Source organism: Heptranchias perlo, chromosome 15, assembly GCF_035084215.1.
Source record: "Heptranchias perlo isolate sHepPer1 chromosome 15, sHepPer1.hap1, whole genome shotgun sequence".
In the NCBI taxonomy this organism is placed as follows: Eukaryota; Metazoa; Chordata; class Chondrichthyes; order Hexanchiformes; family Hexanchidae; genus Heptranchias; species Heptranchias perlo.
Genome location: NC_090339.1, coordinates 7,129,496 through 7,273,674, shown reverse-complemented (window position 1 = coordinate 7,273,674; position 144,179 = coordinate 7,129,496). Strand labels below are relative to the sequence as shown.

Here is a 144,179-nt window from a genome sequence, read left to right as displayed (position 1 = left end):
TGGGGTTCAGGGTGTTTCCAAACTACCAACCAGTTGTTGTTAAATGGAGAACAACACAATGCTTCAGTCGTTGGGTGAAAACTGTACTTTTTACTTGAGTTCTAGTGTGACAAAGTCTAACTTCTGAGTGGGCCATTTCCTCTTTTTCCCCCAGGCTGCCACCAATGAATATGTGAGTGAAAGGGACGAGAATGTGGAACGAGGCAACTGGTCTTCGAAGACTGACTACTTGCTCTCAGTGATCGGCTGTGCTGTGGGTCTGGGCAATGTCTGGCGATTCCCTTACCTGGCTTACAGAAATGGAGGAGGTACTGTAGTGAAATCCAAAATACAGGGGAGAGAAAGCAGAAAAAAAGGGAACAATTCATTGATTTATAAAGAATATTAAATTCAATGAATCAGGGAACCCTTTATTGTACTCAGTAAATAATACAGGATTGAACATTGCTGATTTCAGGAGCAATTAATTGAATCTCACAGCTTCAAACTGTTGGCTATTTATAAAATCTTTTTTCTTGGGATGTGGGTGATATTTATTGTCCATTCCTAGTTGCTCTGAGGGCATTAAGAGATGACCACATGGTGTGGGACTGGAGTCATGTGTCGGTCAGACCAGGTCGGGGTGGCAGTGACCTTTTCAGCTGAGGACATTAGTGAACCAGTTGGGTTTTTACAACACTCCACCAGCTCTTATTGTCATTTTTTGCTCCAGCCCACAGGTTCCCAGATTTATTGATTTCAATTTCACAATTTGTCTTGATGGGATTTGAACTGGTGAGCTGTAGGTTCCTAGTCCAGTACCAGAAAAAGTTCACTTAAAGATCATCACCAAGATTAGCTGGAGAACTGGAAATGAATAAAGAAATTATTCCACCTGTCAATTCCAAAGTAAAACCCATAAACTCTGGGAATATCTTGGAGTGAGATTTATATTTCGAGAAAGACTGACACTGATCACAAACCCTTTTAAAGAAATGTTTTCTTAGTGACATTAAATAGATGGTATTTAAAAATGGAAGCATTTAAGGGGAAGCTAGATCAGTACAAGAGGGAGAAAGGAATGGAAGGAGTTGCTGATAGGGTTAGATGAAGTAAGGTGGGAGGAGACTCGTGCGGAGCATAAACACTGGCATGGACACGTTGGGCCGAATGGCCTGTTTCTGTGCTGTAAATTCGATGTAATTCTATATAAAATGAATGAGTCTTGCCAGATGTGTAGAACTGATGGTTTATTCCTTTTGAATATTACTTTCACCAGCTGTCAGTGAGTGTGTAAAAATCAGTGTCAACACCTGCTGCAGGAGCACAGTCTAACAGACAGCCAGAAGTCTCCAGAAGATTACTGTCACAACCTCATTCCTCTCTCTGGGTGCTGCACACCCATGTATAGCTCCTGTCCTTCTCTTTCACAGATCAATCACAGCATAGGAAGCAGATGAGAAGGAAGAGGAGGAGGAGGAGTATTTGATGATGATAATGACTCTGGTCCTTCTACTTCTGGGCACAGACTCTCTCTTTCACCCCCTGTGACACTCGCTTTCTCTTTAACACTCACCAACTCAGAGCTCCACTGACCTAGAAGGAGAAAGAGGAACCAACACTCGTAGAGTCACAGAGAATGAGGGAACGGGAGGAGTAAGGAGTTGGAGAGCACTCAGCTGTTTCTTGGTCAAATGACTCAGATCAGTGGGCCCTGTTCTGAAAAGAGGTTTATTGGACGGGCATCACACCTTTGTGCAGGCACTGAGGCCGATCTCCCAGAATGTGCAGCAGATGGCAGGACTCATGGTCGAGTCCATTGGCTCCATATGCAGCAGCATCAGAGGATCCTTTTCCTCATTGAAGAATTCAGTGGAGCATCTGGAAACTTCACAATAATCTGTAACCGTCCTCCCCTCCCCACAGGAGCGGCCCAGGACCAGTTGGTGCCTCCTCATTAGAAGCACAGACTATAGCCCTTCAGGCCCTGGGCAATAGATTGAGAGAGAACTGTCTTCCTGTTTATATACATTTGGGGTAAGATTACAAGAAATCCTCTCTCAGGGTTTTCAGGACCTTGTGGGAACTATTACATCAGACCGTCCACTGACCAGTGACCACCCTGACCCTGGGCTCAGTACCATTAGCACTGCAGGAGTCGACTGACATGATATTGTTCTCTCTCAGGGTAGCATCGTATGGTATCCCTCCCACCAAGCCCCTCAGAGGCTTATTCAAGTTGTATGGGGGAAGCAAGGTCAAGCGGCTCAGGCAGCTGCAACAGACATACGGAACCACAGTGGGACCTTCCCAGGATTCAGCTGTCATGGGACAAGGGCTCTTGGTCCATGAGTACAGCCAATCACCTCTCGTGGCACCGACCCTCAGGTTGCTCCTGGGAGAAGCTCTGAAATAGATTGTAGGAAGGAATGTCTAAACACCCAGGAGAAGCACAATTGTAAGAGGTAGTGTGTGATATGGAATGTGTCCTCATAGTCACTCATTAATGAGATGTTGATGTATGAATTGTCCCTGCTGTTCAATCAGCTCCTTAGTTTTAAGAGGTTTTATTGCCCTCTCAGGCTGCTGCCTTGGTGTCTCAACAAAATGTATGAAGTCTCCAGCTTTCCTAAAGAGAGAATCCATCGCCTGGTGAATACAGGCCTGGACTGTATCTCGGCTAATGTCACACAAAGTCCCATTTTCAGCCTGGAAGGAGCTTGTGGCATAAAAATTGAGAGTCTTGGTCATTTTGACTGCCATTGGTGCAGCTGTTCAGGTCATTGATCTGAGCTGTAGGTCTGAGTCCAAAGGTTATTCTAGGCGTCCTTGGTGCATCAGAGTCTCCAGAGGCAAAACTATTTTCACCCGTCCTTATACAAGCTCAGGGCCTATAGAAATATACAGGTGGAGATTGGGGGTTTGGTTCAGTCTTCTCCTATGAAGCCACAATATCCTTTGCTCCCTTTTGGGATTCTTCATCCCATTCCATAAAAATGGCATGCACAGGCTCCCCAGTGGAAAACCCAGGGTGCAAGTTTATATGCTGCATTGCGGGTAGTGGGGGCTAAAATTTGTGAGGCACCAGAGAATCCCTCACTAGACCTCAGCAGCTCCCTGGGGGAAAATAAAACAATTGAGTAAATGCTGCGCCATCAGTCAAACTTCTCCAGGTTCAGAGCTCTTTTCCATACAGCATTTCCTACAGGACCAGCTGATCCTGGTGAGCTACAACACCTGTTTTATATGGTCGTTTGTTAGACTGAGTGAAATGGGGAGGTAATGATGGGAATTTGGACTCATGACCTCACCCTGTCGTTACCGTTCAGTTTTATTGGGCTGGATTTTGCTCTGAAAATAATGATGAGCCTAAAATCGCTCACCGTTATTTCAGTGTAAATGGTAGAGAAACTTCCGGCAACTGCACATGCGCGGCTAAAATCGGAAATCCGGAAATTCCTCTCCCAGATGCCCTGCTCCTCCGCAAGCTGCACGGGAAGGACATCTCGCCGGCTGACTCACCGTCGAAATGACTGCAACAGCGCGAGGTTCCTTTCCTGCCTGATGGGAATGAAGTAATCTCGCCAGGAAAAGGCCATCAATTTTTTTTAAGGCCAAGTAAATCTTAATGAGTTGCAAACAACAGTTCTGTCACTGAAAATTTAATTTTACAAATGTGGTGTCTCATTCCTTCACATTTTAATTCTTGTTGGATGTTTAAAAAATATAATTTTAATTATTTTACTTTTACTTCCTGCCTCTTTTATCTCTGTTTTTTAATTCATTATTTCTTACCTTCTCTTTATTTCACTTTTTGTAACTGATTTTACATTGAATTCACTGTTCTAACTTACACTTCCTGGTTCTGTGTCTGTGCTGTTTATTAACGTGCTTCAATCGGATTGGTTAAGGGGATAAACAGCAGCTTGCCCCGTTCACTCAGGTCCCAGATGCCCGGGAGAGGGCGCCGTACTGGATTGAGGACCTGATAGGAGGAACTTGCAGTGCAAAAGTACATGGAAAGTCTATGGGCAAGACCAAGTCGAACGAATGGCAGGCGCCCGTCATTCGCCGCTCAGAGCAAAATCCATCCCAATATGAGCGCTGTAGAAGGGGCAGGTGCAGGAAGCACGGCCTGGACTTCCACCAGCAATTTCATTGGGCCAAAACAGATGGAAAACTGATGACATTGGGTCCCACCCAAAATCAACTCCAGGGAAAGGTCCAACACGGATATTATGGTCTGATCTAAAAATACTGAGGAAATTCAGGGCTGTGGTGATTTTTGACGTTATAATAATCTCTTTATGCACTTTGACATTCTGTAGTTTTGACAGTAATGACTGATCCTCCATTTCCTGGGGCAAAATCAATGCAAGAAGTTTCTGCTGGGAGCACACATTGTATTTTCACCCTCAGCAGCGACCCCATAATGAATTTCCTGTAAACGACTTGACTGTGCTGAAATAGAGTATTTACTTTGTGTCAGGTGCCATTTGAGACTCTCAAGTGCAATGAACTGTGGTGTTGGGAGTAATGCAACAGGATAAGAGTCTTTATGTCCATTGTGACTGTTTTGTTTTGTTTTCAGATGCTGAGTAAACTTGCAATCTGCAGTCACACTGTTCTGTCAATGACAATATTTAGTTCCTGTGTTAATGTGTAATGGACTGTTTAGTTGTTTAACATTCACACCAAAACTGCATGAATAAACCTGGTCACTCTAACATCCAAACAATCTTTTTTCAGCTTTCCTTTACAATTTTTTCCAGGTGCATTTCTTATTCCCTACACACTCATGCTGGCACTCGCTGGGATGCCAATGTTTTTCTTAGAATCTTCCTTTGGGCAGTTTGCCAGCCTCGGACCTGTTGCAGTGTGGAAAGCCGTGCCAATGCTACAAGGTTAGTGTTTATTGAGCAACACAAGCTCGGCAACAGTTTAAATGAGTAATGGGGTGCTAAATTGGGCCGTATAGCGCCCCTTGTTTCAGCGCTACGGCATCTCCGACATCCAAGATGGCGTCTTCGATGCGCACGCATGTTTCCAGCGTGACGTGCACAGAATGCCATCTTGGTATAGGAGTTAGTGTAGGTGCAGATAACGAATGCTGGAATCATGTAAAGTAGGGAGAAAATGGCTTCAATTCGTGTGCAACGTTGATTTAAAGTGATAGACACCATTTTTGGACTTAACGCTCAACTCAACGCACAGGGGGAAAATTGGATAGGGCCTGTTTTTGGGCGGGGTTAGCATGATCCGCTATTATCCCGTGCCCAGTGGTTCCTGCGCAGGCAGGACGAGACTATCTTCAGGCCTGAGGACTTAACTGCAATCTGCATTGGAAAGCAGTGTTGAACGAGGATTCTGTGCAATTTGCACTTTGCACCAGCAGGGGGAGCTCCAATCTCTTAAAGGCAGGCTGTCTTAAAGGTAGCTGGTGCCTGTTATTTTCTGAAAATAACAGTCTGCTGTCTGCACAAGAGTCTGAACAGAGATTAGACATCGCACATAAAAAGCATAGATGCAGGTCCCATCTCTATATTTACACACTGTTGAGTTATGTTAAAACATTGAATAAAGGTTGTGCACCACTAAATCCCACATCCTGCAGTGTGCATGCCAGACCTCACCAATCTGCCGATCTGAGTTGGTACCAGGTCTGCGAGTGTGCGTGCACCAAGGTTCTCTGTGATGCACCATAGGCCTTGATGAAAGAGGTGGACAGAAAAAGGGACATACTATATCCGCAGGGGTGGGGAGGGTCAAGAGAATCTCCAGACATATATGCAAAAGACAGTGGGAGGAGTGGGGGACGAAATCAATGCCAGGCGCACAGCATCATGAACATGGATGCAGTGCAGAAAGAAGTTCAATGCTTTGATGTGAGTAGTCAAGGTGAGTGAGGTCAACTGTCAAGTGGCGTCTCCTACCAAGTGCACCACGAGCCGCATCCACTCCTCCATGCACTAAACCCCCCAACACCCACCGACCAACAAACTCTTTCCATCAGTACTCAACTCTTCCAATCAGATGCTTCCTCTCACCCTCACACATTACCAGTGTTTCAAGCCGCCGACCCACAACTCACAGGCCCACACACTGGCAGCTATTCATACATGACAGGCACATCACCCAGACATAGGTCCCGCTTTCTTGCAGGAGAAGGTAGCGCATATCAGTAGGCAACCAGTGGCAGTGACATTCAGCCCCTCGAGCCTGTTCCTCCATTCAATGAGATCATGGTGGACCTGTGACCTAACTCCATATACCCGCCTTAGCCTCATATCCTTTAATATCCTTGGTTCACAAAAATCTATCAATCTCAGACTTAGAATTTGCAGTTGAGCTAGCATCAACTGCCATTTGCAGAAGAGCTTCCCAAACTTCTCCCAACCTTTGCATGTAGAAGCATTCTCTAACTTCACTCCTGCACGTCCTGTCTCTAAATGTTAGGCCATGTCCCATAGTCCTAGTATTCAAATATAGGAGACCTCTAAAAACAGTTACACATGAGTCGGCAGCAAGAAGCAATAATCCAGCCATTGACCTGTAAATCCTGCATGGTCCCTTTAAATAGTGCTGGTGGGGGTCCTCCAGGTACTCTAAGACACGTTGAGATGGTCAGGGTTAAGACTGTGCACTGAGTTGAGCGTTAAGTCCCAAAATGGTGTCTATTACTTTAAATCAGCGTTGCACACTGATTGACGCCATTTTCTCCCTACCTTACATGATTCCAGCATTCGTTATCTGCGCCTGCGCTAACTCCTATACCAAGATGGCGTCTGGTGCACATCACGCTGGAAACGTGCGTGTGCATCCAAGACGCCATCTTGGATGTTGGAGAGGCCATGTAGTGCTGAAACAACGGGCGCTACACAGCCCAATTTAGCGCCCACAGTCTTAACCACGACCATCCGAATGTGTCTTAGAGTGCCTGGAGGACCCCCCCATGGCAGGGACCATGCAGGATTTACAGGTTAGTGGCTGGATTATGGCTTCTGGCTGCCGAGACATTTGTAACTGTTTTTGGAGATCTCCTAGACTTCAATACTAGGACGTGGGGACATAGCCTAACATTTAGAGCCAGGACATGCAGGAGTGAAGTTAGGAAATTCTTCTACACGCAAAGGGTGGGAGATGTTTGGAACGCTCTTCTACAGACGGTAGTTGATGCTTGCTCCCTTGTGAATGTTAAATCTGAGATTGATAGATTTCAGTGAACCAAGCGTATTAAGGGATATGGGGCGAAGACGGGTATATGGAGTTAGGTCACAGGTCCACCATGATTCATTGAAAGGCAGAACATGCTCGCCGGGCTAAATGCCACTGCCACTTGCTGCCTCTTGATATGTGCCACCTTCTCCTGCAAAAAAGCGGGACTTTTGTCTGGGGGATGTGCTTGTCATGGTTGAATAGCTGCCAGTATGTGTGGCCTGTGAGTTGTGGGTGGGCAGCTTGAAACAGTGGTAATGTATAAGAGGAAGCATCTGGTTGGAAGAGTTGAGTACTGATGGAATGAGTTTGTTGGTATGTGAGTGATGAGGGGTGTAGTGCATGGCACAATTGGTAGAAGACGCCACTTAACAGATGACCTCACTCACCTTGACCACTCATGTCAAAGCATTGAACTTCTTCCTGCACTGCATCCATGTTCATGACGCTGTGCATCTGGTATTGGCTCTGTCCCCTACTGCCTCCCACTGTCTTTTGGACATATTTCTATAAGGCCTCTTGCCCCCCCCCCCCCTCACCCAACACCCCCCTGCCCCACTGTGGATATAGGATGTCCCTCCTTCTGTCCACCTCTTGCACCAAGGTCTCTGGTGCATCAGCAGAGAACCTTGGTGCACGCACTCTCGCAGGCCTGGTACCAACTCAGATCGGCAGATTGGTGAGGTCTGGCGTGCAGATTGGAGGATGTGGGATTTAGTGGTGTGCAACCTTTGTTCAATGTTTTAACATAACTCATCAGTGTGTAAACATAGGGATGGGACCTGCATCTGTGTTTTACATGTGCGATGTCTGATCTCCGTTCACACTCCGTGCAGACAGTTGACTGTTATTTTCAGCAAATAACAGGTACCAGCTACCTTTAAGAGATTTTAAGAAACATCTTCCCTTTAAGAGATTGAGCTCCTTCTGGTGGTGGAAAGTGCGAATTGCATTGATTCCACACGCAAGGCCCGAATGGAACGCTGATTGCAGGTGAGTCCTCGGGTGGGCCGAAACTTGCGTCCTGCCTGCGCAGGGGCCATTGGGCGTTGGGTAATAGCGTAACATGCTACCCGCGCCCAAAAACGGCCCCTATCGAATTTTTTCCCCCATAGTGATTAATTCATACGAACACACTGGTTATAATTTCCTTATCAGATGGAGATTTAAACCAGCCTTGCAGAAGTACTGTTTACAATCTGATTTGTTGTACACTTTTACAAAGACAGAGACAGGCAGTGAAGAGACAGAAACAGCGAGTGAAATGTTTTCTTTCCTCGTTCCAAATTTTATCAGATATTAGACCCAATACCTGGAGAACTCTCTATCTGTCATTCAGTAATTAACGCTGATGTTGGTTTCATGTTTCATTTTTCTAAAAGTGATGTTGTTTAATTAAGATTGTGTTAATTTTACTCATTTCATTTTGATGCAGCAACTGGGGGCTCTTCAGATCATTGAAAGGGATTTAAGGATGTGGATAAATACTTTCCATTGATATAAAGTGGAGGAGGGAATTCAGTCTCTCCTGGTGCAATGGTGTGTCTCGAATGAAAAGCATGATGAAAAATGAAATCAAATTGAGAGAGTTTTGAGAGAATGAATGGGAGCTGGTGTACTGCTTAGAATTAAAAAATAAACTAAATCACATGTGTAGCTCAACAGTGCAGCTTGTCCCGGGCAACAGTGAGGGCACTGGAGCTGTCCCCGTGTCCTGAGACAAAGGAGGAAAACATCAGCCAAGGATCCTGTCACTGATTGCCAACTCCTGCTAAACAGAACACGTGTGGGTTATGGACATTGGGTGAGGACAGGACTGGGCCCAGCTGGGATGTCCCTCCCTGTTAATAGTTAATGATGTTCTTGGGTGAAGAATGTGCCCTTGGACAGGAGACCAGAGGGTGAGCAGCACCTGTGGGACCAAACCCCAGAATGGTTTGGATCCTCAGGAAAATGGAGGAGGAGTTAACACCCAACTTGTGTAATTTAACCAATTCAGGGTTTTTCATTTAATTCCACAATTAAAAACGATAAGAAAATTGGTTTTACACTTTAAATATTTAAGTATTTTCACTAGTGTGGAGTAGGACATTCTCGGGCGTACATTGTTAGCTGGACTTTTTCCTCGACTGTCCAGCTTGAAACGTTTTGCGCTGTAATTTGCTGGAAGTGCAAGCTGGTAATGGCACGGCGAGGGCAACAGGGACCAATGAGATTTAAGGATTGGGAAAGAAACCGAGAAACCACAGGGAAAAAGGGTGAATTAGAGTTCAATGAGGTACCGAAAGATCATTAAAGAGAAGGAAAGAAAGATTGGATTAAGAGAGAGAGAAAAAAGAGACAGAAAAGAAAAATAAAGAAAAAACATTTAAAATTTACGAAATCTCCAATAATTTACCACCTGAAGGAATGAGACTCCTCAGTTTAAATTGTTCAGTTTCTGGCCATGAGAGGTTGATTGGCAGTCATTAACAACGATTGCATCGTTAAACAGGTACCTATGTTGTTCATTACCAGACTTAACTTTCTGTGGCGAGTTTAATGGGCAATTAATGAGCAAATCCAGCAAGTTCTTTAAAATAACGGGGAGGTTCAGGGTGAGATAATATTTGTGCGAGGCAAACGGCCGAGCGGCGTAAATTGACCTGCATGTTCGAGAGAATTGCAAGTCATGGCGAGTCTCTTAATCCCCTCAACTTGCTGGCCGATTTGCACATTAATAGCGGCTTGCGTTGTTAATCCACCGTTACTTTTTCATCAAGATCTGGTCCTATCATATCTCTGTGGCAAGCTGTTCTATACTGCAACACAGAATGTGAATTCTGGGCACACAAATAACAGCAGAAATTACATGGTGCCCGATTGTAACTAAACAAAATTGCTTTCTGAACAGAACTTTCACCCATGTGAAAGAATTTATTTCAAATACATAGTTTCTAATCTAAGCTCCTGTTCCTCGTTCTATTCTAAGGTGTGGGGATCACTACAGTCATTGTGCTTGCACTTGTCGACATTTCCTATTCCTGCATCATCGTCTACAGCCTGTACTACTTGTTTGCTTCCTTCCAATCCCCCCTGCCGTGGACAGACTGCTTCAGTTGGTGGGGTGCAGATGAAACATGCAGCAGGACTCCCAGAGGTATTGTGATAATTTCTATTTGGTAAATTATAGACATCAACTGTTCATTTCTCATAAAAAAATTAGTGTCGCTTTCTTCCTATTACTGTCTCTCTGCTCATCACCTTTTCCCTAATTCTTTCTCTCCTGCTCTTTCTATCTTTTTGTTTTTTGTCAGCTGTTTGTGTCTCCCTCCTTCTATCTCTGTGTTTGTGTCTCACATTTTATCTCTTGTCTGTGTATCTCTGTGTTTGTGCAAGAATCTTTTTCTCACTTTCTCCCTTCGTGTGAGTTTTACCCAAAGTGTCTCCCATTTTCTGTATATTTCTTATTCTGTGTATCTTTAGTCTGCATGTTTGCCTGTTTTATTTTAATGTCATGTTCTCTTTCCTTTTCTTCTCACCTCCCGTGGAATCCTGCTCTAACACTCTGATTTTTATTCTAGTATATAATTGTGTTTGTATTGGGGAGAGCCTGTTTTAATGGGGTCGATTTTAGCACCCGCGGGGGGGCTCCGAAAATCGGCAATTCCCGGGGCAGGTCGGGAGCCCGGCTCCATCCCGCCCACTTCCGGGTTTCCCACTGACCCGCTCACATGCACGCGCAGCCCCCGCATGTGGGACTCCCGCCGGCAATTAAAGCCGGCGGGGTGCTACTTAAAGTACTTGAGCAGGTACTTCAGGCTGTTTACAAGCCTGATTGACCTGTGATATTAGGAGGGATGGGATTTTTGCAATTGACAGAGACTGTTTCCCGTACTGGGGGAAACACTCCCAGTTCAAACGGACGTGTTGCAGCCACCAGCCTGTGGCAGCTGCAAAGGTCCATCCGACAGGTGGGGGGGGTGGCGGGGAGACCCTTAACCATCGCAGGAGGTCACTCTGTCACTTTGGACAAAGTTTGGCCTCCGCCACCCTCCTCCTAACAAGAAAATTCACCGACCTGGAACCTCAACCCCAGTGTGCGGACACACTTACCTACCTTGCGGACCCCCTCAGACGTACACCTTCCGGATACGGGCCGCCGTAGCTGCAGTCATGACCTCCTCGGAGGACGAACAGCATCACCAGCCTCGCTGGCCACGCCATCCGCCCCTGACATGTGGAGCTCCACAACACCATGCTGTGGCACATCCACCTGCACAGCAGGAGGGAGGGCAACCGCAGAGAGAGGTGCGTCGCAGAAGGCACTACCCTCAGCTTCCTGGACCTCTCTGAGGAGCAGTGCATACGAAGGCTCAGAGTCAGTCGCCAGGTAGTCGCAGACATCTGCAGCCTCCTTAATGACGAGCTGCTCCCGGCTGGCCCGAGCACCATCTTCTTACCTGTCGCTGTCAAAGTCACCACTGACCTCAACTTCTTCACATCCGGATCCTTCCAGGGTGCCACCGGGGACATCACCGGCGTCTCTCAGTCATCTGCACACAAGTGCATAAGGCAGGTCACCGACGGCTTGTTTCACAGGGCCTCACACTACATCAACTTCCCCATGGATGACCGCAGCCAGATGGAGAGGGCAGTTGGATTCCACGCTGTGGCTGGCTTCCCACAGGTGCTGGGTGTAATCGATTGCACCTGACCACCATTTTAGTGATTTGTGTACATGGACCCCTACATCTCTTTGGACCTCCACTGTTCCTAGCTTTTCACCATTTAAAAAATACTCTAATCGATCCATTTTGGTCCAAAATGAATGACCTCTCACTTACGGCATTGAAATTTGTCTGCCACAGCTTTGCCAACTCACTTAATCTATCAATGTCTCTTTGTAATTTTATGCTCCTGTCTACACCACTTACCGAACCACCTGTCTTTATGTCATCTGCAAACTTGGATATATGACGCACTATTGTGTTATCTAAGTCATTAATTAATATAGTGAATAGTTGAGGCCCCAGCACAGATCGTTGTGGGACACACGAGTCATTTCCTTCCAATTCATGTACATGCCCATGATTCCTATTCTCTGTCTTCCACTATCTAACCAATCTCCTTACCAGGTTCATAAATTGCCTTCAATTCCATGAGCTTTAATTTTAGCTAACGGTCTCTTATGTGGAACCTTACCGAATGCCTTCTGGAAGACCATATAAACCACATCCACAGGCAATCCCCTGTCAACTACTTTAGTTACTTCCTCAAAAAATTCAATTAGGTTCATTAGACGTGGCCTACACTTTACAAATCCATGTTGGCTCTCTCTAATCAGCTCAAATTTCTCTAAGTGCTCAGTCACTTTGTCCTTAATTATACATTCCAGGTATATTATCCTCTTCCTCTACTGTGAAGACTGACACAAATTAATTATTCAACAAGTCTGCCATTTCCTTATTTTCATTTACAATATTACCTGCATCTGTTTTTAAAGAGCCCACATTACCTTTGACTACCCTTTTTCTTCCAAAATAATTGTAAAAACTTTTTGTGTAAATCTTGATATCCCTCGCAAGTTTCTTTTCGTATTCCCTTCCTGCAGCTCTCACTATCCTTTTTGTCTTCCTTTGCTATTCCTGATATCTCTCCCCTTCCCCTGGATCTACACTATTCTTTGCACTTTTATATGATCTTTCTTTTGGTTTTATGTTATCTCTCACCTCTTTTGTCAACCATGGCTGTTTTATTTGGTAAGTAGAGCTCTTGTCCCTTCGGGGTAGATACTGGTCCTGTATTAAGCTAAATTTGTTTTTGAACACCTCCCACTGTTAATCTGTAGTTTTACCCGATAACAGTTTTGGCCAGATTGCTGTCATTAGTCTCCGTCTCTCCCCATTAAAGTCAGCCTCACCAAAATCTAGAATCTTAGTAACTGTGTTACGTTTCTCCTTTTCAAACCTAACATTGAATTCGATCATATTTTGATCACTGTTAGATAAATGTTCCCTTATTGTTAGATTATTGACTAAGTCTGGGTCATTATTCATTAGTAAACCTTGTATGGTCGGTCCTCTTGTTGGTTCTAGAACACATTGCTCTAGAAAACTATCTTCAATGCACTCAAGAAATTCACCACCTTTCTGACTTGAGCTACTCAGCTCTTCCATATCAACATAAAAATTAAAATCTCCCATTAAAATAACTCTGCTTTCGCTACAAGCCTCTGTAATCTCTGAATTATTACATTCTGCCACTTCATTGCTGCTATCAGGAGGCCTGTAGACAACTTCTATTATAGTTTTAAATCCTCTCTTATTCCTCAATTCTAACTATAGAAAGCTGATTGTTTTCCCTTACCTACATCCTTTCTTACTAATGTTATAATAGTATCGTGAATCAATAAGGCTACCCCTCCTCCTCTTCCAGCTTCCCTATCCTTTCTAAAGACCTTATAACCTGGAATATTTAACTCCCAATCATGACCAGCTTGCAGCCATGTCTCAGTAATGGCCACCATGTCATACCTCTACAGTTTGAAAGTTATTTACAAAAGATTTGCTTCATTCTGAGAGTTGCAATTATATTATTTTCAGATGATCTAAATACCCAGAAGTGATCCTTTCAACAAAGTCGTCTTCCCTCATCAGGTTCCCTCCCCAAACAACAGCTTATTCCAAATCTCTGCTTTCTACCTGCACGATGATCTCCAGCTCTCACTCCCCCAATAGGTGTTCTCCCCATTTCTTTCCCCTTTCCAAACATAGTCTGTCTCTCTCCTGAAATGCTGAAATAGTCATAACCATGGATGATGTCTGACCTTATTATACAGACTGGGACTGTGGGTGATGTCTGACCTTATTCTACAGACTGGGACTGTGGGTGATGTCTGACCTTATTATCCAGACTGGGACTGTGGGTGATGTCTGACCTTATTATACAGACTGGGACTGTGGGTGATGTCTGACCTTATTATACAGACTGGGACTGTGGGTGATGTCTGACCTTATTATCCAGACTGGGACTGTGGGTGATGTCTGACCTTATTATACAGACTGGGACTGTGGATGATGTCTGACCTTATTATACAGACTGGGACTGTGGGTGATGTCTGACCTTATTATACAGACTGGGGCTGTGGGAGGGTGTGGAAGGGAGATGAGGGGGAGAGATGGAGGAATGGGAAGATAGGAAGAGTGGGGGAGAGAGGGGCAGAGATGGGTGAGGGGAGGAGAGACAGGGGGATCAGAGGAGGGGAAGGAGTGATGGCAGTCAACATTTGCTCATTCAGGGAATGAAATGTTGCCTCAGCAGAATCAAGGATCTGCAGAGACCTGTGTTACCCTGGGGTCATGTGTTACCAAGGGGTCATGTGTTACCCTGGGGTCATGTGTTACCAAGGGGCCATTTGTTACCACAGGGTCATGTGTTTTACCTCGGTAAACATAGAAATGGTGAAACAGGAGTAGGCCTTTCAGCCCCTCGAGCCTGTTCCGCCATTCAATGAGATCGCAGCTGATCTGTGACGTAACTCCATATACCCGCCTTGGCCCCATATCCCTTAATACCTTTGGTTAACATAGGTTTTCATATCCTGAGTCCTTCTGTGATAATCACGATTCATTGAAGGAACTGTTTATACTTTAAAGCCTTAATCTAGTCTTGTGATTTGTAGTATTACAGAATCTGTCAAATGAAATCTACCATTACAACCAGAGTGACCACCAGAGCTGGACTGTGCTGTGAGTGGAGTGTACAGACTGTACCTCTGTGTTCTGACCCATCTGCAGCCTCACCCATGTGATGAAAGGGACTGGACTGATTCAGTCAGAGTAAAACAGTGGCCCTGATTGTATGACAAGAAATGACAGCATCGTTCCCGATAAAATATATTTCTAAACACATTCCACATTTTCTAGATCCACTCTGCAATCTCACTCTGGATGACGGATATTTTGAAATAGTTAATACAACATGGCTGCAGGAAAACAATGAAACTTGCACAAATGGATCAGAAATCTACGTTCCTCACCAGGGTCCAAGTGAGCAATACTGGGAGTAAGTAAATTACTACAGATAGCTGCACCTATAACCTGCACAGCTGTACCAGTAGCTTCCTCTTGGGAAGGTTAGTTGAGTGAATGTCCTGTTTAATGACTGAAAAGTTGTTTGATTTAGATAGAGGTTATATTTACATCATAGGTCTGTTATAAAATAACGTCACAACAGGGGCTCTTTCATTAGTTAACAGCTCCCTGGTTTCTAACACTGTCGGTTTACTTTAACAATATTTATACAGTGAAATCTTTATTGAGCATTTTTTATTTTCTTGTTATTCAAGGAAGAAATTCATCACGAGAACTCCTAAAAATTAAATGGTTAAAATATCTATGAATGATATCCCTTTCTCTGTGTTTTTAATTTTTTTTTATTCATTCATGGGATGTTGGCATCGCTGGCAAGGCCAGCATTTATTGCCCATCCCTAATTGCCCTTGAGAAGGTGGTGGTGAGCCGCCTTCTTGAACCACTGCAGTCCGTATGGTGAAGGTTCTCCCAACAGTGCTGTTAGGAAGGGAGTTCCAGGATTTTAACCCAGCAATGATGAAGGAACGGCGATATATTTCCAAGTCGGGACGGTGTGTGACTTGGAGGGGAACGTGCAGGTGGTGTTGTTCCCATATGCCTGCTGCCCTTGTCCTTCTAGGTGGTCGAGGTCGCAGATTTGGGAGGTACCGTCAACGAAGCCTTGGAGAGTTGCTGCAATGCATCCTGTAGATAGTACACATTGCAGTCATGGTGCGCCGGTGGTGAAGGGAGTCTTTGTTTAGGGTGGTGGATGGAGTGCCAATCAAGCGGGCTGCTTTGTCCTGGATGGTGTCGAGCTTCGTGAGTGTTGTTAGAGCTGCACTTACTCAGGCAAGTGGAGAGTATTCCATCACACTCCTGACTTGTGGCTTGTAGATGGCTTTGGGGAGTCAGGAGGTGAGTCACTCGCCACAGAATACCCAGCCTCTGACCTGCTCTTGTAGCCACAGTATTTATATGGCTGGTCCAGTTAAGTTTCTGGTCAATGGTGACCCGCAGGATGTTGATGGTGGGGGATTCGGCGATGGTAATGCCGTTGAATGTCAAGGGGAGGTGGTTAGACTCTCTCTTGCTGGAGATGGTCATTGCCTGGCACTTGTCTGACGCAAATGTTACTTCCCTCTTATCAGCCAAAGCCTGGATGTTGTCCAGGTCTTGCTGCATGCAGGCACAGACTGCTTCATTACCTGGGGTGTTGTGAATGGAACTGTGCAATCATCAGCGAACATCCCCATTTCTGACCTTATGATGGAGAGAAGGTCATTGATGAAGCATCTGAAGATGGTTGGGCCTAGGACTGCCCTGAGGAACTCCTGCAGCAACATCCTGGAGCTGAGATGATTGGCCTCCAACACCACTACCATATTCCTTACAGTATTGTTTTTAACCCATAGACCTGGTAACTGAATTGGGGGAAACTGGCTGGGAGCAGGTACCATGTTTAACAATATGAATGAGCTGAATTGATTGGCAGATACAGTGACTAACCCAGGTAGTTTTAACAGTGCATTGTAAGGCAGTCAATGAAGCACGGTCAGGAACTCCTTCAAATCAGCTCTCCAGGGAATCGCATCAGCACTCACTGTTTAAACAAAGCTTTATATTTATAAACATCAATAATAATAAAGAGAAAAATCAAAAGGATGTCAAATTTAATCTCAATTCCTGGTACCAATTCACTTCTAAAAGCTAAACTGATTCTGTTTGATTTAGATATTGTTCAAATCCATTTATATTTGACTAAATACTCTTGTGCATTGTATCTAATAGTGACTGTCTGTAATGAACTGTATCCTCAAGTAAGATGTTTTCTGCTGTCATTTTATTTAGTAAAGTGGTTTTACGCCGAACAAGTTCAATGGATGAGACTGGGGAGATAGTCTGGTATTTAGCCCTCTGTCTGCTTCTGGCCTGGCTGATAGTTGCGACAGCGCTATCTAAAGGAATCAAATCTTCAGGAAAGGTAAAACGATTGGTGATGAACAGAGTTAAAACTCTGGCAACAAAGTACAGGTTTCTGCAACAATAAAACTAGAATTGAAAGATCATTTGTGAAGTGGGCTGGTTTATCTCACAAGTGATGTTAACAGTGACTCTTTGGGGAGTGTGAGATCCAGAATTCATGAGCACTGCAGGCCTGAGTGAGATCTGAAGATCTTTCTCCTGAGTGAAAGAACAGCAGCAATTCCCCCAAAACCTGAAATGTTCCCTTCATTCTAAGGGTTTCAATTGCTGCTACAGGACTTTGGGTGAGTCTCCAATTGCTCTGGAAGGCTGGGCAGGGCTGGCTAAGTGATTGAACAGATTCGGGTCATGGTTTTATTTGTGAAATGAGATTTGTCTGGATAATGAGAAAGAAACCTGAGGAGTAAATGTGAGGAGTTAAATATATTCATCCCTCTGATCTATTCTGCTGTTTAAATGTGTTACTTCCCTGAATATGAGATATAAATGTAGGGTTCTCGCCAGTGTCTTGGCCAATATTTACCCTTCAACCAACATTGTTAAACCACCATTACTGAAACAGATTATCTGATCATTATCACATTGCTGCTTGTGACCTTACTTTGAGCAAATTGGCTGCAGTGTTTCCTACATTACAACAGTGGCACTTTGGAACGCCCTAAGGTCATAGAAGGTGCTATATCAATGCAAATCTTTCCAATGCAAATATTATGCTATGTAAATTCAGTTACAATATGGGTTCAGTGTCAAATATACCCTTCGTATAGATATTACTCCTCCAATCATCTTCTGCTTCATTTCTCTACTTTGATTTCAATTCAATTGGATTCAATATTGTAAATGTTGTACCAACAATACAGGAAAATCTAACATCGAGTTACATTGAAACTACAGAACAGAAACAGGCCATTCGGCCCAACTGGTCTATGCTGGCATTTATGCTCCACATGAGCCTGCTTCCTCCTTACTTCATCTAACTCTATCAGGATACCCTTCTAATCCTCTCACCCTCCTGTGCTTAACTAGCTTCTCCTTAAATCATCTATGCTATTTGTCTCAACTACTCAATGTGGTAGTGAGTTCCACATTCTTAATACTCTTTGGGTGAAAAATTTTCTCCTGAATTCCCAATTGGATTTATTAGTGACTATTTTATATTCATGACCTCTAGTTTTGAACTCACCCCCAAGTGGAAACATTTTCTCTTTGTCTACCCTATCAAACCATTTTGTTATCTTAAAGACCTCTATCAAGTCACCCCTCATCCTTCTCTTATCCAGAGAAAGAGTCCCAGCCAGTTCAATCTTTCCTGATAAGATATCCTGATATCGTCTCAGTTCTGGTATCATCTTGTGAATCTTTTTTGCACCCTCATCAATGCCTCTATATGCTTTCTATAATATGGAGACCAGAAATGTGCACAGTACTCCAAGTGTGGTCTAATCAAGGTTCTGTACAAGTTTAACATAACTTCTTTGTTTTTCAATTCTATCCCTCCAGAAATGAACCTCAGTGCTTGGTTTGCTTTTTTATGGCCTTATTAACCTGCGTCGCTAATTTTGGTGATTTGTGTATCTGTACCCCTAGATCCCTTTGCTCCTCTATCCCATTTCGACTCTTATTATCCAAGCAGTGTTTGGCCTCCTTATTCTTCCTACCAAAATGTACCAACTCACACTTATCTATAATGTATTTTAAAAAGCATTTGGACAGTTACATGGGTAAGATGGGTATAGAGGGATATGGGCCAAGTGCATGCAATTGGGACTAGCTTAGTGGTATAAACTGGGCGACATGGACATGTTGGGCCGAAGGGCCTGTTTCCATGTTGTAAACTTCTATATTGAAATTCATTTGCCAATTACACGTCCATTCTGCAATTTTAATAATGCCCTCTTGCATTTTGATACATTCTTCCTTTGAATTAACTATACCCCCCAATTTGGTGTCGTCCCCAAATTTTGAAATTGTACTTGCAATTCCCGAATCCTAATCGTTGATGTAAATTGTGAACAATAGTGATAGCAGCACAGACCCTTATGGGACACCACTTCCCACCTTTTGCCTGGCTACCCTTAATCCCACTCTCTGTTTTCTGTTTTGTAGCCAGCTTGCTATCCATTCTGCTACTTGTCCCCTGACTCCACATGCTCTGACCTTAGCCATGAGTCTACAATGCAGTACCTTATCAAAGGCCTTTTGAAAATCCAAATATATTACATCTACTACATTACCCTTGTCTACTCTTTCTGTTACTTCTTCAAAGAATTCAAGAATGTTGGTCAAGCATGACTTTCCCTTCTGAAATCTGGGCTGACTATTCTTTATTATATTTTCATTCTCTAGATGTCTTTCTATTGCACCTTTGAGTAAAGATTCCATTATCTTTCCTACCAACGTTAAATTAAATGGTCTGTATTTCCTTTGACTTGTTCTATCTCCCTTTTTAAATATAGGAATAACATTAGCTGTCCGCCAGTCCTCTGGCTCTGTTCCCTTTTCTGGTGATTTTTTATATATATGTAATAGTGCCTCTGCTATCTCTTCCCCAACTTGTTTTAACATTCGTGGATGCAATCCATCCAGACATGGGGTTTTATCCTCCCTAAGTTTGATTAGTTTATCAATTATCTCCCCCCTTTCTATCTTAAATGTTTTAATATCTTATTGGATCTCTTTTTCTAATGTTCTACCCAACTTATTAGTCTCCATGGTAAATAAGGAGGCAAAGTAATTGTTCAATATTTCTGCCATTTCGCTGCGAGTTTATCTTGTGCACCTCTTAGTGGCCCTATTCCTATTTTGATATTTCTTTGTTATTTATGTGTCTGTAGAATACTTTACTATTTCTTTTTATATTCCTTGATAATTTAATCTCATAGTTCCTCTCTGCTTTCCTAGTTGTTTTTTTTTACTTCTTTCCTAACCTCTTCCTATTTCCTATTGTTATCCTCTCTTTTATTGTCTATGTAAGAGTATGCCTTTCTCCACTACAAACCATCTTCTTAATCCTCTCTCCCGTGCCTCTTCCACACTCACCTGCAACAAGAAGTGCGAGGAGCTCATGGACTTCTTTGTCACTAAGATTGAGACCATCTGTTCTGCTGCCTCTGTCGCTTCCCTCCCTTCCCCAGCCCAAAAAGCCAAACTTCCCCGAATGATCCCCCCTGCCCTAGCCCTGAACATGCATCTTTCTCTAGTTTCTCTCCTATCTCCCCTCATGCCCTCTCCGAACACATCTTGACCATGAGACCCACCTCCTGCTCCCTCAACCCTATGCTGACCAAACTGCTGACCACCCAACTTCCCTTCCTGGCCCCCATGTTAGTTGATATTGTTAACAGTTCCCTCTGCTCAGGCACTGTCCCCCGGCCCTTCAAATCTGCCTCCTCAAAAAACATACACTTGATCCTTCTGTCATTTCAAACTGCTGCTCCATCTCCAACCTCCCTTTCCTCTCCAAAATCCATGAACGTGTTGTCGCCTCCCAAATCCGTGCCCATCTTTCCCGCAACTTCATGTTTGAATCCCTCCAATCAGGTTTCTGCTCCTGCGACAGTACTGAAACGACCCTTATCAAAGTCACAAATGACATCCTGTGTGACTGTGACTGTGGTAAACTATCCCTCCTCATCCTTCTCGACCTGTCTGCAGCCTTTGACACGGTTCATCACACCACCCTCTTCCAGTGCCTCTCCTCTGTCGTCCAGCTGGGTTGGACTGTGCTCGCTCTGTTCCATTCTTATCTATCCAGTTGTAGCCAATCACCTGCAATGGCTTCCATTCCCGCTCCCGCACCGTTATCCCTGGAGTCCCCCAAGGATCTATCCTTGGCCCCCTCCTATGTCTCATCTACATGGTGTCACTCGGCGACATCATCTGAAATCATAACGTCAGATTCCACATGTACGCTGTCAACACCCAGCTCTACCTCACCACCACCTATCTCGACCCCTCCACTGTCTCTCATTTGTCACACTGCTTTTCCGACATCCAGTACTGGATGAGCAAATATTTCCTCCAACTAAATACTGGGAAGACCGAAGCCATTGTCTTTGGTCCACGCAGCAAATTCCGTTCCCTAGCCACCGACACCAACCCTCTCCCTGGCCACTGTCTGAGGCTGAACCAGACCGTTTGCAACCTTGGCATCCTATTTGACTCTGAGATGAGCTTCCAACCACATATCTGCTCCATCACCAAGACTGCCTACTTTCACCCCCGTAACACCACCTGTTTCTGCTCCTCTGCTGCCCCTCATTCATGCCTATGTTACCTCTAGTCTCGACTATCCCAATACTCTCCTGGCTGGCCTTCCATCTTCCACCCTCCATAAACTTGAGCTCATCTAAATCTCTGCTGCCCATATTCTAACTCGCACCAAGTCCTGTTCTCCCATTACTCCAGTGCTCGCAAACTACATTGGCTCCCACTCCGGGAACACCTCGATTTTAAAATTATCATTCTTGTTTTCAAATCCCTCCATGGCCTCGCTCCTCCCTATCTCTGTGACCTCCTCCAGCCCTACAACCCTCCGAGATCTCTGCGCTCCTCCAATTCTCTCCTCTTGCATATCCCCGATTTTAATCGCTCCACCATTGGTGGCTGTGCCTTCAGATGCCGAGGTCCTAAGCTCTGGAATTCCCCCCTAAACCTCTCTGCCTCTCTACCTCTCTCCTCCTTTAAGATGCTCCTTAAAACCTACCTCTTTGACCTAGCTTTTGGTCACCTGTCCTAAAATGTCCCTATGTGGCTCGGTGTCATATTTTGTTTGATAACGCCCTATGAAGTGCCTTGGGATGTTTTAGTATGTTAAAGGCACTATTTTTTTTTATTCGTTCATGGGATGTGGGCATCGCTGGCAAGGCTAGCATTTATTGCCCATCCCTAATTCCCCTTGAGAAGGTGGTGGTGAGCCGCCTTCTTGAACCATTGCAGTCCGTGTGGTGAAGTTTCTCCCACAATGCTGTTAGTTGGGGAGTTCCTGGATTTTCACCCAACGATGATGAAGGAACGGCAATATATTTCAAACTTGGGATGGTGTGTGACTTGGAGGGGAACGTGCAGGTGTCGGTGTTCCCATGTGCCTGCTGCTCTTGTGCTTGTAGGTGGTAGAGGTCGTGGGTTTGCGAGATGCTGTCGAAGAAGCCTTGGCGAGTTGCTGCAGTGCATCCTGTGGATGGTACACACTGCAGCCACGGTGCACCGCCGGTGAAGGGAGTCACTATTTAAGGTGGTGGATGGAGTGCCAATCAAGTGGGCTGCTTTGTCCTGGATGGTGTTGAGCTTCTTGAGTGTTGTTGGAGCTGCACTCATCCAGGCAAGTGGAGAATATTCCATCACACTTCTGACTTGTGTCTTGTAGATGGTGGAAAGACTTTAGCGAGTCAGGAGGTGAGTCACTTCCCACAGAATACCCAGCCTCTGACCTGCTCTTGCAGCCACAGTATTTATGTGGCTGATCCAGTTAAGTTTCTGGGCAATGGTGACACCCAGGATGTTGATGGTGGGGGATTTGGCGATGGTAATGCCATTGAATGTCAAGGGGAGGCAGTTAGACTCTCCCTTTTTGGAGATGGTCATGGCCTGGCACTTGTCTGGCACGAATGTTACTTGCCAGTTATCAGCCCAAGCCTGGATGTTGTCCAGGTCTTGCTGCATGCAGGCATGGACTGCTTCATTATCTGAGGGTTTGCGAATGGAACTGAACACTGTGCAATCATCAGCGAACATCCCCATTTCTGACCTGATGATGGAGGGAAGGTCATTGATGAAGCAGATGAAGATGGTTGGGTCGAGGACATTTCCCTGAGGAACTCCTGCAGTGATTTCCTGTGGCTGAGATGATTGGCCTCCAACAACCACTACCATCTTCCTTTGTGCTAAGTATGACCCCAGCCACTGGAGAGTTTACCCCCGATTCCCATTGACTTCAATTTTACTTGGGCTCTTTGGTGCCACATTCGGTCAAATGCTGCCTTGCTGTCAAGGGCAGTTACTCTCACCTCACCTCTGGAATTCAGCTCTTTTGTCCATGTTTGGACCAAGGCTGTAATGAGATCTGGAGCCGAGTGGTCCTGGTGGAACCCAAACTGAGCATCGGTGAGCAGGTTATTGGTGAGTAAGTGCCGCTGGATAGCACTGTCGACGACACCTTCCATCACTTTGCTGATGATTGGGAGTAGACTGATGGGGTGGTAATTGGCCGGATTGGATTTGTCCTGCTTTTTGTGGACAGGACATACCTGGGCACTTTTTTATATTGTCGGGTAGATGCCAATGTTGTAGCTGTACTGGAACAGTTTGGCTAGAGGCGCAGCTAGTTCTGGAGCACAAGACTTCAGCACTACAGCCGGGATGTTGTCGGGGCCCATCGCCTTTGCTGTATCCAGTGCACTCAGCCATTTCTTGATATCGGGTGGAGTGAATCGACTTGGCTGAAGACTTGCCTCTGTGATGGTGGGGATATCGGGAGGAGGCTGAGATGGATCATCCACTCGGCACTTATGGCTGAAGATGGTTGCAAACGCTTCAGCCTTGTCTTTTGCACTCATGTGCTGAACTCTGCCATCATTGAGGATGGGGATGTTTGCAGAGCCTCCTCCTCCTCCTGTTAGTTGTTTAATTGTCAACCACCATTCACGACTGGATGTGGCAGGACTGCAGAGCTTTGATCTGACCCGTTTTTTGTGGAATCGCTTAGCTCTGTCTATAGCATGTTGCTTCTGCTGTTTAGCATGCATGTAGTCCTGTGTTGTAGCCTCACCAGGTTGGAACCTCATTTTTATGTACACCTGGTGCTGCTCCTGGCATGCTCTTCTACACTCCTCATTGAACCAGGGTTGATCGCCTGGCTTGTTGGTAATGGTAGAGTGAGGAATATGCCGGGCCATGACCAGTTATTGTTGTTGTTTAATTTCAATTTCACCCTTATCTCTTTATTCATCCATGGTGTTTCATTATTGGTCAGTTTGTTCTTGCTTTTTAGAGGAATATACTTTTCCTGAACTTCATTGATCATCACTTTAAATAATACCCACTGCTGTTCATTTTCTTTGTCTCCATGGTCAGGTGGTTTATTTCACTGTGACATTCCCTTATGTGGTTCTGACCATACTTCTGATCCGAGGTGTTACCCTGGAGGGAGCCTATAAAGGAATTGAATATTACATTGGAAGCCAGTCAGACTTCTCAAAACTGGCTGATGCTGAGGTAAACACATCGAGATAATCCATAGAATTTATGATGTGTTTTTCACTCAAACTGTTTCATGTTTCACTTGAATTCTTTTTCTGCGTGTTTAAGATATTCATTTTAAGAGCTGAGTGTTGCTTTCGAGTTCTTGTTCAAATGTGGGAAAATTAATTTCTGTTGTTGCATTTTGCTTCTGTAAAATCAGACAAAGTTTTCATTACGACCCTATGATCAATTCTAAAGAATTAGTTGATGATTTTGACGTTCTGATGTTAGGAGATGGGAAGGAATGGAATGTGATGAGATGGGAGGGATAGAATGGGAAGGAGGAGGGTGGGATGGGATGGGAAGCAATAGGATACATTGGGGTGGGATGGGAAGAAAAAAGATCCGATGGAACTGGATCAGATGGGATGGGATGGAATTGGAGGGGAAAGGATAGAATGTGATGGGAAGGGATAGGATGCAATGGGATGGGATATGATGAGATGGGAGGGATAGAATGTGAAGGAATGGGATGGGATGGGAAGCAACAGAATGGAACTGGCACGGCATGCACTTCCGCCACTTGGAGCTCCACAACACAGTGGTGCGCTACAGGCACCTGCAAAAGAACAGCGAGGGGAACAACAGAGGGATCGACATCGCAGGAGGCACTACCTTCGTCAGAAGGTCTACAGACCGAGGCTGAGCTTCCTGGACCTCTCTGAGGAGCAGTGCCGATGGAGGCTGAGAGTGAGTCACCAGGTGGTCGCAGGCATCTGCAGCCTTCTTCATGCCGAGCTGCTGCCAGCTGGACCTGGCGGCATCTCATTACCTGTCGCAGTTAAAGTGACCACTGCCCTCAACTTTTTCGCCACTGGATAATTCCAGGGCACCACCAGTAACATCACCGGGGTCTCTTAGTCGTCTGCCCACAAGTGCATAAGACAGGTCACCGATGGTTTGTTTCGCAGGGCCTCGCAATACATCAACTTCCCCATGGATGACCTTAGCCAGACGGAGAGGGCAGTGGGTTTCCACTCTGTGGCTGGCTTCCCACAGGTACAGGGTGCAATCGATTGCACCCACGTAGCAATACGAGCACCTCCATACCTATATTCATTGTAAAGAGTTATTTCAAGTACTGGTTAAAGGTAGGTGCCCTTGAGCCAGCCGCTGTTTTCAGTTTTTTGTTTATCTGTGTCCCATTGTGTAGGGTTAGCAAGGAATGCTCTCAGGTCGGCCCTCTTGACCATACCTGCTGTCTTCATCATGTGCTTATTTGTGTCCCATTGTGTAGGGTTTATCAACTACTTGTCAAAGGTATGTCCCCTTGATGAAATCAATTATCCAGGTTTTGGCTGACTGGTGTTTTCAGCATTTCATTTGCTGCAAATTATTTTCAAATGATTATTTAAATATTAAAAGTTTGTTGTAAAAGGTCTTCAAATGATTCTTAAAAGTAGGTACCCCTTGTCTCCAAATTATTTCACAGGAGAAAGTACAGATGTGTGAGTGAGTGAGGGTGAAGTGGTCAGCCGATGAATGCATTGCTTTGGGTGAGTCTGACAGTGAAAGAGATGCATCAGAGGGTGAGTATCAGACAGAGACATCACATTGGATCAGGATTGGGGTGACTGGTAGTGGTAGGGTCACAAATGGGGAGGTGAGGAAGTGCTGAGGAAGTGAAGGTAAATTGAGGATGAGCCTTAAGTGGGTGTGAGGAGTGATGTGATGGAGTAGTCTTGGCAGTGCAGAATGATGTGGGGGGGGGGGGTGGGGGATGGCGGGGAATGCAGGAGAATCAGTAAGTGTATTCACTTTTGCTGACCTAGTTAGGACATTGAAACGCTTCCTGCACTGGACACAAATGCGGGATATGTTGCTCCTGCTGTCTCCTTTGCCACCTCGATCCAGGCCTCCTTGGTAGCAGAGGCAGGGCGTTTCTTCCTGTCGGCCGGGTAAAATAGTTCCCTCCTCCTCCTCACCCCAGCCAGCAGTACCTCAAGTGAGGCATGGCTGAATCTTGGAGCTGCCTTGCCCCTGTGCTGCTCCATTGGGTCTTCTTGCTCCTTGAATCAGCAAAATCCATTGGAGCAATGGCCCTTTAAATCCAGGCGCTCCAGCTGACAGCAGGTCATGTGGGTGCGCAGTCCACCCGCTGCGCAGCTTTTGGACCCCAAACCCGGAAACAAGGTTAATGGCCACCAATTGAGTTGCGATCGCATTGGAACAGTAATCTTTTATTATTCAGGTTATCCGGGCGCCCGTTCAAACCCCCCCCCCCCCCACCGCCGCTGCCATCCTGCTGCCCTTTTAAAATCATGCCCATGTGTTTGGGTCATTTGATTTTTACATAGTAATATTTAAACAGACAATCAAAATGATGGCAAGATATTTATTGATATTAAGAATGATTCTTAATTTTAATGGGATTTTGTTGCCCTTTAGATCTGGGCCTTTATATTGTGGTGAAAAGCTTTTCTTTGTTGCTGCTTTCAATAAAAGAATGGAGCCACTGGGGCCCCGATATTAGAGTGAAGGCTGGATGGCAGCGGGGGGGGTGGGGGGAGGGGTGGTGAATGGGCCCTTGGGTAACAGGCCCAATAAAAAATGTCCGCTCCCCATGCAATCGCGATTCAATTGGTGACACTTACTGTGGCTTCCGGGTTTGCCGTCCGAAAACTGCACAGTGGGCGGACTGCATACACGCATCAGAGGCTGTCAGCTGGAGGAGTTCTATTTAAAGGTGCAGTCCTCTAATGGCTTTTCCTGGAGCAAATACCCACACACCAAAATGGCACAGGGGCAAGGCTGCTCCAAAATTCAATGATGCCTCCACCAGGTGCTACTGGATGGGGTGAGAAGGAGGATGGATCTGTTTTACCTGGTGGATGGGAGGAAGTGGTCTGCCTCTGCCTCCAAGAAGGCCTGGCTCGAGCAGGAGCAACATCTCCCGCACCTGGGTCCAGTGCAGGAAGCGCTTCAATGACCTAACTAGGTCAGCCAAAGTGAGGACACTTATTGATTCTCCTACATTCCGTCTTCCACATCACTGCCCCCACCCCCCAACTCATTCTGCACTGCCAACACTACTCTATCACATCACTCCCCATAACCACTTAAGGATCATTCTCAACTTACCTGCACTTCCTCACCTCCCTGTTAGTCACTCCACCACTACCACTCAACCCAGTCCTCATCCAATGTCATGGCTCTATCTCATACTCACCCTCTGATGCATCTCTTTCACAGTCAGCCTCACCCAAACCAATGCATTCATCGGTTGGCCACTTCACGATCATTCACTCACAAGTCTGTTCTTTCTCCCCTTCTAGGAGAAGAGAACGCAAAATGCACGGGAGAGGGTGAGGACCGGAGGGGGGGCTGTAACAAATCATCGTCCTTACAGACATGGAGCAGGAGGCGCTGGAGCTTAGCCGAACCCTCGAGCGCCTGTCCGTCGGGGACACCGAGACTGGCGCCCAACAAACGTCTGGTGACACAACTTTAACATTCAGCACACACAATATGAATTGATGGTAACATGCCTTGCCATCTTCAGCACCTCAGCATGCTCATCGCAACATGACACATCAGTGATGATGCTTAGTATTGCCTTTTGTTCTTTTACAGGGCCTTCAGCGACCGCTGTGACGGCAAAGGCGATTCCTCAGAGGACCTGCCAGTCTCTGGGCGTGCACCGTCACATCTTAGCGAGCCATCCACCAGCACAGATACTCACACCTCGGTGGGTCCTAGTCCTCAGTTAGTTGGGTTGGCATCTGGTGAGTTACCAAACACATGTGAGCACGAGCAGACAGAGAGTCACAGCTGCGGAGAGTCTGTCGGTGGGAGCATTCCTCTCCAGGGTCTGCTCAGCTGGACACAAATGCAGAACCTTGGGGGCCATCCTTTAAAAGGAGAATGATCAAGGGGCAGCAGCACAGTTGCGAGGTGCTGGAACAGGTAAAATGCGCAATCTCCACAATAGTGCAGAGGATGGAGGAGTCCAACTCTTGCATCAGTGGAATGGATGCACAGGGACAAGAGGGAACCTCTGAGATAGTGTCACAAGGATGTGAGGGAACCTCTCCGAAAGTGTCACAGAGACGTGAGGGAATCTGTGAGATACTGTCACAGGGACGTGAGGGAACCTCTCCGAAAATGTCACAGGGTCGTGAGGGAATCTGTGAGATACTGTCACAGGGACGTGAGGGAATCTCTGAGACAGTGTCACAGAGACGTGAGGGAATCTCTGAGAAAATGTCACAGGGACGTGAGGGAATCTCTGAGACAGTGTCACAGAGACGTGAGGGAATCTCTGAGAAAATGTCACAGGGACGTGAGGGAATCTCTGAGATACTGTCACAGGGACGTGAGGGAATCTCTGAGACAGTGTCACAGGGACATGAGGGAATCTCTGAGAAAATGTCACAGGGACGTGAGGGAATCTCTGAGATACTGTCACAGGGACGTGAGGGAATCTCTGAGACAGTGTCACAGGGACGTGAGGGAATCTCTGAGATACTGTCACAGAGACGTGAGGAAATTTCTGAGATTATGTCACAGGGACATGAGCAACTCTCTAAGATACTGTCACAGGTAAGTGCGGGAATGTCTGTGATGGAGAGAAGCTCCATTGAGCTTCAAGCACGGCTCACAAATGAGTCCATTCAGGCCCTGACAACGGCCGTTTGGACTCAGGCTGAATAACATTCTGCCGCCTTAAACAGGCAGGCAGATACTCTGGCACTGGGCTTACAAGGCTTCACACATGTCCGCCAAACTGTTGTTCAACAGAGTGGTAGGAGTGATGTGGCCCTGGGCCAGGGGAGGGATGATGGCGAAAGGGGAGTTGGAAGTGGGGATGCCACTCAAAGCGCTCCCATGTCTCACCCGTTGTCCCCCCCTCAACCAGTACCCGCAATGTTGCCACCTCTCCAGGTGGCCGAGTCTGCCCCTGCACAGGTGCAGGTGGAGCAGTCATTGACGGGGCCCTCACGGGCTCCAGAACCCAGAAGGCGTAGGCCCAAAGCATCTAAGCAGTCAGGGCATGAACATGAGCAACCTGCCACTACCTCTGCTGCAGCCACAGGGGATGCACCACGTAGAAGTAGTCGGAAGAGAAAGGTGAAAGTTTTGTAAACACGAAGGGGATGCACAAGGGTGTTTGACACACTGCCATGTTTTTCATTTATGTTTAGTTTTTGTTAAAGTCACATATGATTGTTACCACTGCTGCCACGTCCTGCCCATTCTTGACTGGCTTTTGTGATAGGGCCCTTTCATGAGGATCACCATCAATGGCGGCACTTGATGCCACTCATTGGATCACTCTACAGTGGGTGTATGTGTAGTTGCAGGACTGTTTTGTGCAGGGAGGGGTGGGCGACCTGGTGTAGGTGTTGCTCTTTCCAGGTGGTCTGAGGACTGGACTGTTCACACATTCTGATGTTTGGAGAACTGTTCACATATCAGTGACTCCCTGGCCTCATGAGCAGCCAGGTGAGCTGCTGCTCTGCCTATGAGTTCCTCCTCCTCCTCCATGTGGGTGGCAGATGTGGATGGGGCCTCCTCAAGCGGCCCTCCTCTCTGTTGTTGCCCTCTGTGTTCTTGTGCAGGTACCTGTGACGCAGCGCTGTGTTGTGGAGCTCCACATGGCGGAGATGGACGCCGTGCCTGGCGAGGCTGGCGATGTTGCTCGTCCTTGAATGCAGTGGTGAATGCAACCATGGCGCCGCCCCCCCCCACCCCCCCGCAATCCTGACGCTGGGAGTTTGTGGAGGTCCACAAAGTAGTTAAATATGTGTGAACAGAATAATTTTGAGTAGAAAGTAAGAATTTTCAGTGAAAACACAAAGATCTCACAGCTAAAACTTTGCCTGAAATAACTGAGTGTCCTGCTGCAATAAGTGACCTTTTCTCCCCATCTGTCAATTAAGCATTTGCATCTCCCACTGGCTGCTGGCTGAAACACATCTGTTGAAACAGGGATTGTTTTCCACAGCATGGGAAACATGCTGAGGATGCTTCAAAATCGTACCCCTGCCTCAAGGTGGAGAAAATTAAGTACCTCAAGTACTTAAACTATCGAAACAACTGTGACAAGTATCATCCCGCCGGCTTTAATTGCTGGTGGGACTTCCGCATTAGGGAGGGGGGCGCGTGCACCCAAACGCGTCAGTGGGGAACCCGGAATTTTGCGGCTTGGAGCCGAGTTCTGAACCCGAACGGGATTTCCCCGATTTTTGGAGCCCCCAGCCCCAATGCACCCGCAATTTCCCAACAAAATTGAGCCCTGGGTGAGAGTACATGCTGCAAGTAAAGAATCAAATCACTGACTGGAAAACATGGCTGACAGGGGAAAGTACTGAAGCTCCTGGAGGGAATTTGGGAGCAAGTGGTAGACAGGAAGGCAGAATGATGGCTCTATTATTTAAGGGAGACACTATTGACCAGAGGGACCTTCATTCAGTCAGTTCACCATTGAGCAGTGGGACTAATCTACCCCATGTTCCTCATGGTTAATGTTGTTTTTTCTGCCACAGTTGAAAGAGGTCAAGTAAAATCTCTCACTGCTGATTAATTCTACCTTTTATTTATCAGGTCTGGAAAGATGCTGCAACACAAATTTTCTTTTCTGTCTCAGTGGGTTCTGGAAACTTAATAACACTGTCATCCTACAACAAATTCCACAACAATTGCTACAGAGATACCATCATTGTCTGTGTTGTTAATTGTGCTACGAGTCTGTTTGCTGGATTTGCCATCTTCTCCATCCTTGGACACGTGGCTCATGTACAAGACAAGCCTGTTTCAGAGGTTGCACAATCAGGTACCTGCAGAGTCAAACCTATTGGGGTAGAGTTTCCGTTAGTTTTGCGCCCAGATTCCAGCGCAATCAGCCGAATGAGCGCAAAAGAGCGAGGAATTTTATATTTAAATTGGACTGGTTAGGGAAGGCTCTTCTAATTGTGCTCATTTTCTTAGGTGCACAGGCACTAGTTGGCAAGTTTTAAAAGTTTTTACACATCAAAAATATTGAATTTACTCAGAAACTGACTAGTGTACACCAATGAAACTAGTGAATGGTTCAGTATAGTTTTTAAATGTCATTTTCAGCAATTTTAAATCAGGTTACTCACAGGTGGAAGACTGGACACTTATTAAAAATGCTTATCTATTGTGATAAACCCACCTTCAGCTGTACTAATCAAACGGCACCAGGTTACCACTCTTAAATACATCAGTGAGTATTTTTTAATGGAAAAAAACAAAATAAACGATTGTGTTCTTTTACCCCGCCCGATTAAGCTGGCTCATGGAAGATTTTACGTTTGTGATTATGCAAATTAATTTAATCGGAAACTTGAACTGTAACCTAACCAGTTCAACTTCAGGCACATTTTGGACACAATTTCACGAATGTGCCCAACGCGGAAACTCTGCCCTGATATTATATCGGCCCAGAAATTTCTCGGAGCAGTGAACCAACAGTGCTCGCCAATCCATAGATTTATATTAACCCACTAACTTCCTGGGTGTACTTACATGTCTTTACTGGGTGCATTTCCTCTAATAGGAAGTGGAGAAGAGCCCAGTGTTAGATCCAGTGAAGCTAAGACCCATGGGAGAAGCGAGAGGATCGATCGCTCCCCACGACCAATCATATTGCAGCATTTTTGATACGCTACAAATGGTTTCTGCAAGCTGGAATGTAAAATCCAGGAAGTGAAAGGTGCAACATTAAACTCATTTGTAAAAACAGTTATAGACCGCACAAAAAAGAGGTGAGAAATAATCGAATAAAAGAAACAGAAGGGAAAAGTAAAAAAAGATTAAATTTTTTAGTTTTAAAAAAAAAAATTTAATGACCAAACATATTAAAATGAGTAATGAGATTCCACATTTTTAAAAGTTAATTTTTAGTTGTTTGGCAGTCATTAAGACTTATTGCGCTGTTAAAACTTAGTTTAGACCTGATATTTTTAAGCGTATCTGTTTTGTGGCGATATTAGTTACTTTCCAGCTGGACAGATGAGCAAGTTAGCACTGGTCCATTGATTCCACTGATTCCAGCCGGCGATATCCCTTTAATGTGAAACTGTCATATCGCCGGCGAACAGGAGGAGCAAGTTCCGGATTTCCCCTTTCACTGCACATGTGCGAACCCTGGAATTTGCTCCTCGATTTCTCCACTAATAACGGTGAACGCTGTTGAGCTCACCATTCTTTTCTAAGCAATTTCTGGGCCAATAATTCTGTTAAAATGTTTCTAAACTGTGAGATAAAACTGTCCTGTCTGAACAATCTCAGGCTTTCCACTCTGTTGGCAAAACAGGGATCCAGTTGTTTAGAACTGGAAGTAGTTTAACATAAACTTTCTGAAGTGTAAACAATGTAACCACAGCACTAACTGACCTACTGAATGTAATTTATAAACAGGAATAACCAGAACTGGTAAAAATATCAACCAGGATCACACAGCTTTAACCATCTCTCTGAAATCAATCATCTGTTCAGTATGACATTACACACAATTGTTCCATTGTACAGACACAATAATCGCACCAGTAATTCTGGTGGAAAGTGATATTCAGGCCCTAAAGTACCACATCAGTAAACGATGGTTGGATTATACTGGACAGGGATTGGAGCTGAATAATGAGCTGGAATGTCTGGAGATTAACAGACTTGTTTGTTCAACCTTTGCCCTTAAATGTGAGATATTCAATTAGCCACAGAACAGGTTCTATATCTACATTATGTAAATCACTGGCAGTAAATTATGTGTTGGCTCCAAGTGAGTTGAACAATTCCCAGTTGGCCTGGCCCTGCGGGGTTTGTAAAGTACCAAATCTAGCTGCTGTTGCAGGTCTGAAGCAGAAGATAACTGAAAGGCAGAGAAATGGAGAAAAAAACCAGCAACATGAGGATCACAGACACAAATAGATATAGAGAAGATACTCGGGTGAGCAATGAAATGGGAGATCCACTAGTTAAATATTAAAAATAGCAGGTGGGTGATATCATCGTGTGTAGTACCAGTTATGCCTGTAGATGGCTTGGCTTAAAATTATATTAGAATGTCCAGCAGGTACGAGGTGTTTGCGACCTGTATGAATGAGAACAAAGACAGCAGGGAGGACGGGCAAACTGACCACAATACAGTGGTACAGAAGGCCATTCAAGTGGATGGAGTAAAAAGGAATGTGGTAGTGGTAGGGGATAGTGTAGTCAGGGGGATAGATACTGTTCTTTGCAGCCAAGACCAGGAGTCCCGAAGGCTGTGTTGCCTGCCCAGTGCTAAGTTTAGGGATATCTTCTCACAGCTGGAAAAGATCTTGGAGCATGAGTGGGAGGATCCAGTTGTCATGGTCCACGTAGGAACCAATGACATAGGTAGAACTAAGAATCAGGTTCTGCTGAGTGAGTTTGAGGAGCTAGGGTCCAAATTAATAAGCAGAATCTCAAAGGTAATAATCTCTGGATTACTAGTCACGCACAAATTGGCATGGGTCAAACAGATCAGAAAGTTAAATGTGTGGCTCAAAGAGTGGTGTAGGAGGCAGGGGTTTTGATTCAAGGGGCACTGGCACTAGTACTGGGAAAGAGGGAACTATTCCGTAGGGACGGGCTCCACCTAAACCGGTCTGGAACCAGTGTTCTGGTGAATCAAATAACTAGGGCAGTAGATAGGGCTTTAAATTAAAAAGTGGTGAATTTCTTGAGTGCATTCAACATCATTTTCTGGAGCAATATGTTCTAGAACCAACAAGAGGGCAGGTCATACTAGATTTAGTAATGAGTAACGAGCCAGACTTAGTTAATAATCTAACAGTAAGGGAACATTTGTCTAACAGCGATCATAATATGATTAAATTCAGCATTAAGTTTGAAAAGGAGAAATGTAACACAGTGACTAAAATTTTAGATTTTTGTGAGGTAAACTTTAACAGGATAAGACAGAGACCAACGACAGCAAACTGGTCAAAACTGTTATCGGGTAAAACTACAGATTAACAGTGGGAGGTGTTCAAAAATGAATTTAGCTTAATACAGGACCAGTATATACCCCAAAGGGAAAAGAGCTCTACTTACCAAAACAGCCATGGTCGACAAAAGAGGTGAGAGATAACATAAAATTGCAAGGAGTATAGTGAATATGGCAGATGAGCTAAGGGCACAGGTAGACACATGGAAGTACAATATCTTAGCTATTACTGAAACATGGTTTAAACAGGAATAGCAGCTCAATGGTCCCGATTACAGGGTTTTCAGACGAGATAGAGAGGGGGATAAAAAAGGAGGGGGGGCGGTGGCAATATTGGTTAAAGAAACAATTACAGCTGTGAGGAGGGACAATATGTTAGAAGGATCATCAAATGAGGCCATATGGGTTGAGCTAAAGATCAAAAAAGGAGCAATCACATTGCTAGGAGTGTACAATAGACCCCCAAACAGTCAGAGGGAGATAGAAGAGCAAATATATGGACAAATTTCTAAGAAGTGCAAAAACAATAGGGCAGTAATAGTAGGTGATTTCAACGACCCTAATATTAACTGGGATACAATCAGTGTGAAAGGTACAGAGGGCGCAGAATTCTTAAATTGCATTCAGGAGAACTTTTTTAGCCAGTACATAGCAAGCCCAACAAGAGGGGGGCAGTTCTTCATTTAGTTTTAGGAAATGAAGCTGGGCAGATGGAAGGAGTATTAGTGGGAGAGTATTTTGGTGGCAGTGATCATAATTCAGTTAGATTTAGAATAGTTATGGAAAAGGACAAAGATAGAACAGGAGTAAACGTTCTAAATTGGGGAAAGGCCAATTTTACTAAGCAATTTAGCAAAAGTGGACTGAAAACAGCTCTTTGAAGGTAAATCAGTGTCAGAGCAGTGGGAGGCATTCAAGGGGGAGATTCAAGGGGTTCAGAGTAACCATGTTCCCACAAAGATAAAGGGTGGGACTGCGAAATCAAGAGCCCTCTGGATGACGAGGGGCAAAAAAGGGAAGCATATGTCAGACACCAAGAGCTCAATACTACAGAAAGCCTAGTGGAGTATAGAAAGTGCAGGGGTGAAATTAAAAAGGAAATTAGGAAAGTACTTGGATGTGCACTTGAAGTGTCGTAACCTACAGGGCTACGGACCAAGTGCTGGAAAGTGGGATTAAGCTGGATAGCTCCTTTTCGGCTGGCACAGACACGATGGGCCTCCTTCTTTGCCGTAACTTGCTATAATTCTATAAAACTAAAGGAAAGATCATATAAAAGTGCAAAGAATAGTGTAGATCCAGGGGAAGGGGAGAGATATCAGGAATAGCAAAGGAAGACAAAAAAGATAGTAAGAGCTACAGGAAGGGAATACGAAAAGAAACTTGTGAGGGATATCAAGATTTACACAAAGTTCTTATAATTATTTTGGAAGAAAAAGGGTAGTCAAAGGTAATGTGGGCTCTTTAAAAACAGATGCAGGTAATATTGTAAATGAAAATAAGGAAATGGCAGACTTGTTGAATAATTACTTTGTGTCAGTCTTTATAGTAGAAGAAGAGGATAATACACCTGACATTCCAGGGAAATTAATGATAAATCAAGGACTGGAACTCACTAAAGTTAAAGTAAGCAAGAAAACAGTATTAGAAAAAATAATGGCACTAAAAACTGACAAATCCCTAGAACATGATGGTTTCCATCTCAGGGTTTTAAAGGAAGTAGGTGAGAAAATTGCAGCTGCTTTAGGCATAATCTTTCAAAGCTCTCCTGATTCAGGAATTGTCCCTTTAGATTGGAAAATTGTAAATGTAACTCCATTATTTAAGAACGATAAGGAAGAGAAACCAAGAAATTAAAGGATTGTTCATCTAACATCTGTTGTGGGGAAGTTATTGGCATCTATAATTAAAGACAATGTGATTGAGCACTTACTGATTAGAGAGAGCCAACATGGATTTGTAAAGTGTAGGCCATGTCAAATGAACCTAATTGAATTTTTTGAGGAAATAACTAAAGTCATAGATAGGGCAATGCTTATGGATGTGGTTTATATGGACTTCCAGAAGGCATTCAATAAGGTTCCACATAAGAGACTGATAGCTAAAATTAAAGCTCATGGAATTGAAGGCAAATTATTAAGCTGGTTAGGAGACTGATTAGGCGGTAGAAGACAGAGAATAGGGATAATGGATATGTACTTGAATTGGAAGGAAGTAATTAGTGATGTCTCACAATAACCTGTGCTGGGACCTCAACTATTCACTATAATTATTAATAACTTAGATAACACAATAGTGAGCCATATATCCAAGTCTGCTGATGGAACAAAGATAGGTGGCATAGTAAGTAATGTAGATGGGAGCATAACATTACAAAGCGATATTAATAGATTAAGCGAGTGGGCTAAAATGTGGCAGATGGATTTCAATGCAGGTAAATGTGAGGTCATCCATTTTGGATCAAGAAAGGATAGATCTGAGTATTTTTTAAATGGTGAAAAATTAGGCAAAGTGGGGGTCCATGTACACAGATCGCTAAAATGTAGTGGTCAGATTCCAAAAAAAAATCAAATCAGCTAAAGGAATGTTAGCCTTTATATCTAGAGGGCTAGAATACAATGGGGAGGAAGTTTTGCTATCGCTATATAAAGCTCAGGTTAGACCACATCTGGCGTATTATTTCTGGCCTCTGCACCTTTGAAAGACTATAATGGCCTTGGAATGAGTGCAGTGCAGATTCACCAGGATGTTACCAGGACTCCAAGGGTTAAATTATGAGGCGAGATTACATAAACTAGAAGGTTAAGAGATGGTTTGATTGAGGCTTTTAGGATTTTTAACGGAATTAATAGGGTAGATGGAGAGAAACTTTTTCTGCTTTTGGGGGAATCTAGGACAAGGGGTCATAACCTTAAAATCAGAGCCAGGCCATTCAGGAGATGAGGAAACAATTCTTCACAAAAAGGTGGTAGAAGTGTGGAACTCTCTCCCACAAAAAGCAGTAGGTGCTAGCTCAATTAATAATTTTCAATCTGAGATTGATAGATTTTTGCTCGCCAAGGGTATTAAGGGATATAGAGCCAAGGCGGGTAAAAGGAGTTAGGATACAGATCATTCATGATCTCATTCAATGGCAGAACAGGCTCCTGGGGCGAAATGGCCTACTGCTGTTCCTATGTTCCTATTTACTGGACATTTCTGTGACCTCAGGAATTCTGCCCTCCTTGAGTTCTTCAAGGAAGACAGTCAAGTGAACAGATGGCTCATGGGTGACAAGCCATAACCGTTGCTGCCATGAGTAATTACCCCTCTATGAGTGTCCAGTACAGCAGCCGAGAATCTTACAAACAATACACAGAACCAGACTGGTCATTGAGAGAATCAGCATGGTCTTTTTCTGCCTTGATAGATCAGGAGGGTCTCTGCAATATGGTCCAGATCATGGCCCCGATATTACCAGGGAGATGGGATGGCAGCGGTGTGTGGGGGTGGCGATTGGGCGCGTGGGTAACCCGCCCAGTAGAATCCGTCCGTTCCCCACGTGATCGTGGCTAAATTGAAGGCACTTACCGTGGCTTCTGGGTTTCCCGTCGGAAACTTGCGCAGCGGGCGGACTGCGCACCCGCATCACAGGCTGTCAGCTGGAGGAGCCCTACTTAAAGGGGCAGTCCTCCAATGCTGCTCCTGCAGCAAAGAACCAAAATTATAGAATGGAGCAGCGCAGGGGAAAGGCTGCTCCCCGATTTACTGATGCCTCACTCCAGGTCCTTCTGGATGGCGTGAGGAGGAGGAGGGATGTTTTCTACCCGGTGGACAGGAGGAAGTGGCCTGTCTCTGCCACCAAGAAGGCCTGGCTCGAGGTGGTAGAGGAGGTCACCAACAGCAGCAACGTCTCCCGCACCTGGATCCAGTGCAGGAAGCGCTTCAATGACCCAAGTAGGTCAGCCAAAGTGAGTACACTTATTCATTCTCCTACATTCCACCTTCCACATCACCGCCCCCACCCCTCAATTACTTCTGCACTGCCAACACTACTCTATCACATCACTCCTCACACCCACTCAAACCTCATCCTCAACTTACCTGCACTTCCTCACCTCCCCAGTACACATCCCACCACTACCACTCAACCCAATCCTTATACAATGTCATGTCTCTGTCTCATACTCACCCTCTGATGCATCTCTTTCACGGTCAGCCTCACTCAAACCAATGCATTCAGCGGTTGGCCACGTCACCATCCCTCACTTACACCTCTCTACTTTCTCCCCTTATAGGAGAAGAGAGCCCAGAATGCACGGGAGAGGGTGAAGACCGGAGGGGGGCCGCAACATCAGGTCGTCCTCACAGACATGGATCTGGAGGTTCTGGAACTGAGCCGCACCCTCGAGTGCCTGTCTGTCGGGGACGCCGAGACTGCCACCCGACAAACGGCTGGTGACAGAACTTTAAATTCAGAACTCACAATAGCAAATGATGTTAACATGCCTTGCCATCTTCAGCACCTCAACATCTGTCATCATGCTTAATAGTGCCTTCATTTCTCTTACAGGGACTTCAGCGACCGCCGTGGCAACGGAGGGCGATTCCTTAGAGGACCAGCCAGCCTCTGAGGGGGCACCGTCACATCTGAGTGAGCCATCTACCAGCGCAGATACACACACCTTGGTGGGTCCTCTCCTCACTTAGTTGGGGTCGTACATGGTGAGTCACCACATACATGTGAGCACGAACAGACACTGGTGGCAGGGGCAGCTGTGGAGAGTCCGCGTCGGTGGGAGCCCTCTTCTCCAGGCTCTGCTCAGCTGGACACAGATGCTGAACCCTGGGGGCCATCCATGAAAAGGAAAATGATCGAGGGGCAGCAGCATATTTGCGAGGTGCTGGAACAAGTGCCACGCGCACTCTCCACAATCCCGCAGAGGGTGCAGGAGTCCAACTCCTGCATGAGTGAACTGGTGGCACAGATACAGGAGGGAATCTCTGAGGTACTGTCACAGGGAAGTGAGGGCATCTCTGAGATAGTGTCGTGGGTAACCATGGGAATGTCTGTTGGAGGGAAGGCTAGCCTCCATCGAACTTCAAGCACGGTTCACCAATGAGTCCACTGAAGCCCTGACAATGGCCCTTCGGACTCAGGGTGAGCAACTTTCTGCAGCCTTAAACAGGCAGGCTAATACTCTGGCACTGGCCTTGCAAGGCTTCACACATGTCCTCCAAACTGTCGTCCAGCAGGGTGGTAGGAGTGATGTGGGCCTGGCCCAGGAGAGGGATAATGGCGAAAGGGGACGTGGAAGTGGGGACGCCACTCAAAGCGCCCCCACATCTCACCCATTGCCCCCCTCTCAACCAGTACCCGCAATGTTGCCTCCTCTCCAGGTGGCCGAGTCTGCCCCTGCACAGGTGCAGGTGGAGCAGTCTTTGGAGGGGCCCTCACAGGCACCGAAACCCAGAGAGTGTAGGCCCAAGGCATCTAATTGGCCAGGGCATGAACAAGAGCATCATGCCACTACCTCTGCTGCAGCCACAGGGGATGCACCACATAGGAGTACTCATAAGTGTAAGGCGAAGGTTTTGTGAGCACAAAGGGGATGCACAAGGGTGTTTGATGGTTTGTCATGTTTTTTATTTATATTTGATTTTTGATAATGGCATATTAAATATTATTATTGTCACCACTATTGCCATGCCTTGGCCGTTCTTGACTGGCTTATGGAATAAGTCCCTTTCATGAGGTTCACCATGAACACCCACACTTGATGCCACCCATTGGGTCACCCGACAGTGAGTGTATGTGTAGTTGCACGACTATTTTGTGCAGGTGCCTGTGGCGCAGCACTGTGTTGTGGAGCTCCACGTGGCGGAGGTGGACGGCGTGCCTGGCGAGGCTGGTGATGTTGCTCGTCCTCGGATGAAGCGATGAATGCAGCTATGGTGCTCCCCATCCTGATGGTGTGAGTTTGAGGGGGTCCGCAAGGTAGGTACATGTGTCTGCACACCGGGGTTGAGGTTGCAAGTTTATGAATTTTATTGTTAGGAGGAGGATGGTGGAGGCCAAACTTTGTCCCAAGTGACAGAGTGGCCTCCTGCAATGAGTGAGGGTCTCCCCCCCACACCTGTCAAATGGACCTTTGCAGCTGCCACAGGCTTGTGGCTGCAACACGTCCATTTGAACTGGGAGTGTTTCACCCAGTACGGGAAACACGCTCAGTTGAGTTGAAAATCCCACCCCTCTTAAAATATCCTACATATCAGGTCTGCAAATGACCTGAACTATCTAATTAATTGGTTTAAGTGGATCCCGCTGGCTTTAATTGCCGGCGGGAGTCCCGCATGCGGGGGCTGCGCGCGCATCTAATTGCGTCACTGGGGAACCCGGAAGTGGGCGGGTTGGAGCCGGGCTTCGAACCCGCCCCGGGAATCCCGGATTTTCGGAGCCCTGCCCGCCATGAACCCGCCGTCTCGGAGGTCCGAAAATCGAGCCCAAAATCTCCGACTGAATACACAAGTACTGAGCAAGATAGGATACATTTTGATAATCTGGATTCTAAATAAATAACAACAGTTTACACTCTGTCTATTTTAAGCACCATTAATTCACCGTATCAATTGTATCCACTGTTTAGGGTTCGGTTTGGCTTTTATTGCCTACCCAGAGGCTCTTGCACAGTTGCCGTGGGCACCTTTATGGTCCATTTTATTTTTCTTCATGTTGATCACTCTGGGACTTGACAGTCTGTTTGCAGGTTTAGGTAAGTGTGACATTACTTCATTTAACCTGTCCCTAGCCACTTTTATGAAAGGAAGTTATATAAAGGATTATTTATGATGATATAAAGGACTATTTACGATATAAGGTGAGAAATTACTGTTGATGTAAGTGGATGAATGCTGAATGTGTTTGTGTGTTAATCTTCTGCTCTTGTCAAACATGATTTCCCTTTCATAAAACCATGTTGACTCTGCCTCATCATATTATGATTTTCGAAGTGCTCTATTATTGCCTCCTTAATAATAGATTCTAGCATTTTCCCTACTACTGATGTCAGGCTAACGCGCCTGTAGTTCTCTCTCCCTCCTTTCTTGAATAGCGGTGTAACATGTTTTGCCTTCCAATCCACTGGGACTGTTCTAGAATCTATGGAATTCTGGTAGATCACAACCAATGCATCCACTATCTCTGCAGCCACCTCTTTTAAAACAATGACCACATTCAAAAAGTACTTCATTGGCTGAAAGTGCTTTGGGACATCCAGAGGTTGTGAAAGGTGCTAAATAAATGCAAGTACTTTCTTTTTTTTCTTTTAGTTCGAGCAAGCCTTGTGGTGATATTCTGCTGATAATCTTGTAAAGTGCTGACAGTTTGACCACGTCAGAGAGTGGCCTCATGTGCATAGAAATTTGGGCCATTGGGTGTGCGATGGATGCAGGGTTATATCCTCGATATTGGGCCTCGTGCCTCATTTCCATGAAGCGGATAAGCTGCAGAGGCAGATCGGCTGGCGAAGTGTGTTTGATGATCAGGCTGCTGCGATGCTAAGTGAGGAAGAGGGGCAACTGGGTCGGGAGGTAACTGTGTAAATTATTAATTAATTACTGATCTGATTTAACATTTTTTTTCATCAGAAACAGTTGTAACAACCCTGCTGGACCAGTTTCCGAAGTTTGTACGATCAAAACGCCTTCATCTGACAATTGGCATTTGCTTGTTATTTTGTTTCCTCGGCCTTGTATCTGTAACACAGGTATGCTGCCCTTGAATAGTTTGCTACATTTCCACATGTCGTGCTGGTTATATCCCTGTGAAGTCAGGAATTTCACAGGAATAAGCAATAAAGAAGGAGCTTGTTTATTTAACATTGTGCAGTGATGGTGTGGGACTGACTGACCCTTCCCCATCTGCTGATACTAAATACAGAGCCTGGTTAAAGAGATGAAACTCATCTTTGTTATCACCCAGTGAATCAGATTTAAATGGTGTTTGTTTTCAATCACAGGATATTGTTTGGAATCTTGGCCCTGATTTTAGCTGGGGACCATTTTTTGGCAGGTGAGTTTTGATGTCCGTTCAAAATCCACCCGTTCAAGCATAAAGCAGCTCGGGGTCTTTTAACTCATGAACCTCCTTTAAACACCACAGGCCGACTTTCCACCTGTTCTAGGCAGGAAGTCTGCAGGACGCTGCACAAATGCAGGCAGCAAGGATTCCATCTGCCGTACAGGTAAGTGCGCGGGGTCGGCTGCCGGGCTGTCTCGTGGGGTCCCAATGATTGATGAGGTGAGACCACGGCAGGGGAGGCCGAAGATTTCCTTGTGGATCCTGATCCTTCGCTGGGTTAGTTTGGCGGGAAACTTGCTGCCATTTCCTGCTCAGGCCAATGGCGTTATCGGGACCCAACATCGATATGTTAAAAAGGACCCCACCAGCTTTGGGCGGGTGTCCTTGCCACCTGCCCAGGAGAGCAGGTTAAAATACAAACTTGTCTGCTCTCAGCAGATCCAGGACGGACAAGTAACTTGGGAAGTTTTAACTGCCCAAACGGTCGGCTTCCATTAACAGCAGAAGAGATGTAAAACTGGACCCTGATTCGCTATCACCCGTTTTACAATATTGCACAAAGTCACAATCTACCCCAAAGTGTGAACTGCATTTGGACTAAACACCCAGATACAGCAGTGGATGCAGGAAACCCTGATATCATTAAAGAATCAATCAGATACGGCAATGGGATTTTAGCATCTCGCTGGATGGATGAATTCAGATGGGCCGAATGGCCTTCCTTATCTCTAATTATGTTGTGATCTTTTAAAATGGCTGCTGCATTTACCCACGTAACCATGGTAACTATACAATGAAATTTATCTGGGCCAATTCCGAGATGCTGGATAAGATGCCAGAGATGGATCAGTTACCGGTTATGTAAATATTCCAGAATTTACAAGCTACCAGGGAGTTTCTGATTATTTGTGAGGTGTTTTTAACTGTAGAGGGATAGGAATATGACAACATAATCAAGTTAGGATTGACTGGTTTCCAGTTGAGCAAAACATTCATTTTTCATGTCCCAGTAATCTCTTATTTTGAATATTCGAGTGTTGTGCTTTTCTCATGCATCACATTTTCTAATTTTCCCTTTAATTTTAGGCTGGGATTTACTGGATAAATTTAATTGATCATTTCTGTAATGGATGGGGCCTCATTGCAGCAGCTCTACTGGAACTCATCGGTCTAAGCTGGATCTATGGTAAGTACAACAGGGAAAGCACTGAAACAAAATGAAATAATTAATTTTAAAGTATTTGTGTGGATCTTCAGAAGAAGCAAAACAAATGAATAGGGTGATGTGATGTTGATAGTCCTTCATCTTCAATGATGATGGGAATTCAACTGCTCCCCTTAGTTGTCAAAGATCATTTCCCATTTAGTTCCAGAGGCCAATATGAGACAGGCAGTGCTTTCTGCATCATTCACCCGTGATCCCCCTGTTCTTGCTGGGTTATAGCTGGTTGTTGTTGGGGTAAATTTTGCTGCAGCCATTTTCCTGCTAATTGCTGATGGGGATGTTGTCCAAACAGCTTCACCCCAAGTTGAACAGCTATTTGCCACTTGACACAATCAGTTACCAGTTTCTCCCAACTATCAAGGCAGGTGGAACAACAGAGCAAGTTCTGCTTCAGTGAGTTTGTGATGTTTCTTCTGATCTCCTGGGATCCACTTGCTATTCTTTAACTCAGATCAGAGGACTTCTTTGGTGATCCATCCTCCCCCATTCTGATAGAAGGGGGCCTGTCCATCTCAGCACAGATTTGATACAGGAGCCTTTCCGAGAGTGAGAACCTGTTCTTCAGGATTTTGTACAAATATTTTACCTTCCTGGGGGATCCGGTTGATGACAGGAGACAATTTACTCATCCTGTTTGTAATCCTGAGTGATCCCTTATCTGATTAAACATGTTCATTAGTGACACCAATTACGAGGTGAACTTCTACAGTAAACAAGCTGCTTTTTTGTTGTTCACAGGGATCAACAGATTCATCAAGGACATTGAGATGATGATTGGGGGAAAGAATTGTCTCTTCTGGCTGTGGTGGAGAGCGTGTTGGTTTTTTATCACTCCGTGCTTGCTGGCAGTAAGGAGATGTTACATCTTTTAGTGATTTAAACTGAAAATAATCAAGCTGCAGATCGTTTATCTCATTCTGTTTCTGATCTTGTTTTGTGTAATCATTTCATACAGACAATCTTAATCTGGTCCTTGGCAACATTTGCCCCACCAACATATGGACCTGTTGAGTACCCTGTCTGGGCAACAGCGCTTGGCTGGTGTATGATAATCTTCCCTATTATGTGGATCCCCATTGTCGCCATTGTGAAAATTGCCCAAGCTGAGGGCTCCACCTTGTGCCAGGTAAGGAAATACCTGGATATCTTTTAAAGAGGAAGAAACAGGTCTTCCAAATCTCACAGTACCTTCAGTGGAAGATCAACGGAAAGCTAGAAAAAGGGCGTAAACAACCACTTTCATACATTTAGGCTCTTTCTCCAGGGATTCGACAATCTTTTAATACCGGTGTCAATCAATTTTTAAAATCGACACATGACAGAATTTAAATAATGTCAGTCAGAAAACCTAGGCTCCAGTGTAAGCACCAAACGTGCCCAGTTCAGGTATATCACAGCCACAGACAGATGTCCCTTTCTACTCAGTCCAAACAATGGCATTAGGTACAATCTTGGAAAGCGTCTGCCAATGCTCTCCCGCGCTCTCGCACACGCACACATTCTCACACACACACACACACACACACATGCACCACCACTGCCACGTCTTGCCCATTCTTGAGTCCCTTTTGTGAAAGTGTCCTTTCATGTGCTTCATCATGAACGCCAAGACTTGATGCCACCCATTGGGTGCATTTACAATCAGTGTCTCTGTGGTTGAAGGACTGTTTTGTGCAAATAGGGGCGGGGGAGGGGGAGTTGCTGGTGTTGGTGATGGTTGTTCCAGGCGGTCTGAGTCGTTCAGCGTCTTCAGTTTGCAGATCTCATTATGAGAACCTGATAGATATGTGTGAATCCCTGGCATGACGTGCAGCCATGTGCACCGCTGCACTGGCGATGGGTTGTCCACCTTCCTCCTCCTCCTCTTCCTCATCGTCTTCTTCAATGTTACCGGCCAATGAAGATGTTTCATGAGCTCATTCGAACTCCTCCACCTGTAAACCTCTCTGGTGAACGATGTTGTGCGGGACACAACACATAACTATTATTCAGTATACCCTCACTGGTGAGTACTGAAGGGCTCCCCCTGATCGATCCAGGCATCTGAAGCTCATCTTCAGCATTCCTAGGTCTTGTTCAATGATGGACCTGGTGGTGATGTGACTGTCATTGTACTGCTGCTGTACCTTGTTGGTGGGGTTTCTCAGAGATGGCATGAGCCATGTCAGCAGGGGGTACCCCTTCGTCTCCATGGTGCCAGCCCTTAAGTCTGTCTTGTGTGTGGAAGAGGGCCGGGATGTGGGACTCATGCAAAATGAAGGAATCATGGCAGCTGCCAGGGAATCTGGCGCACACCTGCAGAAACCTCCTCCGGTGGTCGCAAACCAGCTGTGCATTGATGGAGTGATATCCCATTGGTTTATGAACACTCCTGGCTCATGTGGAGGTCCTCGGATTGCTTCGTGTGTGCAATCAATTGTGCCCCGCACCTGTGGGAAGCCAGCCAGAGAGTGGAAACCCATTGCCCTCAGTCTGGCTGATGTCATCGCGGGGGAATTTGATGTAGTCGGATGCCTGGCAAACAAGCCACGCGTGACCTGTCGATGACACTTAGAGTCATAGAGTCATACAGCACGGATAGAGGCCCTTCGGCCCATCGTGTCCGCGCCGGCCATCAGCCCTGTCTACTCTAATCCCATATTCCAGCATTTGGTCCGTAGCCTTGTATGCTATGGCATTTCAAGTGCTCATCCAAATGCTTCTTGAATGTTGTGAGGGTTCCTGCCTCCACAACCCTTTCAGGCAGTGAGTTCCAGACTCCAACCACCCTCTGGGTGAAAAAGTTCTTTCTCAAATCCCCTCTAAACCTCCCGCCTTTTACCTTGAATCTATGTCCCCTTGTTATAGTACCCTCAACGAAGGGAAAAAGCTCCTTAGTATCCATCCTATCTGTGTCCCTCATAATTTTGTACACCTCAATCATGTCCCCCCTCAGCCTCCTCAGCTCCAAGGAAAACAAACCCAATCTTCCCAGTCTCCCTTCATAGCTGAAGTGCTCCAGCCCTGGTAACATCCTGGTGAATCTCCTCTGCACCCTCTCCAAAGCGATCACATCCTTCCTGTAGTGTGGCGACCAGAACTGCACACAGTACTCCAGCTGTGGCCTAACCAGTGTTTTATACAGCTCCATCATAACCTCCTTGCTCTTATATTCTATGCCTCAGCTAATAAAGGCAAGTCTCCCATATGCCTTCTTTACCAGCTTATCTACCTGTTCCGCCGCCTTCAGGGATCTGTGAACTTGCACACCAAGATCCCTCTGACCCTCTGTCTTGCCTAGGGTCCTCCCATTCATTGTGTATTCCCTTGCCTTGTTAGTCCCTCCAAAGTGCATCACCTCGCACTTTTCCGGGTTAAATTCCATTTGCCACTGTTCCGCCCATCTGACCAACCCATCTATATCGTCCTGCAGACTGAGGCTATCCTCCTCGCTATTTACCACCCTACCAATTTTTGTATCATCAGCGAACTTACTGATCATACCTTTTACATTCATATCCAAGTCATTAATGTAGACCACAAACAGCAAGGGACCCAGCACCGATCCCTGTGGCACCCCACTGGCCACAGGCTTCCAGTCACAAAAACAACCTTCGACCATTACCCTCTGCCTTCTGCCACTAAGCCAGTTTTGTATCCAAAGTGCCAAGGCACCCTGGATTCCATGGGCTCGTACCTTCTTGACCAGTCTCCTGTGGGGGACTTTATCGAAGGCCTTACTGAAATCCATGTATACCACATCCACTGCGTTACCCTCATCCACACGCCTAGTCACCCCCTCAAAAAATTCAATCAAATTAGTCAGACATGATCTTCCCTTGACAAAGCCATGTTGACTATCCCTGATTAATCCTTGCTTCTCCAAGTGGAGACTAATTCTGTCCTTCAGAATTTTTTCCAATAATTTTCCTACCACTGATGTTAGGCTCACTGGCCTGTAGTTCCCCGGTTTTTCCCTACTCCCCTTCTTGAATAATGGTATTACATTAGCGGTTCTCCAGTCCTCTGGCACATCCCCTGTGGCCAGAGAGGTTCTGAATATATGTGTCAGAGCCCCCGCAATCTCCTCCTTTGCCTCACACAGTAGCCTGGGATACATTTCGTCCGGGCCTGGGGATTTATCCATTTTTAGGCCTGCTAAAACCGCCAATACCTCCTCCCGCTCGATGTTAATATGTTCGAGTATATCACAGTCCCCCTGCCGTATTTCTATGTCTACATCGTCCTTCTCCATAGTGAAAACAGATGCAAAAAATTCATTTAGAACCCCTCCTACATCTGCCGGCTCCACACACAGATTGCCATTTTTGTCCCTAATGGGCCCTATTTTTTCCCTAGTCATCCTCTTACCCTTAATATACTTATAAAACATCTTAGGATTTTCCTTTATTTTGCTCGCCAGTGTTATTTCATGGCCCCTCCTTGATCTCCTAATTTCTTTTTTAAGTATCCCCCTGCACTTTTTGTACTCCTCTCGGGCTTCCTCCGTCTTTAGCCTTTTGTATCTGCCAAAAGCCCTCCTTTTTTTCCTAATCCATTCTCGTATATCCCCTGACATCCAAGGTTCCCTGGAGTTCTTGGAACCACCCTTGACCTTTACGGGAACATGTTGCCATTGTATGGTCTCAATCTCCCTTCTGAAAGACTCCCATTGCTCTGATGCGGATTTTCCTACAAGCAGCTGATCCCAGTCCATTTTGGCCAGATCCTGCCTTATCCTATTAAAATCGGCCTTCCCCCAATTTAGAACCTTTATTTCCGGCCCCTCCCTGTCCTTTTCCATGACCACCTTAAATCTCACCGAATTATGGTCACTGTCACCAAAGTGCTCACCTACTGGCACTTCTTCCACTTGGCCAGCCACATTCCCTAGAATTAGGTCCAGTACCGCCCCCTCTCTTGTAGGACTTTCTACATGCTGGCTCAAAAAGCTCTCCTGGATGCACGTTAAGAATTTTGTACCCTCTAAGCCTTTTACACTCTGAGTATCCCAGTTAATATTGGGGAAGTTGAAATCCCCCACGATTATTACCCTATTATTTGCACAATTTTCTGAGATTTGCCTACATATCTGTTCCTCGATCTCCCCCTGACTGTTTGGGGGCCTATAGTACACTCCCATCAAAGTGCTTGCCCCCTTTTTGTTTTTAAGCTCCACCCATATGGCCTCATTAGAGGAACCTGCTAATATATCATCCCTCCTTATGGCAGTAATTGATTCTTTAATTAATATTGCGACCCCCCCCTCCTCTTATACCTCCCCCTCTGTCTCGCCTGAAGATTCTGTACCCCGGAATATTGAGCTGCCAGTCTTGCCCCTCCCTCAACCATGTCTCTGTGACAGCAACAATATCATACTCCCATGTGTTTATCAACACCTTCAGTTCATCCACCTTATTCGCAAGACTCCTTGCATTAAAATAGATGCCATCCAGCCTTGTCCTCACATATTTGCCCTGTCTTCCAAGCTGACTTGTTTTTTTCTCTATATTTGGCTGCACATCACCCCCTATTGTAGCTCCACTCTGTATCCCATCCCCCTGCCAAGTTAGTTTAAACCCCCCCCAACAGTGCTAGCAAACCTCCCCGCAAGGATATTTGTCCCGCTCTGGTTCAGGTGCAACCCGTCCGACTTGTACAAGTCCCACCTTCCCCAGAAGCAGGCCCAGTGATCCAGGAAACTGAAACCCTCCCTCCTGCACCAACTCTTTAGCCACGCATTCATCTGTTCTATCCTCCTATTTCTATACTCACTAGCCCGTGGCACTGGGAGTAATCCAGAGATTACAACCTTTGAGGTCCTGCTCTTTAATCTGCTACCTAGCTCCCTAAATTCTTGATGCAGGACCTCATCTCCCTTCCTACCTATGTCGTTGGTCCCAATGTGGACCACGACCTCTGCCTGCTCACCCTCCCCCTTGAGAATGCCCTGTAGCCGCTCAGTGACATCCATGACCCTGGCACCAGGGAGGCAACAAACCATCCTGGAGTCACGTTTACAGCCACAGAAATGCCTGTCTGTTCCCCTTACGATAGAATCCCCTACCACTATAGCTCTTCCACTCTTTTTCCTCCCAGCCTGTGCAGCAGAGCTACCCCTGGTGCCAGGAAGTTGGCTGCTGCTGCCTTCCCCTGATAAGTCATCCCCCTCAACAATATCCAAAGCGGTATATTTGTTTGAGAGGGGGACGGCCACAGGGGACCCCTGCACTGCCTGCCTGCTCTTCTTACTCTGCCTGGTGGTCACCCAATTACTTCCTGCCTGTACAACCTTTACCTGCGGTGTGACCATCTCACTAAACGTGCTATCCACGACGTTCTCAGCATCGCGATTGCTCCATAATGAATCCATCCGCAGCTCCAGTGCCGCAATGCGGTTTGTCAGTAGCTGCAGCTGGATACATTTCCCGCACACATGGTCGTCAGGGACACCGGAAGGGTCCCTGATTTCCCACATGGAGCAGGAAGAGCATAACACAGGGCTGGGCTGTCCTGACATGACTTACCCTTTAACTAATTAATTCAAATTAAATGAATCCCACCAATTTCACTTCAATTAAAAAGGTATACTCAAGGGCCCTTGCTGAACAGCAGTCCCCCACTACACAACAGAGACCAGAGAATCCACAAACTCTAACCTTAGACAAATTCAGCAGGAAAATACTCACCAGCCAATCACTTACCTCTTCCTTGGTGACGTCCCACTTGGATTACTTTTTGCTCCTTATTTATCTTCGGTCCAGGAGTTTAGTCCCTGTGATGTCGCACAGTAGTTGTCTCTTGTTGCAGGTCTGCTGCTGCTTTTATTCCACAATCTCAGTCTTCTACTCTCAGGTCCACTACCGCTCTGCAGGAAAAGCAAGGCAAAGCAGCACCTCCTTCCCCCACTTCACCAAACTCCCACACTTACCGAACTCTCAGCACACTGTGTTGTCCTCACACCGTGCTGTCCGCACTGACAGGCCCCTGTATTTCTACAGTTGAGACTCAGATGAGTCAGGCCTGCCCCACCTTCAGGTACCAAATTGAATCTAGCTAACCAATTAACTTGCTACAGCAGCTCTCTGCTGAAGCCTGACAGAAACTTAGAAATTTAAACTTTTAAATTGACCTTAAACAGTTGAAGCAATATGCACTAGATTTAAAGAGATTAACCCTTCAACTCCCACACTTACCGAACTCTCAGCACACTGTGTTGTCCTCACACCGTGCTGTCCGCACTGACAGGCCCCTGTATTTCTACAGTTGAGACTCAGATGAGTCAGGCCTGCCCCACCTTCAGGTACCAAATTGAATCTAGCTAACCAATTAACTTGCTACAGCAGCTCTCTGCTGAAGCCTGACAGAAACTTAGAAATTTAAACTTTTAAATTGACCTTAAACAGTTGAAGCAATATGCACTAGATTTAAAGAGATTAACCCTTCAACTCCCACACTTACCGAACTCTCAGCACACTGTGTTGTCCTCACACCGTGCTGTCCGCACTGACAGGCCCCTGTATTTCTACAGTTGAGACTCAGATGAGTCAGGCCTGCCCCACCTTCAGGTACCAAATTGAATCTAGCTAACCAATTAACTTGCTACAGCAGCTCTCTGCTGAAGCCTGACAGAAACTTAGAAATTTAAACTTTTAAATTGACCTTAAACAGTTGAAGCAATATGCACTAGATTTAAAGAGATTAACCCTTCAACTCCCACACTTACCGAACTCTCAGCACACTGTGTTGTCCTCACACCGTGCTGTCCGCACTGACAGGCCCCTGTATTTCTACAGTTGAGACTCAGATGAGTCAGGCCTGCCCCACCTTCAGGTACCAAATTGAATCTAGCTAACCAATTAACTTGCTACAGCAGCTCTCTGCTGAAGCCTGACAGAAACTTAGAAATTTAAACTTTTAAATTGACCTTAAACAGTTGAAGCAATATGCACTAGATTTAAAGAGATTAACCCTTCAACTCCCACACTTACCGAACTCTCAGCACACTGTGTTGTCCTCACACCGTGCTGTCCGCACTGACAGGCCCCTGTATTTCTACAGTTGAGACTCAGATGAGTCAGGCCTGCCCCACCTTCAGGTACCAAATTGAATCTAGCTAACCAATTAACTTGCTACAGCAGCTCTCTGCTGAAGCCTGACAGAAACTTAGAAATTTAAACTTTTAAATTGACCTTAAACAGTTGAAGCAATATGCACTAGATTTAAAGAGATTAACCCTTCAACTCCCACACTTACCGAACTCTCAGCACACTGTGTTGTCCTCACACCGTGCTGTCCGCACTGACAGGCCCCTGTATTTCTACAGTTGAGACTCAGATGAGTCAGGCCTGCCCCACCTTCAGGTACCAAATTGAATCTAGCTAACCAATTAACTTGCTACAGCAGCTCTCTGCTGAAGCCTGACAGAAACTTAGAAATTTAAACTTTTAAATTGACCTTAAACAGTTGAAGCAATATGCACCAGATTTAAAGAGATTAACCCTTCAACTCCCACACTTACCGAACTCTCAGCACACTGCGTTGTCCTCACACCGTGCTGTCCGCACTGACAGGCCCCTTATGGACAGATGACTGAGAGATCCTGGTGATGTCACTGGTGACAGCCTGGAAGGATCCGGAGGCGAAGTAATTGTGGGCAGTGGTGACTTTAACTTCGACGGGAATGCGTGGCCACCAGGCCCAGCCGGGAGCAGCTCTGCATGAAGGATGCTGCCGATGTCTGCGGCCACCTGCTGATTCACTCTGAGCCTGCAGATCCTCGAACTACAGGCCGTACCTGCCACGGATGGTGATGTGCCTCCTCCTCAGATGTACTGTGGAATTGATCCATTGTGCCTCCCATCCTGATCTTGTCAGTTTGAGTGGATCCAAAATGTAGGTAAATTTGTCTGAACACAAGAATTCTCAGTCTGAACAAAGAAATCTCAGTCTGAACACAGAGAACTCCCAGCCAAAGGTTTGCCTGAGAGAACTGACTGCTCTGCTGCAAAAACTCACCTTTTGTTGAAATGCGTCGACCACTGATTTAAAGGTCCAAATGAGGGCCGGCTCTAACTCACCTCTGTTTCCACAGTGTGTTTCAGAGGCGACAGGAGACTCGGTCAGGAGAAGTTAAAGTGGTTTGTGTAACTCAATACACAAAAAGTGAATCGCTTTAAGTGGTTTAAATGCCTAAATTGGCCCTTTAAATATCGGCTTTAAGTGCCGGTGGGATTTCCGGGTGTCAGTAACATGCATCAAACATGTCTGTCATTGAGCAAGTCATAGGAATGCAGAATAATCGCTGTGTGCTTCGTCCTGCACAACATAGCGCAGTAGGGAAAGTTACAGGTGGAGGAGGTTGAATGCACTCATCAAGCATCCTCATCTGGAGGCAACATTGAAAAAGATGAGGAATATTAAGATGGGTAACCCATTGCCAGAGCAGCAGCGCACATTGCTGCCCATGATTCCAGGGATTCCCTCGTCTCCAACAGGTTCTCATAATGAGATCTGCAAATTGAAGACTTTGAAATACTCAGGCCTCTTGGAACAACCATTGATCCCCCTCACCCTCCCCCACCCCCACCCCAACCTTTGCACAAAACAGTCCTTCAACTACGCATACACCCATTGCACACGTGCCCAATGGGTGGCATAAAGTCTTGGAGTTCATGTTATTCATGATGAGGCACATGAAAGGGCCAATTCACGAGAATGGGCAAGACGTGGCAGTGATGGTGAGAATTAGAACAATGCGCATTTAACAAGAAACAAATATCAATGAAAAACATGACATTTAGTCAGACACCCTTGTGCATACCCTTGGTGATTACAAAACCGTAGCCTTCCTCTTCCTCGCCCTTCTGCGTGGTGCATCCCCTGTGGCTTCAGCAGAGGTAGTGGCAGGTTGCTCAGATCCCTGCACTGACTGATGAGATGCTCTCAGACTACAACCTCTGGGTTTTAGAGCCTGAGAGGGCCCCGACAAAGACTGCTCCACCTGCACCTGTGCAGGGGCAGACTCGACCATCAGGAGAGAAGGCAGCATATTGGGCACTGGTTGACGGGGGTGGGGGCAAGGGGGGGGGCAACGGGAGAGAGGTGGGAGCGCTTTGAGTGTTTGCCTGTTTAAGGTGGCAGACATGTTGGCATCCAGAGTCCGCACGGCTGTTGTCACGGCCTGAATGGACTCATCTGAGAACCATGCTTGAAGCTCGATTAGGCTGCCACTCTCTCCATTCCCGCACTTACTTGCGCCACCAATCCACTAGCGATGGAGTGGGACTCCTCCATCCTCTCCACTATTGTAGAGTGTGTGTGTCGCACACTTTCCAGTACCTCGCAACGGTGGAGCTGTACGTTGATCATTCTCAATCTCAACAATGAGGTTCAGCATCTGTGTCCAGCTGAGCAGAGCTTGGAGAGGAGGGCACCCCCCGACACGGACTCTCCACAGCTGCCCCTGCCACCACTGTCTGCTCGTGCTCACTTGTGAGTGGTGACTCACCAGATGACAACCCAACTAAATGTCTAACATGACCCACTGAAGTTCCTGTATCTGCGCTGGTGCGTGGCTGTGTGTCATGTGACGGTGCGTCCTCAGTCGGAATGAGATCATAGAAGTTTACAACATGGAAACAGGCCCTTCGGCCCAACATGTCCATGTCGCCCAGTTTATACCACTAAGCTAGTCCCAATTGCCTGCAATAGAATCATAGAAGTTTACATCCTCTGAGGAATTACTTTCTTCCATCGCGGCTCCTTCCTCTTGAAGGCGCGAAGGCCCTGGAAGACAACAGAAGCCGATCTTAATTATTCATTGGAAAAGTGACAATCATTCCACTGACCATACTGAGGTCTGGGGCAGTTCAATCATTGATAAAATCAATTCATCGTGTGTGTGTGAAGGATGTTCACGTTCTGTCACCAGCCATCTGCAAGTTGCCGGACTCTCTATCTCCAATGGATCGGCCTGCAACCGTCCGACTGATGTCCGTGGCCTCCTCCTGTGCATCTGTCAGCTGGACTATTTGTGGTGGGCCACCTCCAGTTCAGCTCCTCTCCCTTGCATTTTGCACTTTCTTCTCCGACGAGGGGAGACAGTTCAGACCTGTGAGTGAATCATAGAATCATAGAATCATAGAAGTTACAACATGGAAACAGGCCCTTCGGCCCAACATGTCCATGTCGCCCAGTTTATACCACTAAGCTAGTCCCAATTGCCTGCACTTGGCCCATATCCCTCTATACCCATCTTACCCATGTAACTGTCCAAATGCTTTTTAAAAGACAAAATTGTACCCGCCTCTACTACTGCCTCTGGCAGCTCGTTCCAGACACTCACCACCCTTTGAGTGAAAAAATTGCCCCTCTGGACCCTTTTGTATCTCTCCCCTCTCACCTTAAATCTATGCCCCCTCGTTATAGACTCCCCTACCTTTGGGAAAAGATTTTGACTATCGACCTTATCTATGCCCCTCATTATTTTATAGACTTCTATAAGATCACCCCTTAACCTCCTACTCTCCAGGGAAAAAAGTCCCAGTCTGTCCAACCTCTCCCTATAAGTCAAACCATCAAGTCCCAGTAGCATCCTAGTAAATCTTTTCTGCACTCTTTATAGTTTAATAATATCCTTTCTATAATAGGGTGACCAGAACTGTACACAGTACTCCAAGTGTGGCCTCACCAATGCCCTGTACAACTTCAACAAGACATCCCAACTCCTGCATTCAATGTTCTGACCAATGAAACCAAGCATGCCGAATGCCTTCTTCACCACCCTATCCACCTGTGACTCCACTTTCAAGGAGCTATGAATCTGTACTCCTAGATCTCTTTGTTCTATAACTCTCCCCAACGCCCTACCATTAACGGAGTAGGTCCTGGCCCGATTCGATCTACCAAAATGCATCACCTCACATTTATCGAAATTAAACTCCATCTGCCATTCATCGGCCCACTGGCCCAATTGATCAAGATCCCGTTGCAATCCCAGATAACCTTCTTCACTGTCCACAATGCCACCAATCTTGGTGTCATCTGCAAACGTACTAACCATGCCTCCTAAATTCTCATCCAAATCATTAATATAAATAACAAATAACAGCGGACCCAGCACCGATCCCTGAGGCACACCGCTGGACACAGGCATCCAGTTTGAAAAACAACCCTCTACAACCACCCTCTGTCTTCTGTCGTCAAGCCAATTTTGTATCCAATTGGCTACCTCACCTTGGATCCCATGAGATTTAACCTTATGTAACAACCTACCATGCGGTACCTTGTCAAATGCTTTGCTGAAGTCCATGTAGACCACGTCTACTGCACAGCCCTCATCTATCTTCTTGGTTACCCCTTCAAAAAACTCAATCAAATTCGTGAGACATGATTTTCCTCTCACAAAACCATGCTGACTGTTCCTAATTAGTCCCTGCCTCTCCAAATGCCTGTCGATCCTGTCCCTCAGAATACCCTCTAACAACTTACCCACTACAGATGTCAGGCTCACTGGTCTGTAGTTCCCAGGCTTTTCCCTGCCGCCCTTCTTAAACAAAGGCACAACATTTGCTACCCTCCAATCTTCAGGCACCTCACCTGTAGCGGTGGATGATTCAAATATCTCTGCTCGGGGACCCGCAATTTCCTCCCTAACCTCCCATAACGTCCTGGGATACATTTCATCAGGTCCCGGAGATTTTTCTACCTTGATGCGCGTTAAGACTTCCAGCACCTCCCTCTCTGTAATATGTACACTCCTCAAGACATCACTATTTATTTCCCCAAGTTCCCTAACATCCATGCCTTTCTCAACCGTAAATACCGATGTGAAATATTCATTCAGGATCTCACCCATTTCTTGTGGTTCCGCACATAGATGACCTTGTTGATCCTTAAGAGGCCCTACTCTCTCCCTAGTTACCCTTTTGCCCTTTATGTATTTGTAGAAGGTCTTTGGATTCACCTTTGCCTGATCTGCCAAAGCAATCTCATATCCCCTTTTTGCCCTCCTGATTTCTCTCTTAACTCTACTCCGGCAATCTCTATACTCTTCAAGGGATCCACTTGATCCCAGCTGCCTATGCATGTCATATGCCTCCTTCTTCTTTTTGACTAGTGCCTCAATCTCCCGAGTCATCCAAGGTTCCCTACTTCTACCAGCCTTGCCCTTCACTTTATAAGGAATGTGCTTACCCTGAACCCTGGTTAACACACTTTTGAAAGCCTCCCACTTACCAGACGTCCCTTTGCCTGCCAACAGACTCTCCCAATCAACTTCTGAAAGTTCCTGTCTAATACCATCAAAATTGGCCTTTCCCCAATTTAGAATTTTAACTTTTGGGCCAGACCTATCCTTCTCCATAGCTATCTTAAAACTAATGGAATTATGATCACTTGTCCCAAAGTGATCCCTCACCAACACTTCTGTCACCTGCCCTTCCTTATTTCCCAAGAGGAGGTCAAGTTTTGCCCCCTCTCTAGTCGGGCCATCCACATACTGAATGAGAAATTCCTCCTGAATACACTCAACAAATTTCTCTCCATCCAAGCCCCTAATGCTATGGCTGTCCCAGTCAATGTTGGGAAAGTTAAAGTCCCCTACTATTACCACCCTATTTTTCTTGCAGCTGTCTGTAATCTCCTTACATATTTGCTCCTCAATTTCCCGTTGACTATTTGGGGGTCTGTAGTACAATCCTATCAAAGTGACCTCTCCCTTCTTATTTTTCAGTTCTACCCATATAGACTCAGTGGGCGAACCCTCGGATATATCCCCTCTCACTACTGCCGTGATGTTCTCCCTAATCAAGAACGCAACTCCCCCTCCTCTCTTACCTCCTGCTCTATCTTTCCTATAGCATCTGTACCCTGGAACATTGAGCTGCCAGTCCTGCCCCTCCCTTATCCATGTTTCAGTAATAGCTATAACATCCCAGTCCCATGTACCCATCCATGCCCTGAGTTCATCTGCCTTGCCCATCAGACTTCTTGCATTGAAATAAATGCAGTTTAATCTAGACTTCCCTTGGTCTTTGCCCTGCTTTCTCAGACCATCTGTCCGGTCATGTTCTGTACACTCTCCCTTACTGCCTTTTGTTTCTGTCACCATTTTATTTCCCACTGACTTCCTGCATCGGTTCCCATCCCCCTGCCACATTAGTTTAAACCCTCCCCAACAGCACTGGCAAACACTCCCCCTAGGACATTGGTTCCAGTCCTGCCCAGATGAAGAATGAAGGTGATGTGTTCACCCGATGGATGCATTGCTTTGGGTGAGGCTGACAATGAAACAGATTCATCAGAGCGTGAATATCAGACAGATTCATCACATTGCATCAGGATTGGGGTGAGTGGCAGTGGTGGGTTCACAAATGGGGAGGGGAGGAAGTGCATAGAAAGTGAAGGATAGTTCATGCTGAAACTTAAGTGGGTGTGAGGAGTGATGTGATGGCGGAGACTTGCCAAGACACAGTGGAGGTGGAGGGGGGGGGGGGCGGGGGGAGGAGTCATTTCACAGGATGTGGGTGAATCAGCAAATATATCACTTTCCCTGACCTAGTTAGCTCATTAAACCGCTTCCTGCACTGAACCCAAGACCTGGGCACCGTGCTCCTGCTGCTCACCTCTTCTGCCACCTCCAGCCACGTCTACTCAGTGACAGAACCGGGCTTCTTCCTCCAATCACTGGGATAAATTACCATCCTCCTGCTTCTCACCGCAGCCAGTAGTACATCCAGGGAGGAATCAGTAAATCCAGACACTGCCTTTGCTCTCCTGGAGTCCATTTCTCCTTCAAAATCCATTCTTAGACTGGACTGACCCTTTAAATAGTGGACCTAAAACACGTCATTCGTGTGTGCAGTAGGCCTGTTGCACAGCTTGGAGACGCAAAACCCTGAAGCAAAGATAATTGACTGCAATTGAAATACAATCGCAAATTTAAACGTGTTCACTTTGCTTCCGGGTTCGCCGCTCGCAAATCTACCCACCCGCTGACCTACATAGAAAATAGGAGCAGACGTAGGCCATTCGGCCCTTCGAGTCTGCTCCAACATTCAATATGATCATGGTTGATCATCTATTTCAATTACAGATTTCCGCGCTCTCCCCATACCCCTTGATGCCTTTTGTGTCTGGAAATCTATCTAGCTCCTACTTAAATATATTCAGTGATTGGCCTCCACAGCCTTCTGTGGTAGAGAATTTCACAGGTTCACCACCCTCTGAGTGAAGAAATTTCTCCTCATCTCAGTACGAAATATCCTACCCCGTATCCTGAGTCTGTGACCCCTCGTTCTGGACCCCCCCAGCCAGGGGAAACATCCTCCCTGCATCCAGTCTGTCTAGCCCTGTCAGAATTTTATGTTTCAATCAGATTCCCTCTCATTCTTCTGCACTCGAGTGAATACAGGCCAAGTTGACCCAATCTCTCCTCATACGACAGTCCTGCCATCCCAGGAATCAGTCTGGTGAACCTTCGCTGCACTCCCTCTGTGGCAAGTATATCCTTTCTTAGGTAAGGAGACCAGAACTGCAACAATACTCCAGGTGTGGTCTCACCAAGGTCCTGTATAACTGCAGTAAGACATCCTTGCTCCTGTACTCAAATCCTCCTGCAATGAAGGCCAACATACCATTTGCTTCCTAACTGTTTGCTGCACCTGCATGTTTGCTTTCATTGACTGGTGTACAAGGACACCCAGGTCCCTTTGTACAGCAACTGTTCCCAATCTACCATCATTTAAATGACATAACTCCCGCTGTCATGTTAAAATCATGGTCATTTATCCTGATATTCATTGGGTGGTTCGGATAGGTTTGGAGGAATGATTTGGAATAATCTCGCTAAAGATTTCATAAATTTCTGTGTGTGAATGGATTAAGACAACTAGAGTAGCACAGCGAGATAGACAGACACACAAGTAATGACTGTTCGAAGGATGCAGTGATAAAATATTGATTCCTACCTTCAGGAAATGACAGTCTGTGCTGAATGCTGAAGAGCTGGTTATTGTAACATTAATAGTCGAAACATGAATACTTGTTCTAATTGTACAATTTAGCCAGAAATATTACAACCACACAAAGTGAGCTCAGTGAGTGCACCATTGTGCCTTTCGATGAGGTTTCATACTTACAACCTTCAATAGGGAAAGGATAGGAAAGACCATCTGGTCCATCAAGCCCACACCATCCAGGCACGGTGCAGCCACGTACACCATTGACCCAGACCCCGAACCGCCCTCCGTCACACCATCTCCTTCCTCTCCCCCACCCTCAGTCACACCATCTCCTTCCCCTCCCCCACCCTCAGTCCCACAATCTCCTCCCCTTCCCCCACCCTCAGTCACACATTCTCCTCCCCCTCCCCCACCCTCAGTCCCACTATCTCCTCCCCTTCCCCCACCCTCAGTCACACAATCTCCTCCCCCTCCCCCACCCTCAGTCCCACAATCTCCTCCCCCTCCCCCACTCTCAGTCACACAATCTCCTCCCCCTCCCCCAGTCCCACAATCTCCTCCCCCTCCCCCACTCTCAGTCACACAATCTCCTCCCCCTCCCCCACTCTCAGTCACACAATCTCCTCCCCCTCCCCCACCCTCAGTCCCACAATCTCCTCCCCCTCCCCCACTCTCAGTCACACATTCTCCTCCCCCTCCCCCAGTCCCACAATCTCCTCCCCCTCCCCCACTCTCAGTCACACAATCTCCTCCCCCTCCCCCACCCTCAGTCACACAATCTCCTCCCCCTCCCCCACCCCTCAGTCACGCAATTTCCTCCCCCTCCCCCACCCTCAGTCCCACAATCTCCTCCCCCTCCCCCACCCCTCAGTCACGCAATTTCCTCCCCCTCCCCCACCCTCAGTCCCACAATCTCCTCCCCCTCCCCCACCCTCAGTCACACAATCTCCTCCCCCTCCCCCACTCTTAGTCACACATTCTCCTCCCCCTCCCCCACCCTCAGTCCCCCAATCTCCTCCACCTCCCCCACTCTTAGTCACACAATCTCCTCCCCCTCCCCCACCCTCAGTCCCTCTATCTCCTCCCCCTCCCCCACCCTCAGTCCCACAATCTCCTCCCCTTGCCCCACCCTCAGTCACAAAATCTCCTCCCCCTCCACCACCCTCAGTCCCCCAATCTCCTCCACCTCCCCCACCCCTTAGTCACACAATCCCCTCCCCCTCCCCCACTCTTAGTCCCACAATCTCCTCCCCCTCCCCCACCCTCAGTCCCACAATCTCCTCCCCCTCCCCCACTCTCAGTCACACAATCTCCTCCCCCTCCCCCACCCTCAGTCCCACAATCTCCTCCCCCTCCCCCACTCTTCGTCACACAATCTCCTCCCCCTCCCCCACTCTGAGTCACACAATCCCCTCGCCCTCCCCCACCCTCAGTCACACAATCTCCTCCCCCTCCCCCACTCTCAGTCACACAATCTCCTCCCCCTCCCCCACCCTCAGTCACACAATCTCCTCCCCATCCCCACCCTCAGTCACACAATCCCCTCCCCCTCCCCCACCCTCAGTCACACAATCTCCTCCCCCTCCCCCACCCTCAGTCACACAATCTCCTCCCCCTCCCCCACCCTCAGTCACACAATCTCCTCCCCATCCCCACCCTCAGTCACACAATCCCCTCCCCCTCCCCCACCCTCAGTCACACAATCTCCTCCCCCTCCCCCACCCTCAGTCACGCAATCTCCTCCTCCTCCCCCACCCTCAGTCACACAATCCCCTCCCCCTCCCCCACCCTCAGTCACACAATCTCCTCCCCCTCCCCCACCCTCAGTCACACAATCTCCTCCCCCTCCCCCACCCTCAGTCACGCAATCTCCTCCTCCTCCCCCACCCTCAGTCACACAATCCCCTCCCCCTCCCCCACCCTCAGTCACACAATCTCCTCCCCCTCCCCCACCCTCAGTCACGCAATCTCCTCCTCCTCCCCCACCCTCAGTCACACAATCCCCTCCCCCTCCCCCACCCTCAGTCACACAATCTCCTCCTCCTCCCCCACCCTCAGTCACACAATCTCCTCCCCCTCCCCCACCCCTCAGTCACGCAATTTCCTCCCCCTCCCCCACCCTCAGTCCCACAATCTCCTCCCCCTCCCCCACCCCTCAGTCACGCAATTTCCTCCCCCTCCCCCACCCTCAGTCCCACAATCTCCTCCCCCTCCCCCACCCTCAGTCACACAATCTCCTCCCCCTCCCCCACTCTTAGTCACACATTCTCCTCCCCCTCCCCCACCCTCAGTCCCATAATCTCCTCCCCCTCTCCACCCTCAGTCACACTATCTGCTCCCCTTCCCCCACCCTCAGTCACACTATCTCCTCCCCCTCCCCCACCCTCAGTCCCACAATCTCCTCCCCTTGCCCCACCCTCAGTCACAAAATCTCCTCCCCCTCCCCCAACCTCAGTCCCACAATCTCCTCCCCCTCCCCCACTCTTAGTCACACAATCTCCTCCCCCTCCCCCACCCTCAGTCCCACAATCTCCTCCCCCTCCCCCACCCTCAGTCCCACAATCTCCTCCCCCTCCCCCACCCTCAGTCCCCCAATCTCCTCCACCTCCCCCACCCTTAGTCACACATTCTCCTCCCCCTCTCCACCCTCAGTCACACAATCTCCTCCCCCTCCCCCACCCTCAGTCACACTATCTGCTCCCCTTCCCCCACCCTCAGTCACACATTCTCCTCCCCCTCCCCCACCCTCAGTCCCACAATCTCCTCCCCTTGCCCCACCCTCAGTCACAAAATCTCCTCCCCCTCCCCCACTCTTAGTCACACAATCTCCTCCCCCTCCCCCACCCTCAGTCCCACAATCTCTGCCCCCTCCCCCACCCTCAGTCCCCCAATCTCCTCCACCTCCCCCACCCCTCAGTCCCACAATCTCCTCCCCCTCCCCACCCTCAGTCCCACAATCCCCTCCCCCTCCCTCACTCTTAGTCCCACAATCTCCTCCCCCTCCCCACCCTCAGTCCCACAATCTCCTCCCCCTCCCCCACCCTCAGTCCCACAATCTCCTCCCCCTCCCCCACTCTCAGTCACACAATCTCCTCGCCCTCCCCCACCCTCAGTCACACAATCTCCTCCCCCTCCCCCACCCTCAGTCACACAATCTCCTCCCCCTCCCCCACTCTTAGTCACACAATCTCCTCCCCCTCCCCACCCTCAGTCACACAATCTCCTCCCCATCCCCACCCTCAGTCACACAATCCCCTCCCCCTCCCCCACCCTCAGTCACACAATCTCCTCCCCCTCCCCCACCCTCAGTCACGCAATCTCCTCTCCCTCCCCCACCCCTCAGTCACGCAATTTCCTCCCCCTCCCCCACCCTCAGTCCCACAATCTCCTCCCCCTCCGCCACACCTCAGTCACGCAATTTCCTCCCCCTCCCCCACCCTCAGTCCCACAATCTCCTCCCCCTCCCCACCCTCAGTCACGCAATCTCCTCCCCCTCCCCCACCCTCAGTCACACAATCTCCTCCCCCTCCCCCACTCTTAGTCACACAATCTCCTCCCCCACCCCTTAGTCACACATTCTCCTCCCCCTCCCCCACCCTCAGTCCCATAATCTCCTCCCCCTCCCCCACCCTCAGTCACGCAATCTCCTCCCCCTCCCCCACCCTCAGTCACGCAATCTCCTCCCCCTCCCCCACCCTCAGTCCCACAATCTCCTCCCCCTCCCCCACCCTCAGTCCCACAATCTCCTGTGGAGGCAATAAACACAGGGAAAAAAACTTGAGGCAAACCGTAAAACACTGTGTAATTCCTCTCTGACCCCATTAGACGGTGAAGAAAAGCTCTATGAGATTGCAATGACCCATAAATCCTACTATTGTCAGCTGTCCGACAACCCACCGCCTTGAACGGGAAATATCCTCCTCTCTCTGGAACTTTTGGTGGACTGCAGGGAATCCACATTCTCTGCACACGTCACTGATCTGTTTTGAGGACACTGACTCTCTGTGAAAAGAAATACTTTCTCACATCAACTATTTCCGAAAGTAATTCTGGGATTCTCCATTAATTTTCAAACTCTCCAGGTGATCATAACTCACATCCCTTATAACGCCTTCCAGTATTTTCCTTACAACTGTCATTAAACTAACAGTCTAATACCCTGAGTGTAATATCTTCTCCTTCTTAAATATTTGGACCACCTGAAACTCCCTCCACAAGTTCAACTCTTTGTTGGAACAAACTGCACGATAATCTGATCAGGGTTTTTTTCTTGTTGGATGTTAATGGTGGGTAAAAATCAAGCAGAAATGATTAAATATTTAAATTTTCTTTTCACAGAAAATTTCTACTGCGTGCACATCAGCTCCTGATTGGGGTCCATACTTGGAACAACACAGAGGGGAAAGATACAGAAACAGGCCTGATTCTACAGAAGCCCCTAAGCGTGTGCAACTTCTTACTACAACTGAGATGTGAAAGTTTAAGGGAAAACTTCCTGTACAATTTATAAACAATGACCCTGAAAATCCATAGCCTTTCTGGTGTATTCCCACCTTACCTTCAGTGGGAGTTCTCCAGAACATCCAGCAAGTACCCCAAGACCCAGATACGCCGGCTCCCGGCCTTTTATTGATGTCTCCCCTGTGGCCTGTCGGGAGCATAGCCTCCACCTGTCCCAAACACGGCCAGCAACATAGGAGGGGATGGGATTGGCAGCGAGGACTCTGAGCATCAATGTTGCTGCATCTTGGGCCTTCAGTGGGACCCAGCGTATGGTTGGCAGTGGTATGTTCACTGACAACCAGCTTTAGTTTGGCCCACCTGGGGCCTTGGGCAGGACTGAGGCCTGGACCCCATAGAAGAGCAGAATTTTAAAAATATAAACTTTCAATACAGACCCCTGTAAGGGAGCTGCTGGGAGCCCATTTGGTTGTTTCCAGGGAGCAACGTGCAATCATCTTCACCACCTCCGCCAGGCTTTCCAACCTGATGCCTATGCCAGGTGCCCTAGATGTGCCCCAGGGGCATGGGTGCCTGCCTTGGCATTGGTGGGGTCAACGTTAGAGGTCCCAGTTGGGCATATGATGATACTTATGCTGGGGTGTGCACTGCCCTCCTGCTGATTTTCAGGGCCAATCCTTTTAAAGTCGAGGAGTTTGGGTGTTGTACAGAAACAGTTGGGTTTCTAACAACTATTTCAAAGACCAGATTGTTAACTTTACAAATTCCCCCCCTATGCAGAGCTTTGACGGCCTGAAACACATAACAGGAATAAAGGCCTGTGTTCCCCAGGAAAAATCATATCGAGCGTGGGCCCAAATTCCCAATAGGCTCTCGATACAACCACGGCAGGTACCTCACTCAGAAGCCGGTTAAAATCCCACATACCCAGGAGTGGGAGCATCATCCACAGGTAAAACCAATGGCGCTAAAATGGGGAACTAGTGGGAATAGTGCAGGAAATGGAACCTCTCCATTTCACTGCTCCCTTGCTCTTTTCCCGATGATTGGGGAAAAGTTAAAATTCCTCCCAGATGAAAAGAATTCTCTCGGGTTTGGCAGTTGCCTTAAAAGATTTCAGGTGATTGAATTTATGATACTTTCGAATTAGAGGTAGACGAGAGGAATCCTGTACAGACCTTGAGTCAAGTACAAGAGTTCTTGGAGTTGGGATTTATTAGTTGTTTCACTATTATGACGAGTTTAAGTGCTGGTTTTTCCATAAAATTATCACTGTATTAAATCACTGTTGGATTAGTCACTTCTTCATTGTTTAATTAATAAGGTTGCTTCATGTTTTATACTTTAAGCAAAGTTCACTTTGAACCTTTACTTACTTTCGAAGACTGAAAGGAAATTTATGGCAACTTAAGATAGTCTGGTGACTAACCATTACATAATAGGGTTTGGTGTTGGTTACCTGGGGATGTTTGCAAAACCTTTCCTATAAATCCAGGTAAAGATAACACAGGGGTACATTCTCCTCTTTGAGGTGTAGTTCTGGTGGGACAGGATCTCCCCCTCTGAATCTGCCCTGGATTATTTCCGTGAGTTGGGGGTGATTTTCCACGCACAGCAGGAACTGGTGGGATTCCCACCACCAAGTGGGAGCCCACCAGTGTGAAGAGGAGAATTCTGATGAGCAGGGAAATTGCTGCAGCACCAGCAGGGTTGAGAGCACCTTTGAGACAAGTCGAAGATCTCTGAAGAATGCAACAAAGATCCCACTGAAGGCCCTGGATGAGTCCGAGGCCTTCAGCAGGTAAGTGCTGGGCCTGAACTGGAGAGAGAGTAACCTTTCCTGGACCTTTTGCTTCCACTGTATAACCTCAGGGCCTTTACTGCTGCTACCCCAGGTCTACAATCACCTTCAGACGGCAGTCCTCAGAAGCAGTGGTACCTGGGGCAGAGTGGAGGAAAATGAGCCTGGGATTCAGGCCCTGTGCTCCAGCATCATTTCCACATGGTGGAAGGGGAAGGGGCAGCCGGCTGTGGTCCCTGCAGGACTGGGGGAGGGAAATTGAGGTTGGGGTTTTGAGGCCTCACCGTCTGAGTTTCCCTTATTCTGTGCCACTATCCCGCCTGATTGTGGCAGAATCACGGAGAAGAATCCAACCCAGATTGTTGGAACTTTGGGGACTCGGGACTCAGGACTCAGTCATGGAATGGCTGGAAACATAAGAGACCAAACAATTTAATATTAAAAAGGTTTTGACAGGTTCCAATAACCTGACAAGAAGCAACATCCTGGGGAGTGCAGTGAATCAGTTAGGAAGACACAATGGGCTCGATATTAGCACCTGCAATCGGGTGCATTCCTGGTGGGGGGGGGCTCCGAAAATCGGGGAACCACTTCCGGGTTCCCCACAGACGCGCCGACGTGCGTGCGCAGCCTCCGCATGTGGGACTCCCGCAGGCAATTAAAGCCGGCGGGGTGCCACTTAACAGTATTTATTCTGGTATTTCAGGTCGTTATCAGACCTGATTAAGGAGATATTTTAGGAGGGGTGGGATTTTACAAACAACTGGGACTGTTTCCGATACTGGGGGAAACACTCCCAGTTGATATGGACGTGTTGCAGCCATCAGCCTGTGGCAGCTGCAAAGGCCCATTTGACAGGTGGTGGGGGGAGATCCCCACCCATTGCAGGAGGCCACTCTGTCTCTTTGGACAAAGATTGGCCTCCACCACCCTCCTCCTAACAATCAAATTCACCAACTTGCACACTTACCCCGGGGTCCAGAGATATGTACCTATCTTGCAGACCCCCTCAGATGTACATCTTCCGGATGGGGGCCGCCGTAGCTGCAGTCATGACCTCCTCGGAGGGCGAACAGCATCACCAGCGTCACCGGCCACGCCGTCCACCTCTGACACGTGGAGCTCCACAACAGAGTGCTGTGACACATCCATCTGCACTGCAAGAGGGAGGGCAAAGGCAGAGAGAGATGGGTCGCAGAGGGCACTACCCTCGCCACAGGGTCCACAGACCGAGGCTCAGCTTCCTGGACCTCTCTGAGCAGCATTGCACACGGAGGCTCAGAGTCACTCGACATGTAGTCGTGGACATCTGCAGCCTCCTTGATGCTGAGCTGCTCCTGGCTGGCCCGAGCACAATCTTCTTATCTGTAGCTCTCAAAGTCACCACTGCCCTCAACAACTTCTCCTCCGCATCCTTCCAGGCTGCCACCGGGGACATCGCCGACGTCTCTCAGACGTCTGCACAAAAGAGCCCTGCAAATACACCGACACCCACTCTGCAGTGACACAATGGGTGTCATCAGTTGTGGATCTTCATAGTGATCCTCAGGAAAGGGCATTATTGCACAAACCAGACAAGATTCGCAAAGACGTGGCAGTAGTGGTGCCAATATAATATGTGATGTGAGTTGATCAGAAATTAAATATAAGTAAAAACCATGACAAACCCTCAAACGCCCTTGTGCATCCCCTTCATGCTCACAACACGTTTGCCTTATGCTGCCTACTGCACATATGTGATGCATGCCCTGTGGCTGCAGCACAGGTAGTGGCAGGTTGAGTGAGGCTGACCGTGAAAGGGATGCATGAGAGGGTGAGTATGTGATGGAGCCATGAGATTGTATGAAGATTGGGTTGAGTGGTAGTGGCGGGATGAGTACTGGCAAGGTGAGTAAGTGCAGGTAAGATGAGGATGAGCTTTGAGTGGGTGTGAGGGGTGATGTGACAGAGTAGTGTTGGCAGTGCAGAAGGAGGTGTGGGGTGGGGGCGGTGATGTGGCAGACGGAGTGTAGGGAAATGAGTAAGTGTTCTCACTTTGGCTGACCTACTGAGGTCATTGCAGCGCCTCCTGCACAGTATGCAGGTGGGCGATATGTTGTTGTTGCAGGTGACCTCCTCTGCCACCTCGAGCCAGGCCTTCTTGGTGGCAGAGGCAGGCCTCTTCCTCCCGCCCGCTGGGGGGAAGATCTCTGTCCTCCCCCTCCTCCTCACCCCATCCAATGATACCTGGAGTGAGGCATCATTAACCTGGGAGCAGCCTTCCCCCTGGGCTGCTCCATGCTGTAATTTTTCCTGTTTCTAGCAGCATCAGTCAGCTCCTCCAGCTGACAGACCTTACTGCGCACGCGCAGTCCGCCCGATGAGCAGCGGGGAACCCGGAAGACCAGGTAAGTGGATCCAATTCGGCTGTGATCGCGCGGGACAGACTGATTTCACTGGGCACGTTACCCACGTGCCCAATCGCCCCCGCGCCGCCCTCCTAATATCAAGCCCAATATCCTAATCCTGGGGACTGACAGTGACTCGGTGGGGGAGAAACACCCTCGCAATCCTGAGGAGTGATGATGTAACATATGACCCCCCCACTGTAACACGCGACCCTACTGCCTACCTTTTTTCCCATCCATGTGCAGTATGGGTTACAGTGTTAACTGTTTCACAGATCTAACTTTACACTTCTTGGCCTGGAGTTTCTCCACATTCGGCCACAGAGAGACGTGTAATCTGGGAACGTACAAATTATGTGGCTTAAAAGATCACGGAATTTTGTGTATAAGTGAGATACTCGCAAAGGTACAATACGCCCAAGTCTTCTCGATCTTTTATGTCTGTCCATCAAACACCTGAAGCAAGCACAGATCAGCAAACCAGGAAGAGAATTGAAGTCATCATCATGTCCTGTTGCTGCAGGAAGCCATTTTTCAGTCTATTCTTGAGTAAATTAAGAGGCGGCTCATTTTATGGCTACACCCCTGCTTTCTGTTATATTGGATGACGAGGAGGGAGAGAACCAGACACAGGAGGAGACTGCATCACATTCGCCGATACCGCACTCAGAGAGGAGACAGGGCTCAACTGACATTCCAGGAGATGTCGGTGCTTCACCAAGGAGGCCGTCGGCCATCCTTCGAGATGACTTGAAGCCTCGGTCCATGTGCTCTAGAGCCCTCACAGTGGAAGTGAAGCTGACCACAGCCCTCAACATTTACGGGTCTGGATCCTTCCAGGCATCCATGGGAGACCTGTACCCGATCAGTCAAGGGGCAGTGAGGGACAGCATTCGACAGGTGACTAACACCCTATTCCACAGGGCTGGGGAGTTCATTAAATTTGGAAGGTGGACCATTGGGTGCTGAAGAGCCATCCAGGTGCCTGCAAACAGCCTGACCCATCAGGCCTCTGCACATCCTGGATTCTGGGTACACAAACTCTCCCCCTCATACTCCACATCAGGCTTTCCCAGGCGGCACTGATAACAGCAGGAATTAGCACTTGAAGGAAACATGCCTCACAGGACAAGTTTGGAGTTTACAAATATTCAGCACTGTGGAGCACAAACAAATCAGGCAAAAAAATAAAGAATTTTCCCACATTGTATCCTACAGATTTTCCCACATTGTATCCTACAGATCTGATTGGTCTGTGCCAACCATGTGATTATTAATAAATTATTGCACACACAGTAAACAGGAACCAATCATTAAGCTCCCAGCCCAACTATCACTCTGGGGCCAATCCCCTGCCTCCCTGCTCCCTCCAATCATGAGCCCAGTCCCAGTCCACTTTCAGTCATGGATCCAGGAAGTGAACAGGAAGCCCTTCTGATCACTGCACATGTCCATTGCCTCCATTAAACCTCCCTCCAGGCTTCAGAAAGGGGAAAGCATCACATCAGGCCTTGTAGTAAAGAAAGAATGAGAAAAGATTCCTGGACAAACACAGACAAGAGGAAATATGTGAGACACAAATGTAGAAACATGGAGATAAAAACTTGCTGGGGATTAAATTGGGCTGTGTATTGGCTGCAAAGCCCCCAAAGGCCCCAAAATGGTGGGCAGGAAGCATGTGCACACTTCTGACCGGAAGTGCGCCTTCCACCATATTGGGTGAGGACCAACAGGAGGCGACCGTTAGGCCAACTATATATGCAAATAAAGGGCCTAACACCTGCTTCAGGTCCTTGGTTTGCCCTGAGGCTGCCTCAGAGAAAACCAATTCTAAACATGGCGTATATAAAAAAATGTACTTATTCCCACAATTGCTGCTGCTCCTGGTCCCAAGGTCTCCGATCTCCGACATCCAGGCCCTGGACCCGACCTCTGAACTTCCTCCCGGAGCCAGACCCAGACCCCAATGAACTTTGATCCCTTCCTCCAGGCCACTCAACACCCACTGCACACTTCAGGCTCACGATGATCACAGACGCACAGCGTAAGCACTTATCCTGTGGGCCGGCTTCATGATGATCAGGTCCAAGGCCTAATATTTGTGCGCTGGTGTTAACACTGAAGGAGATGGGGGCCGGAGGGGAGGGGGAGCTCAAAAAATCGGTGCTCCTGAATTTAACCCAAGCAGATAAAAATAATGGAAGAAAAACAGAAAGACTGAGAGCAAAAGAGAAAGAATTAGAGATTATATTGCCAGCAGAGAGATAGTTACAGGAAGAAAGAGCTACAGTGTTTCTGTTTTTAATTTTGCCAACAAGCAACTCCATGGCAGATCAACACGATCAACGGCCACTGAAAGTATTGTTTATTTTGCTCACTCATTCAGACCAACAGAATGAAAAATGAATAGTCGGTGTCTATAATTTACCAGATAGAAATTATCACAGTACCTTTGGGAGTCCTGCTGCATGTTTCATCTGCACCCCACCAACTGAAGCAGTCTGTCCACGGCAGGGGGGATTGGAAGGAAGCAAACAGGTAATACAGGCTGTAGGCGAGGATGCAGGAGTAGGAAATGTTGCCAATTGTAATCACAATGACCATAGTGATCCCCACACCTTAAAATGGAACAAGGAACAGGAGCTTAGATTAGAAACTATTTATTTGAAATAAATTCTTTTACATGGATTCAGTTATACTTTATTCCTAACGAGTTTAATGCAAATTGTCAAGCTTATAATTTTTTATACAATAAGTTTTCAGTCAATCTTACTTCAGAAGTCACATTTTTATAATATTGGCTAAACAATTGAGATAAATATAACATTTAAAGACAAAAAGAGAGCCAATTATTTCCTCCTGGTTTTCTGAACTTGTGGTAAAGCCAGGAATTCACAACCAGCTGCAATGTAGAGAAACAATGGGCTCTATTTTAGCACCTGCGATCGGGTGCGTTCCCGGCAGGGGGGGGGCTACGAAAATCGGGGATTCCCAGGGCGGGTCGGGAGCCCGGCTCCAATCCGCCCACTTCCGGGTTTCCCACTGACGCGCTGATATGCGCGCGCAGCCCCCTACTTAGGCAGCCAAAGTGAGTACACTTACTCATTCCCCTACACTCCGTCTGCCACATCACCGCCCCCACCCCACACCTCCTTCTGCACTGCCAACACTACTCTGTCACATCACCCCTCACACCCACTCAAAGCTCATCCTCATCTTACCTGCACTTACTCACCTTGCCAGTACTCATCCCGCCACTACCACTCAACCCAATCTTCATACAATCTCATGGCTCCATCACATACTCACCCTCTCATGCATCCCTTTCACGGTCAGCCTCACTCAACCTGCCACTACCTGTGCTGCAGCCACAGGGCATGCATCACATATGTGCAGTAGGCAGCATAAGGCAAACGTGTTGTGAGCATGAAGGGGATGCACAATGGTGTTTGAGGGTTTGTCATGGTTTTTACTTATATTTAATTTCTGATCAACTCACATCACATATTATATTGGCACCACTACTGCCACGTCTTTGCGAATCTTGTCTGGTTTGTGCAATAATGCCCTTTCCTGAGGATCACTATGAAGATCCACAACTGATGACACCCATTGTGTCACTGCAGAGTGGGTGTCGGTGTATTTGCAGGGCTCTTTTGTGCAGACGACTGAGAGACGTCGCCGATGTCCCTGGTGGCACCCTGGAAGGATGCAGAGGAGAAGTTGTTGAGGGCAGTGGTGACTTTGACAGCGGCAGGTAAGAAGATGGTGCTCGGGCCAGCCGGGAGCAGCTCGGCATCAAGGAGGCTGCAGATGTCCACGACTACATGTCGAGTGACTCTGAGCCTCTGTGTGCACTGCTGCTCAGAGAGGTCCAGGAAGCTGAGCCTCGGTCTGTGGACCCTGTGGCGAGGGTAGTGCCCTCTGCAACGCATCTCTCTCTGCGGTTGCTCTTCCTCCTGCTGTGCAGGTGGATGTGTCATAGCACTCTGTTGTGGAGCTCCACATGTCAGAGGTGGACGGCGTGGCTGGCGAGGCTGGTGAAGCTGTTCGCCCTCCAAGGAGGTCATGATTGCAGCTACGGCGGCCCCCATCCGGAAGATGTACATCTGAGGGGGCCCGCAAGGTCGGTACATGTCTCTGGACCCCGGGGTAAGTGTGCAAGTTGGTGAATTTTCTTGTCAGGAGGAGGGTGGTGGAGGCCAAACTTTGTCCCAAGTGACAGAGTGGCCTCCTGCAATGAGTGAGGGTCTCCCCCCGCCCCCCACCTGTCAAATGGGCCTTTGCAGCTGCCACAGGCTGACAGCTGCAACACGTCCATTTCAACGGGGAGTGTTTCCCCCAGTATGGGAAACAGTCCCAGTTGTCTCTAAAATCCCACCCCACCTGACATATTCCCTTAATCAGGTCTGTTAATGACCTGAAATACCTAAGTAAATACTCTCAAGTGGCACTCCGGTGGCTTCAATTGCCTGCGGGAGTCCCGCATGCGGGGGCTGCGCGCTCACATCGTGCGTCTGTGGAGAACCCAGAAGTGGGTGGGTTGGAGCCGGGCTCCCGATCTGCTCCGGGATTCCTCGATTTTTGGAGCCCTCCCGCCAGGAACGCACCCGATAGCGGGTGCTAAAATCGAGCCCCATATGTCTGTTACAAAATAACATCACACCAGGGGTCCTTTCATTAGTTAACAGCGGCCTGGTTTCTAACACTGTAGGTTTACTTCAACAATATTTATACAGTGAAACCTTTATTGAGCATTTTTTATTTTCTAGTTATTCAAGGAAGAAATTCACCACTAGAACTGCTAAAAATTAAATGGTTCAAATATCTGTGACTGATATCCCTTTCTCTGTGTTTATAATTGAATACAGTATTGTATTTAACCCACAGACCTGGTAACTGAATTGGGGGGAAATTGGCTGGGAGCAGGTACCATGTTTAACAATATGAAGGAGCTGAATTCATTGGGAGATGCAGTGACTAATCCAGGTAGTTTTAGCAGTGCTTTGTAAAGCAGTCAATGAATCACAGTCAGGAACTCCTTCAAATCAGCTCTCCAGGGAATCTCATCAGCACTCACTGTTTAAACAAAGCTTTATATTTATAAACATCAATAATAATAAAGAGAAAAATCAAAAGGACATCAAATTTAAACTCAATTCTTTGTAACAATTCACTTCTAAATGTGCACTGATTCTGTTTGAATTAGATATTGTTGAAATCCATTTATATTTGATGAAATACTCTTGTGCATTGTATCTAATAGTGACTGTCTGTAATGAACTGTATCCTTCCATATGGTGTTTTCTGTTGTCATTTTATTTAGTAAAGTGGTTTTACGCCGAACAAGTTCAATGGATGAGACTGGGGAGATAGTCTGGTATTTAGCCCTCTGTCTGCTTCTGGCCTGGCTGATAGTTGGGACAGCGCTCTCGAAAGGAATCAAATCTTCAGGAAAGGTAAAACGATTGGTGATGAACAGTAATTTCCAGCCAGCGCACAGGCGCACTCAAATGCGGAAATCCGGGAGTTGCTCTCTGAAAGCTGTGCGGGAAGGAGATCTCATCGGCTGGAATGAATGGACCAGCATAAAGTTCCTCTCCTGACCAGCTGCAAACAAACTAAACTCTCCAGAAAAAGATACTCAGTTTTTTAGGTGTAAGCTAACTTTTAACGGCATGTTAAGTCTTAATGACTGTCAAACAATCTCTCTGGCACTGAAAATTAACTTTAAAAATATGGAGTCTCATTCATTGTGAATTTAATTGTTGGACATTTTTTAAAAATTAAAATTTTTAATTTTTTGCTTCTTCCAATCTCTTTCATACCTGTCTTTGAATCAATATTTCTTACCCTCTCTTTACCTCACTTTCTCTAACTGATTCTACATTGCATTTACTGTTGTAGTTTGCACTTCCTGGCTCTCACTGCCCAGCTTGTTAACAATGCTTCAATCTGATTGGTTGAGGGGATAGACAGTTCCTTGCCCCGCTCACACAACTCACAGATGCCAGGGAGAAGACGCTGCACTTTTTTCAGCTCCCCATTGCAGCAAGTTGATGCCGAAAAGGCCATGGATATTTTGTGGGTAAATTTAAATCTAACGAGCAGCGGGCACCATTAATTCACTGTTCAGCGCAAAATCTGGGCCAATATAGAATCAGTGATTTATATTATAAGTGGTAAGAATGTGGAACATGCTACCACAAGGAGTAGTTGAGGCAAATAGCATGGATGCATTTAAGGGGAAGCTAGATAAGCACATAATGGAGAAAGGAGTAGAAGGATATGCTGATAGGGTGAGATGAAGAGGGGAGGGTGAAGACTCGTGTGGAGCATAAACACCGGTATAGACCAGTTGGGCCGAATGGCCTGTTTCTGTGCTGTAGACTCTATGTAACTATGTAACTCTATGTATAAATATATATTACAGAGTCAGTAATTTATATTATAAATACATAATATAGATTCATAGAATTATAGAGCGCAAAAGGAGGCCTTTCTGCCCATCGTGCGTGTGCTGGCTGTTTGAAAGAGCTATCCTATTAGTCCCACTCCTCAGCTCTTTCCCCATGGCCCTGCAAATTTCTCCTGTTTAAACATAAATACAATTACCTTTTGAAAGTTACTATTGAATCTGCTTCCACCACCTTTTCAGGCAATGCATATTATAGTATCAGTGATTTATATTATAATTACATAATATCAAGTCAGTGATTGACATGGAGCTGGAAGTTGCTCCGACCGGCATGGCGAGGCTGCCTGCACATCCTGTGGACAAACACTATGTAAAATTTACCTCGTGGTCTCCAAGACCACTTGCTCCAACTTCAATTTTTTTCAGTTCAGCACTGTGATTTCAGCACAGGTTCCTTCGTATCGATAGAGACTGTGGGAATGGAAGACTCGCCCACAGAATCTGTCAAGAAGAGAAGTCACTCCCACAAGCAGGCAACGAGAGATCATTCCTTTACAGTTAAATTCTGTATGTTAGTTTAAATAAAAATTTAACATAGCTTATAAAAAGCCAAGCAAATGATTTAATAAAATGAAACTTTCAGAAGTTAAAAGTAAAAATTCTTTAAGAAAATGTTTAATTTTTTTTAAATGATCAAAAAATATTAAAATATGAGTAATATGACATTCCACATTCCACATTTTTAGAATTAATTATTTTATTATTTGGCAAACATTAACAGTCATTGTGTTTTTAAAAAGTAGTGTAGAGCTGGTATTTTCACCATACCTTTTGGTGGGGTAAATATCTTCGTTCCAGCTGGGCAGATGGGTAAGTTTGCAAATGTTTTATGATTATATTTTTTGTTATTCGTTCATGGGATGTGGGCATCACTGGCAAGGCCAGCATTTATTGCCCATCCCTAATTGCCTTGACAAGGTGGTTGTGAGCCACCTTCTTGAACCACTGCAGTCCGTGTGGTGAAGGTTCTCCCACAGTGCTGTTTGGTAGGGAGTTCCAGGATGAAGGAATGGCGATGTATTTCCAATTCTGGATGGAGTGTGACTTGGAGGGGAACGTGCAGGTGGTGTTGTTCCCATGTGCCTGCCGCCCTTGTCCTTCTAGGTGATAGAGGTCGTGGGTTTGGGAGGTGCTGTCGAAGAAGCCTTGGCGAGTTGCTGCAGTGCGTCCTGTGGATGGTAAACACTGTAGCCTTGGTGCATCGGTGATGAAGGGAGTGAATATTTTGGGTGGTGGATAGGGTGCCAATCAAGCTGGTTGCTCTGTGCTGGATGGTGCCGAGCTTCTTCAGTGTTGTGGAGCTGCACTCATCCTGGCAAGTGGAGAGTATTTCATCACACACCTGACTTGTGCCTTGTAGATGGTGGAAAGGCTTTGGGGAGTCAGGAGGTGAATCACTCGCCGCAGAATACCCAGCCTCTGACCTGCTCTTGTAGTCACAGTATTTATATGGCTGGTCCAGTTAAGTTTCTGGTCAGTGGTGACCCCCAGGATGTTGATGGTGGCGGATTCGGCGATGGTAATGGCGTTGAATTTCAAGGGGAGGTGGTTAGACTCTCTTTTGTTGGAGATGGTCATTGCCTGCCACTTGTCTTGCAAGAATGTTACTTGCCACTTGTCAGCCCAAGCCTGGATTTTTTGCAGGTTGATTGTAGCATAGGTGGCCCTTTAATTCGGACCTGTTAAACTGCAGGAAAACCAATGGGAGCAAGTTAACGATTTCTTGGTTTCTTTGGTGAATTTACTTCCTTCGGGGAAAGGCATTAAAGCAGGTGGAGAAAGAAAGTTATCTGGGCGTTCTAGTGTATAGATCTCTGAAGGTTCATGAGCAATGCTGTGAAGTTATAGCTGGAGTGAATAGGGTGTTGGGTGCAGTTATAGGACGATTGACTATAAGACAAAGCATGCTATTTTGTCCTTGTACATGACCTTGGTCAGGCCTCATTTAAAATACTGTGTCCAGTCTTGTTCTCCTCACATAGTGGGTGATATTGAGGCTTTGGAAAGGGTGCAGAGGAGGGCCTCGAGATTCATTCCCAGTTTGAAGCATCTTAATTATCAAGATAGGCTAAAAGAGCTGGGACTCTACACTTTAGAGAAGCGTAGACTTAGGAGTGATCTGATCGAGGTTTATAAGATGATGAAGGGAATAGATTGTGTTTGAGTTGACCGTTTGTTCCAATTAAATCGGTTAGGGAGGACCAGGGGTCATAATTTTAAATTGTATATGGCCAGATTTAGGTTAGATGTCAGGAGGTGATTCTTTTCCCAGAGAATAGTGGACCTTCGGAACAGGCTGCTGGCTCGTGCGGTGTACACCGATTCCCTGAATTCCTTCAAGTGAGAGCTGGACCCGTTTCCAGCTGGGGAGGAGATCACTTCTTACAAAAGGTGGGTACTTCATAGAATTATCAGGGCCAGAGTGATCTCCTGGACTAGATTCAATCACCTAAGGGGGTCGGAGATGAATTTCCCAGATTTTCTTTCCCCTAATTGGCCTCTCCCAGGAGATCACATAGTTTCGGGTGGGGAGTGTATATATTATGATGCACATGGTATCACAATTGTGTGGGACAAGCTGGATGTACCAGAGGGTCTTTTCCTGTCCGTCATTGTTCGTATATATATGTTGCTTTCAGTATTTAATTTTTCTCCCTTACCATTTTACAATAAGATGGTGCACAAGACTCACCAATTGGCGGTAGATATCTGGACTAGAATTCACTCACGGTTAGCAGTGTTATAATGTTGTAAAATAGTGTAACACCATTTTGTATTTCACAGATTGGGGAGAGACCCATTTGGAACGGGTTGACACCTCGTTTTATTGCAGCGTAATTTCTGGTGCAGTTTGGGGACTTGGTTTTTTCCACTCGCCCCTTCATGTGGGAGCTCATTTAAATTTATACACATCACGAGGTTAGCACACTGGGCAGAAACCCCATAATTTGCACGACCATTGCACCCAGTGTAAGTGAGGCTGAGAAACAGAGGCCCATCTGTTGCCAGGATGAACCGACATTGATGAACATGGTCCAATTGTATGCATGCCCGCTCCCTCGAGGTTGTACTTAGGTTATATCCGGGCTTAGAAGTAATCTTTTTTGAAAACTTTTGCTTTTTCCTTTGGTGGATGACAAAGGTTGATTTTTGTGGGCCTATCAGGCCAACAAGTAACTTTTACCCCTCCCCATCCAGATTGAAAGGTTCTTCTTTATCAACATGGAGTTTTCCCCATGGGAATTCCTCCCTTCACCAAATTAATGGCAAAGGAGGACGAGGAAAGCAGAAGGGAAGAAACGAGAGTTGTTCTTGTCCAACGCACAAAGTGTTTGCGACTGGACTTTGCTGATAAAAGGCACGTGAATATGGCTTAGAGCAGTCAGAATTTTAAAAAAATTAATTCTGAGGATGTGGGTGTCGCTGGAAAGGACAACATTTTATTTCCCATCCCTAGTTGTCTTTGAGATGCTGGTGATGAGTCTTTTCAACCGCTGCAGTCTGTGTGGTTAAGGCTCTCCCACAGTGCCGCTAGTGCGCAATGTATCTTCAGAATGAGAGGCCTGGACATAGATAAAAGCTCTTTATAATCAGATGGTGATGTGTCCTTCATTAAATAGTTATGAGTTAGATATAGTAGCTTTCTCGAGTAGAATTATTGAGCATTAGAGTTCCCGCATCATGAGCCTTCAGTCCTGCTCCTACCTGAGTCCTGGTGCTTAATAGAAGGGATTCCCGCCACTGCACATTGTCAACAGGAACTCCTGGTCTCACAACAATTCCCACCTACAGTATTCAGCGACTGGGTTCCCTCCCATCAGTCGCAGGAATGACACAGCGGGACCTGATCCACACTGATTTTTGTCACTTGATTCTGACACATACCAGGCCCCAAAGCTCTGATTGTCCATGTGTAATGCTGATGGTTGGTGTGTCTGATTGTCTGAGTGGTGCAGAACCCTCTTATTTTTATATCTTGATTTCAAAAGGAGATCTCCCTACATCAATTAACCAACCAGAGTGACACATGTGCCAGATGATCTCATCCCACTTCTGTCAATCAAACCAGCATTCAGTTCAACAGCTGAACTCCATTTTGTGTGGTCAGCTTTCAAGCGAAAACTCCATTTTAGTCAGTTGACAGGGCATTACCCCATCAAATCTTAAAGGTCCCCTTCAGGCTATTTAAGGGCACCATCCCACAACTCCCACCTCCTTGGAAAAGAAGATCCGACATGTCCTCCTTAAAAGCAGTGTATTTTAGAACAATAACATCTGGCATATGCGTCACCTACTGTTACAATACAGGATGACCTTAAAGTACTTGTAAAATAATTAATACATTCGACTACAAATAAGTAGCACAATTGGCCTAGCTATACTGGTTAAATGTGAAATAATCGAGTCTCTTCTGACCGGTAATTGGAACCATATTAGTGAAATCTTGCAAAACTTTAGTATGGATTAGCTGATAAACCTCAACACCAGGACGGACCCAGATCCTTTTCAAACTGGTTATCATTAATTTGGTCTCTGGCCTGCCACCTGGGCCAAAGATAAGACTTGTTCTTTTGAGGTCCATTCCTCACTCCACATCATTCCTAACCCTACAGCATTAGCTATTTGAACCATCATAGGATTTAATTTAAAACATGGTTAACTACTCGTAGTGTAACCAGTCCGATGTTTTCTTGACCATAATTAGTCTGGCATTATTCTACATTTTGTACCACAAAAGGATGCAGTTGAATACTGTCCCCATCAATACATCTAAGCTCTGGTGTTTTGGTACTCGAGATGTGGGGATGGTCTTTCACCATTGGACCTGCATGATCATTCTCTTTTACGTCTGAATTTGAAAAAAAATGCTGATCAATTGTGTGAATGCAATATGCATCAATTGGTTTCTCATCAATATCTCCTTCCAAGACTTCTCTTATTTTTAAGCCCTGAGGGTGGTTTAGCTGAGCAGCACTTCCTATCTGAGCAGGCCTCACGCTATTTGAATCTTCCTTTATTTCCCTGGAAGAGGGATCCGTGGGATCTTGATCATCCTTCTTACAATAATGGTTATCATGGGGTTCGATAGCATCAGGTTCAATCCGATGGAGGTAACATACATCAACTAGTGAATCTACATGTTTTGTCACTGCGACTTCTTTCATGTTTAAGTTCTGGGAATCCTTTTGCTCAGCAGCATCTCCGGACTCTCATAGCCTGGTCAGCCTAATATTTGCGTTGGGAACGCTGGAGGTTATTGCCGAGGTGTGTTGGGAGCCGGTACCTCCATTCGTACTCTGGTTTTGCTGCACCCTCCATCTTTTGGTTTATTTTCTCATTAAGATTTTTCAATTCCCCCCAGTAGACCGGAATTATCTTTACCTGAGTGGCTTGATCGAGCGTCCAGATGCTGTCTCTCCCTTTGTCAGGAGCTAGTATTTTGCAGCCTAAGTTTGGAATAACTGTTCCTCAGTAGCCTATCATTCCTATCCCTCTGGGACTCTTGGCCTCGGTTACCTGAATTCCTGTTCCTGTAGGTCTGGCCTCTCCTATAGCTTTATCTAGAAAATATTTGTCACAAGTTTGTCCTACTTGATCTTTTGACAGGGAATTCGAGTGTCTTACTGGTTCCCTCTCTTGATTAGCATTGTTAGCTGTCAGTTTGGGTGTGACCCTCCCTCAATCAGTAAGGAAATCTGTTGGGTGCAAACAGAATATAGCTGCACATATAAGTTGGGTTCCTCTGACCGAGAGGCACTCTGAAGGCGAGTGGTGATTGCCCAAGAGTCTTGGGCCTTTTCCCAGTTTGCATAACTACAGGCTCCTGCCTCAATATGGAGACTAATCTTGTATCTCAGGCAATACATTATGACGAAACAATATTCAAAATCATCCCTTGGTTGGATCACTTCCCTTCCTGCAAAATATATTCATCATAATCTATCGTAGAAGTCGTATGGATCTTCCCCTTTCAGTTGTTTAGTCTCATACGCAGTCAGGATAGACTCATCTATATAATAGAACTGATTTTCCCTCTGGTTCAGGCACTCACACACACCATGATGGCTCAGCCAGCTACTGCGGGTGACAGTCTGAACTCAGGAGTAACTGAGAGGAGCAGGAAGTGAATTCTATCCTCTTCACTCGTGATTCTCAACTTTGGCCTCGATTCTCAACTTTGGCCTCCCGCAAGGGAGCCCGCTACTGGGCTCCCTTGTGCGAGGCCGCAAGGGAGCCCAGTAGCGGGCGGCACACCCGGACATGTTGAGGATGAGGAGGCCCTGTCGATCTCAATGGCAGGGCCTCATTTGAATAAAACTTCACGGATTATCACCTGACATCCAGCCAGATTCACTACCTGACCAGTGGGCGGGAGAGCAAGAGGCCGCAGTCAGGGACCTGGGGGAAGTGGGTTGTAGTGCAATCGGGGAGAGGCCTGGGAATTCCCTTTTCACGTTGGGATGGGAAAGGCCTGAGGAATCTTATTTTGCATTGGTATGTGGAGAGACCTCGGATTTCCCTATTCATGTTGGGATGAGGAGTGACCTGGGAATTCCCTGTTCGCATTGCAATCAGGAAGATGCCTGTGGATTCCCTTTTCTCATTGGGATGAGGAGAGGCCTAGCAATTCCCTTTTTAAGCTGGGATAAGGAGAGGCCTGGAGATTCCCTTTTTAAGCTGGGATAGGGAGAGGCCTGGAGATTCCCTTTTTAAGCTGGGATAGGGAGAGGCCTGGAGATTCCCTTTTTAAGCTGGGATAAGGAGAGGCCTGGAGATTCCCTTTTTAAGCTGGGATAAGGAGAGGCCTGGAGATTCCCTTTTTAAGCTGGGATAAGGAGAGGCCTGGAGATTCCCTTTTTAAGCTGGGATAGGGAGAGGCCTGGAGATTCCCTTTTTAAGCTGGGATAGGGAGAGGCCTGGAGATTCCCTTTTTAAGCTGGGATAAGGAGAGGCCTGGAGATTCCCTTTTTGCGTTGGGATGTGGAGAGTCTTGGGGATTCCTTTTCATGTTGGGATAGAAAGAGGTCTAAGAATTACTTTTTCACGTTGGGAGTGGGAGGGGCCTCGGTATTCCACCTTCACAGAGATGCCCGGGGATTTCCTTTTAACTTTGGAATGGGAATGAGGCCTATTGTTTCTCCTTTCTTGTTGGGATAGGAAGAAGCCTGGTGATTCTGTTTTTGTGTTGGGATGGGGAGAGGCCTCGGTATTACATTTTCACGGAGAGGCCTGGGGATCCCCTACTCTCGGGATCAGGCAGAAACGTGGGGATTCCCGATTCTTGTTAGGATCAGGCAGAAACCTGGGGATTTCCTATTCTCATTGGGATCGTGAGAGGCCTAGGGATTCCTTTTCAGCATTAGGATTGGGAGAGACCTGGGAATTCTGTTTTTGCGACGGGATGGGGAGAGGCCTGAGGATTCCCTTTTCACATGGGGATGAAGAGAGGCCTGGGGATTCCCTTTTCATGACAGGATGGAGAGAAGCCTGGGGATTCCCTTATTGCTTTGGGATTGGGGAGTGGTCTGGAGAATCCCTCTGCACATTGAATGGGAAGAGGCCTGGGAATTTTCTTTTCATACAGAGATGGGAAAGAGACCCGGGGATTCCATTTTTGCTTTGGAATGGGGAGAGGGCTGGGGATTCCCTATTGGCGTTGGGATCAGGAGCATCCTCGGTATTCCCTTTTTATGGATAGTCCTGTGGATTCCCGGTTCACGTTGGAATCAGGAGAGGCCTGGGAATTCACTTTTCACATTGGAATGGATGGAGGCCTGGGGTTTACCTTTTCACACAGGGATGGGGAGAGGCCTGGGGGTTCCTATTTGCATTGGGAAGGGGAGAGGCCTGGGGGTTCCCTTTTCACATTAGGATGGGGAAGAGACCAGGATTCCCTATTCGTGAAGAGTTATTGGGATTCTTGTTTCATGTTGGGATCGGGACGAGGCCTGCGGTTTCCCTTTTTGCATTGTGATTGGGATGAGGCCGAGGGATTCACTTTTTGTGAAAAGAGAATCCCCAGGCCCCTCACAATCCCAATACAAAAAGGGAATCCCCAGGCCCCTCCTCATCCCAACACAAAAAGGGAATCCCCAGGCCACTCCCCATCCTAACATATAGAGGGAATCCGCAGGCCCCTCCCCATCCCCACACAAAAAGGGAATCTCCAGGCCCCTCCCCATCCACATACGAAAAGGGAATCCTCAGCTCCTCCCCATCCCAACACAAAAAGGGAATCCCAAGCCCCTCCCCATACCAATATGAAAAGAGAATCCCCAGGCCCCTCTCCATCCCAATGTGAAAATCAATTTCCCATGTCCACCCCACCCCAATGTGAAAAGGCAATCCCCAGGCTTCTTCCCATTCAACTTGAATACGGATTCTCCAAGCCTCTCCCCATCCAAGGGGCCTGTGGATTCCATTTTGCATTGTGATGGGTAGAGGCCTGGGAGTTCAGCTTTCACATTGGAATGGGGAGAGGCCTGGGAATTCCATTTTTGTGATGGGGTGGGGAGAGGCCTGGGGATTCCCTTTTCATGATAGGATATGGAGAGGCCTGGGGATTCTTTTTTCACATTGGGATGGGGAGAGGCCAAGGGTACAGTTTTCACATTGGGATGTGAAGACGTCCAGGAATTCTGTTTTTGTGATGGGATTGGGAGAGGCCTGGGGATTCCCTTTTTGCATTGGGATTTGGAGAGGCCTGATGATTGACTTTGCCCATTTTAGATGGGGTGAGGCCTGGGGTTCCCCTTTTCGTATTGGGATGAGGAGAGTCCTGGGGATTCGCTTTTCTTCTTGGTATAGGGAAAGGCTTGGGGATTCGTGTTTGAGTTGGGATGGGGAGAGGCCTGGGGATTCCCTTTTCTCCTTGGTATCGGCAGAGGAAAACAGGAATGTAGGAACATAGGAACAGGAGTAGGCCAATTATCCCTTCAAGCCTGTTCTGCCATTCAATGAGATCATGGCTGATCTGTGACCTAACTCAAAATAGCCGCCTTAGCCCCATATCCCTTAATACCTTTGGTTAACAAAAATCTATCAATCTCAAATTTAAAATTAACAATTGAGCTAGCATCAACTGCCGTTTGTGGAAGAGTGTTCCAAACTTCTACCACCCTTTGTGTGTAGAAGTGTTTCCGAACTTCACTCCTGAAAATCCTGGCTCTAATATTTAAGCCATGTCCCTAGTCCGAGACTCCACAACCAACAGAAATAGTTTCTCTCTTTCTACTCCATCAATTCCCCCTAAATATAGAATCATAGGATGGTTACAGTACCGAAGGAGGATATTCGGCCCATTAAGACCGTGCCGGCTCTTTGTAAGGGCAATACATTTAGTCCCATTCCCTTGCTCTTTCCCCATAGCCCTCCAAATTTTTTCCCTTCAAATATTTATCCAGTTCCTTTTTGAAAGCCACGATTGAATCTGCTTCCACCTTTTCAGGCAGTGTATTCTAGATCATAACTAGTCGCTGCCTAAAAAAGTTTTTCCTCATGTCGCCTTTGGTTCTCTTCCCAATCTCCTTAAATCTGTGTCCTCAGGTTCTCGACACTTCCGTCAATGGGAACAATTTCTCTTTATTTACTTTATCTAAACCCTTCATGATTTTGAACACTTCGATCAAATTTCCTCTCAACCTTCTCTGCTGTAAGGAGAATAACCCCAGCTTCTCCAGTCCATCCACATAACTGAAGTCCCTCATCCCTGGAATCATTCTGGTAAATCTTTTCTACACCCTCTCTAAGGCCTTCACATCCTTCCTAAAGTACGGTGCCCACAACTGGGCACAATACTCCAGCTGTGGCCGAACCAGTGTTTTATAAAGTTTCTACATAACTTCCTTGCTTTTGTACTCTATGCCTCTATTTATAAAGCCCAGGATCCTGTGTGCTTTTTTAACCACTTTCTCAACCTGTCCTACCACCTTCAAAGATATACCCCCAGGTCTCTCTGATCCTGCACTCCCTTTAGAATTGTACCAATTTGTTTATATTGCCTCTCCTCATTCTTCCTGCCAAAATGTATCACTTCACACTTCTTTGTGTTAAATTTCATCTGCCATGTGTCCGCCGATTCCACCAGCCTGTCTGTGTCCTCTTGAAGTCTTTTACTATCCTCCTCACTGTTTACTACAATTCCAAGTATTGTGTCATCTGCAAATTTTGAAACTGTTCCCATTACACCCAAGTCCAAGTCATTAATATATATCAAAAAAAGCAATGGTCCTAGTACCTACCCCTGGGGAACACCACTGTATACCTCCCTTCAGTCCGAAAAATAATCGTTCATCACTATATTTCCTGTCACTTTGCTAATTTCATATTCATGCTGCCACTGCCCCATGGGCTTCAGTTTTGCTGACAAGCCTATTATGCGGCACTTTATCAAGTGCCTTTTAAAAGTCCATGTGCACAACATCAACCGCATTGCCCTTATCGACCCTCTCTGTTACCTCATCAAAAACTCAATCAAATTAGTTAAACATGATTTGTCTTTAACAAGTCTGTGCTGGATTTCCTTTATTAATCCACACTTGTCCAAGTGACTATTAATTTTGTCCCGGATTATCATTTCTAAAAGCTTCCCCACCACTGAGGTTAAACTGACTGACTGGCCTGTAGTTGCTGGGTTTATCCTTATGCCCTTTTTTAAACAAGGCTATAATATTTGCAATTCTCCAGTCCTCTGGCATACCCTCGTATCTAAGGATGATTGGAAGATTATGGCCACCTCTGCAATTTCAACACTTACTTCCCTCAGCAACCTAGGATGCATCCCATCTGGACCAGGAGACTCTTCTACTTTAAGTACAGCCAGCCTTTCTACTACCTCCTCTTTATCAATCTTTAGCTCATCCAGTACCTCAACCAACTCCACTTTTACTGTGACTCTGGTAGCATCTTCTTCCTTGGTAAAGAGAGATGCAAAGTATTCATTTAGTACCTCAACCAAAACCTCTGCCTCCATGCTTGGATCTCCTTTTTGGTCCCTAATTGGCCCCACCCCTCCTCTTACTACCTGTTTACTATTTATATGCCTACAGAAGACTTTTGGATTCCCTTTTATGTTAGCTGCCAGTCTATTCTCATTATTTCCTTTTTCACCCTGTGCCCCCTCTTATTTCCTTTTTCACTTCTCCTCTGTGCTTTCTATATTCAGCCTGGTTCTCAGTTGTATTATCAACCTGACGTCTGTCATATGCCCCCTTTTTCTGCTTCATCTTATTCTCTACCTGTTTCATCATCTAGGGAGCTCTGGCTTTGGTTGCCCTACCATTCCCTCTCGCGGGAATGTATCTAGACTGTACCGGAACCATCTCTTCTTTAATACCTTGAAAACTTTGATCAAATCACCCCTTAATCTTCTAAATTTCAGGGAATACAACCCTAGTTTGTGTAATCTCTCCTCATAATTTAACCTTAGGAGTCCAGGTGTCATTCCAGTAAACCTACGCTGCACTCCCTCCAAGGCCAATATATCCTTCCTAAGGTGAGGTGCCCAGAACTGAACACGGTGCTCCAGGTGTGGTCTAACCAGAGCTTTGTTTGGTTGTAGCATAACTTCTACCCCCTTGTGTTCTAGTCCTCTAGATATAAAGGCCAGCATTCCATTAGCCTTTTTGATTATTTTCTGTACCTGTTATTCATGACATTTTAATGATCTATGCAAATGGACCAATAAGTTTCTTTGGACCTCCACTGTTTCGAGCTTTTCACCATTTAGAAAGTATTCTGATCTATCCTTTTTTGGTCCAAAGTAGATGACCTCACACTTGCCTACATTGAAATCCATTTGCCACAGTTTTGCCCATTCACTTGATCTATTAACATCTCTCTATAATTTTATGTTTCCATCTACATTGCTTACAATGCTGCCTATCTTTGTGTCATCGGCAAACTTGGACATGTGGCTCTCTATCCTGTCATCTAAGTCATTAATAAATGCAGTGAATAGAGGCTTGAGGATTCCCCTTTCATGTTGGGATGAGGAGAGGCCTGGGGATTCTGTTCTCGCGTTGGGATGGGAAGAGACCTGGGGATTTGCTTTTCTAGTTGGTAGAGGGAGAGGATTGGGGATTCCTTTTTCAAATTGGGATGGGGAGAGGCCTGGGGATTCATTTTTATAATTGAGATGAGGAAAGGCCTGGGGATTACCTTTTTGCGTTAGGATGGGGAGAGGCCTGGGGATTACCATTTCACTTTTGGAGCATGCAGAGAGTTCTGCGAATTCTGTTTTTGTGTTGGGATCGGGGAGAGGCCTGGGGATTCTGTTCTCGCGTTGGGATGGGAAGAGACCTGGGGATTTGCTTTTCTAGTTGGTAGAGGGAGAGGATTGGGGATTCCTTTTTCAAATTGGGATGGGGAGAGGCCTGGGGATTCATTTTTAGAATTGAGATGAGGAAAGGCCTGGGGATTACCTTTTTGCGTTAGGATGGGGAGAGGCCTGGGGATTACCATTTCACTTTTGGAGCATGCAGAGAGTTCTGCGAATTCTGTTTTTGTGTTGGGATCGGGGAGAGGCCTGGGGATTCCCTTTTTGTGTTGGAATGGGGAGAGGCCCGGGGATTCCCTTTTCACATTTGAATAGGGAGATGACTGGCTTTTCCCTTTTCCCGCTGCGATTGGAGAGAATCCTAGTGATTCCCTTTTCATGTTGAGGTGGGGAGAGTTCTGTGCTATCCCTTTTCTCATTGGGATAGGGAGTGGCTTCGGGATTCCTTTCTTGAGTTGGGATAAGGGAGAGGCCTGAGGATTCCCTTTTCTTGTTGGGCTGGGGAGAGATCTGGGGATTTCCCTTTTTGTGTTGGGATCGGGGAGAGGCCTGGGGAGTCCCATTGCACACTGGGCTGGGGAGAAATCTGGGGATTCCCTTTTCACGTTTGGAGGATGGGGTGAATCTGTATCTCTTTGAGCCCCTTGTTCGCCAGTTTGAGCAAAAGCAGGAATGCTCCCCCAGGGCCCTCATGGAGTCCGTGGGCCTCCCCAACCCCAGTATCCCCCCGATCGACATGTAATACTCAGACACTACAGTCCCCGATCGCAACGTGAAAAGGGATCTTATTCTGTTTAATCTTTAGCTAGAATTATATAAATCAGTGAAGACAATGAACCAATCAAGTTACAAAATATTTTGTTTCCACGGACTCATCAATTTTCTCTTTCAACCCAACTTCTGAATGATACATCAAGAGACACACTTGCCTGAATCATCCAACCCAATATTGGGACGGATGACTTTCAGGCCTCCTGTGGTTGGACACTTATATAGTAAAGCTTCTCAAATCTCAGGAATGTCTATTGATGTCATAATAACCCAAATATAATAAATCACGTTTTAAGTTTAAAATTATTTATCTTATATCTTCAGTCCTCTTGTTTCTTTGATGTATTTTGAGGGTGGAGGGAATTTTTTTTAAATGCCATTTGAACAGGTAAACATCAGGAAGAAGAGAATTATTACAATAATTCTGACCTCTGTTATACCCAATTAAATCTCTTTATTAAACACGCAATTAATCACACGTTAAGTTACCGACAACTGTTGGTGATATTAATGAATGAACATTTAATGTATTCAGATCAGTTTACGATTTCTGGTATTTTAATGGAGACATTAACCTATTTATTTTGATGGGTTAACATCTCCATTAATGGAGCAGATAGAGGAACTTCATATGAACTTGTTAATCGTCTGTCCGTTAATATTACCAACAGTAATTTCTAGCTGATAGTGTTGAGGACAGTTGGTTCCAAGACCCTTTAGCATTTAATAGTGCAGCTACACTGCACATCCATAAACCCCACAGGTGCAGCTAAACTGATGTCAGTCTGTCATTTTGCATTAGGTGTGAAACCACCTGGAGCAGATAGTATAATTGGAGAGAAACCAAAAAATATAATTTAATAGTGTAAAAGTAACTCAGACAGTCCAATAGATTGCTTTAAGTTGCTGCCATTAGAAAAAAAATGATGAGCCCCCCGAATGACCGCCGACCTCGATGACTCTCCTCAATGAGCGACACCCCCCCGATGACCCCGACTCTGATGGCCAAACCCCCCCACCCTCCAATGACCCATGCCCTTCCAATGACCTCAAAACTCTCCTGATGAAACCGGAACCGCCCCCCCCCCCCGATGAATGACCCCCCGATGAACCCCGACGAACAACACCCCCCCGATGACCCCTGATGACCACTCCCAATAACCACTGGCCCCAACCCAACTCCCTGGCTGTTCTCCCATCCTACTGACAGCCAGTCTGTTAATCTGGCTGGCTATTGGGCGGGAAATCTACAGAAAAAAAATGAAAGATGTACTTACGTCAACATTGTAAGGACATCCGGGAAACCTGTATTTCCGGGTTTCCCATCAGCAATACCCCCCTCCCCACCTCCACCCTCATCCCGGCTCCCTGTTAAAATTTATCCATATTCTCAGTATAACTGGAACAAAACCAAATATTCAAATTGTAATTTAAAAATGTAAAATGAGCTCAGGCACCAGTAGGTTCCCTTTAAGTTCCGGCATTAGAACATTTTACTCGAGCTCCTGATTGGTGCAGGAGCACTTGGTGCTGTTCCCTTTAAAAATGCAGATGTGGTCAAACCTGCAGAAGCAGAATCCCAGGACTTTGTCTGGAATGTTCTGAAACTAATGCAAATAATCTGCAAAGGACCTTTTAGTATGGAAATTGAGTAATTAATAGCAGAAATGCTCTGGGACCTTGAGTATCACCAGACCCTGAGTAAACAGAGCTAGACAAGTTTTAAACAACGTAAGGGGCTGGGTTCTGACTGTGGAAGAGTAATTGCCTGGTGTGGAGCTGAATCATCCTTAATCAGAGTACAAAGTTTGAAGACTTTTGGACAAAAGTGCCCTCCTCAAGGTTCGCATCCAACTCCTGATCAAGTGGAAGAATCGTTCATCATTGTCCAAAAATGGACAAGAGAGAATTGACTTTTTCTGGGTTCTCACAGAATGATCACCAAACACACCCTCCAGAGGACACGGTGAGTATTTTATCAAAACATGACAGTAATCTCATGTAAAACACTCAGAGGTGCTGATTTAGGGATTTTGGTGATTTTCAGAGGCTCTCTGTGGGGTTCAGGGTGTTTCCAAACTACCAACCAGTTGTTGTTAAATGGAGAACAACACAATGCTTCAGTCGTTGGGTGAAAACTGTACTTTTTACTTGAGTTCTAGTCTGACAAAGTCTAACTTCTGAGTGGGCCATTTCCTCTTTTTCCCCCAGGCTGCCACCAATGAATATGTGAGTGAAAGGGACGAGAATGTGGAGCGAGGCAACTGGTCTTCGAAGACTGACTACTTGCTCTCAGTGATCGGCTGTGCTGTGGGTCTGGGCAATGTCTGGCGATTCCCTTACCTGGCTTACAGAAATGGAGGAGGTACTGTAGTGAAATCCAAAATACAGGGGAGAGAAAGCAGAAATAAAGGGAACAATTCATTGATTTATAAAGAATATTAAATTCAATGAATCAGGGAACCCTTTATTGTACTCAGTAAATAATACAGGATTGAACATTGCTGATTTCAGGAGCAATTAATTGAATCTCACAGCTTAAAACTGTTGGCTATTTATAAAATCTTTTTTCTTGGGATGTGGGTGATATTTATTGCCCATCCCTAGTTGCTCTGAGGGCATTAAGAGATGACCACATGGTGTGGGACTGGAGTCATGTGTCGGTCAGACCAGGTCGGGGTGGCAGTGACCTTTTCAGCTGAGGACATTAGTGAACCAGTTGGGTTTTTACAACACTCCACCAGCTCTTATTGTCATTTTTTGCTCCAGCCCACAGGTTCCCAGATTTATTGATTTCAATTTCACAATTTGTCTTGATGGGATTTGAACTGGTGAGCTGTAGGTTCCTAGTCCAGTACCAGAAAAAGTTCACTTAAAGATCATCACCAAGATTAGCTGGAGAACTGGAAATGAATAAAGAAATTATTCCACCTGTCAATTCCAAAGTAAAACCCATAAACTCTGGGAATATCTTGGAGTGAGATTTATATTTCGAGAAAGACTGACACTGATCACAAACCCTTTTAAAGAAATGTTTTCTTAGTGACATTAAATAGATGGTATTTAAAAATGGAAGCATTTAAGGGGAAGCTAGATCAGTACAAGAGGGAGAAAGGAATGGAAGGAGTTGCTGATAGGGTTAGATGAAGTAAGGTGGGAGGAGACTCGTGCGGAGCATAAACACTGGCATGGACACGTTGGGCCGAATGGCCTGTTTCTGTGCTGTAAATTCGATGTAATTCTATATAAAATGAATGAGTCTTGCCAGATGTGTAGAACTGATGGTTTATTCCTTTTGAATATTACTTTCACCAGCTGTCAGTGAGTGTGTAAAAATCAGTGTCAACACCTGCTGCAGGAGCACAGTCTAACAGACAGCCAGAAGTCTCCAGAAGATTACTGTCACAACCTCATTCCTCTCTCTGGGTGCTGCACACCCATGTATAGCTCCTGTCCTTCTCTTTCACAGATCAATCACAGCATAGGAAGCAGATGAGAAGGAAGAGGAGGAGGAGGAGTATTTGATGATGATAATGACTCTGGTCCTTCTACTTCTGGGCACAGACCCTCTCTTTCACCCCCTGTGACACTCGCTTTCTCTTTAACACTCACCAACTCAGAGCTCCACTGACCTAGAAGGAGAAAGAGGAACCAACACTCGTAGAGTCACAGAGAATGAGGGAACGGGAGGAGTAAGGAGTTGGAGAGCACTCAGCTGTTTCTTGGTCAAATGACTCAGATCAGTGGGCCCTGTTCTGAAAAGAGGTTTATTGGACGGGCATCACACCTTTGTGCAGGCACTGAGGCCGATCTCCCAGAATGTGCAGCAGATGGCAGGACTCATGGTCGAGTCCATTGGCTCCATATGCAGCAGCATCAGAGGAGCCTTTTCCTCATTGAAGAATTCAGTGGAGCATCTGGAAACTTCACAATAATCTGTAACCGTCCTCCCCTCCCCACAGGAGCGGCCCAGGACCAGTTGGTGCCTCCTCATTAGAAGCACAGACTATAGCCCTTCAGGCCCTGGGCAATAGATTGAGAGAGAACTGTCTTCCTGTTTATATACATTTGGGGTAAGATTACAAGAAATCCTCTCTCAGGGTTTTCAGGACCTTGTGGGAACTATTACATCAGACCGTCCACTGACCAGTGACCACCCTGACCCTGGGCTCAGTACCATTAGCACTGCAGGAGTCGACTGACATGATATTGTTCTCTCTCAGGGTAGCATCGTATGGTATCCCTCCCACCAAGCCCCTCAGAGGCTTATTCAAGTTGCATGGGGGAAGCAAGGTCAAGCGGCTCAGGCAGCTGCAACAGACATACGGAACCACAGCGGGACCTTCCCAGGATTTAGCTGTCATGGGACAAGGGCTCTTGGTCCATGAGTACAGCCAATCACCTCTCGTGGCACCGACCCTCAGGTTGCTCCTGGGAGAAGCTCTGGAATAGATTGTAGGAAGGAATGTCTAAACACCCAGGAGAAGCACAATTGTAAGAGGTAGTGTGTGATATGGAATGTGTCCTCATAGTCACTCATTAATGAGATGTTGATGTATGAATTGTCCCTGCTGTTCAATCAGCTCCTTAGTTTTAAGAGGTTTTATTGCCCTCTCAGGCTGCTGCCTTGGTGTCTCAACAAAATGTATGAAGTCTCCAGCTTTCCTAAAGAGAGAATCCATCGCCTGGTGAATACAGGCCTGGACTGTATCTCGGCTAATGTCACACAAAGTCCCATTTTCAGCCTGGAAGGAGCTTGTGGCATAAAAATTGAGAGTCTTGGTCATTTTGACTGCCATTGGTGCAGCTGTTCAGGTCATTGATCTGAGCTGTAGGTCTGAGTCCAAAGGTTATTCTAGGCGTCCTTGGTGCATCAGAGTCTCCAGAGGCAAAACTATTTTCACCCGTCCTTATACAAGCTCAGGGCCTATAGAAATATACAGGTGGAGATTGGGGGTTTGGTTCAGTCTTCTCCTATGAAGCCACAATATCCTTTGCTCCCTTTTGGGATTCTTCATCCCATTCCATAAAAATGGCATGCACAGGCTCCCCAGTGGAAAACCCAGGGTGCAAGTTTATATGCTGCATTGCGGGTAGTGGGGGCTAAAATTTGTGAGGCACCAGAGAATCCCTCACTAGACCTCAGCAGCTCCCTGGGGGAAAATAAAACAATTGAGTAAATGCTGCGCCATCAGTCAAACTTCTCCAGGTTCAGAGCTCTTTTCCATACAGCATTTCCTACAGGACCAGCTGATCCTGGTGAGCTACAACACCTGTTTTATATGGTCGTTTGTTAGACTGAGTGAAATGGGGAGGTAATGATGGGAATTTGGACTCATGACCTCACCCTGTCGTTACAGTTCAGTTTTATTGGGCTGGATTTTGCTCTGAAAATAATGATGAGCCTAAAATCGCTCACCGTTATTTCAGTGTAAATGGTAGAGAAACTTCCGGCAACTGCACATGCGCGGCTAAAATCGGAAATCCGGAAATTCCTCTCCCAGATGCCCTGCTCCTCCGCAAGCTGCACGGGAAGGACATCTCGCCGGCTGACTCACCGTCGAAATGACTGCAACAGCGCGAGGTTCCTTTCCTGCCTGATGGGAATGAAGTCATCTCGCCAGGAAAAGGCCATCAATTTTTTTTAAGGCCAAGTAAATCTTAATGAGTTGCAAATAACAGTTCTGTCACTGAAAATTTAATTTTACAAATGTGGTGTCTCATTCCTTCACATTTTAATTCTTGTTGGATGTTTAAAAAATATAATTTTAATTATTTTACTTTTACTTCCTGCCTCTTTTATCTCTGTTTTTTAATTCATTATTTCTTACCTTCTCTTTATTTCACTTTTTGTAACTGATTTTACATTGAATTCACTGTTCTAACTTACACTTCCTGGTTCTGTGTCTGTGCTGTTTATTAACGTGCTTCAATCGGATTGGTTAAGGGGATAAACAGCAGCTTGCCCCGTTCACTCAGGTCCCAGATGCCCGGGAGAGGGCGCCGTACTGGATTGAGGACCTGATAGGAGGAACTTGCAGTGCAAAAGTACATGGAAAGTCTATGGGCAAGACCAAGTCGAACGAATGGCAGGCGCCCGTCATTCGCCGCTCAGAGCAAAATCCATCCCAATATGAGCGCTGTAGAAGGGGCAGGTGCAGGAAGCACGGCCTGGACTTCCACCAGCAATTTCATTGGGCCAAAACAGATGGAAAACTGATGACATTGGGTCCCACCCAAAATCAACTCCAGGGAAAGGTCCAACACGGATATTATGGTCTGATCTAAAAATACTGAGGAAATTCAGGGCTGTGGTGATTTTTGACATTATAATAATCTCTTTATGCACTTTGACATTCTGTAGTTTTGACAGTAATGACTGATCCTCCATTTCCTGGGGCAAAATCAATGCAAGAAGTTTCTGCTGGGAGCACACATTGTATTTTCACCCTCAGCAGCGACCCCATAATGAATTTCCTGTAAACGACTTGACTGTGCTGAAATAGAGTATTTACTTTGTGTCAGGTGCCATTTGAGACTCTCAAGTACAATGAACTGTGGTGTTGGGAGTAATGCAACAGGATAAGAGTCTTTATGTCCATTGTGACTGTTTTGTTTTGTATTCAGATGCTGAGTAAACTTGCAATCTGCAGTCACACTGTTCTGTCAATGACAATATTTAGTTCCTGTGTTAATGTGAAATGGACTGTTTAGTTGTTTAACATTCACACCAAAACTGCATCCAAACAATCTTTTTTCAGCTTTCCTTTACAATTTTTTCCAGGTGCATTTCTTATTCCCTACACACTCATGCTGGCACTCGCTGGGATGCCAATGTTTTTCTTAGAATCTTCCTTTGGGCAGTTTGCCAGCCTCGGACCTGTTGCAGTGTGGAAAGCCGTGCCAATGCTACAAGGTTAGTGTTTATTGAGCAACACAAGCTCGGCAACAGTTTAAATGAGTAATGGGGTGCTAAATTGGGCCGTATAGCGCCCCTTGTTTCAGCGCTACGGCATCTCCGACATCCAAGATGGCGTCTTCGATGCGCACGCATGTTTCCAGCGTGACGTGCACAGAATGCCATCTTGGTATAGGAGTTAGTGTAGGTGCAGATAACGAATGCTGGAATCATGTAAAGTAGGGAGAAAATGGCTTCAATTCGTGTGCAACGTTGATTTAAAGTGATAGACACCATTTTTGGACTTAACGCTCAACTCAACGCACAGGGGGAAAATTGGATAGGGCCTGTTTTTGGGCGGGGTTAGCATGATCCGCTATTATCCCGTGCCCAGTGGTTCCTGCGCAGGCAGGACGAGACTATCTTCAGGCCTGAGGACTTAACTGCAATCTGCATTGGAAAGCAGTGTTGAACGAGGATTCTGTGCAATTTGCACTTTGCACCAGCAGGGGGAGCTCCAATCTCTTAAAGGCAGGCTGTCTTAAAGGTAGCTGGTGCCTGTTATTTTCTGAAAATAACAGTCTGCTGTCTGCACAAGAGTCTGAACAGAGATTAGACATCGCACATAAAAAGCATAGATGCAGGTCCCATCTCTATATTTACACACTGTTGAGTTATGTTAAAACATTGAATAAAGGTTGTGCACCACTAAATCCCACATCCTGCAGTGTGCATGCCAGACCTCACCAATCTGCCGATCTGAGTTGGTACCAGGTCTGCGAGTGTGCGTGCACCAAGGTTCTCTATGATGCACCAGAGGCCTTGATGAAAGAGGTGGACAGAAAAAGGGACATACTATATCCGCAGGGGTGGGGAGGGTCAAGAGAATCTCCAGACATATATGCAAAAGACAGTGGGAGGAGTGGGGGACGAAATCAATGCCAGATGCACAGCATCATGAACATGGATGCAGTGCAGAAAGAAGTTCAATGCTTTGATGTGAGTAGTCAAGGTGAGTGAGGTCAACTGTCAAGTGGCGTCTCCTACCAAGTGCACCACGAGCCGCATCCACTCCTCCATGCACGAAACCCCCCAACACCCACCGACCAACAAACTCTTTCCATCAGTACTCAACTCTTCCAATCAGATGCTTCCTCTCACCCTCACACATTACCAGTGTTTCAAGCCGCCGACCCACAACTCACAGGCCCACACACTGGCAGCTATTCATACATGACAGGCACATCACCCAGACATAGGTCCCGCTTTCTTGCAGGAGAAGGTAGCGCATATCAGTAGGCAACCAGTGGCAGTGACATTCAGCCCCTCGAGCCTGTTCCTCCATTCAATGAGATCATGGTGGACCTGTGACCTAACTCCATATACCCGCCTTAGCCTCATATCCTTTAATATCCTTGGTTCACAAAAATCTATCAATCTCAGACTTAGAATTTGCAGTTGAGCTAGCATCAACTGCCATTTGCAGAAGAGCTTCCCAAACTTCTCCCAACCTTTGCATGTAGAAGCATTCTCTAACTTCACTCCTGCACGTCCTGTCTCTAAATGTTAGGCCATGTCCCATAGTCCTAGTATTCAAATATAGGTGACCTCTAAAAACAGTTACACATGAGTCGGCAGCAAGAAGCAATAATCCAGCCATTGACCTGTAAATCCTGCATGGTCCCTTTAAATAGTGCTGGTGGGGGTCCTCCAGGTACTCTAAGACACGTTGAGATGGTCAGGGTTAAGACTGTGCACTGAGTTGAGTGTTAAGTCCCAAAATGGTGTCTATTACTTTAAATCAGCGTTGCACACTGATTGACGCCATTTTCTCCCTACCTTACATGATTCCAGCATTCGTTATCTGCGCCTGCGCTAACTCCTATACCAAGATGGCGTCTGGTGCACATCACGCTGGAAACGTGCGTGTGCATCCAAGACGCCATCTTGGATGTTGGAGAGGCCATGTAGTGCTGAAACAACGGGCACTACACAGCCCAATTTAGCGCCCACAGTCTTAACCACGACCATCCGAATGTGTCTTAGAGTGCCTGGAGGACCCCCCATGGCAGGGACCATGCAGGATTTACAGGTTAGTGGCTGGATTATGGCTTCTGGCTGCCGAGACATTTGTAACTGTTTTTGGAGATCTCCTAGACTTCAATACTAGGACGTGGGGACATAGCCTAACATTTAGAGCCAGGACATGCAGGAGTGAAGTTAGGAAATTCTTCTACACGCAAAGGGTGGGAGACGTTTGGAACGCTCTTCTACAGACGGTAGTTGATGCTTGCTCACTTGTGAATGTTAAATCTGAGATTGATAGATTTCAGTGAACCAAGGGTATTAAGGGATATGGGGCTAAGACGGGTATATGGAGTTAGGTCACAGGTCCACCATGATTCATTGAAAGGCAGAACAGGCTCGCCGGGCTAAATGCCACTGCCACTTGCTGCCTCTTGATATGTGCCACCTTCTCCTGCAAAAAAGCGGGACTTTTGTCTGGGGGATGTGCTTGTCATGGTTGAATAGCTGCCAGTATGTGTGGCCTGTGAGTTGTGGGTGGGCAGCTTGAAACAGTGGTAATGTATAAGAGGAAGCATCTGGTTGGAAGAGTTGAGTACTGATGGAATGAGTTTGTTGGTATGTGAGTGATGAGGGGTGTAGTGCATGGCACAATTGGTAGAAGACGCCACTAAACAGATGACCTCACTCACCTTGACCACTCATGTCAAAGCATTGAACTTCTTCCTGCACTGCATCCATGTTCATGACGCTGTGCATCTGGTATTGGCTCTGTCCCCTACTGCCTCCCACTGTCTTTTGGACATATTTCTATAAGGCCTCTTGCCCCCCCCCCCCCCCCACCCAACACCCCCCTGCCCCACTGTGGATATAGGATGTCCCTCCTTCTGTCCACCTCTTGCACCAAGGTCTCTGGTGCATCAGCAGAGAACCTTGGTGCACGCACTCTCGCAGGCCTGGTACCAACTCAGATCGGCAGATTGGTGAAGTCTGGCGTGCAGATTGGAGGATGTGGGATTTAGTGGTGTGCAACCTTTGTTCAATGTTTTAACATAACTCATCAGTGTGTAAACATAGGGATGGGACCTGCATCTGTGTTTTATATGTGCGATGTCTGATCTCCGTTCACACTCCGTGCAGACAGTTGACTGTTATTTTCAGCAAATAACAGGTACCAGCTACCTTTAAGAGATTTTAAGAAACATCTTCCCTTTAAGAGATTGAGCTCCTTCTGGTGGTGGAAAGTGTGAATTGCATTGATTCCACACGCAAGGCCCGAATGGAACGCTGATTGCAGGTGAGTCCTCGGGTGGGCCGAAACTCGCGACCCGCCTGCGCAGGGGCCATTGGGTGCGGGGTAATAGCGTAACATGCTACCCGCGCCCAAAAACGGCCCCTATCGAATTTTTTCCCCCATAGTGATTAATTCATACGAACACACTGGTTATAATTTCCTTATCAGATGGAGATTTAAACCAGCCTTGCAGAAGTACTGTTTACAATCTGATTTGTTGTACACTTTTACAAAGACAGAGACAGGCAGTGAAGAGACAGAAACAGCGAGTGAAATGTTTTCTTTCCTCGTTCCAAATTTTATCAGATATTAGACCCAATACCTGGAGAACTCTCTATCTGTCATTCAGTAATTAACGCTGATGTTGGTTTCATGTTTCATTTTTCTAAAAGTGATGTTGTTTAATTAAGATTGTGTTAATTTTACTCATTTCATTTTGATGCAGCAACTGGGGGCTCTTCAGATCATTGAAAGGGATTTAAGGATGTGGATAAATACTTTCCATTGATATAAAGTGGAGGAGGGAATTCAGTCTCTCCTGGTGCAATGGTGTGTCTCGAATGAAAAGCATGATGAAAAATGAAAACAAATTGAGAGAGTTTTGAGAGAATGAATGGGAGCTGGTGTACTGCTTAGAATTAAAAAATAAACTAAATCACATGTGTAGCTCAACAGTGCAGCTTGTCCCGGGCAACAGTGAGGGCACTGGAGCTGTCCCCGTGTCCTGAGACTAAGGAGGAAAACATCAGCCAAGGATCCTGTCACTGATTGCCAACTCCTGCTAAACAGAACACGTGTGGGTTATGGACATTGGGTGAGGACAGGACTGGGCCCAGCTGGGATGTCCCTCCCTGTTAATAGTTAATGATGTTCTTGGGTGAAGAATGTGCCCTTGGACAGGAGACCAGAGGGTGAGCAGCACCTGTGGGACCAAACCCCAGAATGGTTTGGATCCTCAGGAAAATGGAGGAGGAGTTAACACCCAACTTGTGTAATTTAACCAATTCAGGGTTTTTCATTTAATTCCACAATTAAAAACGATAAGAAAATTGGTTTTACACTTTAAATATTTAAGTATTTTCACTAGTGTGGAGTAGGACATTCTCGGGCGTACATTGTTAGCTGGACCTTTTCCTCGACTGTCCAGCTTGAAACGTTTTGCGCTGTAATTTGCTGGAAGTGCAAGCTGGTAATGGCACGGCGAGGGCAACAGGGACCAATGAGATTTAAGGATTGGGAAAGAAACCGAGAAACCACAGGCAAAAAGGGTGAATTAGAGTTCAATGAGGTACCGAAAGATCATTAAAGAGAAGGAAAGAAAGATTGGATTAAGAGAGAGAGAAAAAAGAGACAGAAAAGAAAAATAAAGAAAAAACATTTAAAATTTACGAAATCTCCAATAATTTACCACCTGAAGGAATGAGACTCCTCAGTTTAAATTGTTCAGTTTCTGGCCATGAGAGGTTGATTGGCAGTCATTAACAACGATTGCATCGTTAAACAGGTACCTATGTTGTTCATTACCAGACTTAACTTTCTGTGGCGAGTTTAATGGGCAATTAATGAGCAAATCCAGCACGTTCTTTAAAATAACGGGGAGGTTCAGGGTGAGATAATATTTGTGCGAGGCAAACGGCCGAGCGGCGTAAATTGATCTGCATGTTCTAGAGAATTGCAAGTCATGGCGTGTCTCTTAATCCCCTCAACTTGCTGGCCGATTTGCACATTAATAACGGCTTGCGTTGTTAATGCACCGTTATTTTCTCAGCAAGATCTGGTCCTATCATATCTCTGTGGCAAGCTGTTCTATACTGCAACACAGAATGTGAATTCTGGGCACACAAATAACAGCAGAAATTACATGGTGCCCGATTGTAACTAAACAAAATTGCTTTCTGAACAGAACTTTCACCCATGTGAAAGAATTTATTTCAAATACATAGTTTCTAATCTAAGCTCCTGTTCCTTGTTCTATTCTAAGGTGTGGGGATCACTACAGTCATTATGCTTGCACTTGCCGACATTTCCTATTCCTGCATCATCGTCTACAGCCTGTACTACTTGTTTGCTTCCTTCCAATCCCCCCTGCCGTGGACAGACTGCTTCAGTTGGTGGGGTGCAGATGAAACATGCAGCAGGACTCCCAGAGGTATTGTGATAATTTCTATTTGGTAAATTATAGACATCAACTGTTCATTTCTCATAAAAAAATTAGTGTCTCTTTCTTCCTATGACTGTCTCTCTGCTCATCACCTTTTCCCTAATTCTTTCTCTCCTGCTCTTTCTATCTTTTTGTTTTTTGTCAGCTGTTTGTGTCTCCCTCCTTCTATCTCTGTGTTTGTGTCTCACATTTTATCTCTTGTCTGTGTATCTCTGTGTTTGTGCAAGAATCTTTTTCTCACTTTCTCCCTTCGTGTGAGTTTTACCCAAAGTGTCTCCCATTTTCTGTATATTTCTTATTCTGTGTATCTTTAGTCTGCATGTTTGCCTGTTTTATTTTAATGTCATGTTCTCTTTCCTTTTCTTCTCACCTCCCGTGGAATCCTGCTCTAACACTCTGATTTTTATTCTAGTATATAATTGTGTTTGTATTGGGGAGAGCCTGTTTTAATGGGGTCGATTTTAGCACCCGCGGGGGGGCTCCGAAAATCGGCAATTCCCGGGGCAGGTCGGGAGCCCGGCTCCATCCCGCCCACTTCCGGGTTTCCCACTGACCCGCTCACATGCACGCGCAGCCCCCGCATGTGGGACTCCCGCCGGCAATTAAAGCCGGCGGGGTGCTACTTAAAGTACTTGAGCAGGTACTTCAGGCTGTTTACAAGCCTGATTGACCTGTGATATTAGGAGGGATGGGATTTTTGCAATTGACAGAGACTGTTTCCCGTACTGGGGGAAACACTCCCAGTTCAAACGGACGTGTTACAGCCACCAGCCTGTGGCAGCTGCAAAGGTCCATCCGACAGGTGGGGGGGGGGGGGGCGGGGAGATCCTTAACCATCGCAGGAGGCCACTCTGTCACTTTGGACAAAGTTTGGCCTCCGCCACCCTCCTCCTAACAAGAAAATTCACCGACCTGGAACCTCAACCCCAGTGTGCGGACACACTTACCTACCTTGCGGACCCCCTCAGACGTACACCTTCCGGATAGGGGCCACCGTAGCTGCAGTCATGACCTCCTCGGAGGACGAACAGCATCACCAGCCTCGCCGGCCACGCCATCCGCCCCTGACATGTGGAGCTCCACAACACCATGCTGTGGCACATCCACCTGCACAGCAGGAGGGAGGGCAACCGCAGAGAGAGGTGCGTCGCAGAAGGCACTACCCTCGCCACAGGGTCTACAGACCGAGGCTCAGCTTCCTGGACCTCTCTGAGGAGCAGTGCATACGAAGGCTCAGAGTCAGTCGCCAGGTAGTCGCAGACATCTGCAGCCTCCTTAATGACGAGCTGCTCCCGGCTGGCCCGAGCACCATCTTCTTACCTGTCGCTGTCAAAGTCACCACTGACCTCAACTTCTTCACATCCGGATCCTTCCAGGGTGCCACCGGGGACATCACCGGCGTCTCTCAGTCATCTGCACACAAGTGCATAAGGCAGGTCACCGACGGCTTGTTTCACAGGGCCTCACACGACATCAACTTCCCCATGGATGACCGCAGCCAGATGGAGAGGGCAGTTGGATTCCACGCTGTGGCTGGCTTCCCACAGGTGCTGGGTGTAATCGATTGCACCTGACCACCATTTTAGTGATTTGTGTACATGGACCCCTACATCTCTTTGGACCTCCACTGTTCCTAGCTTTTCACCATTTAAAAAATACTCTAATCGATCCATTTTGGTCCAAAATGAATGACCTCTCACGGCATTGAAATTCGTCTGCCAGAGCTTTGCCAACTCACTTAATCTATCAATGTCTCTTTGTAATTTTATGCTCCTGTCTACACCACTTACTGTACCACTTGTCTTTATGTCATCTGCAAACTTGGATATATGACGCACTATTGTGTTATTTAAGTCATTAATTAATATAGTGAATAGTTGAGGCCCCAGCACAGATCGTTGTGGGACACACGAGTCATTTCCTTCCAATTCATGTACATGCCCATGATTCCTATTCTCTGTCTTCCACTATCTAACCAATCTCCTTACCAGGTTCATAAATTGCCTTCAATTCCATGAGCTTTAATTTTAGCTAACAGTCTCTTATGTGGAACCTTACCGAATGCCTTCTGGAAGACCATATAAACCACATCCACAGGCAATCCCCTGTCAACTACTTTAGTTACTTCCTCAAAAAATTCAATTAGGTTCATTAGACATGGCCTACACTTTACAAATCCATGATGGCTCTCTCTAATCAGCTCAAATTTCTCTAAGTGCTCAGTCACTTTGTCCTTAATTATACATTCCAGGTATATTATCCTCTTCCTCTACTGTGAAGACTGACACAAATTAATTATTCAACAAGTCTGCCATTTCCTTATTTTCATTTACAATATTACCTGCATCTGTTTTTAAAGAGCCCACATTACCTTTGACTACCCTTTTTCTTCCAAAATAATTGTAAAAACATTTTGTGTAAATCTTGATATCCCTCGCAAGTTTCTTTTCGTATTCCCTTCCTGCAGCTCTCACTATCCTTTTTGTCTTCCTTTGCTATTCCTGATATCTCTCCCCTTCCCCTGGATCTACACTATTCTTTGCACTTTTATATGATCTTTCTTTTGGTTTTATGTTATCTCTCACCTCTTTTGTCAACCATGGCTGTTTTATTTGGTAAGTAGAGCTCTTGTCCCTTCGGGGTAGATACTGGTCCTGTATTAAGCTAAATTTGTTTTTGAACACCTCCCACTGTTAATCTGTAGTTTTACCCGATAACAGTTTTGGCCAGATTGCTGTCATTAGTCTCCGTCTCTCCCCATTAAAGTCAGCCTCACCAAAATCTAGAATCTTAGTAACTGTGTTATGTTTCTCCTTTTCAAACCTAACATTGAATTCGATCATATTTTGATCACTGTTAGATAAATGTTCCCTTATTGTTAGATTATTGACTAAGTCTGGGTCATTATTCATTAGTAAACCTTGTATGGTCGGTCCTCTTGTTGGTTCTAGAACACATTGCTCTAGAAAACTATCTTCAATGCACTCAAGAAATTCACCACCTTTCTGACTTGAGCTACTCAGCTCTTCCATATCAACATGAAAATTAAAATCTCCCATTAAAATAACTCTGCTTTCGCTACAAGCCTCTGTAATCTCTGAATTATTACATTCTGCCACTTCATTGCTGCTATCAGGAGGCCTGTAGACAACTTCTATTATAGTTTTAAATCCTCTCTTATTCCTCAATTCTAACTATAGAAAGCTGATTGTTTTCCCTTACCTACATCCTTTCTTACTAATGTTATAATAGTATCGTGAATCAATAAGGCTACCCCTCCTCCTCTTCCAGCTTCCCTATCCTTTCTAAAGACCTTATAACCTGGAATATTTAACTCCCAATCATGACCAGCTTGCAGCCATGTCTCAGTAATGGCCACCATGTCATACCTCTACAGTTTGAAAGTTATTTACAAAAGATTTGCTTCATTCTGAGAGTTGCAATTATATTATTTTCAGATGATCTAAATACCCAGAAGTGATCCTTTCAACAAAGTCGTCTTCCCTCATCAGGTTCCCTCCCCAAACAACAGCTTATTCCAAATCTCTGCTTTCTACCTGCACGATGATCTCCAGCTCTCACTCCCCCAATAGGTGTTCTCCCCATTTCTTTCCCCTTTCCAAACATAGTCTGTCTCTCTCCTGAAATGCTGAAATAGTCATAACCATGGATGATGTCTGACCTTATTATACAGACTGGGACTGTGGGTGATGTCTGACCTTATTATACAGACTGGGACTGTGGATGATGTCTGACCTTATTATACAGACTGGGACTGTGGGTGATGTCTGACCTTATTCTACAGACTGGGACTGTAGGTGATGTCTGACCTTATTATACAGACTGGGGCTGTGGGAGGGTGTGGAAGGGAGATGAGGGGGAGAGATGGAGGAATGGGAAGATAGGAAGAGTGGGGGAGAGAGGGGCAGAGATGGGTGAGGGGAGGAGAGACAGGGGGATCAGAGGAGGGGAAGGAGTGATGGCAGTCAACATTTGCTCATTCAGGGAATGAAATGTTGCCTCAGCAGAATCAAGGATCTGCAGAGACCTGTGTTACCCTGGGGTCATGTGTTACCCTGGGGTCATGTGTTACCCTGGGGTCATGTGTTACCCTGGGGTCATGTGTTACCCTGGGGTCATGTGTTACCAAGGGGTCATGTGTTACCCTGGGGTCATGTGTTACCAAGGGGCCATTTGTTACCACAGGGTCATGTGTTTTACCTCGGTAAACATAGAAATGGTGAAACAGGAGTAGGCCTTTCAGCCCCTCGAGCCTGTTCCGCCATTCAATGAGATCGCAGCTGATCTGTGACGTAACTCCATATACCCGCCTTGGCCCCATATCCCTTAATACCTTTGGTTAACATAGGTTTTCATATCCTGAGTCCTTCTGTGATAATCACGATTCATTGAAGGAACTGTTTATACTTTAAAGCCTTAATCTAGTCTTGTGATTTGTAGTATTACAGAATCTGTCAAATGAAATCTACCATTACAACCAGAGTGACCACCAGAGCTGGACTGTGCTGTGAGTGGAGTGTACAGACTGTACCTCTGTGTTCTGACCCATCTGCAGCCTCACCCATGTGATGAAAGGGACTGGACTGATTCAGTCAGAGTAAAACAGTGGCCCTGATTGTATGACAAGAAATGACAGCATCGTTCCCGATAAAATATATTTCTAAACACATTCCACATTTTCTAGATCCACTCTGCAATCTCACTCTGGATGACGGATATTTTGAAATAGTTAATACAACATGGCTGCAGGAAAACAATGAAACTTGCACAAATGGATCAGAAATCTACGTTCCTCACCAGGGTCCAAGTGAGCAATACTGGGAGTAAGTAAATTACTACAGATAGCTGCACCTATAACCTGCACAGCTGTACCAGTAGCTTCCTCTTGGGAAGGTTAGTTGAGTGAATGTCCTGTTTAATGACTGAAAAGTTGTTTGATTTAGATAGAGGTTATATTTACATCATAGGCCTGTTATAAAATAACGTCACAACAGGGGCTCTTTCATTAGTTAACAGCTCCCTGGTTTCTAACACTGTCGGTTTACTTTAACAATATTTATACAGTGAAATCTTTATTGAGCATTTTTTATTTTCTTGTTATTCAAGGAAGAAATTCATCACGAGAACTCCTAAAAATTAAATGGTTAAAATATCTATGAATGATATCCCTTTCTCTGTGTTTTTAATTTTTTTTTATTCATTCATGGGATGTTGGCATCGCTGGCAAGGCCAGCATTTATTGCCCATCCCTAATTGCCCTTGAGAAGGTGGTGGTGAGCCGCCTTCTTGAACCACTGCAGTCCGTATGGTGAAGGTTCTCCCAACAGTGCTGTTAGGAAGGGAGTTCCAGGATTTTGACCCAGCAATGATGAAGGAACGGCGATATATTTCCAAGTCGGGACGGTGTGTGACTTGGAGGGGAACGTGCAGGTGGTGTTGTTCCCATATGCCTGCTGCCCTTGTCCTTCTAGGTGGTCGAGGTCGCAGATTTGGGAGGTATAGTCAACGAAGCCTTGGAGAGTTGCTGCAATGCATCCTGTAGATAGTACACATTGCAGTCATGGTGCGCCGGTGGTGAAGGGAGTCTTTGTTTAGGGTGGTGGATGGAGTGCCAATCAAGCGGGCTGCTTTGTCCTGGATGGTGTCGAGCTTCGTGAGTGTTGTTAGAGCTGCACTTACTCAGGCAAGTGGAGAGTATTGTAACAAACTTCTGACTTGTGGCTTGTAGATGGCTTTGGGGAGTCAGGAGGTGAGTCACTCGCCACAGAATACCCAGCCTCTGACCTGCTCTTGTAGCCACAGTATTTATATGGCTGGTCCAGTTAAGTTTCTGGTCAATGGTGACCCGCAGGATGTTGATGGTGGGGGATTCGGCGATGGTAATGCCGTTGAATGTCAAGGGGAGGTGGTTAGACTCTCTCTTGTTGGAGATGGTCATTGCCTGGCACTTGTCTGACGCAAATGTTACTTCCCTCTTATCAGCCAAAGCCTGGATGTTGTCCAGGTCTTGCTGCATGCAGGCACAGACTGCTTCATTACCTGGGGTGTTGTGAATGGAACTGTGCAATCATCAGCGAACATCCCCATTTCTGACCTTATGATGGAGAGAAGGTCATTGATGAAGCATCTGAAGATGGTTGGGCCTAGGACACTGCCCTGAGGAACTCCTGCAGCAACATCCTGGAGCTGAGATGATTGGCCTCCAACACCACTACCATATTCCTTACAGTATTGTTTTTAACCCATAGACCTGGTAACTGAATTGGGGGAAACTGGCTGGGAGCAGGTACCATGTTTAACAATATGAATGAGCTGAATTGATTGGCAGATACAGTGACTAACCCAGGTAGTTTTAACAGTGCATTGTAAGGCAGTCAATGAAGCACAGTCAGGAACTCTTCAAATCAGCTCTCCAGGGAATCGCATCAGCACTCACTGTTTAAACAAAGCTTTATATTTATAAACATCAATAATAATAAAGAGAAAAATCAAAAGGATGTCAAATTTAATCTCAATTCCTGGTACCAATTCACTTCTAAAAGCTAAACTGATTCTGTTTGATTTAGATATTGTTCAAATCCATTTATATTTGACTAAATACTCTTGTGCATTGTATCTAATAGTGACTGTCTGTAATGAACTGTATCCTCAAATAAGATGTTTTCTGCTGTCATTTTATTTAGTAAAGTGGTTTTACGCCAAACAAGTTCAATGGATGAGACTGGGGAGATAGTCTGGTATTTAGCCCTCTGTCTGCTTCTGACCTGGCTGATAGTTGGGACAGCGCTATCTAAAGGAATCAAATCTTCAGGAAAGGTAAAACGATTGGTGATGAACAGAGTTAAAACTCTGGCGACAAAGTACAGGTTTCTGCAACAATAAAACTAGAATTGAAAGATCATTTGTGAAGTGGGCTGGTTTATCTCACAAGTGATGTTAACAGTGACTCTTTGGGGAGTGTGAGATCCAGAATTCATGAGCACTGCAGGCCTGAGTGAGATCTGAAGATCTTTCTCCTGAGTGAAAGAACAGCAGCAATTCCCCCAAACCCTGAAATGTTCCCCTCATTCTAAGGGTTTCAATTGCTGCTACAGGACTTTGGGTGAATCTCCAATTGCTCTGGAAGGCTGGGCAGGGCTGGCTAAGTGATTGAGCAGATTCGGGTCATGGTTTTATTTGTGAAATGAGATTTGTCTGGATAATGAGAAAGAAACCTGAGGAGTAAATGTGAGGAGTTAAATATATTCATCCCTCTGATCTATTCTGCTGTTTAAATGTGTTACTTCCCTGAATATGAGATATAAATGTAGGGTTCTCGCCAGTGTCTTGGCCAATATTTACCCTTCAACCAACATTGTTAAACCACCATTACTGAAACAGATTATCTGATCATTATCACATTGCTGCTTGTGACCTTACTTTGAGCAAATTGGCTGCAGTGTTTCCTACATTACAACAGTGGCACTTTGGAACGCCCTAAGGTCATAGAAGGTGCTATATCAATGCAAATCTTTCCAATGCAAATATTGTGCTATGTAAATTCAGTTACAATATGGGGTTCAGTGTCAAATATACCCTTCGTATAGATATTACTCCTCCAATCATCTTCTGCTTCATTTCTCTACTTTGATTACAATTCAATTGGATTCAATATTGTAAATGTTGTACCAACAATACAGGAAAATCTAACATCGAGTTACATTGAAACTACAGAACAGAAACAGGCCATTCGGCCCAACTGGTCTATGCTGGCATTTATGCTCCACATGAGCCTGCTTCCTCCTTACTTCATCTAACTCTATCAGGATACCCTTCTAATCCTCTCACCCTCCTGTGCTTAACTAGCTTCTCCTTAAATCATCTATGCTATTTGTCTCAACTACTCAATGTGGTAGTGAGTTCCACATTCTTAATACTCTTTGGGTGAAAAATTTTCTCCTGAATTCCCAATTGGATTTATTAGTGACTATTTTATATTCATGACCTCTAGTTTTGAACTCACCCCCAAGTGGAAACATTTTCTCTTTGTCTACCCTATCAAACCATTTTGTTATCTTAAAGACCTCTATCAAGTCACCCCTCATCCTTCTCTTATCCAGAGAAAGAGTCCCAGCCAGTTCAATCTTTCCTGATAAGATATCCTGATATCGTCTCAGTTCTGGTATCATCTTGTGAATCTTTTTTGCACCCTCATCAATGCCTCTATATGATTTCTATAATATGGAGACCAGAAATGTGCACAGTACTCCAAGTGTGGTCTAATCAAGGTTCTGTACAAGTTTAACATAACTTCTTTGTTTTTCAATTCTATCCCTCCAGAAATGAACCTCAGTGCTTGGTTTGCTTTTTTATGGCCTTATTAACCTGCGTCGCTAATTTTGGTGATTTGTGTATCTGTACCCCTCGATCCCTTTGCTCCTCTATCCCATTTCGACTCTTATTATCCAAGCAGTGTTTGGCCTCCTTATTCTTCCTACCAAAATGTACCAACTCACACTTATCTATAATGTATTTTAAAAAGCATTTGGACAGTTACATGGGTAAGATGGGTATAGAGGGATATGGGCCAAGTGCATGCAATTGGGACTAGCTTAGTGGTATAAACTGGGCGACATGGACATGTTGGGCCGAAGGGCCTGTTTCCATGTTGTAAACTTCTATATTGAAATTCATTTGCCAATTACACGTCCATTCTGCAATTTTAATAATGCCCTCTTGCATTTTGATACATTCTTCCTTTGAATTAACTATACCCCCCAATTTGGTGTCGTCCCCAAATTTTGAAATTGTACTTGCAATTCCCGAATCCTAATCGTTGATGTAAATTGTGAACAATAGTGATAGCAGCACAGACCCTTATGGGACACCACTTCCCACCTTTTGCCTGGCTACCCTTAATCCCACTCTCTGTTTTCTGTTTTGTAGCCAGCTTGCTATCCATTCTGCTACTTGTCCCCTGACTCCACATGCTCTGACCTTAGCCATGAGTCTACAATGCAGTACCTTATCAAAGGCCTTTTGAAAATCCAAATATATTACATCTACTACATTACCCTTGTCTACTCTTTCTGTTACTTCTTCAAAGAATTCAAGAATGTTGGTCAAGCATGACTTTCCCTTCTGAAATCTGGGCTGACTATTCTTTATTATATTTTCATTCTCTAGATGTCTTTCTATTGCACCTTTGAGTAAAGATTCCATTATCTTTCCTACCAACGTTAAATTAAATGGTCTGTATTTCCTTTGACTTGTTCTATCTCCCTTTTTAAATATAGGAATAACATTAGCTGTCCGCCAGTCCTCTGGCTCTGTTCCCTTTTCTGGTGATTTTTTATATATATGTAATAGTGCCTCTGCTATCTCTTCCCCAACTTGTTTTAACATTCGTGGATGCAATCCATCCAGACATGGGGTTTTATCCTCCCTAAGTTTGATTAGTTTATCAATTATCTCCCCCCTTTCTATCTTAAATGTTTTAATATCTTATTGGATCTCTTTTTCTAATGTTCTACCCAACTTATTAGTCTCCATGGTAAATAAGGAGGCAAAGTAATTGTTCAATATTTCTGCCATTTCGCTGCGAGTTTATCTTGTGCACCTCTTAGTGGCCCTATTCCTATTTTGATATTTCTTTGTTATTTATGTGTCTGTAGAATACTTTACTATTTCTTTTTATATTCCTTGATAATTTAATCTCGTAGTTCCTTTCTGCTTTCCTAGTTGTTTTTTTTTACTTCTTTCCTAACCTCTTCCTATTTCCTATTGTCATCCTCTCTTTTATTGTCTATGTAAGAGTATGCCTTTCTCCACTACAAACCATCTTCTTAATCCTCTCTCCCGTGCCTCTTCCACACTCACCTGCAACAAGAAGTGCGAGGAGCTCATGGACTTCTTTGTCACTAAGATTGAGACCATCTGTTCTGCTGCCTCTGTCGCTTTCCTCCCTTCCCCAGCCCAAAAAGCCAAACTTCCCCGAATGATCCCCCCTGCCCTAGCCCTGAACATGCATCTTTCTCTAGTTTCTCTCCTATCTCCCCTCATGCCCTCTCCGAACACATCTTGACCATGAGACCCACCTCCTGCTCCCTCAACCCTATGCTGACCAAACTGCTGACCACCCAACTTCCCTTCCTGGCCCCCATGTTAGTTGATATTGTTAACAGTTCCCTCTGCTCAGGCACTGTCCCCTGGCCCTTCAAATCTGCCTCCTCAAAAAACATACACTTGATCCTTCTGTCATTTCAAACTGCTGCTCCATCTCCAACCTCTCTTTCCTCTCCAAAATCCATGAACGTGTTGTCGCCTCCCAAATCCGTGCCCATCTTTCCCGCAACTTCATGTTTGAATCCCTCCAATCAGGTTTCTGCTCCTGCGACAGTACTGAAACGACCCTTATCAAAGTCACAAATGACATCCTGTGTGACTGTGACTGTGGTAAACTATCCCTCCTCATCCTTCTCGACCTGTCTGCAGCCTTTGACACGGTTCATCACACCACCCTCTTCCAGTGCCTCTCCTCTGTCGTCCAGCTGGGTTGGACTGTGCTCGCTCTGTTCCATTCTTATCTATCCAGTTGTAGCCAATCACCTGCAATGGCTTCCATTCCCGCTCCCGCACCGTTATCCCTGGAGTCCCCCAAGGATCTATCCTTGGCCCCCTCCTATGTCTCATCTACATGGTGTCACTCGGCGACATCATCTGAAATCATAACGTCAGATTCCACATGTACGCTGTCAACACCCAGCTCTACCTCACCACCACCTATCTCGACCCCTCCACTGTCTCTCATTTGTCACACTGCTTTTCCGACATCCAGTAGTGGATGAGCAAATATTTCCTCCAACTAAATACTGGGAAGACCGAAGCCATTGTCTTTGGTCCACGCAGCAAATTCCGTTCCCTAGCCACCGACACCAACCCTCTCCCTGGCCACTGTCTGAGGCTGAACCAGACCATTTGCAACCTTGGCATCCTATTTGACTCTGAGATGAGCTTCCAACCACATATCCGCTCCATCACCAAGACTGCCTACTTTCACCCCCGTAACACCACCTGTTTCTGCTCCTCTGCTGCCCCTCATTCATGCCTATGTTACCTCTAGTCTCGACTATCCCAATACTCTCCTGGCTGGCCTTCCATCTTCTACCCTCCATAAACTTGAGCTCATCTAAATCTCTGCTGCCCATATTCTAACTCGCACCAAGTCCTGTTCTCCCATTACTCCAGTGCTCGCAAACTACATTGGCTCCCACTCCGGGAACACCTCGATTTTAAAATTATCATTCTTGTTTTCAAATCCCTCCATGGCCTCGCTCCTCCCTATCTCTGTGACCTCCTCCAGCCCTACAACCCTCCGAGATCTCTGCGCTCCTCCAATTCTCTCCTCTTGCGTATCCCCGATTTTAATCGCTCCACCATTGGTGGCTGTGCCTTCAGATGCCGAGGTCCTAAGCTCTGGAATTCCCCCCTAAACCTCTCTGCCTCTCGACCTCTCTCCTCCTTTAAGATGCTCCTTAAAACCTACCTCTTTGACCTAGCTTTTGGTCACCTGTCCTAAAATGTCCCTATGTGGCTCAGTGTCATATTTTGTTTGATAACGCCCTATGAAGTGCCTTGGGATGTTTTAGTATGTTAAAGGCACTATTTTTTTTTATTCGTTCATGGGATGTGGGCATCGCTGGCAAGGCCAGCATTTATTGCCCATCCCTAATTCCCCTTGAGAAGGTGGTGGTGAGCCGCCTTCTTGAACCATTGCAGTCCGTGTGGTGAAGTTTCTCCCACAATGCTGTTAGTTGGGGAGTTCCTGGATTTTCACCCAACGATGATGAAGGAACGGCAATATATTTCAAACTTGGGATGGTGTGTGACTTGGAGGGGAACGTGCAGGTGTCGGTGTTCCCATGTGCCTGCTGCTCTTGTGCTTGTAGGTGGTAGAGGTCGTGGGTTTGCGAGATGCTGTCGAAGAAGCCTTGGCGAGTTGCTGCAGTGCATCCTGTGGATGGTACACACTGCAGCCACGGTGCACCGCCGGTGAAGGGAGTCACTATTTAAGGTGGTGGATGGAGTGCCAATCAAGTGGGCTGCTTTGTCCTGGATGGTGTTGAGCTTCTTGAGTGTTGTTGGAGCTGCACTCATCCAGGCAAGTGGAGAATATTCCATCACACTTCTGACTTGTGTCTTGTAGATGGTGGAAAGACTTTAGCGAGTCAGGAGGTGAGTCACTTCCCACAGAATACCCAGCCTCTGACCTGCTCTTGCAGCCACAGTATTTATGTGGCTGATCCAGTTAAGTTTCTGGGCAATGGTGACACCCAGGATGTTGATGGTGGGGGATTTGGCGATGGTAATGCCATTGAATGTCAAGGGGAGGCAGTTAGACTCTCCCTTTTTGGAGATGGTCATGGCCTGGCACTTGTCTGGCACGAATGTTACTTGCCAGTTATCAGCCCAAGCCTGGATGTTGTCCAGGTCTTGCTGCATGCAGGCATGGACTGCTTCATTATCTGAGGGTTTGCGAATGGAACTGAACACTGTGCAATCATCAGCGAACATCCCCATTTCTGACCTTATGATGGAGGGAAGGTCATTGATGAAGCAGATGAAGATGGTTGGGTCGAGGACATTTCCCTGAGGAACTCCTGCAGTGATTTCCTGTGGCTGAGATGATTGGCCTCCAACAACCACTACCATCTTATTTGTGCTAAGTATGACCCCAGCCACTGGAGAGTTTACCCCCGATTCCCATTGACTTCAATTTTACTTGGGCTCTTTGGTGCCACATTCGGTCAAATGCTGCCTTGCTGTCAAGGGCAGTTACTCTCACCTCACCTCTGGAATTCAGCTCTTTTGTCCATGTTTGGACCAAGGCTGTAATGAGATCTGGAGCCGAGTGGTCCTGGTGGAACCCAAACTGAGCATCGGTGAGCAGGTTATTGGTGAGTAAGTGCCGCTTGATAGCACTGTCGACGACACCTTCCATCACTTTGCTGATGATTGGGAGTAGACTGATGGGGTGGTAATTGGCCGGATTGGATTTGTCCTGCTTTTTGTGGACAGGACATACCTGGGCACTTTTTTATATTGTCGGGTAGATGCCAATGTTGTAGCTGTACTGGAACAGTTTGGCTAGAGGCGCAGCTAGTTCTGGAGCACAAGACTTCAGCACTACAGCCGGGATGTTGTCGGGGCCCATCGCCTTTGCTGTATCCAGTGCACTCAGCCATTTCTTGATATCGGGTGGAGTGAATCGACTTGGCTGAAGACTTGCCTCTGTGATGGTGGGGATATCGGGAGGAGGCTGAGATGGATCATCCACTCGGCATTTATGGCTGAAGATGGTTGCAAACGCTTCAGCCTTGTCTTTTGCACTCATGTGCTGAACTCTGCCATCATTGAGGATGGGGATGTTTGCAGAGCCTCCTCCTCCTCCTGTTAGTTGTTTAATTGTCAACCACCATTCACGACTGGATGTGGCAGGACTGCAGAGCTTTGATCTGACCCGTTTTTTGTGGAATCGCTTAGCTCTGTCTATAGCATGTTGCTTCTGCTGTTTAGCATGCATGTAGTCCTGTGTTGTAGCCTCACCAGGTTGGAACCTCATTTTTATGTACACCTGGTGCTGCTCCTGGCATGCTCTTCTACACTCCTCATTGAACCAGGGTTGATCGCCTGGCTTGTTGGTAATGGTAGAGTGAGGAATATGCCGGGCTATGACCAGTTATTGTTGTTGTTTAATTTCAATTTCACCCTTATCTCTTTATTCATCCATGGTGTTTCATTATTGGTCAGTTTGTTCTTGCTTTTTAGAGGAATATACTTTTCCTGAACTTCATTGATCATCACTTTAAATAATACCCACTGCTGTTCATTTTCTTTGTCTCCATGGTCAGGTGGTTTATTTCACTGCGACATTCCCTTATGTGGTTCTGACCATACTTCTGATCCGAGGTGTTTCCCTGGAGGGAGCCTATAAAGGAATTGAATATTACATTGGAAGCCAGTCAGACTTCTCAAAACTGGCTGATGCTGAGGTAAACACATCGAGATAATCCATAGAATTTATGATGTGTTTTTCACTCAAACTGTTTCATGTTTCACTTGAATTCTTTTTCTGCGTGTTTAAGATATTCATTTTAAGAGCTGAGTGTTGCTTTTGAGTTCTTGTTCAAATGTGGGAAAATTAATTTCTGTTGTTGCATTTTGCTTCTGTAAAATCAGACAAAGTTTTCATTACGACCCTATGATCAATTCTAAAGAATTAGTTGATGATTTTGACGTTCTGATGTTAGGAGATGGGAAGGAATGGAATGTGATGAGATGGGAGGGATAGAATGGGAAGGAGGAGGGTGGGATGGGATGGGAAGCAATAGGATACATTGGGGTGGGATGGGAAGAAAAAAGATCCGATGGAACTGGATCAGATGGGATGGGATGGAATTGGAGGGGAAAGGATAGAATGTGATGGGAAGGGATAGGATGCAATGGGATGGGATATGATGAGATGGGAGGGATAGAATGTGAAGGAATGGGATGGGATGGGAAGCAATAGAATGGAACTGGCACGGCATGCACTTCCGCCACTTGGAGCTCCACAACACAGTGGTGCGCTACAGGCACCTGCAAAAGAACAGCGAGGGGAACAACAGAGGGATCGACATCGCAGGAGGCACTACCTTCGTCAGAAGGTCTACAGACCGAGGCTGAGCTTCCTGGACCTCTCTGAGGAGCAGTGCCGATGGAGGCTGAGAGTGAGTCACCAGGTGGTCGCAGGCATCTGCAGCCTTCTTCATGCCGAGCTGCTGCCAGCTGGACCTGGCGGCATCTCATTACCTGTCGCAGTTAAAGTGACCACTGCCCTCAACTTTTTCGCCACTGGATAATTCCAGGGCACCACCAGTAACATCACCGGGGTCTCTTAGTCGCCTGCCCACAAGTGCATAAGACAGGTCACCGATGGTTTGTTTCGCAGGGCCTCGCAATACATCAACTTCCCCATGGATGACCTTAGCCAGACGGAGAGGGCAGTGGGTTTCCACTCTGTGGCTGGCTTCCCACAGGTACAGGGTGCAATCGATTGCACCCACGTAGCAATACGAGCACCTCCATACCTATATTCATTGTAAAGAGTTATTTCAAGTACTGGTTAAAGGTAGGTGCCCTTGAGCCAGCCGCTGTTTTCAGTTTTTTGTTTATCTGTGTCCCATTGTGTAGGGTTAGCAAGGAATGCTCTCAGGTCGGCCCTCTTGACCATACCTGCTGACTTCATCATGTGCTTATTTGTGTCCCATTGTGTAGGGTTTATCAACTACTTGTCAAAGGTATGTCCCCTTGATGAAATCAATTATCCAGGTTTTGGCTGACTGGTGTTTTCAGCATTTCATTTGCTGCAAATTATTTTCAAATGATTATTTAAATATTAAAAGTTTGTTGTAAAAGGTCTTCAAATGATTCTTAAAAGTAGGTACCCCTTGTCTCCAAATTATTTCACAGGAGAAAGTACAGATGTGTGAGTGAGTGAGGGTGAAGTGGTCAGCCGATGAATGCATTGCTTTGGGTGAGTCTGACAGTGAAAGAGATGCATCAGAGGGTGAGTATCAGACAGAGACATCACATTGGATCAGGATTGGGGTGACTGGTAGTGGTAGGGTCACAAATGGGGAGGTGAGGAAGTGCTGAGGAAGTGAAGGTAAATTGAGGATGAGCCTTAAGTGGGTGTGAGGAGTGATGTGATGGAGTAGTCTTGGCAGTGCAGAATGATGTGGGGGGGGGGGTGGGGGATGGCGGGGAATGCAGGAGAATCAGTAAGTGTATTCACTTTTGCTGACCTAGTTAGGACATTGAAACGCTTCCTGCACTGGACACAAATGCGGGATATGTTGCTCCTGCTGTCTCCTTTGCCACCTCGATCCAGGCCTCCTTGGTGGCAGAGGCAGGGCGTTTCTTCCTGTCGGCCGGGTAAAATAGTTCCCTCCTCCTCCTCACCCCAGCCAGCAGTACCTCAAGTGAGGCATGGCTGAATCTTGGAGCTGCCTTGCCCCTGTGCTGCTCCATTGGGTCTTCTTGCTCCTTGAATCAGCAAAATCCATTGGAGCAATGGCCCTTTAAATCCAGGCGCTCCAGCTGACAGCAGGTCATGTGGGTGCGCAGTCCACCCGCTGCGCAGCTTTTGGACCCCAAACCCGGAAACAAGGTTAATGGCCACCAATTGAGTTGCGATCGCATTGGAACAGTAATCTTTTATTATTCGGGTTATCCGGGCGCCCGTTCAAACCCCCCCCCCCCCCCCCCACCGCCGCTGCCATCCTGCTGCCCTTTTAAAATCATGCCCATGTGTTTGGGTCATTTGATTTTTACATAGTAATATTTAAACAGACAATCAAAATGATGGCAAGATATTTATTGATATTAAGAATGATTCTTAATTTTAATGGGATTTTGTTGCCCTTTAGATCTGGGCCTTTATATTGTGGTGAAAAGCTTTTCTTTGTTGCTGCTTTCAATAAAAGAATGGAGCCACTGGGGCCCCGATATTAGAGTGAAGGCTGGATGGCAGCGGGGGGGGTGGGGGGAGGGGTGGTGAATGGGCCCTTGGGTAACAGGCCCAATAAAAAATGTCCGCTCCCCATGCAATCGCGATTCAATTGGTGACACTTACTGTGGCTTCCGGGTTTGCCGTCCGAAAACTGCACAGTGGGCGGACTGCATACACGCATCAGAGGCTGTCAGCTGGAGGAGTTCTATTTAAAGGTGCAGTCCTCTAATGGCTTTTCCTGGAGCAAATACCCACACACCAAAATGGCACAGGGGCAAGGCTGCTCCAAAATTCAATGATGCCTCCACCAGGTGCTACTGGATGGGGTGAGAAGGAGGATGGATCTGTTTTACCTGGTGGATGGGAGGAAGTGGTCTGCCTCTGCCTCCAAGAAGGCCTGGCTCGAGCAGGAGCAACATCTCCCGCACCTGGGTCCAGTGCAGGAAGCGCTTCAATGACCTAACTAGGTCAGCCAAAGTGAGGACACTTATTGATTCTCCTACATTCCGTCTTCCACATCACTGCCCCCACCCCCCAACTCATTCTGCACTGCCAACACTACTCTATCACATCACTCCCCATAACCACTTAAGGATCATTCTCAACTTACCTGCACTTCCTCACCTCCCTGTTAGTCACTCCACCACTACCACTCAACCCAGTCCTCATCCAATGTCATGGCTCTATCTCATACTCACCCTCTGATGCATCTCTTTCACAGTCAGCCTCACCCAAACCAATGCATTCATCGGTTGGCCACTTCACGATCATTCACTCACAAGTCTGTTCTTTCTCCCCTTCTAGGAGAAGAGAACGCAAAATGCACGGGAGAGGGTGAGGACCGGAGGGGGGGCTGTAACAAATCATCGTCCTTACAGACATGGAGCAGGAGGCGCTGGAGCTTAGCCGAACCCTCGAGCGCCTGTCCGTCGGGGACACCGAGACTGGCGCCCAACAAACGTCTGGTGACACAACTTTAACATTCAGCACACACAATATGAATTGATGGTAACATGCCTTGCCATCTTCAGCACCTCAGCATGCTCATCGCAACATGACACATCAGTGATGATGCTTAGTATTGCCTTTTGTTCTTTTACAGGGCCTTCAGCGACCGCTGTGACGGCAAAGGCGATTCCTCAGAGGACCTGCCAGTCTCTGGGCGTGCACCGTCACATCTTAGCGAGCCATCCACCAGCACAGATACTCACACCTCGGTGGGTCCTAGTCCTCAGTTAGTTGGGTTGGCATCTGGTGAGTTACCAAACACATGTGAGCACGAGCAGACAGAGAGTCACAGCTGCGGAGAGTCTGTCGGTGGGAGCATTCCTCTCCAGGGTCTGCTCAGCTGGACACAAATGCAGAACCTTGGGGGCCATCCTTTAAAAGGAGAATGATCAAGGGGCAGCAGCACAGTTGCGAGGTGCTGGAACAGGTAAAATGCGCAATCTCCACAATAGTGCAGAGGATGGAGGAGTCCAACTCTTGCATCAGTGGAATGGATGCACAGGGACAAGAGGGAACCTCTGAGATAGTGTCACAAGGATGTGAGGGAACCTCTCCGAAAGTGTCACAGAGACGTGAGGGAATCTGTGAGATACTGTCACAGGGACGTGAGGGAACCTCTCCGAAAATGTCACAGGGTCGTGAGGGAATCTGTGAGATACTGTCACAGGGACGTGAGGGAATCTCTGAGACAGTGTCACAGAGACGTGAGGGAATCTCTGAGAAAATGTCACAGGGACGTGAGGGAATCTCTGAGATACTGTCACAGGGACGTGAGGGAATCTCTGAGACAGTGTCACAGGGACGTGAGGGAATCTCTGAGATACTGTCACAGAGACGTGAGGAAATTTCTGAGATTATGTCACAGGGACATGAGCAACTCTCTAAGATACTGTCACAGGTAAGTGCGGGAATGTCTGTGATGGAGAGAAGCTCCATTGAGCTTCAAGCACGGCTCACAAATGAGTCCATTCAGGCCCTGACAACGGCCGTTTGGACTCAGGCTGAATAACATTCTGCCGCCTTAAACAGGCAGGCAGATACTCTGGCACTGGGCTTACAAGGCTTCACACATGTCCGCCAAACTGTTGTTCAACAGAGTGGTAGGAGTGATGTGGCCCTGGGCCAGGGGAGGGATGATGGCGAAAGGGGAGTTGGAAGTGGGGATGCCACTCAAAGCGCTCCCATGTCTCACCCGTTGTCCCCCCCTCAACCAGTACCCGCAATGTTGCCACCTCTCCAGGTGGCCGAGTCTGCCCCTGCACAGGTGCAGGTGGAGCAGTCATTGACGGGGCCCTCACGGGCTCCAGAACCCAGAAGGCGTAGGCCCAAAGCATCTAAGCAGTCAGGGCATGAACATGAGCAACCTGCCACTACCTCTGCTGCAGCCACAGGGGATGCACCACGTAGAAGTAGTCGGAAGAGAAAGGTGAAAGTTTTGTAAACACGAAGGGGATGCACAAGGGTGTTTGACACACTGCCATGTTTTTCATTTATGTTTAGTTTTTGTTAAAGTCACATATGATTGTTACCACTGCTGCCACGTCCTGCCCATTCTTGACTGGCTTTTGTGATAGGGCCCTTTCATGAGGATCACCATCAATGGCGGCACTTGATGCCACTCATTGGATCACTCTACAGTGGGTGTATGTGTAGTTGCAGGACTGTTTTGTGCAGGGAGGGGTGGGCGACCTGGTGTAGGTGTTGCTCTTTCCAGGTGGTCTGAGGACTGGACTGTTCACACATTCTGATGTTTGGAGAACTGTTCACATATCAGTGACTCCCTGGCCTCATGAGCAGCCAGGTGAGCTGCTGCTCTGCCTATGAGTTCCTCCTCCTCCTCCATGTGGGTGGCAGATGTGGATGGGGCCTCCTCAAGCGGCCCTCCTCTCTGTTGTTGCCCTCTGTGTTCTTGTGCAGGTACCTGTGACGCAGCGCTGTGTTGTGGAGCTCCACATGGCGGAGATGGACGCCGTGCCTGGCGAGGCTGGCGATGTTGCTCGTCCTTGAATGCAGTGGTGAATGCAACCATGGCGCCGCCCCCCCCCCCCCCCCGCAATCCTGACGCTGGGAGTTTGTGGAGGTCCACAAAGTAGTTAAATATGTGTGAACAGAATAATTTTGAGTAGAAAGTAAGAATTTTCAGTGAAAACACAAAGATCTCACAGCTAAAACTTTGCCTGAAATAACTGAGTGTCCTGCTGCAATAAGTGACCTTTTCTCCCCATCTGTCAATTAAGCATTTGCATCTCCCACTGGCTGCTGGCTGAAACACATCTGTTGAAACAGGGATTGTTTTCCACAGCATGGGAAACATGCTGAGGAATGCTTCAAAATCGTACCCCTGCCTCAAGGTGGAGAAAATTAAGTACCTCAAGTACTTAAACTATCGAAACAACTGTGACAAGTATCATCCCGCCGGCTTTAATTGCTGGTGGGACTTCCGCATTAGGGAGGGGGGCGCGTGCACCCAAACGCGTCAGTGGGGAACCCGGAATTTTGCGGCTTGGAGCAGAGTTCTGAACCCGAACGGGATTTCCCCGATTTTTGGAGCCCCCAGCCCCAATGCACCCGCAATTTCCCAACAAAATTGAGCCCTGGGTGAGAGTACATGCTGCAAGTAAAGAATCAAATCACTGACTGGAAAACATGGCTGACAGGGGAAAGTACTGAAGCTCCTGGAGGGAATTTGGGAGCAAGTGGTAGACAGGAAGGCAGAATGATGGCTCTATTATTTAAGGGAGACACTATTGACCAGAGGGACCTTCATTCAGTCAGTTCACCATTGAGCAGTGGGACTAATCTACCCCATGTTCCTCATGGTTAATGTTGTTTTTTCTGCCACAGTTGAAAGAGGTCAAGTAAAATCTCTCACTGCTGATTAATTCTACCTTTTATTTATCAGGTCTGGAAAGATGCTGCAACACAAATTTTCTTTTCTGTCTCAGTGGGTTCTGGAAACTTAATAACACTGTCATCCTACAACAAATTCCACAACAATTGCTACAGAGATACCATCATTGTCTGTGTTGTTAATTGTGCTACGAGTCTGTTTGCTGGATTTGCCATCTTCTCCATCCTTGGACACGTGGCTCATGTACAAGACAAGCCTGTTTCAGAGGTTGCACAATCAGGTACCTGCAGAGTCAAACCTATTGGGGTAGAGTTTCCGTTAGTTTTGCGCCCAGATTCCAGCGCAATCAGCCGAATGAGCGCAAAAGAGCGAGGAATTTTATATTTAAATTGGACTGGTTAGGGAAGGCTCTTCTAATTGTGCTCATTTTCTTAGGTGCACAGGCACTAGTTGGCAAGTTTTAAAAGTTTTTACACATCAAAAATATTGAATTTACTCAGAAACTGACTAGTGTACACCAATGAAACTAGTGAATGGTTCAGTATAGTTTTTAAATGTCATTTTCAGCAATTTTAAATCAGGTTACTCACAGGTGGAAGACTGGACACTTATTAAAAATGCTTATCTATTGTGATAAACCCACCTTCAGCTGTACTAATCAAACGGCACCAGGTTACCACTCTTAAATACATCAGTGAGTATTTTTTAATGGAAAAAAACAAAATAAACGATTGTGTTCTTTTACCCCGCCTGATTAAGCTGGCTCATGGAAGATTTTACGTTTGTGATTATGCAAATTCATTTAATCGGAAACTTGAACTGTAACCTAACCAGTTCAACTTCAGGCACATTTTGGACACAATTTCACGAATGTGCCCAACGCGGAAACTCTGCCCTGATATTATATCGGCCCAGAAATTTCTCGGAGCAGTGAACCAACAGTGCTCGCCAATCCATAGATTTATATTAACCCACTAACTTCCTGGGTGTACTTACATGTCTTTACTGGGTGCATTTCCTCTAATAGGAAGTGGAGAAGAGCCCAGTGTTAGATCCAGTGAAGCTAAGACCCATGGGAGAAGCGAGAGGATCGATCGCTCCCCACGACCAATCATATTGCAGCATTTTTGATACGCTACAAATGGTTTCTGCAAGCTGGAACGTAAAATCCAGGAAGTGAAAGGTGCAACATTAAACTCATTTGTAAAAACAGTTATAGACCGCACAAAAAAGAGGTGAGAAATAATCGAATAAAAGAAACAGAAGGGAAAAGTAAAAAAAGATTAAATTTTTTAGTTTTAAAAAAAAAAATTTAATGACCAAACATATTAAAATGAGTAATGAGATTCCACATTTTTAAAAGTTAATTTTTAGTTGTTTGGCAGTCATTAAGACTTATTGCGCTGTTAAAACTTAGTTTAGACCTGATATTTTTAAGCGTATCTGTTTTGTGGCGATATTAGTTACTTTCCAGCTGGACAGATGAGCAAGTTAGCACTGGTCCATTGATTCCACTGATTCCAGCCGGCGATATCCCTTTAATTTGAAACTGTCATATCGCCGGCGAACAGGAGGAGCAAGTTCCGGATTTCCCCTTTCACTGCACATGTGCGAACCCTGGAATTTGCTCCTCGATTTCTCCACTAATAACGGTGAACGCTGTTGAGCTCACCATTCTTTTCTAAGCAATTTCTGGGCCAATAATTCTGTTAAAATGTTTCTAAACTGTGAGATAAAACTGTCCTGTCTGAACAATCTCAGGCTTTCCACTCTGTTGGCAAAACAGGGATCCAGTTGTTTAGAACTGGAAGTAGTTTAACATAAACTTTCTGAAGTGTAAACAATGTAACCACAGCACTAACTGACCTACTGAATGTAATTTATAAACAGGAATAACCAGAACTGGTAAAAATATCAACCAGGATCACACAGCTTTAACCATCTCTCTGAAATCAATCATCTGTTCAGTATGACATTACACACAATTGTTCCATTGTACAGACACAATAATCGCACCAGTAATTCTGGTGGAAAGTGATATTCAGGCCCTAAAGTACCACATCAGTAAACGATGGTTGGATTATACTGGACAGGGATTGGAGCTGAATAATGAGCTGGAATGTCTGGAGATTAACAGACTTGTTTGTTCAACCTTTGCCCTTAAATGTGAGATATTCAATTAGCCACAGAACAGGTTCTATATCTACATTATGTAAATCACTGGCAGTAAATTATGTGTTGGCTCCAAGTGAGTTGAACAATTCCCAGTTGGCCTGGCCCTGCGGGGTTTGTAAAGTACCAAATCTAGCTGCTGTTGCAGGTCTGAAGCAGAAGATAACTGAAAGGCAGAGAAATGGAGAAAAAAAACAGCAACATGAGGATCACAGACACAAATAGATATAGAGAAGATACTCGGGTGAGCAATGAAATGGGAGATCCACTAGTTAAATATTAAAAATAGCAGGTGGGTGATATCATCGTGTGTAGTACCAGTTATGCCTGTAGATGGCTTGGCTTAAAATTATATTAGAATGTCCAGCAGGTATTGCGACCTGTATGAATGAGAACAAAGACAGCAGGGAGGACGGGCAAACTGACCACAATACAGTGGTACAGAAGGCCATTCAAGTGGATGGAGTAAAAAGGAATGTGGTAGTGGTAGGGGATAGTGTAGTCAGGGGGATAGATACTGTTCTTTGCAGCCAAGACCAGGAGTCCCGAAGGCTGTGTTGCCTGCCCAGTGCTAAGTTTAGGGATATCTTCTCACAGCTGGAAAAGATCTTGGAGCATGAGTGGGAGGATCCAGTTGTCATGGTCCACGTAGGAACCAATGACATAGGTAGAACTAAGAATCAGGTTCTGCTGAGTGAGTTTGAGGAGCTAGGGTCCAAATTAATAAGCAGAATCTCAAAGGTAATAATCTCTGGATTACTAGTCACGCACAAATTGGCATGGGTCAAACAGATCAGAAAGTTAAATGTGTGGCTCAAAGAGTGGTGTAGGAGGCAGGGGTTTTGATTCAAGGGGCACTGGCACTAGTACTGGGAAAGAGGGAACTATTCCGTAGGGACGGGCTCCACCTAAACCGGTCTGGAACCAGTGTTCTGGTGAATCAAATAACTAGGGCAGTAGATAGGGCTTTAAATTAAAAAGTGGTGAATTTCTTGAGTGCATTCAACATCATTTTCTGGAGCAATATGTTCTAGAACCAACAAGAGGGCAGGTCATACTAGATTTAGTAATGAGTAACGAGCCAGACTTAGTTAATAATCTAACAGTAAGGGAACATTTGTCTAACAGCGATCATAATATGATTAAATTCAGCATTAAGTTTGAAAAGGAGAAATGTAACACAGTGACTAAAATTTTAGATTTTTGTGAGGTAAACTTTAACAGGATAAGACAGAGACCAACGACAGCAAACTGGTCAAAACTGTTATCGGGTAAAACTACAGATTAACAGTGGGAGGTGTTCAAAAATGAATTTAGCTTAATACAGGACCAGTATATACCCCAAAGGGAAAAGAGCTCTACTTACCAAAACAGCCATGGTCGACAAAAGAGGTGAGAGATAACATAAAATTGCAAGGAGTATAGTGAATATGGCAGATGAGCTAAGGGCACAGGTAGACACATGGAAGTACAATATCTTAGCTATTACTGAAACATGGTTTAAACAGGAATGGCAGCTCAATGGTCCCGATTACAGGGTTTTCAGACGAGATAGAGAGGGGGATAAAAAAGGAGGGGGGGCGGTGGCAATATTGGTTAAAGAAACAATTACAGCTGTGAGGAGGGACAATATGTTAGAAGGATCATCAAATGAGGCCATATGGGTTGAGCTAAAGATCAAAAAAGGAGCAATCACATTGCTAGGAGTGTACAATAGACCCCCAAACAGTCAGAGGGAGATAGAAGAGCAAATATATGGACAAATTTCTAAGAAGTGCAAAAACAATAGGGCAGTAATAGTAGGTGATTTCAACGACCCTAATATTAACTGGGATACAATCAGTGTGAAAGGTACAGAGGGCGCAGAATTCTTAAATTGCATTCAGGAGAACTTTTTTAGCCAGTACATAGCAAGCCCAACAAGAGGGGGGCAGTTCTTCATTTAGTTTTAGGAAATGAAGCTGGGCAGATGGAAGGAGTATTAGTGGGAGAGTATTTTGGTGGCAGTGATCATAATTCAGTTAGATTTAGAATAGTTATGGAAAAGGACAAAGATAGAACAGGAGTAAACGTTCTAAATTGGGGAAAGGCCAATTTTACTAAGCAATTTAGCAAAAGTGGACTGAAAACAGCTCTTTGAAGGTAAATCAGTGTCAGAGCAGTGGGAGGCATTCAAGGGGGAGATTCAAGGGGTTCAGAGTAACCATGTTCCCACAAAGATAAAGGGTGGGACTGCGAAATCAAGAGCCCTCTGGATGACGAGGGGCAAAAAAGGGAAGCATATGTCAGACACCAAGAGCTCAATACTACAGAAAGCCTAGTGGAGTATAGAAAGTGCAGGGGTGAAATTAAAAAGGAAATTAGGAAAGTACTTGGATGTGCACTTGAAGTGTCGTAACCTACAGGGCTACGGACCAAGTGCTGGAAAGTGGGATTAAGCTGGATAGCTCCTTTTCGGCTGGCACAGACACGATGGGCCTCCTTCTTTGCCGTAACTTGCTATAATTCTATAAAACTAAAGGAAAGATCATATAAAAGTGCAAAGAATGGTGTAGATCCAGGGGAAGGGGAGAGATATCAGGAATAGCAAAGGAAGACAAAAAAGATAGTAAGAGCTACAGGAAGGGAATACGAAAAGAAACTTGTGAGGGATATCAAGATTTACACAAAGTTCTTATAATTATTTTGGAAGAAAAAGGGTAGTCAAAGGTAATGTGGGCTCTTTAAAAACAGATGCAGGTAATATTGTAAATGAAAATAAGGAAATGGCAGACTTGTTGAATAATTACTTTGTGTCAGTCTTTATAGTAGAAGAAGAGGATAATACACCTGACATTCCAGGGAAATTAATGATAAATCAAGGACTGGAACTCACTAAAGTTAAAGTAAGCAAGAAAACAGTATTAGAAAAAATAATGGCACTAAAAACTGACAAATCCCTAGAACATGATGATGGTTTCCATCTCAGGGTTTTAAAGAAAGTAGGTGAGAAAATTGCAGCTGCTTTAGGCATAATCTTTCAAAGCTCTCCTGATTCAGGAATTGTCCCTTTAGATTGGAAAATTGTAAATGTAACTCCATTATTTAAGAACGATAAGGAAGAGAAACCAAGAAATTAAAGGATTGTTCATCTAACATCTGTTGTGGGGAAGTTATTGGCATCTATAATTAAAGACAATGTGATTGAGCACTTACTGATTAGAGAGAGCCAACATGGATTTGTAAAGTGTAGGCCATGTCAAATGAACCTAATTGAATTTTTTGAGGAAATAACTAAAGTCATAGATAGGGCAATGCTTATGGATGTGGTTTATATGGACTTCCAGAAGGCATTCAATAAGGTTCCACATAAGAGACTGATAGCTAAAATTAAAGCTCATGGAATTGAAGGCAAATTATTAAGCTGGTTAGGAGACTGATTAGGCGGTAGAAGACAGAGAATAGGGATAATGGATATGTACTTGAATTGGAAGGAAGTAATTAGTGATGTCTCACAATAACCTGTGCTGGGACCTCAACTATTCACTATAATTATTAATAACTTAGATAACACAATAGTGAGCCATATATCCAAGTCTGCTGACGGAACAAAGATAGGTGGCATAGTAAGTAATGTAGATGGGAGCATAACATTACAAAGCGATATTAATAGATTAAGCGAGTGGGCTAAAATGTGGCAGATGGATTTCAATGCAGGTAAATGTGAGGTCATCCATTTTGGATCAAGAAAGGATAGATCTGAGTATTTTTTAAATGGTAAAAAATTAGGCAAAGTGGGGGTCCATGTACACAGATCGCTAAAATGTAGTGGTCAGATTCCAAAAAAAAATCAAATCAGCTAAAGGAATGTTAGCCTTTATATCTAGAGGGCTAGAATATAATGGAGGAAGTTTTGCTATCGCTATATAAAGCTCAGGTTAGACCACATCTGGCGTATTATTTCTGGCCTCTGCACCTTTGAAAGACTATAATGGCCTTGGAATGAGTGCAGCGCAGATTCACCAGGATGTTACCAGGACTCCAAGGGTTAAATTATGAGGCGAGATTACATAAACTAGAAGGTTAAGAGATGGTTTGATTGAGGCTTTTAGGATTTTTAACAGAATTAATAGGGTAGATGGAGAGAAACTTTTTCTGCTTTTGGGGGAATCTAGGACAAGGGGTCATAACCTTAAAATCAGAGCCAGGCCATTCAGGAGATGAGGAAACAATTCTTCACAAAAAGGTGGTAGAAGTGTGGAACTCTCTCCCACAAAAAGCAGTAGGTGCTAGCTCAATTAATAATTTTCAATCTGAGATTGATAGATTTTTGCTCGCCAAGGGTATTAAGGGATATAGAGCCAAGGCGGGTAAAAGGAGTTAGGATACAGATCATTCATGATCTCATTCAATGGCAGAACAGGCTCCTGGGGCGAAATGGCCTACTGCTGTTCCTATGTTCCTATTTACTGGACATTTCTGTGACCTCAGGAATTCTGCCCTCCTTGAGTTCTTCAAGGAAGACAGTCAAGTGAACAGATGGCTCATGGGTGACAAGCCATAACCGTTGCTGCCATGAGTAATTACCCCTCTATGAGTGTCCAGTACAGCAGCCGAGAATCTTACAAACAATACACAGAACCAGACTGGTCATTGAGAGAATCAGCATGGTCTTTTTCTGCCTTGATAGATCAGGAGGGTCTCTGCAATATGGTCCAGATCATGGCCCCGATATTACCAGGGAGATGGGATGGCAGCGGTGTGTGGGGGGGGCGGGGGTGGCGATTGGGCGCGTGGGTAACCCGCCCAGTAGAATCCGTCCGTTCCCCACGTGATCGTGGCTAAATTGAAGGCACTTACCGTGGCTTCTGGGTTTCCCGTCGGAAACTTGCGCAGCGGGCGGACTGCGCACCCGCATCACAGGCTGTCAGCTGGAGGAGCCCTACTTAAAGGGGCAGTCCTCCAATGCTGCTCCTGCAGCAAAGAACCAAAATTATAGAATGGAGCAGCGCAGGGGAAAGGCTGCTCCCCGATTTACTGATGCCTCACTCCAGGTCCTTCTGGATGGCGTGAGGAGGAGGAGGGATGTTTTCTACCCGGTGGACAGGAGGAAGTGGCCTGTCTCTGCCACCAAGAAGGCCTGGCTCGAGGTGGTAGAGGAGGTCACCAACAGCAGCAACGTCTCCCGCACCTGGATCCAGTGCAGGAAGCGCTTCAATGACCTAAGTAGGTCAGCCAAAGTGAGTACACTTATTGATTCTCCTACATTCCACCTTCCACATCACCGCCCCCACCCCTCAATTACTTCTGCACTGCCAACACTACTCTATCACATCACTCCTCACACCCACTCAAACCTCATCCTCAACTTACCTGCACTTCCTCACCTCCCCAGTACACATCCCACCACTACCACTCAACCCAATCCTTATACAATGTCATGTCTCTGTCTCATACTCACCCTCTGATGCATCTCTTTCACGGTCAGCCTCACTCAAACCAATGCATTCAGCGGTTGGCGACGTCACCATCCCTCACTCACACCTCTCTACTTTCTCCCCTTATAGGAGAAGAGAGCCCAGAATGCACGGGAGAGGGTGAAGACCGGAGGGGGGCCGCAACATCAGGTCGTCCTCACAGACATGGAGCTGGAGGTTCTGGAACTGAGCCGCACCCTCGAGTGCCTGTCTGTCGGGGACGCCGAGACTGCCACCCGACAAACGGCTGGTGACAGAACTTTAAATTCAGCACTCACAATAGCAAATGATGTTAACATGCCTTGCCATCTTCAGCACCTCAACATCTGTCATCATGCTTAATATTGCCTTCATTTCTCTTACAGGGACTTCAGCGACCGCCATGGCAACGGAGGGCGATTCCTTAGAGGACCAGCCAGCTTCTGAGGGGGCACCGTCATATCTGAGTGAGCCATCTACCAGCGCAGATACACACACCTTGGTGGGTCCTCTCCTCACTTAGTTGGGGTCGCACATGGTGAGTCACCACATACATGTGAGCACGAACAGACACTGGTGGCAGGGGCAGCTGTGGAGAGTCCGCGTCGGTGGGAGCACTCTTCTCCAGGCTCTGCTCAGCTGGACACAGATGCTGAACCCTGGGGGCCATCCATGAAAAGGAAAATGATCGAGGGGCAGCAGCATATTTGCGAGGTGCTGGAACAAGTGCCACGCGCACTCTCCACAATCCCGCAGAGGGTGCAGGAGTCCAACTCCTGCATGAGTGAACTGGTGGCACAGGTACAGGAGGGAATCTCTGAGGTACTGTCACAGGGAAGTGAGGGCATCTCTGAGATAGTGTCGTGGGTAACCATGGGAATGTCTGTTGGAGGGAAGGCTAGCCTCCATCGAACTTCAAGCACGGTTCACCAATGAGTCCACTGAAGCCCTGACAATGGCCCTTCGGACTCAGGGTGAGCAACTTTCTGCAGCCTTAAACAGGCAGGCTGATACTCTGGCACTGGCCTTGCAAGGCTTCACACATGTCCTCCAAACTGTCGTCCAGCAGGGTGGTAGGAGTGATGTGGGCCTGGCCCAGGAGAGGGATAATGGCGAAAGGGGACGTGGAAGTGGGGACGCCACTCAAAGCGCCCCCACATCTCACCCATTGCCCCCCTCTCAACCAGTACCCGCAATGTTGCCTCCTCTCCAGGTGGCCGAGTCTGCCCCTGCACAGGTGCAGGTGGAGCAGTCTTTGGAGGGGCCCTCACAGGCACCGAAACCCAGAGAGTGTAGGCCCAAGGCATCTAATTGGCCAGGGCATGAACAAGAGCATCATGCCACTACCTCTGCTGCAGCCACAGGGGATGCACCACATAGGAGTACTCATAAGTGTAAGGCGAAGGTTTTGTGAGCGCAAAGGGGATGCACAAGGGTGTTTGATGGTTTGTCATGTTTTTTATTTATATTTGATTTTTGTTAATGGCATATTAAATATTATTATTGTCACCACTATTGCCATGCCTTGGCCGTTCTTGACTGGCTTGTGTAATAAGTCCCTTTCATGAGGTTCACCATGAACACCCACACTTGATGCCACCCATTGGGTCACCCGACAGTGAGTGTATGTGTAGTTGCACGACTATTTTGTGCAGGTGCCTGTGGCGCAGCACTGTGTTGTGGAGCTCCACGTGGCGGAGGTGGACGGCATGCCTGGCGAGGCTGGTGATGTTGCTCGTCCTCGGATGAAGCGATGAATGCAGCTATGGTGCTCCCCATCCTGATGGTGTGAGTTTGAGGGGGTCCGCAAGGTAGGTACATGTGTCTGCACACCGGGGTTGAGGTTGCAAGTTTATGAATTTTATTGTTAGGAGGAAGATGGTGGAGGCCAAACTTTGTCCCAAGTGACAGAGTGGCCTCCTGCAATGAGTGAGGGTCCCCCCCACACCTGTCAAATGGACCTTTGCAGCTGCCACAGGCTTGTGGCTGCAACACGTCCATTTGAACTGGGAGTGTTTCACCCAGTACGGGAAACACGCTCAGTTGAGTTGAAAATCCCACCCCTCTTAAAATATCCTACAAATCAGGTCTGCAAATGACCTGAACTATCTAATTAATTGGTTTAAGTGGATCCCGCTGGCTTTAATTGCCGGCGGGAGTCCCGCATGCGGGGGCTGCGCGCGCATCTAATTGCGTCACTGGGGAACCCGGAAGTGGGCGGGTTGGAGCCGGGCTTCGAACCCGCCCCGGGAATCCCGGATTTTCGGAGCCCTGCCCGCCATGAACCCGCCGTCTCGGAGGTCCGAAAATCGAGCCCAAAATCTCCGACTGAATACACAAGTACTGAGCAAGATAGGATACATTTTGATAATCTGGATTCTAAATAAATAACAACAGTTTACACTCTGTCTATTTTAAGCACCATTAATTCACCGTATCAATTGTATCCACTGTTTAGGGTTCGGTTTGGCTTTTATTGCCTACCCAGAGGCTCTTGCACAGTTGCCGTGGGCACCTTTATGGTCCATTTTATTTTTCTTCATGTTGATCACTCTGGGACTTGACACTCTGTTTGCAGGTTTAGGTAAGTGTGACATTACTTCATTTAACCTATCCCTAGCCACTTTTATGAAAGGAAGTTATATAAAGGATTATTTATGATGATATAAAGGACTATTTACGATATAAGGTGAGAAATTACTGTTGATGTAAGTGGATGAATGCTGAATGTGTTTGTGTGTTAATCTTCTGCTCTTGTCAAACATGATTTCCCTTTCATAAAACCATGTTGACTCTGCCTCATCATATTATGATTTTCGAAGTGCTCTATTATTGCCTCCTTAATAATAGATTCCAGCATTTTCCCTACTACTGATGTCAGGCTAACGCGCCTGTAGTTCTCTCTCCCTCCTTTCTTGAATAGCGGTGTAACATTTTTTGCCTTCCAATCCACTGGGACCGTTCTAGAATCTATGGAATTCTGGTAGATCACAACCAATGCATCCACTATCTCTGCAGCCACCTCTTTTAAAACAATGACCACATTCAAAAAGTACTTCATTGGCTGAAAGTGCTTTGGGACATCCAGAGGTTGTGAAAGGTGCTAAATAAATGCAAGTACTTTCTTTTTTTTCTTTTAGTTCGAGCAAGCCTTGTGGTGATATTCTGCTGATAATCTTGTAAAGTGCTGACAGTTTGACCACGTCAGAGAGTGGCCTCATGTGCATAGAAATTTGGGCCATTGGGTGTGCGATGGATGCAGGGTTATATCCTCGATATTGGGCCTCGTGCCTCATTTCCATGAAGCGGATAAGCTGCAGAGGCAGATCGGCTGGCGAAGTGTGTTTGATGATCAGGCTGCTGCGATGCTAAGTGAGGAAGAGGGGCAACTGGGTCGGGAGGTAACTGTGTAAATTATTAATTAATTACTGATCTGATTTAAAAAATTTTTTCATCAGAAACAGTTGTAACAACCCTGCTGGACCAGTTTCCGAAGTTTCTACGATCAAAACGCCTTCATCTGACAATTGGCATTTGCTTGTTATTTTGTTTCCTCGGCCTTGTATCTGTAACACAGGTATGCTGCCCTTGAATAGTTTGCTACATTTCCACATGTCGTGCTGGTTATATCCCTGTGAAGTCAGGAATTTCACAGGAATAAGCAATAAAGAAGGAGCTTGTTTATTTAACATTGTGCAGTGATGGTGCGGGACTGACTGACCCTTCCCCATCTGCTGATACTAAATACAGAGCCTGGTTAAAGAGATGAAACTCATCTTTGTTATCACCCAGTGAATCAGATTTAAGTGGTGTTTGTTTTCAATCACAGGATATTGTTTGGAATCTTGGCCCTGATTTTAGCTGGGGACCATTTTTTGGCAGGTGAGTTTTGATGTCCGTTCAAAATCCACCCGTTCAAGCATAAAGCAGCTCGGGGTCTTTTAACTCATGAACCTCCTTTAAACACCACAGGCCGACTTTCCACCTGTTCTAGGCAGGAAGTCTGCAGGACGCTGCACAAATGCAGGCAGCAAGGATTCCATCTGCCGTACAGGTAAGTGCGCGGGGTCGGCTGCCGGGCTGTCTCGTGGGGTCCCAATGATTGATGAGGTGAGACCACGGCAGGGGAGGCCGAAGATTTCCTTGTGGATCCTGATCCTTCGCTGGGTTAGTTTGGCGGGAAACTTGCTGCCATTTCCTGCTCAGGCCAATGGCGTTATCGGGACCCAACATCGATATGTTAAAAAGGACCCCACCAGCTTTGGGCGGGTGTCCTTGCCACCTGCCCAGGAGAGCAGGTTAAAATACAAACTTGTCTGCTCTCAGCAGATCCAGGACGGACAAGTAACTTGGGAAGTTTTAACTGCCCAAACGGTCGGCTTCCATTAACAGCAGAAGAGATGTAAAACTGGACCCTGATTCGCTATCACCCGTTTTACAATATTGCACAAAGTCACAATCTACCCCAAAGTGTGAACTGCATGTGGAATAAACACCCAGATACAGCAGTGGATGCAGGAAACCCTGATATCATTAAAGAATCAATCAGATACGGCAATGGGATTTTAGCATCTCGCTGGATGGATGAAATTCAGATGGGCCGAATGGCCTTCCTTATCTCTAATTATGTTGTGATCTTTTAAAATGGCTGCTGCATTTACCCACGTAACCATGGTAACTATACAATGAAATTTATCTGGGCCAATTCCGAGATGCTGGATAAGATGCCAGAGATGGATCAGTTACCGGTTATGTAAATATTCCAGAATTTACAAGCTACCAGGGAGTTTCTGATTATTTGTGAGGTGTTTTTAACTGTAGAGGGATAGGAATATGACAACATAATCAAGTTAGGATTGACTGGTTTCCAGTTGAGCAAAACATTCATTTTTCATGTCCCAGTAATCTCTTATTTTGAATATTCGAGTGTTGTGCTTTTCTCATGCATCACATTTTCTAATTTTCCCTTTAATTTTAGGCTGGGATTTACTGGATAAATTTAATTGATCATTTCTGTAATGGATGGGGCCTCATTGCAGCAGCTCTACTGGAACTCATCGGTCTAAGCTGGATCTATGGTAAGTACAACAGGGAAAGCACTGAAAATGAAATAATTAATTTTAAAGTATTTGTGTGGATCTTCAGAAGAAGCAAAACAAATGAATAGGGTGATGTGATGTTGATAGTCCTTCATCTTCAATGATGATGGGAATTCAACTGCTCCCCTTAGTTGTCAAAGATCATTTCCCATTTAGTTCCAGAGGCCAATATGAGACAGGCAGTGCTTTCTGCATCATTCACCCGTGATCCCCTTGTTCTTGCTGGGTTATAGCTGGTTGTTGTTGGGGTAAATTTTGCTGCAGCCATTTTCCTGCTAATTGCTGATGGGGATGTTGTCCAAACAGCTTCACCCCAAGTTGAACAGCTATTTGCCACTTGACACAATCAGTTACCAGTTTCTCCCAACTATCAAGGCAGGTGGAACAACAGAGCAAGTTCTGCTTCAGTGAGTTTGTGATGTTTCTTCTGATCTCCTGGGATCCACTTGCTATTCTTTAACTCAGATCAGAGGACTCCTTTGGTAGTCCGCCCTCCCCCATTCTGATAGAAGGGGGCCTGTCCATCTCAGCACAGATTTGATACAGGAGCCTTTCCAAGAGTGAGAACCTGTTCTCCAGGATTTTGTACAAATATTTTACCTTCCTGGGGGATCCGGTTGATGACAGGAGACAATTTACTCATCCTGTTTGTAATCCTGAGTGATCCCTTATCTGATTAAACATGTTCATTAGTGACACCAATTACGAGGTGAACTTCTACAGTAAACAAGCTGCTTTTTTGTTGTTCACAGGGATCAACAGATTCATCAAGGACATTGAGATGATGATTGGGGGAAAGAATTGTCTCTTCTGGCTGTGGTGGAGAGCGTGTTGGTTTTTTATCACTCCGTGCTTGCTGGCAGTAAGGAGATGTTACATCTTTTAGTGATTTAAACTGAAAATAATCAAGCTGCAGATCGTTTATCTCATTCTGTTTCTGATCTTGTTTTGTGTAATCATTTCATACAGACAATCTTAATCTGGTCCTTGGCAACATTTGCCCCACCAACATATGGACCTGTTGAGTACCCTGTCTGGGCAACAGCGCTTGGCTGGTGTATGATAATCTTCCCTATTATGTGGATCCCCATTGTCGCCATTGTGAAAATTGCCCAAGCTGAGGGCTCCACCTTGTGCCAGGTAAGGAAATACCTGGATATCTTTTAAAGAGGAAGAAACAGGTCTTCCAAATCTCACAGTACCTTCAGTGGAAGATCAACGGAAAGCTAGAAAAAGGGCGTAAACAACCACTTTCATACATTTACGCACTTTCTCCAGGGATTCTGACAATCTTTTAATCTGTCAATCAATTTTTAAAATCGACACATGACAGAATTTAAATAATGTCAGTCAGAAAACCTAGGCTCCAGTGTAAGCACCAAACGTGCCCAGTTCAGGTATATCACAGCCACAGATAGATGTCCCTTCAACTCAGTCCAAACAATGGCATTAGGTACAATCTTGGAAAGCGTCTGCCAATGCTCTCCCGCGCTCTCGCACACGCACACATTCTCACACACACACACACACACACACACACATGCACCACCACTGCCACGTCTTGCCCATTCTTGAGTCCCTTTTGTGAAAGTGTCCTTTCATGTGCTTCATCATGAACGCCAAGACTTGATGCCACCCATTGGGTGCATTTACAATCAGTGTCTCTGTGGTTGAAGGACTGTTTTGTGCAAATAGGGGCGGGGGAGGGGGAGTTGCTGGTGTTGGTGATGGTTGTTCCAGGCGGTCTGAGTCGTTCAGTGTCTTCAGTTTGCAGATCTCACTATGAGAACCTGATAGATATGTGTGAATCCCTGGCATGACGTGCAGCCATGTGCACCGCTGCACTGGCGATGGGTTGTCCACCTTCCTCCTCCTCTTCCTCATCGTCTTCTTCAATGTTACCGGCCAATGAAGATGTTTCATGAGCTCATTCGAACTCCTCCACCTGTAAACCTCTCTGGTGAACGATGTTGTGCGGGACACAACACATAACTATTATTCAGTATACCCTCACTGGTGAGTACTGAAGGGCTCCCCCTGATCGATCCAGGCACCTGAATCTCATCTTCAGCATTCCTATGTCTTGTTCAATGATGGACCTGGTGGTGATGTGACTGTCATTGTACTGCTGCTGTACCTTGTTGGTGGGGTTTCTCAGAGATGGCATGAGCCATGTCAGCAGGGGGTACCCCTTCGTCTCCATGGTGCCAGCCCTTAAGTCTGTCTTGTGTGTGGAAGAGGGCCGGGATGTGGGACTCATGCAAAATGAAGGAATCATGGCAGCTGCCAGGGAATCTGGCGCACACCTGCAGAAACCTCCTCCGGTGGTCGCAAACCAGCTGTGCATTGATGGAGTGATATCCCTTTGGTTTATGAACACTCCTGGCTCATGTGGAGGTCCTCGGATTGCTTCATGTGTGCAATCAATTGTGCCCCGCACCTGTGGGAAGCCAGCCAGAGAGTGGAAACCCATTGCCCTCTCAGTCTGGCTGATGTCATCGCGGGGGAATTTGATGTAGTCGGATGCCTGGCAAACAAGCCACGCGTGACCTGTCGATGACACTTAAGGACAGATGACTGAGAGATCCTGGTGATGTCACTGGTGACAGCCTGGAAGGATCCGGAGGCGAAGTAATTGTGGGCAGTGGTGACTTTAACTTCGACGGGAATGCGTGGCCACCAGGCCCAGCCGGGAGCAGCTCTGCATGAAGGATGCTGCCGATGTCTGCGGCCACCTGCTGATTCACTCTGAGCCTGCAGATCCTCGAACTACAGGCCGTACCTGCCACGGATGGTGATGTGCCTCCTCCTCAGATGTACTGTGGAATTGATCCATTGTGCCCCCCATCCTGATCTTGTCAGTTTGAGTGGATCCAAAATGTAGGTAAATTTGTCTGAACACAAGAATTCTCAGTCTGAACAAAGAAATCTCAGTCTGAACACAGAGAACTCCCAGCCAAAGGTTTGCCTGAGAGAACTGACTGCTCTGCTGCAAAAACTCACCTTTTGTTGAAATGCGTCGACCACTGATTTAAAGGTCCAAATGAGGGCCGGCTCTAACTCACCTCTGTTTCCACAGTGTGTTTCAGAGGCGACGGGAGACTCGGTCAGGAGAAGTTAAAGTGGTTTGTGTAACTCAATACACAAAAAGTGAATCGCTTTAAGTGGTTTAAATGCCTAAATTGGCCCTTTAAATATCGGCTTTAAGTGCCGGTGGGATTTCCGGGTGTCAGTAATATGCATCAAACACGTCTGTCATTGAGCAAGTCATAGGAATGCAGAATAATCGCTGTGTGCTTCGTCCTGCACAACATAGCGCAGTAGGGAAAGTTACAGGTGGAGGAGGTTGAATGCACTCATCAAGCATCCTCATCTGGAGGCAACATTGAAAAAGATGAGGAATATTAAGATGGGTAACCCATTGCCAGAGCAGCAGCGCACATTGCTGCCCATGATTCCAGGGATTCCCTCGTCTCCAACAGGTTCTCATAATGAGATCTGCAAATTGAAGACTTTGAAATACTCAGGCCTCTTGGAACAACCATTGACCCCCCTCACCCTCCCCCACCCCCACCCCAACCTTTGCACAAAACAGTCCTTCAACTACGCATACACCCATTGCACACGTGCCCAATGGGTGGCATAAAGTCTTGGAGTTCATGTTATTCATGATGAGGCACATGAAAGGGCCAATTCACGAGAATGGGCAAGACGTGGCAGTGATGGTGAGAATTAGAACAATGCGCATTTAACAAGAAACAAATATTAATGAAAAACATGACATTTAGTCAGACACCCTTGTGCATACCCTTGGTGATTACAAAACCGTAGCCTTCCTCTTCCTAGCCCTTCTGCGTGGTGCATCCCCTGTGGCTTCAGCAGAGGTAGTGGCAGGTTGCTCAGATCCCTGCCCTGACTGATGAGATGCTCTCAGACTACAACCTCTGGGTTTTAGAGCCTGAGAGGGCCCCGACAAAGACTGCTCCACCTGCACCTGTGCAGGGGCAGACTCGACCATCAGGAGAGAAGGCAGCATGTTGGGCACTGGTTGACGGGGGTGGGGGCGTGGGGGGGGCAACAGGTGAGAGGTGGGAGCGCTTTGAGTGTTTGCCTGTTTAAGGTGGCAGACATGTTGGCATCCAGAGTCCGCACGGCTGTTGTCACGGCCTGAATGGACTCATCTGAGAACCATGCTTGAAGCTCGATTAGGCTGCCACTCTCTCCATTCCCGTACTTACTTGTGCCACCAATCCACTAGCGATCGAGTGGGACTCCTCCATCCTCTCCGCTATTGTAGAGTGTGTGTGTCGCACATTTTCCAGTACCTCGCAACGGTGGAGCTGTACGTTGATCATTCTCAATCTCAACAATGGGGTTCAGCATCTGTGTCCAGCTGAGCAGAGCTTGGAGAGGAGGGCACCCCCCGACACGGACTCTCCACAGCTGCCCCTGCCACCACTGTCTGCTCGTGCTCACTTGTGAGTGGTGACTCACCAGATGACAACCCAACTAAATGTCTAACATGACCCACTGAAGTTCCTGTATCTGCGCTGGTGCGTGGCTGTGTGTCATGTGACGGTGCGCCCTCAGTCGGAATGAGATCCTCTGAGGAATTACTTTCTTCCATCGCGGCTCCTTCCTCTTGAAGATGTGAAGGCCCTGGAAGACAACAGAAGCCGATCTTAATTATTCATCGGAAAAGTGACAATCTTTCCGCTGACCATACTGAGGTCTGGGGCAGTTCAATCATTGATAAAATCAATTCATCGTGTGTGTGTGAAGGATGTTCACGTTCTGTCACCAGCCATCTGCAGGTTGCCAGACTCTCCATCTCCAATGGATCGGCCTGCAACCGTCCGACTGATGTCCGTGGCCTCCTCCTGTGCATCTGTCAGCTGGACTATTTGTGGTGGGCCACCTCCAGTTCAGCTCCTCTCCCTTGCATTTTGCACTTTCTTCTCCTACGAGGGGAGACAGTTCAGACCTGTGAGTGAATGAAGGTGATGTGTTCACCCGATGGATGCATTGCTTTGGGTGAGGCTGACAATGAAACAGATTCATCAGAGGGTGAATATCAGACAGATTCTTCACATTGCATCAGGATTGGGGTGAGTGGGAGTGGTGGGTTCACAAATGGGGAGGGGAGGAAGTGCATAGAAAGTGAAGGATAGTTCATGCTGAAACTTAAGTGGGTGTGAGGAGTGATGTGATGGCGGAGACTTGCCAAGACACAGTGGAGGTGGAGGGGGGGGGGGGGGGAGGAGTCATTTCACAGGATGTGGGTGAATCAGCAAATATATCACTTTCCCTGACCTAGTTAGCTCATTAAACCGCTTCCTGCACTGAACCCAAGACCTGGGCACCGTGCTCCTGCTGCTCACCTCTTCTGCCACCTCCAGCAACGTCTACTCAGTGACAGAACTGGGCTTCTTCCTCCAATCACTGGGATAAATTACCATCCTCCTGCTTCTCACCGCAGCCAGTAGTACATCCAGGGAGGAATCAGTAAATCCAGACACTGCCTTTGCTCTCCTGGAGTCCATTTCTCCTTCAAAATCCATTCTTAGACTGGACTGACCCTTTAAATAGTGGACCTAAAACATGTCATTCGTGTGTGCAGTAGGCCCGTTGCACAGCTTGGAGACGCAAAACCCTGAAGCAAAGATAATTGACTGCAATTGAAATACAATCGCAAATTTAAACGTGTTCACTTTGCTTCCGGGTTCGCCGCTCGCAAATCTACCCACCCGCTGACCTACATAGAAAATAGGAGCAGGCGTAGGCCATTCGGCCCTTCGAGTCTGCTCCAACATTCAATATGATCATGGTTGATCATCTATTTCAATTACAGATTTCCGCGCTCTCCCCATACCCCTTGATGCCTTTTGTGTCTGGAAATCTATCCAGCTCCTACTTAAATATATTCAGTGATTGGCCTCCACAGCCTTCTGTGGTAGAGAATTTCACAGGTTCACCACCCTCTGAGTGAAGAAATTTCTCCTCATCTCAGTTCGAAATATCCTACCCCGTATCCTGAGTCTGTGACCCCTCGTTCTGAACCCCCCAGCCAGGGGAAACATCCTCCCTGCATCCAGTCTGTCTAGCCCTGTCAGAATTTTATGTTTCAATCAGATTCCCTCTCATTCTTCTGCACTCGAGTGAATACAGGCCAAGTTGACCCAATCTCTCCTCATAAGACAGTCCTGCCATCCCAGGAATCAGTCTGGTGAACCTTCGCTGCACTCCCTCTGTGGCAAGTATATCCTTTCTTAGGTAAGGAGACCAGAACTGCAACAATACTCCAGGTGTGGTCTCACCAAGGTCCTGTATAACTGCAGTAAGACATCCTTGTTCCTGTACTCAAATCCTCCTGCAATGAAGGCCAACATACCATTTGCTTCCAAACTGTTTGCTGCACCTGCATGTTTGCTTTCATTGACTGGTGTACAAGGACACCCAGGTCCCTTTGTACAGCAACTGTTCCCAATCTACCATCATTTAAATGACATAACTCCCGCTGTCATGTTAAAATCATGGTCATTTATCCTGATATTCATTGGGTGGTTCGGATAGGTTTGGAGGAATGATTTGGAATAATCTCGCTAAAGATTTCATAAATTTCTGTGTGTGAATGGATGAAGACAACGAGAGTAGCACAGTGAGATAGACAGACACACAGAATGACTGTTCGAAGGATGCAGTGATAAAATATTGATTCCTACCTTCAGGAAATGACAGTCTGTGCCGAATGCTGAAGAGCTGGTTATTGTAACATTAATAGTCGAAACATTAATACTTGTTCTAATTGTACAATTTAGCCAGAAATATTACAACCACACAAAGTGAGCTCAGTGAGTGCACCATTGTGCCTTTCGATGAGGTTTCATACTTACAACCTTCAATAGGGAAAGGATAGGAAAGACCATCTGGTCCATCAAGCCCACACCATCCAGGCACGGTGCAGCCACGTACACCATTGACCCAGACCCCTAACCACCCTCCGTCACACCATCTCCTCCCCCTCCCCCACTCTCAGTCACACATTCTCCTCCCCCTCCCCCACCCTCAGTCCCACTATTTCCTCCCCTTCCCCCACCCTCAGTCACACATTCTCCTCCCCCTCCCCCACCCTCAGTCCCACTATTTCCTCCCCTTCCCCCACCCTCAGTCACACATTCTCCTCCCCCTCCTCCACCCTCAGTCCCACAATCTCCTCCCCTTCCCCCACCCTCAGTCACACATTCTCCTCCCCCTCCCCCACCCTCAGTCCCACAATCTCCTCCCCTTCCCCCACCCTCAGTCCCACAATCTCCTCCCCTTCCCCCACCCTCAGTCACACATTCTCCTCCCCCTCCCCCACCCTCAGTCCCACAATCTCCTCCCCCTCCCCCACCCTCAGTCACACATTCTCCTCCCCCTCCCCCACCCTCAGTCCCACAATCTCCTCCCCTTCCCCCACCCTTAGTCACACATTCTCCTCCCCCTCCCCCACCCTCAGTCCCACTATCTCCTCCCCTTCCCCCACCCCCAGTCACACATTCTCCTCCCCCTCTCCACCCTCAGTCACACATTCTCCTCTCCCTCCCCCACCCTCAGTCACGCTATCTCCTCCCCCTCCCCCACCCTCAGTCCCACAATCTCCTCCCCCTCCCCCAACCTCAGTCCCACAATCTCCTCCCCCTCCCCCAACCTCAGTCCCACAATCTCCTCCCCCTCCCCCAACCTCAGTCCCACTATCTCCTCCCCTTCCCCCACCCTCAGTCCCACAATCTCCCCACCCTCAGTCACACTATCTCCTCCCCCTCCCCCACCCTCAGTCCCACAATCTCCTCCCCCTCCCCCAACCTCAGTCCCACAATCTCCTCCCCCTCCCCCACCCTCAGTCCCACAATCTCCTCCCCCTCCCCCACCCTCAGTCCCACAATCTCCTCCCCCTCCCCCAACCTCAGTCCCACTATCTCCTCCCCTTCCCCCACCCTCAGTCCCACTATCTCCTCCCCCTCCCCCACCCTCAGTCACACAATCTCCTCCCCCTCCCCCACCCTCAGTCACACTATCTCCTCCCCCTCCCCCACCCTAAGTCACACATTCTCCTCCCCGTCCCCCAACCTCAGTTACGCTATCTCCTCCCCCTCCCCCACCCTCAGTCACACTATCTCCTCCCCCTCCCCCACCCTAAGTCACGCCATCTCCTCCCCCTCCCCCACCCTCAGTTACGCTATCTCCTCCCCTTCCCCCACCCTTAGTCCCACAATCTCCTCCCCCTCCCCCACCCTCAGTCCCACGATCTCCTCCCCTTCCCCCACCCTCAGTCACACGTTCTCCTCCCCCTCCCCCACCCTCAGTCACACAATCTCCTCCCCCTCCCCCACCCTCAGTCCCACAATCTCCTCCCCCTCCCCCACCCTCAGTCACACATTCTCCTCCCCCTCCCTCACCCTCAGTCACACATTCTCCTCCCCCTCCCTCACCCTCAGTCCCACAATCTCCTCCCCCTCCCCCACCCTCAGTCACACAATCTCCTCCCCCTCCCCCAACCTCAGTGACACAATCTCCTCCCCCTCCCCACCCTCAGTCCCACCTTCTCCTCCCCCTCCCCACCCTCCGTCCCACAATCTCCTCCTCCTCCCCCACCCTCAGTCCCACAATCTCCTGCCCCTCCCCCACCTTCATTCCCACAATCTCCTCCCCCTCCCCCACCCTCAGTCCCTCATTCTCCTCCCCCTTCCCCACCCTCAGTCACACAATCTCCTCCCCCTCCCCCACCCCTCAGTCACGCAATTTCCTCCCCCTCCCCCACCCTCAGTCCCACAATCTCCTCCCCCTCCCCCACCCTCAGTCCCTCATTCTCCTCCCCCTTCCCCACCCCTTAGTCACACATTCTCCTCCCCCTCCCCCACCCTCAGTCCCATAATCTCCTCCCCTCCCCACCCTCAGTCCCACAATCTCCTCCCCCTCCCCCACCCTCAGTCACACAATTTCCTCCCCCTCCCCCACCCTCAGTCCCATAATCTCCTCCCCTCCCCCACCCTCAGTCACGCAATCTCCTCCCCCTCCCCCACCCTCAGTCCCACATTCTCCTCCCCCTCCCCCACCCTCACTCACGCAATCTCCTCCCCCTCCCCCACCCTCAGTCCCACAATCTCCTGTGGAGGCAATAAACACAGGGAAAAAAACTTGAGGCAAACCGTAAAACACTGTGTAATTCCTCTCTGACCCCATTAGACGGTGAAGAAAAGCTCTATGAGATTGCAATGACCCATAAATCCTACTATTGTCAGCTGTCCGACAACCCACCGCCTTGAACGGGAAATATCCTCCTCTCTCTGGAACTTTTGGTGGACTGCAGGGAATCCACATTCTCTGCACACGTCACTGATCTGCTTTGAGGACACTGACTCTCTGTGAAAAGAAATACTTTCTCACATCAACTATTTCCGAAAGTAATTCTGGGATTCTCCATTAATTTTCAAACTCTCCAGGTGATCATAACTCACATCCCTTATAACGCCTTCCAGTATTTTCCTTACAACTGTCATTAAACTAACAGTCTAATACCCTGAGTGTAATATCTTCTTCTTCTTAAATATTTGGACCACCTGAAACTCCCTCCACAAGTTCAACTCTTTGTTGGAACAAACTGCACGATAATCTGATCAGGGTTTTTTTCTTGTTGGATGTTAATGGTGGGTAAAAATCAAGCAGAAATGATTAAATATTTAAATTTTCTTTTCACAGAAAATTTCTACTGCGTGCACATCAGCTCCTGATTGGGGTCCATACTTGGAACAACACAGAGGGGAAAGATACAGAAACAGGCCTGATTCTACAGAAGCCCCTTAGCGTGTGCAACTTCTTACTACAACTGAGATGTGAAAGTTTAAGGGAAAACTTCCTGTACAATTTATAAACAATGACCCTGAAAATCCACAGCCTTTCTGGTGTATTCCCACCTTACCTTCAGTGGGAGTTCTCCAGAATAGCCAGCAAGTACCCCAAGACCCAGATACGCCGGCTCCCGGCCTTTTATTGATGTCTCCCCTGTGGCCTGTCGGGAGCATAGCCTCCACCTGTCCCAAACACGGCCAGCAACATAGGAGGGGATGGGATTGGCAGCGAGGACTCTGAGCATCAATGTTGCTGCATCTTGGGTCTTCAGTGGGACCCAGCGTATGGTTGGCAGTGGTATGTTCACTGACAACCAGCTTTAGTGGGGCCCACCTGGGGCCTCATGCAGGACTGAGGCCTGGACCCCATAGAAGAGCAGAATTTTAAAAATATAAACTTTCAATACAGACCCCTGTAAGGGAGCTGCTGGGGGCCCACTTGGTTGTTTCCAGGGAGCAACATGCAACCATCTTCGCATCTCCGCCAGGCTTTCCAACCTGATGCCTATACCAGGTGCCTTAGATGTGCCCCAGGGGCATGGGTGCCTGCCCTTGGCATTGGTGGGGTCAACGTTAGAGGTCCCAGTTGGACATATGATGATACTTATTCTGGGATGTGCACTGCCCTCCTGCTGATTTTCAGAGCCAATCCTTTTAAAGTCGAGGCGTTTGCGTGTTGTACAGAATCAGTTGGGTTTCTAACATCTATCTCAAAGACCAGATTGCTAACTTTACAATATCCCCCCACCCCGTGCAGAGCTTTGCCGGCCTGAAACACATAACAGGAATAAAGGCCTGTGTTCCCCAGGAAAAATCATATCGAGCGTGAGCCCAAATTCCCAATAGGCTCTCGATACAACCACGGCAGGTACCTCACTCAGAACCTCTCCATTTCACTGCTCCCTTGCTCTTTTCCCAATGATTGGGGAAAAGTTAAAATTCCTCCTGGAGGAAAATAATTTTCTCAGGTTTGGCAGTTGCCTTAAA

General features: G+C 46.5%; 2 protein-coding genes across 3 annotated transcripts in view; both read left to right on the top strand.

Annotated features, from left to right (window-relative positions):
• Nucleotides 1-64,148, top strand: part of LOC137332675 (sodium- and chloride-dependent neutral and basic amino acid transporter B(0+)-like) — a 64,311-nt gene extending 163 nt beyond the window's left edge. Inside the window, exons 2-15 of one of the 2 annotated variants that reach the window (XM_067996620.1) lie at nt 34-69; nt 155-308; nt 4,752-4,883; nt 10,166-10,333; nt 15,102-15,240; nt 17,100-17,232; nt 24,306-24,446; nt 31,020-31,248; nt 41,034-41,159; nt 42,034-42,152; nt 43,553-43,652; nt 44,430-44,539; nt 44,647-44,817; nt 63,974-64,148. In XM_067996620.1, the coding sequence (XP_067852721.1) occupies nt 34-69; nt 155-308; nt 4,752-4,883; nt 10,166-10,333; nt 15,102-15,240; nt 17,100-17,232; nt 24,306-24,446; nt 31,020-31,248; nt 41,034-41,159; nt 42,034-42,152; nt 43,553-43,652; nt 44,430-44,539; nt 44,647-44,817; nt 63,974-64,111 (1,896 nt within the window). In that variant the 3' untranslated portion in view covers nt 64,112-64,148. The remainder of the gene's footprint in view (nt 1-33; nt 70-154; nt 309-4,751; nt 4,884-10,165; nt 10,334-15,101; nt 15,241-17,099; nt 17,233-24,305; nt 24,447-31,019; nt 31,249-41,033; nt 41,160-42,033; nt 42,153-43,552; nt 43,653-44,429; nt 44,540-44,646; nt 44,818-63,973) is intronic. The other variant, XM_067996621.1, reaches the window with a different exon arrangement.
• A 25,556-nt stretch (nt 64,149-89,704) lies between these two features.
• LOC137332674 (sodium- and chloride-dependent neutral and basic amino acid transporter B(0+)-like) lies at nt 89,705-143,219 on the top strand. Its single transcript, XM_067996619.1, has 15 exons — nt 89,705-89,776; nt 89,901-89,936; nt 90,022-90,175; nt 94,595-94,726; nt 100,009-100,176; nt 104,894-105,032; nt 106,893-107,025; nt 114,099-114,239; nt 120,651-120,879; nt 130,665-130,790; nt 131,665-131,783; nt 133,185-133,284; nt 134,058-134,167; nt 134,275-134,445; nt 143,044-143,219. The coding sequence occupies exons 1-15, from the start codon at nt 89,705-89,707 to the stop codon at nt 143,146-143,148; spliced, it is 1,935 nt and encodes a 644-aa protein (XP_067852720.1). The 3' UTR covers nt 143,149-143,219.
• The last annotated feature ends 960 nt before the right edge of the window (nt 143,220-144,179 follow it).

What these genes read in the sequence shown, in the direction of transcription:
- LOC137332674 (XM_067996619.1), top strand. Translation starts at nt 89,705, where the DNA reads ATGGACAAGAGAGAATTGACTTTTTCTGGGTTCTCACAGAATGATCAC. An exon ending in GGCTTACAGAAATGGAGGAG is followed by an intron (nt 90,176 to 94,594) that starts GTACTGTAGTGA and finishes AATTTTTTCCAG; the next exon opens with GTGCATTTCTTATTCCCTAC. An exon ending in ATGCAGCAGGACTCCCAGAG is followed by an intron (nt 100,177 to 104,893) that starts GTATTGTGATAA and finishes CACATTTTCTAG; the next exon opens with ATCCACTCTGCAATCTCACT.